General features: G+C 36.3%; 4 protein-coding genes and 1 non-coding gene across 7 annotated transcripts; 2 read left to right on the top strand and 3 right to left on the bottom strand.

The window, feature by feature from the left end:
* Positions 1–1,035: 1,035 nt before the first annotated feature.
* ball (ballchen) lies at positions 1,036–6,778 on the bottom strand. The gene is made up of 6 exons (XM_068761441.1): positions 6,391–6,778; positions 5,278–5,347; positions 4,991–5,187; positions 3,378–3,594; positions 2,438–2,611; positions 1,036–2,318 (listed from the first exon to the last, which is right to left on the bottom strand). The coding sequence occupies exons 1-6, from the start codon at positions 6,613–6,615 to the stop codon at positions 1,573–1,575; spliced, it is 1,629 nt and encodes a 542-aa protein (XP_068617542.1). The 5' UTR covers positions 6,616–6,778; the 3' UTR covers positions 1,036–1,572.
* Positions 6,779–12,973: 6,195 nt separating this feature from the next.
* On the bottom strand, positions 12,974–59,696 carry chico (insulin receptor substrate 1 chico). Of its 3 annotated transcripts, XM_068761683.1 has the most exons (12): positions 58,689–59,696; positions 33,912–34,095; positions 32,564–32,689; positions 32,025–32,170; positions 30,148–30,252; positions 25,813–26,103; positions 23,340–23,438; positions 21,047–21,155; positions 20,358–20,534; positions 18,295–18,508; positions 16,483–16,882; positions 12,974–15,677 (listed from the first exon to the last, which is right to left on the bottom strand). In XM_068761683.1, the coding sequence occupies exons 1-12, from the start codon at positions 59,053–59,055 to the stop codon at positions 15,520–15,522; spliced, it is 2,376 nt and encodes a 791-aa protein (XP_068617784.1). In that variant the 5' UTR covers positions 59,056–59,696; the 3' UTR covers positions 12,974–15,519. The 3 variants fall into 3 exon arrangements, with proteins under 3 accessions (XP_068617784.1, XP_068617786.1, XP_068617785.1); XM_068761685.1 differs by lacking the exon at positions 25,813–26,103; XM_068761684.1 differs by lacking the exon at positions 30,148–30,252.
* Positions 59,697–60,300: 604 nt separating this feature from the next.
* On the top strand, positions 60,301–90,693 carry Dlg5 (Discs large 5). The gene is made up of 28 exons (XM_068761619.1): positions 60,301–60,478; positions 60,808–60,854; positions 60,938–60,987; positions 62,183–62,481; positions 63,432–63,547; positions 65,233–65,355; positions 65,765–65,882; positions 67,383–67,528; positions 68,381–68,504; positions 68,834–68,946; positions 69,504–69,610; positions 70,596–70,735; positions 71,525–71,620; positions 72,534–72,698; positions 73,703–73,866; positions 76,305–76,477; positions 77,687–77,766; positions 79,021–79,151; positions 79,723–79,822; positions 80,739–80,829; positions 81,773–81,846; positions 82,692–82,755; positions 83,230–85,166; positions 86,154–86,428; positions 87,631–87,848; positions 87,935–88,068; positions 88,597–88,816; positions 90,492–90,693. Exons 3-28 carry the CDS (start codon positions 60,945–60,947, stop codon positions 90,596–90,598), a joined length of 5,358 nt encoding a protein of 1,785 aa, XP_068617720.1. The 5' UTR covers positions 60,301–60,478; positions 60,808–60,854; positions 60,938–60,944; the 3' UTR covers positions 90,599–90,693.
* TRNAL-UAA (transfer RNA leucine (anticodon UAA)) lies at positions 66,426–66,509 on the bottom strand. The gene has a single exon. It is a non-coding gene; the product is annotated as a tRNA-Leu (tRNA).
* On the top strand, positions 90,602–91,568 carry LOC137919033 (uncharacterized; the record flags this gene model as incomplete). Its single annotated transcript, XM_068761995.1, has 1 exon — positions 90,602–91,568. A coding segment is annotated over one exon (798 nt), but the record flags the coding sequence as incomplete, so codon positions are not given.
* Positions 91,569–106,498: the final 14,930 nt, after the last annotated feature.

Below are 106,498 nucleotides of genomic sequence, written 5' to 3'. Positions count from 1 at the left end.
GGTTCTTAGTAAAAGATAATATATCTTTTATTTTATTTTGGCAGTTTCGCATCAGAACATGTCAGACTCATCAGGAAATGTACAACAATGGCACAGAACATTGTACATTATTAAATTACTTATTAACAAAAACTAACATTATTTTAAATAGGAAATAACATAGAAATTCAAATCAACAAATATAGGCAAATGTAATTATTTCAATTGTTAAACCCGTTGCAGTCTTCAGAGTTGATTCTAACGACAGAAACTCAGGAATCCGATTCTTCTTATTGTCAGCTAATCCAAGCCTACTGCAAGGCATAGGTCTCCTCCAGAGATGGGCACCATGACCATTCTTAATGCTAATCGGCGACTTCTCGCCCACCAAACTATTTCGTCGGACCACCTAGTGGGGGGGAGGGCGAACTTAAACCGCGTCTACTGGCTCATGGTAGCCTTCGTTAGCACGAGCACTGTGCACCGCCCACTGCCACTTGCAAAAAGCAATTCTTCGAGCTACATTGTTAATCTTGTATCTTCTGGAGATCTTCTCATTTACTATTCGATCTTGCAGCAAAGCTCATAGCTCTTTGGGAGGCCCTGAACTTTCTTAAAAGGCAGGATAACAACTATATCTCCGATCATCACAGACAACACACACTGGTCAAAGATCTTCGTCTTCAGACTTCCTGAACGCTGACTGCAGCAATTCTTCGATCTATATAGATGATCTAATAGGAATCTAATTACTGTTGGATAATTTGAAAAATCAACTCTTTAACTAAACCTAGACCTTATGTAATAGATATCATTATAAACATTATTTAAATTGTATAATTATAACTTTGCTATAAAAAGAAATACATTGAAATACACACATTTAAAAAATTCATTACACAAACATGCTAACTACACCAAAACATAGTATTTAAGTACAGAGATAGAGTTCCAGAGGGAATTCATTGAAATTATTGATAGAAATGCAGCAATGGAATTTCTCAAATTCAAATAGTCCAGTGATGACAAACCATACAGGATCTCATTTTAATAACACCTTCAAAGATAATGAATTTCATAATATTTAATTCTGAAACCATACACCGACCATAATATTCAAAACATTTAAATATATTGTTTTTTTTTCAACTAACATATACTTCAAGACAAGAGTAAACAGGTTCTTTCTTGACAAGCATGTATTGTCTTAGACCTTATCATCACTTCGGGCGAGATGATGGTCAAATATTTTGCAGTCGATAAAATAAAAATGTACATTACTTGATTTTTAGTCTTAAGTTTTTTGTATAAAGGAAATAAAACGAAAATATGTATAAATGATGGGCTTTTACCCTTGTGATGAGTGATAAAAAATTTCAGTTTTCAGTTCACCATCACTAACCAAACAGGTATCCTCAGGCATTAATAAACCAAAATTGACTCCATACATCATAAAAGCTTAAAACAATTCTGTAAAAAAATTACACTAGGATCACCAATTTATTACACCACGTCTACCCACTAGTGGGCTATGATATAAATTCATCTCAATCATACACAATAAATACAACACAACTAGTCACAAAGCACACGTCACTTTGGTGGCGACCTGCCATTTGTGATGGTAGGCGCATCTTTCCATGACCTTCCTTTCTTGACCGTTAACTTTTTCTTAACCACTCTAGTCACACTCGTCTCCTCTTTTGAAATCAGCCGCTTCTTGGTCTTCTTTTCTTCTGCGAATGAGTCTTCGAAAATATCAGCGCTTGTGTCAGCCGATTGGTTGCTTTCGGCAGCCCTGAGTGGCTTGGTGCCAATGATCTCGGAGATGGGGCTGTTGAATGAGACCTGCCGAGTTTCCCGCTTTGGTTTCTCGATGCTTGTCTGTGTTGCTATATTATTGTGATTCTTCTTAGCAGGTGGTGTGGCTTGTGGTTTTAATTTTGTTTTCTTCACTTTTACAACTATGGATGGCTCCAATGATTTTCTTTTAACTGCTTTTCTTACATTTCTTTTAACCTTTTTTACCTCCACCGGCTCCTCATTTTCACAATCAGTTATATCTTCATCTGATTTAACGATTTTCTTTGACCGACCCACTCTTCGAATAACTTTCTTTTCCTTTGCCTTAACATCTTCAACTTCTCCATCAACTTCATCATCAATTGTGTTATTCTTATCTCTCCGTTTCTTTGTTGATTCCTTGAATTCCAATTTACTGGTTTTAGTTCTACCCTCTCCTTTTAGGTAGCTTTCAAACAGTTGCCTACATTTTACAAAATCTACTTGCTCTTTTGGCTTTAATGAATTGATATATTCAAAGAACTTTATTAAAGCATCTGAAAATTAAAAAAAACTGTGTTACGAAAATAATTTTTATAGTCATTTGCAAACATTTAAGACTTGTAATTAAACTCTTTACCAGAATAAGAAAGTTTTAGAGGGTGTGGTATAATACCTGGCACTGAGGGATATTTCTTTGTGATTTCACTTCGCACATTCTTCATGAAGGCCTCTTTGGCAGCCTGCACTGTTTTGGGCTGCTTCAGAGACTTCTCCCAAGGCAGCTCACCCACCAGCCACTGCAGCATGTTGTATGCGAGAATCTCCAAGTCCCCTCGCATTGTTGGCACTGGGTACATCAATTTCCATTATTAACGTCACATTTAAATACGTAATAGCTCGTATCCAGCGGTTATGCCAGGATCTAGATTATGTCGTTGGTCCACCTAGGGTCGAGTTTACCCCCACCGCATCTACCAGTCCGTCGTCGACACTGGAGCATTTTTCGGCCCCGACGACTGTCGAATGCCACTATGAACAACCAACTCACAGAACTATGTAGATAACAAAGGTTCTTCTGCAGATCTTCTCATTTCTAATTTCATCTCACAGCGAAGCACCAAGCGTAGTCATCTCAATTGATCTACGGGTGACATGAGCTATAATGATTCGGATCCATGTCATCACTAACAACACACCAAAGACCTCTTCGTCAGACATTGTGGTATTTCAGATGACTAGATTTTTCGGAGTTTCCTAGACGATATTATTACTTTATTTGTTGTGAGCAGTGGCAATCCTATATATATAATGCACAATGTGTATGAATTATATAAGATTGTTTCCCGGGAATTGAACCCATGACATACTATCACATGTCTCAGTCCTCTATCGCTAAACTACCACTGCGGATAGATGGTACCATACATTAATTGACAACAAATGAGCTATATCACTCACCTTTCAAGTTTTTACACTTATAACCAATCACCCTGTATAAACAACACTCAATTACACATTATGATGTCCAATGTCTTCTGCGATTGGAATCTATCTAAATTGAGAAGTAAAACATGGTAATTAGTGTTTTGTATTTCAAAATTCTACAATCTCACCTCCAATATGTGCATCTCGACTGGTGTATTCTATAGTGCCATTGTGGGCACATTTTGGTTCCGGCTTAAACTCCTTGTCGTTCACTCTTGTAGCAAGACCAAAGTCAACGAGGTATGCCTGGTTTTCTGTACCCTTTTTTAGACCCATTAGAATATTGGCACCTTTTATATCTGCATGAACGTAGCCTTTACTGTGTATATATTCTAAGACATCAAGCTGAAATAATGTGAAAACGAATTTTGAGTTTTCAAAATTTAAGTGTTTATCTGTGAAAGTTATGTACAAAATTTTTATGTAAGTAATTGTTATGGATAATTGATTAATAAGAAAAAAAAATCCAGGGAGTTTCATTTAAAGTCCTAATAATTTTCTTAAACTTATTTTAGCTGCCTCATTGGTATTAAGGCTTTTCCCCTGCTACACAAATAAAAAAGATTCAGGCACTAGGTGACATTTTGCGAGAAGATAATGGATATCTTTTTTCTATCAATTATTGACCCGCTTTTGACCATCAGCTCGCCTGATTGAAAGAGACTGTGGTAGAAGAAGAACCATGCAGACTGGGTAAATACTTGTTCCTCCTAACCTTACACAGTCCTGGATTATATTTTTCGGGCTCTAAATGTTGTATTGTACAAAATTCCCCATTTACTAATCTATAACAATTTTATTTAATATTATTTATTGTACAAGCTAGAAAATATATACATAGTTGCATAAAAGTAAAGAAATTGTATAATGTAATAGTATGTTATCACACAAGGCAATTTTTTACAGACAACCCAAGTATGGAAACAGTAGAGGGATAAATAATAGGTAGTTAACATGCACATACAGACAAAACATATATACAAACATACATATGTATATCGCATATATACTCATAATAAACAGTACATTAGTAACTATAGTCAACCACAGTATAGTACAGTATTATACATGTTTACGGATACAATAATAGATAAAACATCAAACTGATGGAATCGTGCTTGCTTTAGAAAGAATAAAGAAACAGAGAAAGAAAAATGAATTGCAGGATAAATAATCAATGGTCTAGTAAAAATTTTCTGCCAATGCGGTCAGTGCTGACCGTCAGTAGAGTTTCCTTTTAGGCCTATAAAAATATCATAATCTAAAAATTTCCTAAATTTTTGTGTTTTTGCCTATGTTTTTATCTTTTACTCAAATGTTACTTGGTTATAACAAAAGTGAATTGGAGCCATTATATGTAAGTGATTTTTTTGATAAATTTCTTTGTATGTTAATTGTTATTTTCCTTTCTAAGTTCTTCAATTTTTCAAAAACCTACTTGACATGGAAAAGCTAGAGGGCTATGCAGGTCAATTAATATGAGATTTAGTTTGACAGCACTGTCCAACGGCCTGTAAGAACTAAACGAAAACCCTCGCAAAACGGGGTCATCACTGACTGACACGGCTTCAACTGAAAGTCTATATGTCAACCATCACTGACCGACACGGCCTGGATAGGAGACTGCGTTTTTTTCTCAGCATAGAATATGTTAACCATTTTCTTAAAAATGTAGCTATAAGTTCTTTAAAAGTAATTCCCAATAATTCACAAAAACAACTTCATTGAAGTCACACCTTACCATTTGCAAGCCAATTTGGAAAACCGTATTCACAGGGAACAACCGCCCAGACTCCTTGAACAAACTCCAGAGATCCTTGCCGTATCTTTCCAACACCAGATATCTGTACTTTTCACCATTAAACTCATGTGAACCATTGCCATAAAATGATGGCATGCCGAATGTTGATAATTTTTTTTTCTGCATGAAATTGGCAACTGTAAGTATTGAAAATTATATGAAGTTATAAACTAAAATCACACACAAATGTACAGCGATGCTTGCTAATGTAAGATAGATTTACTTACTGTCTTCTTTTTTGGCATTTCTTATGTAAAAATGTTTTTCAACAAACAGTGGTCCATTTTCATGAGGTTCCTATAATGATAAATAATTTTTAATGCTTCATTTGTTATGACTATTATGAACAGATAGTTTGTTGAATAATTTTAAATTTGAATGTCAAATGAATAGTTCCAATTAAGTCTAATGTGTAGGTCTAGTTGTCTTATTAAACAACCATTTTTTATTAATAGTAATACTACAGCCAGTGGCGTAGCTAGGGGGTGGCGAGCGGGGCGGCCGCACCAGGCACCACAAGCAGGGGGGCACCAAAGTTGAATATATAATAATTTTTTTGTTTTTTTTTTATTATTTTGAACCAAAAAATATTATAAATTAACTACATTCTGTTCTGAATTTTGAAATTATTTAGACTCTTTAGGGGGGGGGGGGGCACCAAGCCCTAATCTGCCCAAGGCCCCAAAAACTATAGCTACGCCACTGACTACAGCCCATTGCTACTTATTTTTATTATATTCCTCTATTAATTTATTTAATTAAATATATCAATTGCAATTTAAGGACATGTTTTGACATTGATCTGCTTTTCATGCTTTTAGGTATTTACAATCCTATATCAGTGATTTCTCCATCATAACCCCTTTAAAAAAGGATTAAGATATCATCTATAAAGACTTCTAGGTTAAGTTTAACCAGGAATATTCTAGAAATCTTCCAAATCGATTATTTACCATCTGAAGACCCAATAACTTAGTACTATAAAGCATTTGTTCACTGACTGGTTATTTGAAAATTATTAAAGATTTGCCTCACAATATTATGTGACCTTTTCAAACAAATTCTTTTGATGCTTAAAAATTTTTCTAGCAATCTAGATTCTAGATTTAAAAACATAATAATAAAAAAACAGGACTTTCTGGAATATCAAACAAAAGCAGATACAGGGGACAATTATATCCTACAGATATGCTATACGATGAGAATAGTTAGAAGTTTTATTTTATTAATGAATTATATTTATTAAGCTATGTACATGGAACGGTTGTCATATATAATACATCCATTATCCGATACAGAGTCAAACTTTAAATGTATATTATATACGGCGTGATACTTACGATTTTTATGACAAAAGGATAATCTGAAGCCTTTTTTGGAGAACCTTCGTGATCGCACGCGGAGTAAATTTCACCAAAGCCGCCAACGCCGATCGAAGGACCTATTCTCCATTTCTTCTTCGCTATCGTGTCGGTGATGACTTCTCCAGCAGGAATAGGCGCTGGCATTTTATAGCCATTCGCCTTTTTCTTCGGCGCGCCCGCCTTTTTAGCTTTACCAGACATTTTTAAACTACTTAGATTTATAAATATTTATAACAAATTTAATGTTTCCGGATCAGTTTTATTTAAACTTCAATCACGACTGTAAACTTGACGACTAAGTTATTAAATTAAATCAAAAAGTATTCATCGTTTTGTTGACACAACTTATAAAACCGTCGACAACGACGGCCATTAAGTAAATTTAAAACACTATTGTGGCAAACAGTAAGTTTGACATTCTTTTCAACTTTAACTCCTGTAATGGCAACACCAATTTTTTTATGAAATATAAATTTAAACTCTGATAAAATTTACAATAATAGTTATATATTTAAATTTTATAAATTACATAATCAATAAGATTCGTTCGTGAAGGAAACCTAATTCTATTTTATATCTCATTAACATATTGTAGCGATAAATCTATTTAAATCCTTTCCGTGATTTTCAATTGCTACTGAAAATGTACAGGTGCTGAAGGGAAATTTAGATGAAGATTATAAGCATAATTAATCGTTTAATGTTTTACAACTTATATTTACTTTAAAAAATCTAAATTTGTGCTGACAGTCGCAGTCTGTGTAAGAATGAGATCGATTGAAGTGCATATGTATGATTTCTCTGTCACACACTATAACAGATCTCAGAATGGCGGAGGAAGTATGTCCAAACCGCGGTCACTGACATTATTTTTGAAATAATTTGTCTCGTACGTTTACGATGCCTATCATTTCTTGTTTTTGGTTTGTGAGCATCTCTATTTGTTATTGTAATTTATGTGCAATATTATATAGTCTATTCATGGCTATCATTGTTGTTTTGGTGTAGTATTCTTTTAGTAACTGTCTAATGAGCAAACTACTAACCGTTTTATAATCCACTATGTATGTATGTACTTTATTTTTGATGCCCTTACTTTATAACATCAGTTATTACAGTATGGTATGATTTTATATAATATATGTGAAAAAATATATTTTTGAAATATAAGACGTTACAGGTCTTTAACCTTTTTACATTTCTTTGCTGGAATATTGACTTCGTGAATGAGAGAATGCGTCCTGATTCACTAGTAACTCGTGCGACAATGTCAATAATTTTGGCGGATCTGTATTTCATTTGACAATAAGGTTTACGGCAAATAGTAATCTAACTAAAATACTATAAACATAAATAACTTACGGTATATATACACGTATTTACGATTTTATATACATATATAAAAATAGTAAATAAAGTAATTGTTTTTATCGACATGAACTGTGCATGCTCTTTCGGCTGCGAATGGTGGGCGTAAAGACCTAGCGGTGAACCATAGCTTTGTGCTTTGGGAAAGTGATGCTATCGTTGGGACAGTAAAGGATTTTGCACGGTTTGTGTTAGACTGGTACTGAGGCATAGTTAGACTTATGTCTGACTATTTAGGCTAAAGCAGACCTGTTGCTTGACTTGTGTTTAACTAATCTTGGGATTGCGTTCAGTAAATGTTGGGCTTGTGTCGGATAGTGCTGAGATTGTGTTAGGGTTGTGTTCGGATTGTAGGGCTTGTGTTCGGATTGTTGGGCTTGTGTTCGGATAGTGCTGGGCTTGTTTTCGGATTGTTGGGCTTGTGTTCGGATTGTTGGGCTTGTGTTCGGATTGTTGGGCTTGTGTTCGGATTGTTGGGCTTGTGTTCGGATTGTTGGGCTTGTGTTCGGATTGTTGGGCTTGTGTTCGGATAGCGCTGAGATTGTGTTGGGCTTTTGTGAGGATTGTGTTGGACTTGTGTTCGGATAGAGTTGGGTTTCTGTTCAGATAGTGCTGGGCTTGTGTTCGGATACCGTTGGGCTTGTGTTAGGATACCGTTGGGCTTGTGTTAGGATTGTTAGGCTTGTGATCGGATAGTGCTGAGTTTCAGTTCAGATAGTGCTGATATTGGCTTCAGATAGTGCTGAGCTTGTGCTCAGATAGTGTTGGACTAATGTTAGGTTTGTATTTGCATAGTGTTGGGTTTGTGTTCGGATAGTGTCAGTCAGTCAGGCTTGTGTTCGGATTGTTGGGCTTGTGTATGTGTTCATCTAGTTTTGCCCGTGTATTCATCTAATTTTTGGCCATGTGTTCGAGCTGTTTTGGGTTTGTTTTCAGCCAGTATTGTGAAATTATAATCAATAAAACAACATCTCAAATCCAAAGCTTTTATTTTTATTTACAATATAATCGTAATATGAAAGTAAACAAAATGTAGCGTACCAAAAAAATTACATTTAGAAATTGAATAAACGCATGTCCGATTTTCGGACCGTCCGCAGATACAAAAGCTAAATACACGAGTCGCGGGTGGTCGAGGGTGGTCACCCGTCGTCAGTCGCCGTCCGCCAGCCACCCTAGCGGCGCTAATGGTATGCATCCCCAGCGCTCCCACCGCGCCCCGCGGCCCCTGCGCACCGGTGCTCTACCGCACCCGGTGCAATCGTAACGCACGACGTGGCCCGTCGTTTGACTAAAACTCAAAACAGTAGCACCATTTGTAAAAAAATATAACTCTTTCTCGAACAACAGAACTGCTCGGGGCCCGGCGCGGCGGGAGCGCTGCGGGGACGCCCTCACACTATATACAACTCGGGAACTGCTCTAGACGTCACACATGCCTTACAGTTAAACGTTATAAAAAAACCACTATTTACGCCGTCACAGGAACATATTCGTTTTACAATCAAATAATAACTAATTCTTCAAAACGGACTAGTAGTTATCGAAACACCCTTGTCATGTCGGTCACCCGGAGTTAGATAAAGCCGCGTTCACACTAGCGTCCGATGTCATTCTACCCGGATTATCTTGTGAACATAACTTTACATGTATGTAGTGTAAACAGATTAATTTAGACCATGGAATGATTCAAAACTAAAATATGAATGCTTCCAAATAACAGCGGGATTGACATGTGCTTAAAGCTATAACTCAATGCAATTGAAAACAATTTGGCACTTGCGAATGACAAAATGGAGGGTAGATGAAAAATTTCATTACTGTGTTCGGGAATATTCCACACTGCACATCATATAGATTTTAGAGCAGAGTTCGCATATGCGAAGAGAAGTAGGGTACTTCTAACAAGTCTTATAAGATCGGCCACGGGTAGTAGTAAAAAAGACAGTTTTGAAAGCGATCATAAAAAAAAATTATAGTATGGACTCTTAGATCATTACTTGTTAGGAACCATCGTGGTTTCAAGTTTATCATTTTAGAAGGGTATTGATTCTGATTGTAGATTTTATTAAATTGAGCTGTATAAAAGAGAACATAACAATGCATTATTGAATGACTATATCCAACGATGCTACTGAAAGCATTACAAAAGTAAAACAATGACATGCATGTCTTGAAACACAAATATGATTCTACCCACAAACTATTTACCATATGTTAGCGCGCAGACACGATTTGAGACCCGTACGCAGTTATTGCGACATTTGTTTCGATTCATTAAATAATTTGAACGCTTTGTGACCTTAATTGTACCTTTGTGCTCTCAAATGCATAATGTTTCGTATGGCAGAGGGCGCTGGTGTCGGGTGTGCGGGGGATCGTTCCATCGCACACCTAATCTAACACTAGCTCGGCGCTTCTTACAGCCTAAGTGGAATAAACGTAAGTGTATATACTACAATATATAACGCAATGTATAACTACATACATCACTAATTGCGAGGTGAAGCCGGATAACGGCACAATTGACTAAACTATACAAAAACGAGGGTAGACTGCGTCCGCAATTCGTATCGTTTGGGATAATAAGTTCATTAAATAACGCGACATTTCTTGTAGACGACTTATTTGACACGGGTGCCTAAAGGATAAATAAAATAAATGAATTATCTTACTACGGTGTTACCGCAAACGCTGTACCGCGCCTCAAGTATATGCGCGGTGAGACGGAGGGAGTGTCTGCCAGCTCTTGTCTCAACTAAAACCCACTTTCCAAAGTCGCGGTAAAGCAGTTTATGTCACCATCACTGATTACACTGGGCTTGAACTTAACTTCCGAAAAAAAAAAGACTAAACCGCGAAACTTCGAGAACATTCTATCAGAAGATTTCTACGTACAATTCCGCCAGTCTCCGAAACAAAAAAGGTTTTAAATATTAAAGACATTGTCCTTCGATTTAAGAATTATTCGCTTGAAATTCATCACAATGATAATCAATGATCGGAATAGGAGATTTCCAAAAAAATATGTCAAACGTATATATTAATATGGACATACCTCATCTTCCAGAAACTCGAGTTAGACAGCTGACCGCTATTCTTGTTTTCGTCTTTATGGCGTATATATCAGTATAAAAACTTCGACAATTTTACTTTTTACATAATTAAATCTAATTTTTATCAATGACAATTGTTGTTTTATTACAATAAGACATTTGAAATAATTACATATAATTAAAAAAAGACGTATCCATGTTATAGCTTTCGGTGTAGATACTTAAAAAACCACCTATTCCGACCTTAACAAAGATGTATTAAAAAAATAAGCAACATACGATGACAAGTTTTCAACGCTCCGTGTACAGTAGAGTAGAAAAGTACTAAACAGCGTACAGTCCGTTAGATAAGTACTACTCGGCGTACAGTCCGGTAGAAAAGTACTAAACAGCGTACCGTGCGTTAGCAATAAATAATTTTTAATATAAAATTTGGTGTTTATTCAGTCAAGCGTTGTATGCGGGTCCCATCCCTGGTCCGCGAGAGGTCTAATCTATTGGGTCAGGCTGAACACACGGGACTAGCACGTCGCTGTAGCGGCGGAATGTAACGTACATATCAACATCTTGGCACTCGGCATATACCTTCCGATTATACTTGACCCTTTTGCGGCAGTGCACTATGACATATACATATATACAAACATATACATATATGTAATTCTATATTATCGTTGTTATACTAATTTATGCTCGGAGGCTTCGCGAGGAACTTCAGTCAATTTTATCATAACTACACTACCTTTACTTTTCTTTACAGTTGTAATATAAAAAAAAATACTATTATTTTTTTTCACAAAATAAATATTTTGCAATCGGATACATTCGATGTACAGTCTGGTAGAGAAGCATTACACGGCGTACTGTCCATTACAAAAGTGCTACACGGCGTACAGTCCGGTACAAATTGCTACACGGCGTACAGTCCGGTACAAAAGTGCTTCACGGTGTACAGTCCGGTAGAGAAGAATTAAGAGAGTATATTCCATTAAATAAGTATTTTTTCATAATACATTTGACGTTGTGCAATATATGTATATATATGTAATTTTTATCTGTGCAAATTTTTTTTCTCAATTAATTTTATGTTCGTTCTTGTCGACTAGAGAAGAAAACTCAATAGCAATGATCGCTCTGTTTGTGCTAAATTGTGGGTCTATATAGTTCGCCGCAAAAGGGTCAAATATAGAACTGGAGCCTACTGTAACAATTTATATGACGAATTATATAACATACAAAACATTTTGTTTGACACGTTATTGGACAGAATGACTATTGGGCAAAGACAATGTTAAAAATGAACTTTTTTTAAATTTACAATTACAAGGTTTATTTGTCAAATAGTAATAACAATATATATATTTTCAACACCCTTGTGTTACACTGATTATTTTACTAACGACAATTGAAAATTGGAGGTAAGCGGGTTGGAAGGCATGTCATGATCTTATATGGCATGAACAAACGCTTCATGGAGTAACATACATAGATGCAAGAGTCGACACAGGAGCCTATTAGGGGGAATTCCCTTAGGGGAAGTTATCGACTTAGGCAGTTTTTTAGTGTCCAAGAATCAAGCTTCGGTTTACTTGACCGGTGACGTCATTCTGTCCACGAACATGTAAAGGTTTACAGAGCGGACGCGCGCTGGGCCGCTAATATGGCGCACGGCGCGGTTCCGTACTTGCTAAATACAAGAGGCACCGCGTTACAATAATTGCACTTAATATTCAACGAGAAACGGCGGGTGTGGCCGTGCGGCTGCAAACATATCGCTCAGCGCTATCGACCTGCGCAACATATGTAAATTACATATACAGTTCCTTCGACATGTTACATTTTGATATAAAATGAAAATGAACTTCGATACATTTCGGTACAGTCGCGCATGAAATTGATATAAACATTATATTATGTTATATCTTTATAATTGATACCGTCAAATTGACATTTTTTTCGAATATGGCAAAGCATGGATGTCTACCACGTTGACAGGTATAGAAGAACTTTGGTGAAGATCTATATACCTCATTGTGGTCGTGCATCGACTTCCTATATGATAATGAGACCTTGTTTTATTTTTTATTCAAATATAATTAAAACTGATTCACTATAAAGCACGTTAAAAAAGTTTTATTAATTTTTCAATTTCAAAAAATTGTTTATTATTTTGACTTTTTAATTGTCGAATCTTTAATACATTCCAGAAAAAATAAATACAATTTTTTGTAAATTTCACCAAAAGTCATTATCCATTGCCGCTCGAGTATGACTGTATGTGATAACGATTTGTTTGCAGCACGCAAGGTAATACGTTTACGTAACTTATCCTTTACATTAACTCCTACATAACAATTACGTGTTTATCTCTAAGTGGTATCGGCAGAGTTACGTCGTACATTATGTAAAATATAATTAAACTATTCAACGTATGACCGCGCGCCCGTCGGGCGATAATGAACCTTCGCCCCTCGCCATTAAGTCCACTATAGTTTCACTCAAAATATAAATATATATATATGTTTCTTAATTCTGGATGCGCTGTCATACGTTGCCGGCTAATAGTAGTACACGGTGCAGGCATGCGATAGTGAACCGTATTAAGAACGCACAAGGTCCTATTTCGCGTGACAATTTTATAACTACGAACAACAAATAAAACTATCAGTTATATTCCTCCATTGTTAACCTGTACATTGTTTTTTTTTTTATATATTTTTTTTGGATAATTTTGTTTCGCTTTTGCATTAACAATATGAAAAAGAAACATTATTTTTTTTCTATTTATTTTGAACACATAATTCCTGTAAACAGACTCCGAGCTTGTTCTTTACGATGTCTATAACAACTGTCAACGTCTTATAAATATAAAAAGAAAAATTGTTTAAACCGAACAATACGGGTGTGTACAATCACCAACAAAACTGTTACAATTCATAATTAAACATTTACGAAACAAAAATGTAATACCCAGTGAAAACTAAACGTAAAACATAATAATTAAAGAAAACATATTTTAACAAAGTACAATCAAATAGAATTTAAAAGAATAATTAAAAAATTAAACATCGAAATATATGAATTTGAGCAACGGGCATTACCCAATGTATATATTTACACAAGCTAAAGATCAAGCCCGGATATATATATCTTGTTGCACGTCTATAATTCTCAACAGTGTTATTACAAAATTTGCGCAGTGTAAATCAGAAAAATAAAACCTCACATAAACCTCTTTGCTAAAGTTTGCCAAACTGTTCAATTCATGGCGTGTAAACAGAAAAGATCCTTAATTTTAGATATTTAAAGATAAATTTTATAAACAGACAATTAACAAATATTTCGTTTTTAATTAGTGAATATAACGCACATGAGAGGGAACAGTCCGAGGCGAGCCAAATGTAAAACATATAACAGTGTAGACATAACTCGATTATTCTTAATAATGTAAATGATTGCACTGCAGTACATTGAACGGAGTAACCTAAGAACACAACAGGTCAGTACATTAGGGAACGTAAAGTCATTTTGAGTTGAACTACATTAGGCCTCTCTCACAACCGTTTGCATTTATGTAAATTATATTTAATTTATTTTATACATATATTTTATTAATATCGGGACACGCAAAACCACCCATCACCAACGATTCAACAATTCCATGCGAATTATATTGTTTTTTTTTCATATTTTTTTTTATCAATAGTAAATTTAATTTATAAATCATTTAGCAATTGTCGCCGCGATTGTACTAGATATATACAGCATGATTCGTTACTCAATGACAATTATTACAAACGATAGCGGTAATAAATAAATATCTATAATTACGAAATTTTAACCTAGTAACAAGCAATACCGTATGATAAATGTAATTTTAACTTTTTCTTTTAATTTCACGTAAAAGTCGAGTACGGTAAAGTACAAATGTAATGTCAACATCAGATATGTACTTTGCTGTAATTGACTGCGATGTCCAATGTTCGAATATAAATACTCCCAAGGAACAAACAACAAAATGCGATTCGCTAAAACGTCTCAAACAACCACCTCGAAAGGTTTCGTATGAAAATATAACATGATACAAGATTAATATAGTCCAGCTTCATAAGCAAGCGACATTAAGACTTAACACGACAAGACGAAAGCGTTTTACTTTCAACAAATTTTCATAATTGAAAATAAAAATTCGTATATCACTGCTGCTTGTAATCGATACGATGAAAATATAAAAATAAATCTCCAAGTACTGCAAGTATGTAGAAAATCGTGAAGAAAATTTAACAAGTACATATGAAAATGAATAAATAAATTTGTAACTATTGCGCTATGTGTACACGGGCAATTAATAATTCACCGATACGAATTTGTCTAGAGCAGAAGTTTAATATTCGCCTCATCACACGACGACACGACGGTCATCAACTGTTCCACGCTTCGGACTCCAGCTTCGTCCCGGTCCGATATACTAATCTAAGTCCATCACTGGTGAAGGACGGGTAGAGTCCATGTATCACTTGTCCGACTACCCTCAACACAGGAGTTACACTAAAGGCCACCTGGAGCTTGATCTCTTACCAACGCCTGGTAACCTGGGATGATCTCCGCCGTTGTTTCAGTCAAGCGGAGACGTAGTTTACAAGGTCGTCGGTGAGATGGCGCTGCGCGTGCGCGCTCGCGGCTAGGTGGCGTGCGGGTGCAGCTGCTCGCTGCGCAGGAAGTCGATCTGCGTGTAGAGGCGCGGCGCGGCGGCGGCGGGAGCTCGTCGCGGCTCCAAGTCCAGCGCCGCGTAGTGCAGGGCTCCGCCCGGACTGCCCGCCAGCGGCGTCGCCTCCGTTCCTGTCAAGTTAATATTTGTTAGTGAATACAATTTAAAACAATCATTTCATCATCATCATGCTGGACATGGGCCTCGGTCATAGGTTTCCAAAAGGACTAGTTGGAAGCCTTAACAATTTCTCATTATTATCTCGCTATCTCGACATATAATTCTGGACGTTCCATTCTTTTTTTCATCAACTACATTATGATTTTTTGAAGCGTTTTTTGGAATGAAGACCACGGAGCTACTACAACTTCCGCTAATAAAATGAACAAAAGACTTTATTAAAGTCATCGAAAACATATGGGCGGCTTGCAACGGGTTCTATTGGAAATTCATTGCAGATAATTTCATTTGAAATAAGCTTTATCTCTCTGATTGTACCTCTGCAAGAAATAACTTTACGTCTAGAAATTTGGCGCGAGCTATGCCTATGTGTTTTTTTAAAATATGGGATTTGTTGACCGGATTTTATAATTTCAGATGGCAAGAGATTACAGTTTGCCAAAATTGCATAACTTTGTTTATAGTAATACACTTGTGTGATCCCCGAGAGTATCAAAATGAAATATATATTATTCAGGTAGGTATCGAGTAATATAACATAAATTGAAGCCTTTTACATGCACTGTCTAGGTAAATAAGAATTTTTATAAGTTATTTTTTTATGAGATTTAACAACTAAATTTATTATCCAATACAATAAAACGAAAGTAAATATTATGTGTTAATTTATAAATATTTTATTTTTCTAAGATAAGAATGTCCACGGGACTCCGTCGATCCAGGATGCAATGGAATGATGGTAGAGAGCAAGTGTACCTCTGAGATCGGTCACGTCGACGGCCTTGTTCATGGGCTCGTCCCTGTGCTCGTGGGCGGGCGACTGCGTCAGCGTCACGTACTGCGAGCAGTCGGGGCTGCGGCGCCCGTCCTCTGATATCTCGCGCACCGTCGACAGCTGGTGGCAGTTGTTCTGCTGCGGGTGCTGCGTGGGTGTCTCCGGAGTCTCCGAGGGCACGGAGGCGGGCCTTCCGTAGCTCATCTCTACGTAGCCGTCGGGCGTGGTGCTGGCGGGATGTGAGGGCGCGGTCGCCGCAGGCGGTTCGCCTGGCTTCATCTCCACATAGCCCGCGTTACGAGGAGACATGTCCACATATTCGTCTGTGTTTTTCCTGGACTCCATGAAGCCTATGGTGGGAGGTGTCCGCGGCACTATCACCTGTACACAGAACAACATATCCTTGAATGTTTGGATGTGTAGTGGCACATATCACCGATGATGCACATATTGAAACATCGGAGGATGAAGGATATCTTGCCATCTAGAAAAAAAACATGGCCATGCAGAATTCCTTAAAGAATTTAAATTTTCTCTTTGGTTGTTATTATATGTTACATAATATTTAGAAAGCTCCTATTTGCAAAGGGTTACCTCACTGCTAATTATTTCATAGAGTATAGCATATCTTGGGAACGTCACATGTTCATCATTTCAGCTGATAGACGTCTAATACAAGACCTCATCTATCACAACGATTTCGAGTCTTGCGCAGCCCGCGCCCAGCAACTTCTCGTGACCTTAACTATATCGTCGGTTCACCTATCCACTCTGTCGTTCGGCTCTTTGTTGCACCTTGAGAATCTTTCGGCCCGGTGCAGTGCCACTACGTGTAATGGTTAGAGCTAAGTCGGAGATGTTGTTTTTTCTCCGGACCTCTTCATTACTGATTGGTAAGAAAAGGACCAATATTTAGCCACTTCTGTACATGCAGTGGTAGTCGTGCAATAAAACGCACCGCCCGCCAGCCCGCTGATAATTGCGTATGCGGCAAACAATGCGAATCACACAACCGCCACCGCCAAATTACTCAACACGTGTTTTACCCCTCCACGGGGCATCTTCAGGAGTTATGTTACACCGATTAGTGCCAAACACAGAGTCACTAATCGGTGTAACATAACTAACTAACTCCTATATATAACTCCTGACTACCACTGCATGGGCGGAAGTGGCTAAATATTGGTCCTTTTATTACTTAGGATGGACTTCCGCGAGGTAACGCCTGATTCCATTAAATATTACTGATTGGATCTCACAGTGAAGCTCCGTCCCTCTCTATCGCTCTCTGGGAATGTACATACAATGCGATTAAAATAAGAATAGGACGGGCTCTCGGCTAATTTCACTCATATAAGTACGGTCAGCATTAATATTATAAAATAAACAATAATAATTGTTTTTGTTGATTGTTTAATTTGTTCTACAATGAGCAAAAGAGGTAGTGTTTTACATCGGCGAGCTCGAGAGATTATCAGCAATGTTGATAAGTACTTCGAGGAAGAGAAAAAACGTGCCATTAGGTTGTTGGACCAGTTAAAACAATCAAGAATTGTACCAGGGCCAGATGGCAATATTCATATATCGCGTGATGTATTTGGAAGTTTCATTAAGCATTTGGAAACTGCTTCGAAGGTAACCGAGCGAGTGACTAGCCACTGGTATTATTTTTTAAAATTGCGTTTTTTGCACACTATACCAAGTTCCCGTTGTGACGTCACAACATGGCGCTAGGCCGGTCCTATTCTTATTTTAATCGCATTGTAAGCGTCGTCGCGAGCGCGAGTGTGTACCTTGGGCTGTGGCGCAGGCGCGTTTGCTGAGAAGTCGAGCTCGAGGAAGTCTCCGGCGGAGGGGCGCGGCGGCGGGCGGCGGCGCGCACCGGCGCTGTACGCGCGCAGCCGCGCCGGCTCCGTGCGCGCACCGCCCGGCCGCGAGCCCACGCTGTACGCGCGCGCCGACCGCTCCTCAGCGATGTGCGCCGTGGCCGGCTCCAGCTGGTACTCGCTGCGAACACGGGTTGCCTCTGGTCAACTCCCAGCTGCTGGCCCGAAGGCTTTTGCAGCTTCATCGGAACTTAAACTTACTGATTTACTAACACCGTCAAATTACATTAGAGAGTGAATCGGAATCGCCAGCGCTGCTGAGCTATTACGCAGAACCAAAAATAAGGAAGAGAGCAGGAAGCTGATAGCCAACCTCCACTAGTTGGAGAGGCACTTCAAGAAGAAGAAGATTGTGTACACGTTTGAGTGTAAAGTGAAGGAAGTGATATGAGCATGTAAAGGAGGTGTAGGAGTGGTCGTAGTACTGTAGCTTCTTGTTCTTCGGTAGCTTCTTGTTAATGTTGATCGTACCTACGCTAGCACTTATAATGAGCGCGGAGACTCAACAGCGCGATGCAAACTTTTGTTGCGTCTACTGTGGCGCCATCTATCATTTATCCGTTTCACTGCCGCCGCCGCCGCGATGCGATCGACGGACACGTGGGTAAGAGCTCGTTGCTAGGGTATGCGATATGCACGCCACAGAGGAATATGAATCCAAGCTCAGACCTCGCAATCGTTGGACGATCTTCCCCGAAAGGTATCGGATTGTCACAAGTGTAGAGAATAATTCTGTTACATCGTACGCGTTTGTGTACGATGTGTCGTGGATGGAGGAGCTGTTATTGAAGTAAAGCCTTCACTTGCAGTGTTCTGAATGTAAATGGGTTATGGAAGTTCTCAGGAGAGATCAACAAAAAAGTATTTTGGACATTTCTTCGCGGTCTTTAAGGAGGTGCGAATAGACTAGCGAGATGCGTTAGTTATGAAAGAAATGGGGTATGTCTAAACTGTTTCAAAGTAGACAATTGAACAAGCCTGAAAAAGATTCCTGGACTGTTAGAAGATTGAGATCACTGTGAAGATCATCAACGTTATGTTAACACCGCCCTGCGTTTCGGGTGAAGCGGTTTTAGAGAACTTGAATTGGTTTGAGTGTAGCCTACACTTCTGTAAGAGAACACGGTTCACTTTACGCAAGTTTTGTTAAGATCTTTGCGACGGAAAGAGTGTTGGCTACAAAAACATATGAGGAGGTAAAGCCTGCTGAAGATACTGCAGACTTTATTCCTAACCCTGTGATGGTGGAGACGAAGTACTTGACCAAATCAGGTCGAAGATGGACAAACTGTCGCTATGGACAACACCACCACGGGTTATATATGCGTACAACTCGCAGAACAACACGCTGCCGCCAGATGGCGCTAGTAGTCGATTGCCTCGCGCTATCGTTACACGTAACACATTATATATCAACACACAGTTAAAACAATGGATTAATCCATATATCACGTCGGGGTCACTAATGTGGTGATGAATAAATAAATGGATGTAATTGAGAAAATCCTAATTTATTGTTCACACAACCACTATACAAAGGTAGACGCGTCGGAACGAGAGTTTATTGCGGCGTGCTTGCGTGTGCGCTGATGTGCAACCGAACCCAGAGTGAGTGAGACGCGCGCGCCGAGCCACCGGGAATCCGGGCCGCTGGCTTACGTCAATGCGCTAGGGCGCGCATGTAGCCGCCGCGGACAGGACAGTCCGACGTAGTGGGACTGTCCTGTATACATATATATGCATTACTCTTGGAATTTATTTAATCTGAGTCCGATGAAGTTGTAAAAGTAGAAAAGGCTAACAACACTCAAAAACAATCGAATATGGTCAAAAGCCTTCGCTAAAATCGATCTGATTTTCAATATGTAGTTATTATATATATTGACGGTAATATTCTTTAAACACAGAGATGGGTAGATCAAAGAATTAACATAGTATTATACGAAAACTGTGAAGGTTTTTTGATATACCTGAATCGCGGGTCGGTGGAAGGTGTGCCACTGCAAACGGAGCCGCTGGAGACAGATGCGGCGGCGCAGGGCTCCGGTGGCGGTCCCATCGCGAGGTAGCCCTCGTCCGCGGAGCCCGACGACGCACCAAGCGACGAGGTACGCGAATGCTGCACCGACGCACCGCGACGGGCGATACTGGATACATATATATATCATATACCCACACTTATAACGAGTCAATATATTAAAAATCAAGGCAATGGGCCTTTTTTTTCTTCGGTGGGGGAAATCTTCCGGTATTCAAGATACCCTGCCTCTGGGGGGAGGACAGGGGTATGTGGGATTCCTACCCACTAAAACCCCCCCGGTGGTCGCCCTCTGCGCTAAACGGGGGACCGCGGTATCTCCCGGTCAGGGATCGCCACGCGGTCTTCCCTAGCGCCGTGCTATTTTTCGATAGCCCGTCCCGGGGTATGCGTGGATACGCTACCCCCGAAAAGGCAATAGGCCTCTCCCAACACATTCGTCAGTCGACTTCGACTTGCCGCGACTTTACGTAGCGAATCCACTTAGCGGGGGGAGGGGGGGTCTTAAGGTAGACCGAGATTTAGGTCACAATGGCCGGCGTTTGTCTTTATGTACCCTACATCGGTGAAAACCAATATATTTAAAAAAATATTTTAACTTGTATGAAACAGTATACGTACTTAATGAAGTCCTTGTGTATGATATCACAGCTGTCCGGTTCCTCCGGGATCCTCGGCGTGCGGTACCACTCCGACATGGAGTCGATGTCATCGCGGGATGAGTCCAGGCCTACGTCAATTTATATACATTAACATCTCCCCACTTATTTTTATTTCACATCTAGGATCTCCAACAAAATTTACTTAGTTAATTGCAATCAGGTAACCACACAACATGCGCCAAGTTTCTCAAAGTTCAAAATATTTTTATTCGAGTAAACATTTACACGCACTTTTGGGTCGTCAGTTATTTTTAACATTATTCTATCGATAAAAGGCGGGTAGAAAAAAAATAAGATGACTACGGCACGGTACGGGAATTCCCCGCAACCGGTCCGATCTAGCAACATATATTTACAACATAACACAGATTATTAATAACACATTAAAATTTTTATACCTTTAATTAAAATTAAATAAATTATAAAACACTTCTTTCAATAATGAAATATCTTGTAAATTTGACTGTATTTATAGTATTCCACCTGTGGGTAGATAAAAAATACTGTGTGATCCTATTTGTCAAAGGTTATTGTTCATGAATATAGAATCATAAATAGCTTTTGTGTAAATATCATAAGAAACACAGGATTAATTGCAGTTTGAATAACAATGAAATATAACAAGGACCAAATTTTAATATTAATAAATATATAACAATCGCGTTGAGGTACGGGAGTTTCCCGTGGGTCGATCGAAGTCGACCGTTATTTAAATATAGAATATTATTAGTAACTAATATTAATGTCATCCAGTGATGTCGATCAAATTTTAAATAAAGAACTGTCAGATCATTTATTTATAGGGTAGGTAAAAATTTTAAAAACTGGAATCCTACAAAATGAGGGTAGGTATAAATGTTCATGAATACAGAATAAAAATGCTAGGAAATGTGTGTAACTTGGTTTGTTAACTTTATATGGTTGATATTATAATATATATATCAAACACTGTTAAATTTCATTTGTGGACGGTTTTTATCAGCAGATGCTTTTGAAGCTGGTGGTAGCTTACTGCTTAAGTTAAAATAGACCAGAGTTCCCCAAACTTTTTTGTGTCGTAGACCCCTTGCCATGTTTTTCCCGTGTTGGGTAGACCACCTACTTACCTGATATTGATTTTTTGTAAATTTCTAACTGTAGTGAAGTTAAGTGTTAAAAACTTAAAGTAAAAACACATGTTTATTTATTATCAATTGAATTTAAATTAAAACCACTCAAAATAAAATTTTGCATTTGTTATGTAAAATATACGTAACATCAGTGGCGTAGCTAGGGGGTGGCAAGAGGGGCGGTCGCCCTAGGGCACCACGGGCAAGGGGGGCACCCAAAATGAAAATATTTTTTTTTATGAACAAAAAAATGTTAAAAGAAAAATGAAAACCACGATTTTAACTAGCGATGTCAGTTCAGATCTCCAGTGGGGCCTTTTTTGCCAAAAATGACACATTCAACAGACTAGTGGGGCCCTAAGAACATTTACAAATTTAATATATGCCGAAACTGGTTCGGTTCGTTAGTCAGACATTTTTATTATTTAATTTTTTTCGGGAGTTGGTATCTTTTAGGCCCGTTAGTATCTTTTGGGGCCCCAAAATTCAAAATCAAGAATTTAATGAAATAGGCTAAGAATTTATTAAAATAGGAAACTAACCGCATATTTTTATTGAAAACGAAACGGTTTGCAGCTGTTTATGTGCGTGAAAAGATAAGGCCATTGGTTTTTGAAATCTAAAAATTTTTAAACTCAGAAAAAAAAATGGGAGGGGGGGCACCTGACCACAATTTTGCCAGGGGCCCCAAATATTCTAGCTACGCCACTGCGTAACATTAAATAAACATAAAATAAACTATAAATAAAAAACCATAAGCAATAAGTCAATATTTTCAGTGAAAAGGATGAACCTGATGCTTTAATAATAAATAATCAACATTTCGCCTAAATTTTGTAAGTAATTAAAGTAATTTTATAAACATATAAAATATTTTTTTTTCCTTCATAGGTACTTTCATAAATAATGTAAATGTTTTGATATTATAAGATAGTATGATTTAAGTAAATAGGTACTATCAGTGTAAGTGTTGTCATGGACCCTCAAATTTTTTTTTCGCTGACGTAGACCCTTTGCAGGTTGTCATAGACCCCTAGGGGTCGATATAGACAACTTTGGGAATAACTGAAATAGACGATTCAAAAGCGCATGTAAATGCCTACTTGAGTATATTTTGAATTTTTTTTATGGTCATCATCTCACCATCCAAGAGATCGTGCCTGGGCGGTGGGCGCTCATTCTCAAATGATGAGCAGGCGCGCGACGGCATGCTGTCGCAGCGGTTCCGCAACGTAGTCGCATCTGCGGACAACGGAACAACTCAAGACACATCTTCATATATATGAATATATATACATATATACATGTATATATATATATCAACGTTTCAATGAACTTTTCTTTTAACTGTTTCCATTAGATATTTTTTAAAATTCCAGTATCAACACGCTTGTCGCCACGTCACTCATATAGTTAAGAATTGCTTTTACAAATTTCCACTCTTAAGGGGGTATGAGGGGGCGAATAATTAGGCACGTACAACAAAATTTAATATCTCTCTCTATATTTAATATCCACGTGAAGTAAGAGGGGCAGCTAGTCTGTTATGTTTAAGACCTTTAATGTGAATAGTTCATCAAAATCATTGACCCCATAAGTATATAAGCGGATGATTTGTACGCCTAGTGTCAGGGGGTGACCTTCCAGCGAAGACGCTCCTTTTTAAACACTCTAATATAGGTGAAAATTTTCTCCTTTCATAAAAGATTTTCCACATTCAGTTCCAATTTCAAATAGAATAGAGTAACTTTTTAAATTATTTTTTTTTTGCTTTTAGTAATCGGCTTTTTCGTCTTCAAACAGAATGCATATCAACATATGCTTAAAATACTACACTTTTGTTAATTGAAACATTTTTAATATTTATATGGATGGACATATTTTGAGTTCCCAAAAATTCTTAATTAACACTTTTTATTTTTATATTGGTATGTTTTAAAGTTATAATTATGTTCACGACTTCATCCAAACTTAATAAAAATTTTTATTAAAAAAAACCTTAGATATCGGCGTCATAAAAAACCCTGAAACACAGATATTTTAATAACACATATATAATAAACAAAGCGCTAGCAGCTTAATAAATAAAAAAGCATTTTCGACCATCTTCGCGAAATATATCAAAGCTCATTTGCCATACGAAATTGAACCTAAATACACGCTGAAATAGATTTTAAATTAGCAGACCACACATGTGAAAGCGTATATAAACATATAATACATTTGAAAGGTAAGCGTGTATACATGCTGGTATCCAGGAATAAAGCATAGATTGGATGGATATATGGAACGAAACCATGAATTTGAGGAGTTGGCAGACATTTTCATCATCACAACTTTCATAACGTAACGTTATTTATTTTTCATGCTAATATGCTAAATGCTATAATTATAGCAGTATCTATGTACAGGGCAAAGGAAATTTAAAAATCTGGAAAAAAAATATTGTAACTTTCACTAATTTTTTTAAAACATCAAAATTATTTAATTTCACCTCAAATTTTTTTTCCTCAAAAAACAGAACCCCATCTCTTTAAAAAAAAATTATAGGATATATTTTTCGAGATTAGCTTGCCTCCCAAATAAAAATGACATAACCTATATACAATATCGACTACCAATTAACTTTTAATTATTCCATTAAAATATAAACAAAAGCATATAGCATGTAAAGTCGTGTACCAAGTATAAGCTATAGTTGCTACGCGTTTAGTATACAATGAATCATTATTGTCCGCTCGCCTAGCCACAACAACCAATCAAATCACTCGTTATAATGCTACCGAAACCGCTATACCTCTCCTTGTTGTCAGACTGACGCAACGGAAATGCCGATACCCCCCCCCGACTAGTTGCCATCATATCTAAAGCACGGTACAGCGGTTTCGGCACAGTAGCCTTTATTTACAAAAATTGTCTTCATTAATGCATTTATGATAAATTTTCTTAGTTTTGTGTTAAATTAAAAGTATATTATTAAATAAATCTTATAACATTCATGAGTTTTTACTTAGTTTACTCATTTACATGGTAATAAAAACGTTAAAAAGAGACAACTGTTGAGTTTCTATCCAGCTCTTATCAGTACACACAATGTTAAAATAATACAAGTGCGTGTTAATGCCTACTTGAATAAACACATTTTGGTTACGCGGCGTGGTTAGGTCGGCGGATAATAAAGATTGGTTACGGAGCGAAGTTATTTCTGCGGACAAGGTTAGTTATAGGGCGCAGAAGGCTGACAATGTTAATTAATTGCAAGGCGTAAAAATAAGCTTGATTAGTTACGAGGCGTGGTCAGGTCGCGGATAATAATTAGTAGGGCAAACAATGATTGGTTACAGGGATTAGTTACGTCGGCGGTCAACGATAATTAGTTATAAGGCGTGAATAGGTCGGTGGACAATGATTGGTTACAAGGCGTAGATAGGTCAGCGGACAATGATTTGTTTACGGGGCGTGACTAGGTCGGCGGACAATGATGATTCACTACATTTTAACGCTACCGGACTGTAGTATAGGGGTACTACATCTGCCAACTCCCGCGCGAGACGGGTCATAGCGTAGCTAGGCGGTGCGGTGCGTCTGTCTGCTGGCGGCGGGCAGCGATACGTACTCTTGGCGCTGGGCGCGTGCGTTTTCCAGCTCCTCGTGCCGGTGCTCGCGCGCCGACAGAACTGTTTCTTCGGCGTAAACTCAGTCCCGTTGACGGCCTTGTCAACGATGGCGCGCGTTACCTCGTCCCCGGTGAGGGGCGCGGAGTATGTCCTCCCGTGGCCTATCCTCGGGGGCTCTTGGAATAGCGGGCACCCAGTGGGTAGGGAGACGGTTCTATGGTGTTTTATGAGGCGGCCCGGGTTGTCCCCGGGCTTCTCGATTAGTGGGTTATTCGGCGGGTGGTTTTCGGCTGCGAAAGACAATGAGAAGCGAAACGTAAACACACGACGCCGGGCCACGCGGCCGCGGAGCTCCGGTTAGGTGCCGTTGAACGATGGTGCCTTCGAGGAACATAAAAATTAACTATTTTTTTTAAACTAATTAAAGGAACATAAAAGGCATCATCGTCCAATAAGTGGTTACTTAGTGTTGGTGCGACAAGTTAATTAAAATGATATTACCCATCAATATATCAAACACCAAAATATTCCAATCCGAATCAAATGAACATCGACAAACCAATGTATGCCATACTGATGGCTTATTTATCCAAAAGTCGTATATTCTTACCATTGAAATACAATTTCTACAATTAAAATATTTATTACACGTGTTATTACTCAAATCTATACTTCACATGTTTAGATACAGTAAATATATACAAGATTCAAATGTCAAATTTGATTTATCACGAACAACCTAAATTGCCAGACACAACAATTCTTTACCAAAATCAACAGAGAATATTACGTGACAAAATTAAATAGCACGATTGTATAGCAGAGAATTCATGTCGGCAACTGTTTCTATATTTAGCCGACTAACCAGACGCCATGACGAATTACGAATTGTTTGTTGAACGAATATTTTTTTTCTCGAATTTTATTCTAATTTCATCAATTTATTTTACATATTTTTTTTTCTTTAAAACCGAATGAGCTTTATTAAAAAAAAAAAGTTACTATAGGCCGGATACAAGCTGGGCCAGTCCAGTCTAATTTTAAAGATGAAACTTGCTTCTTACGAAAAAAGTTACTATATCTTGTGTATTATAATTTTATTACATAGTAAAATGTTTAATACATGTTAGCTATATCAAATTTTAATCTTTTACATTTAACAATGTACCTAAACCTTATGAAATATAAACACTAAGATATATAAATAACAGCGGTAACGTAGACACCAATACATTTTTTGTATTTCGAATTTAACACTTTCATGTTGGCCATTTAAAAACATGACATATATTGGTTTGTCGATGATATAGAAAAGTGTAATGCATGTGACTTTAAATCACCTCAACATCAAGTATTAGATATATATGTAATACCATCGCATACAACACGATATATTCAAATTGACCAAACCATCACCAACAGTCGAGAGGTGATAGAAATACATAGTGTTTAAGTATAAATCGGTGATGTGAAATGAATCAATGAGGTTGCGTAATTTAAATGTCGGGGCCGAAAGGTGATGCTGCGACACTTTTAGGCCCTCTTTTTGGGACCCCCTCGTACCCCGTATCATATTAGGACGAGGAACTTTTCATTTTTTTTAGTTTATGTTTTGCTACCACTCTCATATCCATTCTTCACAATCTCTGCAACTCTTTTTGTTTCATTTTTTTATGAATTCCTCCCCTTCCCCCCTCCACTAAGTGAACCTACAACATAGTCAAGTAACAGTAAGACGCTGGATGCGGTGCACCGGGTGATCTTGGCGATCTTTGGTTGAAGCCTTTACCTTCCAGTGGTCGTTTATTGGCTGAAACGACGAAGTAAGTCCACACACCATTATTTTACAACCTATAATTTTTTTATTCAACTTCTGCACGCGCACGGGGAGTCCCCGAAGCTTGTATAACAATATATTTAACGACCAATTAAAATGAGCATTCATCGAGGTCTTATATGTACGATGGACAGAGACCGCACAGAAAACCGCTTTAAAAAAATCACCAGAAGAAATAAAAAAAATTGGAAACACAAAAAAAATTATAAGGTGAATAGGGACCTCATAAAAAACATCTCACAAGGCAAATAATTCAAAACTTGCAAACAATTACCTTTTCTAATAAAAAAATGCAAACTTTGTATTAAACTGGTTCAAAATAGTTTTCGTCACTTGAAAAAAACATTACATTGATTTTTTTCAATTACCATTTAAGTCCAGTATTTTCCAACCTTTTGTGCCATGCCTCACCTTAGCACAAAATTCTTATGCCCTCCTATACAACATAAATAATTTTTATATGAAAGCGAAAGGATTATACTAGTATCGAGTCCATTTTCGAATTGCCCCCCTTAACAATCAATTTTCCCCCTCGTGACGGTGATCCCACTGATGGAAACAGTGATGTATTCGGTGATCATTTTTTGTGACAACTTTCACTGTAGTTTTGTAGCTTCTAGAAGCTTCTCCCGATGCTACAACCATATAATATTTTAATTTTTTTACCTCACCGAAAAACATAAGAACATAATTATTAAAATTTATTTTTATCGTCTCTCCTGAAAAGTAACATTTTCCTATTTATTTTATTCAGGTGGGGGGCAACGATATCTTGACTGTACCTTATTACACTACTGAAATAAAATAAGAACCAATTTACAAAATGACACTTTTTCTTACAATCTATTTAATTCGTTATTAGTTAAAGCACAATTAAGTTAAAGTTAAATAAGTTAGCTTATGTTAAATCTAGCCTTAACCACATGCAACCCAAACCGAAAGAATGCGCCATCCCACATCCAATTTCAAGTTAGATTAAAACGGCAAAAAATATATACTCATTAGTGCAAACACATACAACATATCTTAAAAGGTTATTTACAATATATCCTTATATTAAAACATTTCCACCTTTATCCATCTTGTAGTAAATCAAAAATTAAAGTGATTTAAAACTCCCGGGTATTAGGAAAGGTAATTATTATTCCTAGGTTGGTAGAACTGTCTATAACATGGATGCACAGACCGCGGCAAAAATAATACTCTCGTACATTCGAAAAATATTGAATTCTATTTATTATCAATACTTTATTGTCTTTAATTACCTATACTTCTAGCGACCGGCCCGCCATCAGTTCATGATTTGCCCGAGTGGCCCCTAGTCTTAATAAGTCTGTTCAACCATGATCTATAACATTTGCCAAGCGTTTGTTTATAAGTTTTAATATCATTTGACTGGGCCAAAACATTTTGAAGGATGTTTTGCATATTAAACGCGTCGTCTAGATTTGTCTATATCATGCTGCATTAGTTTTTCGCGATATTTTTTTTTTGCCAAAAACTCGATTCATATCATTCTGCAATCACTGTATTTGGCTCCGTGCTACTTCCAGCCTATATATGATCATTCAAAGAGCAAATAAGGGGGCGCTGTTTTGTCCCCATTGAGAAGACTAAAACCTCCGAACAAGAGGTCTCGAAGGCTATACCAGAGTAAGATTATTCAGACTATTACGAGAACTGAAAAAAGCGTTGGCAAAAGTACGTTTTATCAGACGGGGATTACTTTGAAGGCGATGAAATTATTTTGGAAGAATAAATAAAGAATTTACATTTTTACATAACTCGTTATACGAGTTCACATGAGCGCATTATTTTAGAATTTTCGTACAACGCGTTTTGCTATAACGTCTAACTGTCTACCGTGTTATAAGGGGAGATTAATACTTGATAAACATATTGATATGTTAGACGTATAACGCATGCCTGGCCGCAGTATATAATATAATATAAATGAGTAAAAATATATTCATATATAAAAATAAACAAGACAAAGATGAATGGGGTGCATGCACTGTGTAATGAATGGAATATTACAATGCATATTTACCTAAACTTTATGTGTTGGCTAATTATGGAGAACACTTTTGTATAGAAGACAACTTTTGTAAATGGGTGAGTGTGAAAAAAAGTAGTCTGAGTTTGTTGTGAGCTCTTGTCAGATCAAAGCATGTTTGGAACTTTCGTATGGATGCTGTTGAATAAAGATATATTGAATTTGGATTTTTTTTCTTTACCCTCACATGTGTTAATGAGAAGCACACATGAGCAGACACATGAAGCACCATATTGAAGGACACTGTATTTTTTGGTAAATATGCATTTGTTGAATATATCGCCATAATGAAGCCGAACTGTTAAGCCAGAGACTGAAATATTTAACATGACCAAGCATAATATGAATCCACCGAATATGAAACACGAGAATTGGAAGGGAGTAAGCGGTAACAATCGCTTATGACCGTATACATTGCGTTCCCGTTATAAGATTGCGTACCATTTCTAGGCGTCAATGGCGCGATGGCCGCCGCCGAGTCGTCAATGGAGTACGTTGCTGTGCACACGCACTGTCTTATACACGAGCCAACGCACAGGCCCTTGTCTGCAATAGATTGAGCCAATGTAGCCCTTACACGCATACTTTTACAGTTCAATTTTGAATCGTGTAACTTGAAGATATAGTATGGGCGTTGGGTCACAGATATATGGAGCAGGACTATTTGATGTACTTGTGAATGGTGTTTTGATGTTTGTGCTCCCTTCGTAGTCATGCTATAGAGGGTGTACATAAAAACTAGCCCAATAGATTACATTCTAAACTACAAAGGCAAAATCTAGTCTAATACATACTAAATATACGAATGTAACGAATTATTATCATCACAAAAACACTAAAATTAGTAAAATACATTCGTTACAAACGTAAGAAATAAAAAAAAAAAGTTAGTAGTAACTTACAGGACAGCCATTCACGCTCCGGGACTGGAAAATTTATCTTGTAGAGTCGTGAATGGCGGTTTATATACATGTCGTAAGAGAATTAGCACAAAACAATTTTAAACGTGTACATTATAATGAAAGCATTTCGCTGAACTATACAGTGCATATATTTCTAATCTACTGGTGATCGTGCAGGTGGTCTGTGAAGATTGAGATTCTATATTTTAATTATTCGTTCGTTAATGTTTTTGCATTGATCATTGGTCCCTAAATTTTAAACTACCCACTTTTTTTTAAATAAAAAAAAATAAAAAAACTGAACTTGAACGATTATTTTTGACTCCGATTAATTGTCGAATTATTTCAATATTTAAATTTATATAACCCATGTCAGCTGCTGGGAAATCGAAACAAATTACCAGTGTATAATTATTATTATTATTCCACCGAAAAATTAGCGAAATCCATACACCGATCATTATTAGGAGTGCTGTCAAATACGTGTGCATTATATCTAACTTCGATACCCATATTTTGTAATTTTGTTTAAATAATTTCAACAAATATGATTTTTGTAAAAAAAAAAACATTCTTTTGCGTGTTTTAATTGCGTATTCAATTGCAGGTCACAAAAAAGTCAAATTTCAAAATTAAAAAAAAGCGATTTTTGGGGAAGTTCTATACCTGGAAATAGAGATCTATCAGTCTATCTATTTATACTTTACAACCTATAAACTTTAAATAAAACCTTTTTTTTACAAACATCATATCTCCCCTCGTTTCTTTTTAAACTCAATCATCTTTTATGGTAACCTAAAGTATATGTGTACATAAGACCAAAATTCTAAAATCGGGATTTTGAAATAAAAAATCTTTGCACACGCATTTGTATCTTATTTTATTTGATATTATATTCATTTGTATATTATTTGACCACAAGATTAAAGACCTAAAACACCAGGGTATTTTTCGTAAACATTTTACACCATAGAACTTAACTTGACTAAAAATAGATAACTTAATAATTAACGTCTTTGACTGTGACACTATTTAAAAAAAATTAGGAATTTAGTACTTTTTTATCTGTCCGAAATTAATTTAATTTTGTTTAACTGTGACACTTAAAAAAAAACAATAGGAATTTAGTACTTTTTTATCTGTCCAAAATTGATTTTATTTTTTGATTACGACAATTACCAGTATTTTTTTTAAATAATTAAGGCTCTTGATCTATAAAAAAAAATAGATGTCATTGTACTACTTGCTCAACATATTTTTTTTTTCATTAACGTGTCTTGTGTATCAAATTGACCCTTATCCCTATATATATAGTTTATAACAACGATCGCATTGTATTATATAATAGAGTAATAAAGTATAATATATATAAGAAATGCACCTTATCACAGTGCCATAGAGCTTCAATTCGCTTACCGTTGTACAGTCCAGCTCGTCCTCGGCCGTCGGAGTACGTCTGCCTGCGCGCGGGTGGTGGGTAGTTGCCGTCCAGCAACGAGGACTTGCCCAGGATAATGTGATCCTTTTCATTTTCCGTCTCTTTCGCACAGTTCCTCATCGCACTGGAAATTAGTTAACGAATCATTAATTATATTGTCCGTGGCGTTCCTTCATCCCCCCCGTCAGCAGCCCTTATGCTCACTTTTCTTTGGCCCCCCGCCTCGGCGCGGTTTCACTACGCGCGGTACAGCGGTTTCGGTAGAACAATATTTGTTTTATTTAGGATGTAAATTCTTTTTTTACCCTTTCCATGTGTCGCCTATATATTAAACGAATTACTTCGTAATATTTTTTGGTCCGAATCTACACTGTTGGATTCTATGGAAGCGCTGCAATACAAAATGCATTTTTCTTCATCGACACTACAGCGTGAACCTCTTAATAGTACGTTCTAGAAGTTCCCCAAGGACCTCGACTCTTTTACCAAATTCTCTATGAAGATGGGAGGTCCTCACTGGTATATGGTGGAATGCATGCTCTGGGCGATGTTCGAGTCGTCCGAGTGCATCCACAGCTCGCCGGCGCCCGTCGCCGTCTGCCGCCCCACCTCCATGTAGAAGAAGCACTCCGAGTCACCGCACCTGCAATGGAATCAGGCGTTATTTTGCGGGAGTCCATCCTAAGTAAGAAAAGAACCAATATTTATCCACTTCCACACATGCGTCAAATCACTCAACACGTGTTTCACCCCTCCACGGGGCATCTTCAGGAGTTATGTTACACCGATTAGTGCCGAACACAGAGTCAACTGTGTTTGGGAGACTGTGTTAGCGGTGGTAGTTGTATAATTCGCATTGTTTGCCGCATGCGCATTTATCAGCGGGCTGGCGGGCGGTGCACTTTGTTGCACGACTACGACTGCATGTGCGGAAGTGGCTAAATATTGGTCCTTTTCTTACTTTTTATCCAATATTTCAATTTTGTCAAAAACTTCGTCTCGATCGTTGCCAATATCGTCAAAATAAAAAGAAAATCGTCAAAAACTCAATTCATATCGTTTCGCAACAAAACGTTCACCAAATTGAAAAGGATTGAGGAGATAAAAACCGAATCGAAGCTCTTGAAGACTATTCCAACTGTTTCAACATGAAAAAGCGATGACAAAAGTGCATTTTATCGGTAGGGCTTTACTTTGTAGGAAATAAAACTGACTAAGAAGAATAAATAAAGAATTTAAATTTTATATACAAATTCACCTTACTTTTTAATCAGAGTAATATAATTAATTCAGGCATCAAAACTTACACTTCAGCCACTCATATAAGTTCTGATAAAATGGACAAATTTCTGAACACCTTCAAAGCTGGTAGAAGGATATGGCGACCGAAGCAGCTGACGACAAATTGACCAAAAAATGAGAGGCACTTGGCAAACGACTTTAAGAGAACATTACAGTAAACAGAAGTTGGAAGAACATCAATAAGAAAATTGAGCTATAGAAGGTGATATAAAAAAGAAGAAACTAGAAAAGTAAAGATTGGGAGTTACAAGAGAATCCGGAAAGAGATCTTCTGATCTTCGGATTCATTGTGTCATATTACAGAAGACAAGACAGAATCGGTAGGTGACTTTTCTAAGGTCCTTAAAGATGGCAGCACCTAACCTCAATCTTCAGAACTGTACCTTGGACAGAAAAGTAACAAGTAAAGTAATAATGAGAGATATATAAAATAAACTTCGATCACGTGGTTTGACGAAATTCTAGAGTCATCGACAAAGACGAAGAGAAACGATAAAAGACATTGCAGAAGACAGGATAGGCCACAATTATGTATTTAAGGTTCAAATGTGTTCCGGTTGTACCTCCTGATGTTCTTCAAGGAGTACTCCACGCGCTCAGGTATGCCGAGGTCGCTGATGATGTTGTTATGGCTCTTGATCTTCACGAGGGTGAGGGTCTTATCGGTGAGGCAAAGGTTGTACAGCCCCTGGATGCTCTTCGACGCGCCCAGGCCCTTCTTCTGCACATTCACTTGCCACACGTGTTCTGAAAATGATGCAAAAACTAGTTTAACGGTGGTTACACGACATTATTATCATAAAATATTAACTTAAATATTCAACTTCATTTTAGTTGTCGTTTTGGCATGTATATTAATATATACTTGAACTTTACTATCTAGATCGAAATTTAAATTAAAAAAAATCTTTTTATTCTTTTATCGATGTCGAGTTTGGAACTATTTTGAAAAAAAAAAAAATAGATTTACTATAAAATTTAACAAAAAAGAAAGGAAATACTTAGTTAAAAAATTAATTGATCAACATCTTTAATTCAGTCAAGTAGCGCACAGATGGACATAAACCTCCTTCATATTTCAGGACTGGTTGGGAACGGCCTTTATTGCACGATTTTCTACAGCCTACTTAAGGTTTTGTGTGTTCGTGATCTCTGGACCTAAGTGACATGGGGCCAGACATAAATGTCAAAGTACAGTGAGTGAGATAAGTCACGTTTACACTATGACATTACTTTTGCGCCACCTGTTAGTTTATAGTTTGGTATTCCATAAACTTTTTTTATTATTCTATAAACCATAACCTTTGATCCCTGTTTAGTAATGTTTTATTTGTTTTGTCATTGTTTGACTATAAATTATTAAATGTTCTCAGTGAGATAGTTATAAGGTAACAATTGTAACTAATTTTATATTTCTAAGTTTCTAAGTTTGTACTCTCTTAATGCTTTTTGTTACTTTTTATTTCTAATAAAGTAAATAAAAATAAATACTTGTCGTTATGCATTCTGATAACAACAGTACAACTGCAAACATTTCGCAGACGGTGACGTAGCGATGGGAAAACGGACGCGGGGCGAAGCGAGACGCGGAAAAAAAATGTACTTCATGTATGGAATTCCTATGGGCGAGTTGCGCAAGCGCTCGCGCAGCCGGCTTATCTCGCGCGCGTAATCGCTCCGCTGTTTATCTGTGCGCCGGCCATAACCCTTCGAATGCCTCAAATATCAGTCGCAATACACTAAATGTTTGCACGTCCGTTCGTTTATATACCGCTCCAACAAATTGTAACGTAATTGACAATATAACATTACCATGTTTATCCTATACCGTTGTAATAACCTTTTTTTTTCGGTTGGGGAAATCTTCTGGTATTCAAGATGCCCTGCCTCTGGGGGGAGGACAGGGGTATGTGGGATTCCTACCCACTAAACCCCCCCCCCCCCCGGTGGTCGCCCTCTGCGCTAAACGGGGGACCGCGATATCTCCCGGTCAGGGATCGCCACGCGATCTTACCTCGCGCCGTGCTATTTTTCGATAGCCCGTCCCGGGGTATGTGTGGATACGCTACCCCCGAAACCCTCGTGGAAACCGTTGTAATAACCTAACCTTACCTAACCGTTGCCTTCTACCAATGGGTATAATACATCCCGCCCGAGAGCAGAGATCTATTTACGGAAGGTCATGCCTCCACCGTCTCCGACACTAGTACTCGGTAAGGTGAGTGTCTCCTGGGAGTACGCACTGCCTGACCAAGACCTCATTAAAGAAATCCTCGTTTGGGACATCAGATCATCTGGTCATCATATTATATCGCATATCGAGATGCGATCGCAAGATTCATAGATGTGACGAATAAGGCAACCGCCGCACAGACACTGACCCACAACCTGAGGATGACAATGTGGAGTAGTGATGAGGAAGTGGTCGTACGAAACGTAATCCTAAAAACTGGACATTGTTAGCGCGTCGTTACAACATAAAACATCAAAGATTTATAAAAAAAATATTTAATGGTATCAGGCTTTACCTCGCGGAAGTCCATTCAAAGTAAGAAAAGGGCCAATATTTAGCCACTTCCGCACATGCAGTGGTAGTCGTGCAATGAAATGCACCGCACCGCCCGCCAACCCGCTGATAAATGCGTATGCGGAAAACAATGCGAATCACACAACCGCCAGACAGAGTCAGGTCTCTGTGTTTGGCACTAATCGGTGTAGCATGGCTCCTGAAGATGCCCCGTGGAGGGGTGAAACACGTGTTGAGTAAGTGTAAGTCATAATATATATTGACTTCAACAAAGTTAAATAGTTAACGAGATAAGTTAATTAAAAGTTTGATAAAATCCCTGTAACATACATAAACGTGAGGAAATAAATTCGTAAATATTAAACGTAATTATAAACACAATAGCACGGACGTTAATGTCTGTGAAATACAGATCTTAAAAATAAAAAAAGCCTTACAACAAAGCCTTTATTATTAATAATTATTCCCAATGAAAAAGATTTGAGAAAGAGCCTTTTTTAGTATGCATTCATTTATATTTAGGCGACTGTTTTTAAAATGTTAATATAGGCTCTATTTATGTCATAAAACGACATCTATGATATACGTAAATTTGTATTATTTTGAAAATGAACAATTTTTACGAAAAACTTATCAAAAATCCGAAAAAAAATAAATGTTGTTTAAAACATAAAAAAATATCAGCCTATTTTGTTTTAGTAAAACTTTGTTATATTTTATATAGAGAGTTGAGCGGTGGTAACCAAGCGGAAGAAGACTCATAAACGAAATTCCAGAGTACGGGCAGCAGTGTCCTCTGCGTACTACTGTACCACACTGCGATTGCCAAACCAACTGCCTAGCGTAGCGATTACGGTATAATCCTCCATAGTTATCATTGGGGAAGACCTAAGCTTTGCATTGGGTGTCTTTGAGCTGAAACGACGACTTAATAAAGATATTGTGATTTTTCGTAAATATTAACTTTATTCACAAATTTAAGGCTTTAATAAAATTTACTCTGTTCACGTGACCGTGTATATTACGTCGCAATAACTTATTTTGTGCAATTTGAAATAACGGCAAAGCAACTGATTCATCAAAACACACGGACATGAGAACCCGCGATGCACTACAACAACAACAATCATAATTCGCACGTGAGGGAAATAGCGCCGCCCCGCGCCCGCCGCCGCCAAACAAACAACGTTACGCTGTTTCAAACGAGTGCGTAAGGCGGGGAATCCCAGAGTTAACAGTCCGCCACGCGGACGTTCAACGGAGAACATAAGGCCGCGCGCACACTCAGCACTTTTATTTGATACAAGTTCGTTTTTTTTACAGATATAACAGGAAATAAGTTTAGTCACTTAACCCTTAATTAGGCGCATTAAGAAAATCACACAATTAGGCGCATGGGGTCTTAAATGACCCCAAAAAAACATTGGGAAAAGAGTATCAAAAAGGAATAAAACTTAATGGATTTCTATAGTAATTAATAAAGTTCTTTAATATACTTAACTTTAAGAAACAAATACTTACTATGACATTATAAATATTTAAAAAAAACACAAACAGTAAACCTCTCTTTAAACTAATTTTTTTGGCATAGCCGCGATCAACTTAAGAAATAAAGTTTATTCAGCCTCATCAGCGAAATCTTCTGTTCTGCATCCGACGTAGTAAATCCTTGAGTGTTGCTGACAAATAAATTTACGACACTTGAAACATTTTGTTGGCACTTTTTTGTCGTCCTTTCTAGGACATGATGAACAGCGCCCGCGCTAAGCTATCGATTGATAAACCGCCTTGTCACATTATAAACTTCATGGAGCCGTTTTTTTGTTGTCGCTGATACAGCACGTAGTTGTATGCGACGTTTTTGGTGATCTCCCACAAGTGCCGCAGCTATTTTCTTCAAGAAAATCCGTCTTGAATATGTCATAGTCTTCCCAGTATTAGCTTTGTGTATGACAAATGCCAGATATGTATATACTCCAGGTAAATGTAAAATAATATTTTGTGCTCGGGTCCTTACTGCGTTCGATGGTGGTACATTACACCATTTAACTTTCGGGCCATTTCTCTGTGTATGTCGAGATAAAAAATAATTACTTCCGTTGATACAGGGATGTCTTGGATATGTTCAGACTCCTCAATTTCGCTTTCTGAATTATGAGCACTATCAATGACAGCATCGTTTAAAGTTTCGTCTTGCGAACCTGAACCAGCGATATCTTGCTCTTCATCAAGCACTTCATCCAGCCATTGCAATACTTGTTTGTCGTTAGGCATTTCAATTCAAAAAAAAGAAAAAGCATATAAAAAAACTCAAAAATACATAAAGAAATCATACCGTATCAAAATACACACATACAAAGATAAATAGTAAACAATATACTAATATGAACACAAAAATAATCACAAAAGTAAAAACTTACCTTCGCCAAAAAATGGAACGTAACTGGGCGCATGGGGTCAGCTCTCTAAAGGACAGCGATGTGTGTGCAAGAGTTAATGTTCTGGATGCGACTAATTTGCGTACCCCGAGAGGAGTTAGGAAGCTAGAAAGAGCGTTAGTACGCTCTGAAGACTGTAAGCCAATATTTTTTGAATTTCAAGTGGCCCTGACCCCATGCGCCTAATTAAGGGTTAAACGTAACAGCAAACTAATTTTGAAAAGAAATTTTAAATTAAATAAATTCATCTAAGATTATACTTGTATGTATGTATAGGGTGGGCCATAAATTTTTGCACTTTTGAAACATGTGTAGAAATAAAAGTACAAATGCTATTTTGTTTATGATTTATTTACCGTAATTATCAATTATTAAAATTTATTTTTTAAAAATTACATCGTCGAGATGTGCTCCGTCTCGCCGTTGGCCCCTTACTCTCACGGTTTTGGAGAAATCAAGTGTTGCTATTTGCAAAAATTTTTGGCCCACCCTATATAAGACATTGAAAGTTAATTGTTAATTAGTTGAAAGTAATTGATGTCTTTACGACTGAAATTAGGATGATTATAAGGACGAAGCGACAAAATTATTCCTACACAATTATGTGTAAATTAAAACAACAATGAGGCAACAGGATGTTGATTCGTAAAAAAAAAACAACAATCTTCAACATTTCGTTGGTACCGTTAAGTGGTTTTCGTCGAGTACTATTTAGCAATGCGCGGTGAGGTCAACGATCGTCATTCCACTTTCGCTATAAGTCAATTATATGTGACAGGAAAATAACTTTAGCGGTGTTTTCTAAGAGTGATTTCATCTTTAACAATATAATTACCATAATTTTAGTGACTACACTAAACTTTCAATGCCAGACATTTCCAGAATATTTTTTAATTAAATTCAATGTTAACTAGGAGAGCTTTTGTAACCTCATCAGAGCTAAATTCACGGAACGAAAGGGGTCCGTAAACATGCAGAAATTCCACAGGGCCAATTATATTTCAGTTGCACAATGACTTATATATTCGCGGGAAGGCAGCAGCTGTACAAGTGTAAATGTACAACTTCTGTTGCAGCGTTTTCGTTGACAGCGAGGACCACTCGGCAATTTAATGTAGGATAAGGATCCTTACTCGAATCGGCATCACTTTTCACCTGGAAATGACTCGGATTGTGCGATGTGTGATATCTGATATTGCTACATGATACGTGTTTGTGTGCGATGCCAGTACAAATATTTGTACTGGCGGCGTATGTGGTGTGGCGCTTGGGTTGTTGAAACCCAGAGATGAGATCAGTGAGGACGTCTTTACGACGCCACTTCCTGATCTTAAAGAGGTGTGGGAAAAGCAACAATTTTTATTTATACCCACCAACAAGACATATTAGTAAATCTTGTTATAACAATTTTACAATACGGTCACCGCATATACATATAAACTATCATATATGACTCCCTAATTTTAACATAGTTATTAACTATGTTATCAATGTTAATATAAATCTTCTTACAAGCGTTACATTATTAAGAAATATTCTAAGCATATTAAGTAAGGGCTTTTAAGACACTTATGTTCGATCCGTACCTGATACTTTTTTATTGGACCTTTGGATTTTTTTATTTTGGACCTCTCGTCTTTCCTGCCACTTGTGGGGCAGGAAGTCACATATTTAGGTAAATAATTCGTTCACGTAAAAAAAAATTTCTCACTTTCCTTCGGATTTTCCCAAATTCTTGCCCGCTTTCTTTTCGTCCTTCACAATATTGAATCGCAGGTAAATTTTGGTATCATATTCAGACTCTTTTTTATTTATTTTATTTACAGTTATTTCTAATTCTTTTTTTTATCAATTTTTAGCCCGTACAATTTTATTTTGCTTTCTTACAATATAACGATATACGTTATAAATGTAAGGCAGTTTGTATATACAGTCTGTGTTCTCACTGTGTCACAAACCTTTTGTATGAATTGTTTTCACGGGCAAGAGCTGTTACAAAACAACTATTTACATATATTTATACTTTTGTTAGAAATGGCGACGTATAAGTAACGATTTTGTTTTTCATATTCATGTGACATTATTATGTGTATATTGTATTACATGCATTCGATCGACTACGTAAGTTACTTTGGAAATAATACAAGTCATAGTTCCGGCACGTGGGCACAGAGTGATATAAAATAAAAGAGACCCCAATCTAGTAATCTAAGGTTCAAGTTTACGCAAGTTTTATAAACAAGTGTAGAATGTAAGAACCTAATTAGGCCATGATAGATATTAACACGTTCACTGCGGCTTGAGGTCGATTCAGCCTCATGGTAGACTTTGCACTGGTGTGGCGCGTAAAACTCGTGTTTTCTCTCTAGTGCGGCGGCTGTTAACACTCGGCCGTATGAGGTATGACAAAGACAAATATAGCTTTCTTTATGTCTGCGAAGCATTGACTCAATATTGTAAAAAAATATTGATGAACATGAGGCAGAAAAGGCCTCAACCGCACTACTAGGAAGTTCAGCTTGAGGCTGATTCGACCTCAGCCGCACCAGCTGAAAGTTCTTCAAAATTAGGCCCGCAGTGAAAGTGTTAATAGCAGTGATTTTAAACCGTATCTACACAAATAACTAAAATTGTGGTGTCTGTGTATATGTACGGTATAGATACCAAAATTTTATTTTTTATTTTTTGTCTGTCTGTTTCGGCTAATCTCTGAAACTACTGGAGCGATTTTGACAGGACCTGTATTGGACAGATAGCTGGTGTAGTAAGTACTAACTTAACCCATTCCACAGACTGCACACACACATTGATTTGAAATTATCAGTTAGTCTGGAAAAAGCTGCCATATGGACAAGTCTGTTTCAAATTAAAAATGATCTAAGTTTCTTCTTCGTTTCTAAGTTCGAACTTTTGATATTGGTTTCAATTTAACTCCGAAAATGAGAAGCTACCCGCACATACTGTTTGCAATCGTCTTATTAGTACAAAGAGATTTACAAAACGACTGGTTTCTATTAGCAACATGTTCTTTTTTTTACCAAAAATGGTAAAAAAATTGGATTCTGTGGATCATCTCCAAAATTATATAGTGTTTCGAATGGGTTAAGCTACTTTTATTTCAGAAAAATTCTCAAACTAAAAGAAAACTAAATAATTTTTGATTTAATTTCAAGCGAAGTCGCAAGCACAATTAGTTTTAGATAAAAAATAGGATAGAATAGAAACAAGCCTACTGGAAAAGGTCGTAAATAATAAATAAATGTGAAAAGGAAAATAAAAATAAAATTCATTGAGTAACACTAAGACTCGGTGTTTGACACTAATTGGTGTAACATTACTCCTGAGGATGCCACGTGGAGGGGTGAAACACGTGTTGAGTGAATTGGCGGCGGTAGTTGTGTAAGTTGTCGCATTGTTTGCCGCATGCGCATTTGTCGGCGGGCTCACGGGCGGTGCACTTTATTGCACAACTACTGCTACATAGCGGAAGTAGCTATATATTAATCCTTTTCTTACTTTCTCTACCAGTGTTTTTGTTTTTAATTTATTTTCATTGTAAATAAAAGTCACTCTTACTAATTAAAACAACACGGATTTTTATCTGTGCTTCCCAAAAACAAGAAAAAATATTGAAAAATTAAGTTAAAATATGGAAACGCTGAAAACTGACCGCTTACTTTAGGTGTTATTGGAATCTTATGGGATAGGCATATGTCCAGCCGTGGACATCTATGTGTACAAAAGAAGACAGAGTCTCTGTTTCAAGTGGGACTACAACTATAGGTATATTCATCGAACTTAATGATGTTTCTTTTTATATTTGAAAAATACTTCAGTCGTATTTAATGTTAATTCCATATGGGCGGTGCAGACAAATTTATAAATTCATATGAAAAAATTAAATGCCATCAAACAGAAAAAAAACAAACAAAATTATTCTTATGAGTATAATATAATTATGTATGAATAAAAAATAATTGCGACGTTTCTATCAGTTTGTCATACAACAGGATACGAACCTTCAGTTTGAATGCGCAAACATTGTTGGTTCATCCTAACATCGAAAGGGAGCATGTTCTTGACTTTTTCTGATCTAACTTCAGATTCTGCTAGTGCGAGAGGGCAGAGCTTTCATTCCTCTTTTAAGGCAGCAACGATCGAAGGCTCAAAAATAAAATAGGTTGTATTGCAAAGGAGTGAGTAAAGTCAGTACCGATAGGGATACGTAAATTGATCGAAGTGAAATGTTTTCTGTACTAGGATCAAACTGGAATTGCGAATATAAATATGCAAGACAAACAAAATATTTACGAAATATGTAAATGAAGGCATTAGAAACATCGTAGATCACTAGTTCGGCTAATCGAACAGGTCCGAGATGATCCCGCGCCTGTGAGCCCCTGCACGTGTTCCGTTGTTATTGAAGCATGACCTCGAGTAACACTCGGCGAGGGGCCGCAAAAAATAGGCCCGCGATCGCCGCCCAGACGCGCGCGTGAATCACTGCCAATTACATTGACCGGCCACGCCGCCGCGAACATCTGTTCCGCGAAATAGGTGAACGCAGACGAACGGTGATGGTGTCGGCGCCGTGAATTGTCCCAAGTAAGAAAAGGACCAATATTTAGCCACTACCGCACATGCAGTGGTAGCCCGCTGATAAATGCGTATGCGGCAAACAATGCAAATCACACAACCGCCACCGCCAAATTACTCAACACGTGTTTCACCCCTCCACAGGGCATCTTCAGGAGTTATGTTACACCGATTAGTGCCAAACACAGAGTCTAGGCTATAGTTTAGACTCTGTGTTTGGCACTAATCGGTCTTAAACTTGTGTAATCCCCCACGGAATCCCATTTTACCGGTCTTAAATGGAGTTTAAGAAGCCACTATTCAGCAATCAACTTTTACAGCTGAAACTGTGATAATAGTAGATAAAATTATCTAATGGAATCAGTATCCTAAGTAAGAAAAAGACCAATATTTAGCCATTTTCGTGTTTCACCGTTCCACGTTCTCTCTCTCTCCCTCTAAACTATGTGTTTGGCACTAATCGGTGTAACATAACTCTTGAAGATGCCCCGTGGAGGTATGAAACACGCGTTGAGTGATTTAATGGTGGCAGTTGTGTAATTCGCATTGTTTGCCGCATTCGCATTTATCAGCGAGCTGGCGGGTGGTGCACTTTGTTGCACGACTACCACTGCATGTGCGGAAATGACTAAATATTGGTCCTTTTCTTACTTAGCATGGACTTCCGCGAGGTAACGCCTGATTCCATTAAATATTTGAGAATTGTCCCACCTAACACCTCCTGTCCGTCGGAGACGACTTCGGATCGTATCTCACGGGGTACACCAACCCCATATCATACTAGATCAGGGGTGAACAACCTTTTTAATCAACGTAACACAAAAAAAAATCTATTTTTTTATGAAAAACATTAGAATAAAAAAAATACAAATGTTAATGCAAAATAAAAATAAACAAGATAAGAGCGGAAACACGAAATACACTTGAAAATTATAATGAGAAATTTGGTAACATTTTTCGACACAAGCGTATACATAATATGTAAAAGCAGCTTCCTAGTACATCACAAACATAATTCTTGTTATTCTCTTCCGATTTCGGTGTTGCTTGTAGTTGTCTTTTTACTTCTTTTTTAAATTCCGTCGAAAAATCCTTCGGGTGTTCATGAAACCCTGCCTCAGAGGACAGGGTTTCATGGGATTCCTACCCATTAAAATTCCTCGGTGATCAGCCTCTGCGAGAAATGGCGGACCGTTGTACCTCCCGGTCAGGGATTACCAAGCGATCGTCCCTCGCGCTTTCCTGTTTTAAATATGCTACCCCCGATAAATTAAGTCTATACTTGTATACCTACCTACTCGGAAGCTAACTTATTCTAAAAACCATGTTTAGTTCAGTGGGCCGCGACGGACACCATGTGACTGCCATCATGTTGGGTCCAAGAGGCCGCGTCGGACACCACGTGTCCGGATGCCCTCGATCACATCAAAAGCCTCTAGGGAGCCAACGGACAGTGTTTCGACTGTTTTTACCAAGGCATGTGACCCGCGCGGCCCCGCAGAAAAATAATGGGTAAATCGCTGTTTCCGTTCCCATTATTTTTAAGAGTTTTACTGACAACATTTGTTAATAAACATCTTGGCGATTTTTTGACGATTTTCGATTTAATGGTGTGGCCCCAGGGGACAGTATGCTGTCGGACACATGGTGTCCGCCATGGTGTTTGACGTGTTAATGGTGCTTTAATCAATGTTAATTTTTTTTCGGCTTCTTCGCACTGTAGTCCAAAGGAGAATAATTATGTTTAAAAATGTCTAAACAATATGAAAGTTGTTTACATTATCTCTTATTGATCCCACTGGTGGCCGATTCAGATCAACTTCACCGGACTGAGTCACCGAGACACCTGGAATCCGATTACTAATTGTTTTTTACGTTGCGCCGTCTAAAGTCAACGGTGTTCTATTATATCAAGCGCATCGTGTTGAATTCTACGAATAATTTACCTGTTTTATCATCAATATTGCGGGGATTTTTTTTAATGTGCAACAACCACAAAATACCCATTGAACTGTAAATATTATTTTCCTTCCTTCATCCTACATGATTAATTTATAGATATAAAGTATTACCTATATAAATTTACCTTAAAATTAAAAATAAATATTTGAAACCTTTCGAGATCGATCTGCAGAACTAATGTCACTAACTGTAAAAATTGCTTGTGATATATGGGCACATGGATAGTGGGTTGTTCCACATCTACGTGGACTAAAGGCTTAATCAAGTTCGCGACAAGTCGCTGGATTCGGGCAGCGTGAGGCCGGACATCGTGTGATCCAGGCCGGACATGATGATGATACTATTCAGGTGATGGTGTTACAAATAAAGTTATCAAAAGTTCCAACGTGTTTACAAAGCGAATTGACTTTGACATTATCGTCAAATATATTTCAGCATATAAACATCCGTAATTAACCGTGTTTTTTCCTCAAGCGACTACCAGGTAATTCATAATAACTACATTAACAAATTTACCCACATTTTCTATATTAAACTCTGAAAAATTAAAATATGCTCTACTTCATTCGCCCATAGACCATAAAACCGCTCTGCAAGGCCTCGGCCTCCCTCAAAAATCTTTTATCTTCAATACATACGGATTCACGACATCCCGTTCACGGTTGAAATTCCATCTACCCGCACTAAGCATTTAGCTGACACTTTTATAACGCGAACAGCCAAGGAGTGGAACAACCTTCCAGCGTCATTGTTTCCGGACAATTATAACTTAGGAGTCTTTAAAACAAGAGTGATAGGGTTTCAAGAGATAGAGGTCAAATGCTTCGCTTATAAAAGGTAAAAAAGGATATATATCATAATCGCCACGATTTGTCAATTACCGAACCTTAAAGAATTGCTCGTCTGTGTGTGTGGCAGTAGGCAAGGCTGGCGCCGTAATGTTTCCCCCACTAGATGGACTGACGACATATTTAAGTAAGAAAAGGACTTATATTTAGCCACTTCCGCACATGCAGTCGTAGTCGTGCAACAAAGTGCACCGCCCGCCAGCCCGCTGATAAAAGCATAAAAGCATTTATTTATGCTTTTATCAGCGGGCTGCGCTATATTGGTCCTTTTCTTACTAAGGATGGACTTGCGCAAAATAACGCCTGATTCCATTAGACATATTTAAGGTCACAGGAAGAAGAGAGCTGTTGATTTTTTTTATAAAGTGACAACATTGACCCCTTCACAGATACACCTGTAAACTATCACCCTGTATAATTTATGTCTCATAGATTTATAGACGATGATTAATACCGCAAACTGAAATGAAATCTAGTATAGCCTTAATACCGAACAGATCGCTGACCTTTCGGCGTTTCGCATCCGCCGTAAAATATTTTCCATGACAATCGAGTAAACAAAATAACTATCGCCATATTTTTTTTATGTCACATATAACGCGTCGTATTAGTTCGATCTCAATATCTTAATTATATAAAAATGCATGTTAATTTTAATAAGTAACAATAAGTCTGACCAACCTAATAATTAATTACACTTCATGTACAAGAGGTACTAACTAAAAAAAAAAACAATTTATATAGAGATACAAGAGAGGGTCTTGTCGTTCGAGGCGATCTCTACCAGACAACCTATGGATGGAGATGAGAAACATGAAGGAGAAGGCAGTTCAACCGTATACATACATACATTACTATACCTACGTGCATATATACAAATACATATTAACACTGTTTTCTATTCTTGTTAAATGTACGACGGAAGTTCTTAAAAAAAGTTAAACGGATAAAAAAAACATTATAATATATGTGTGTGGGTGAGTGTGTGTATAAAACACATTCAAAGTACAATATAAAAATAATTTTTTTACAATAAATAAATGTCTTGAATGTATTCTTATGTGTTCACAGCACGATATAGAAAAAACGCATGGTTTATATTATTTTACTAGCTGATCCCGCAAACGTTGCTTTACAAAAAAAATTAAAGTTTTTGATTAACAAATAAAAAATAAGGGTTGATCGTAGAGGGGTGAAAATTTTGGGTTGTATATATTTTTGTATGCTGTATCATAAGAAAATGAAAACAAAAATTTTGTATAAAAAATAAAATTAAAAATTTAGGGGTGGACCACCCTTATCACTTAGGGGTATGGAAAATAGATAGTAGCCGATTCTCAGACCTACTGAATACGCATATAAATTTTGGTAAAAATCGTTCAAGCCGTTTCGGAGGAGTACGGTAACTAACATTGTGACATGGAAATTTTATATATTAGATAAGGATAAATAATTTAAAATTGTTTTAATTCATACAGAGTAATAGGTTTTCGCATCACTCGGGCAACCGATAGTCGAAAGTTTCTCGAGTGGCGACCACGTGCAGGTAGTCGCGGCGTGGGAGACCCCCTCCACCTCCCCCACTAGGTGGACAAACGACATAGTTAAATTCAGGTGAAGTCACTGAATGTTGGTAGCGTATGATCGGTCATCGTGACGATCTTTGGGAGATTTTTAGAAAGATAGATTTAGATAGCATCGCCGTAATGATGGGCGACGACAACCTTCGCCCATCATTCCTATCGTTTGCTCGTAGGGTTGTGAATGACATTGTTAATAGAAACAAAACAGTATAGATAAGTAGGTACCTAATAAACTGCACATAATAACTAGTCAAATAATAATAGGAATAATAGAATAAGAAAAGTGTAGTAATGTATTACGAATGCACAGCCCAAAGAAAACTGTCATAAAAAAATAGAATATGTAAATAATTAAATAAGGAATAAAAAAAATGTACCTAGCCACCTAAGAGTAATAAGATGATGGAAGGAAGGCGATGAAAGCAAGAAGCAATGAAAGAACAAAATGAAAGATATTGTGATGGAAATAAGGAAAGAATAAAAGAAATCGAGAAGTATGACAGTGAGTGAAGAATAAAGATGAATAATCTGAAAAAACTTAATTGTAAAGAAAGACCCTGATCCCAACTAATTAGGGGTACGAGAGGCCTCCAATAGCGGGGGCCATAATAAAAAACTTTGGCAAAAGACCTAAACCTTGCAGTTGGTATCCATCGGCCAAAAAGAATGGGCTATAGCTATATAAACTTTGAACTGATAAATGTATAGCTCACTTGATATCAATTCAAAAATATTTATGGTATGATATACCGTAACCATCATGTCTGGCAGGCGGGTTGAGGATCGCAGTGTGGTATTACGGTACGGAGTAGATACTGATGCCCATCTATATGCACGATGTGTGAATTATATAAAATTATATCCCAGGAATCGAACCCGCGACCAACAATCGTAAATCTAAATCCTCTATCTTATTCTCTATCAAATAATATACATTGACACCAAAGGAGCTATGTATACCCTATTCAATAATGTTTTCACATATAAAAAATAACGTAATGATATAGTAAGAAAATCGTATCTAAAATCAAATGATTATATATCAAGATTAATTATCATTTACTATATGTTCCTCAAGACTGTACCGCCAGGAGTTATTGTACTGTCGTATTACAATAAAACCGAACTAATATAACATGTTTTAACCCTTAAATGCATAATCATGTAAAACTGCAACATACCACTTAAATGTAAAATGAGTATGTTGTATATCTGCAATATAAATTAAAAAAAAGTAAGTATTAAAAATACTATACACATGTTTCTTTTTTTTCTATTTTTCCCTAAATTTTGGTGTACTTATCTGCAAGATAAATATTTTTTTAAAAGTATAAATAAAAGTCATGCATTTAAGGGTAAAAGTCATCGCTCTATACAGACTGATTGGAAATAGGTCTAAAATATTTTTGCTGATAAAATATGCTGTCCGTACTTTACAATCACAAGGACAGATACTAAACAATAATTTTATTATACATTTATCTGAATTTAGGGGCCGCTTTTTGTTACTCTTATTATTTATTTTTGGAGATACAGAGTGATATATAAGAGAACATCCTGTATTAGCAAACGGCGGTGCGCAGTGGGCGCGGCGCGCAGGCCGTGCGTTCCCGAATGTCATGACCACGGCCCCCGTGAGGTCGCCGACACCAGCCTTGAGACCCCCCCCCCTTCGCCCCCCGCCAGCGATCGTTTCCGCGATTTTTCCGCCGGCGCTGCGTGAGTGTGACGTCACGCGTTACGTTTCACGCACGCACGCCGCGTAATGGTGGAAAAAAAAATGCCTTCGCCCATCATGGGAATGTTGATTCGAAAAAAAAAAAACACGTGTGAATAGAAATGAATTAGCGCGTTTTTAAAACCGACCGTTGTATGATTTGACGATTACTCTAGTGATATTAGTTTTATATTTTGGAATACATTCATTAAAAATAACTAAATTATTGTTGTTTTGCAAAAAAATTAAAGTGTGTAATTAACAAATAAAAAATAGGGGTTGATCGTAGAGGGGTGAAAATTTAGAGTTGCATGTATTTTTATATGCTGTTCATAAAAAAATAAAAACAAAATGTTTTGTCTAAAAAATTAAAAAAAATTAGGGGTGGGTACCCTTAACATTTAGGGGGATGAAAAATAGATGTCCGATTCTCCACCCTGGCCAATATGCACGCTAAGATTCATGAAAATCGGTCGAGCCGTTTCGGAGTTCAATCACGCACACCGTGACATGAGAATTTTATATAACATATTAGATAAAGTCCATTCTTTTAATGACATGTGCTTTAAGACGAAAGCGTGTTTCCAGTGATGACTTGCACTAAAACGTGGTCCTTCTACTATAGTTGCTATTGGGTACCTCTCGTACAACTCCTGTCTTGGGTTCACAAGGATAATTTTGCTTTGTGGGGCGTACACGAACCTTCACCTTCCGTTCAGGCCATTTGCAGCTCTCATTAAAAAACAAAGGATTCTTAAACATATTAATTGTAGGATCGAATATAAAAAACAAAAACTAAAAACTTCACATCACGTAGTAAAATTTATAAATTTTTCCCACTAATTATAGTTTTGCAGTATTGAAAGTATAAAGCATACGTCTTAAACGACTTTTTTTTAATTTTTAAAGTGTGGGTCGTGTTCGTCCCACGCGGCCGGAATGAAAATTCTTCAAAAATTACCGCGGCACGGAACGTGTTACTCATTTATTTACATTATTTTTCTTACTTATTACACGTATTTTATTAAATATATAACTCAGATTCTTCATTTATTCGTGACATTATTTTCCATTCGGTAAACTCACAGTTGGGGCCACGGAGAAGGCGATGCTCGGGATTGGTCTACATGATTGACAAGTTAAAGTTGCAGTGAACAGACTATATAGCGATCAGAATGGACAGCTGCTAGAGTCTTCGAGAGGAGACCACGGAACACAAAGCAACGTCCACAAGCTAGACAGACATTTTTGTTGAGGTCGGAAGATGATACAGGCCGCTTCGAACAGATCATATTCGAAATATATAGAGAAGGACATGTCCAATAGTGGACGGCTTAAATGATAATGATGAATCGTCAAGTTTTAGTTCTAACTAGCTTTGCCTGCGACTTCGTCCGCATGGAATTTAACAAAAAAAAAAAACGATTTATTTCTCATTACATCATAGATATTTGTGCTAGCCATAAGTCCCGTCAGAATCGTAGAATAATATACAAGGATGTAGTATATATATATAGCTATTAATTCATGGTCCTACTTTCAGCCCATAGACGCCTACGACAAGGAATAGGTCGCCCCCCAAAAATATCTATGGGGAGCCATACCATAATTATGACGGTTGGTAGGGGGTTTGTTGATTTCATTGTGCTGTTATGGTACGCAGGGGCTGCTGTCCATACTCTGGAAACTTGTTTCTGAGCAGTGGCAATTCTATATAATTAACATACAAAGTTTAAATTACGAATAAAATTGTTTCCCGATATCGAACCAGTAACCTACGATGTAAAGTCACAGTCTACTGCTGCGCTATCACCGCTCAATATCATTGCACTGCTATTAATTATTTGACGTCAATTAAATATGTACACCCCCTTATCCAAGGATTAATGGTTTCAGAAATAATAAATAACGTAATGATAATATAGTTAAGAGAAGCATTTTTAAAATTCGAATTATTATAAATCAAAATTAATTATTGTTCACTATCTGATCTTACAGACCAGTGATTCCCAAAGTGGTCTATATCGACCCCTAGGGGTATATGACAACCTGCAAGGGGTCTACGTCAGCGAAAAAAATTTGGGGGCCATGAAATGAAAATGGGGGTCCACAATAGTGCAATCTCCTAACGAAAAAAAGAAACAGACTGGACATCATTAGCCGAGGAAATTTAAGATTAACCCTTACAAAATTGACGCCAAATGTTGATAATTTATTTTTTAAGCATCAGGCATCATCCTTCTCACTAAAAATATTGACTTATTGCTTATTTTACTTTATTTATAGTTTATTAAATGTTACGTATATTTTACATAACAGATACAAAATTTTATTTTGAGTAGTTCTAATTTAAATTCAATTAATAAATGTATAAATAAACACGTGTTTTTACTTTAAGTTTATAACACTAAACTTCACTGCAGTTAAAAATTTACAGGAAATCAATATCAGGTAAGAAGGGGGTCTACCCAACACGGAAAAACACAGCAAGGGGTCTACGACACAAAAAAGTATTGGGAATTCTGTTATAGACCTTGTACTGCTACTAGACTCCTAAGTCATTTTGGCCACATCGCTCCCAGACAACCATGTCACTTCCACAAGAAATTGGTTGTGGAAAAGGTTGACGGTAAATACCACACGGTCATCATCTATCCATTGGCTTAGTCAAGTTATGTCAATAACTGGACTCTCCATTGGTACGTGAAGAAAGTGGAGCATAGATTAAAAAAGAGCTTGTCATAGGTTCGAAGTTATTTCAAAATGGACACTACGTTCAGAAATAAACAGACGTGAAAAATATTATCACAGGTTTTTTTTTTAAAAAAAATAATCTCTCATATAACGGTACGCTTAAAACACCGACAGGAAGTTCAAAGCCTCCGTTGCGGAAGCAGTTTTTACATAAACAAAAACAAATTTAATTACCTGAATTATATAAACTGGCAAAATTTATAATAATTATTCACGAGGAAATATTATTGTTTGTACATATAAAATTTACAGGAAAAACGGCAACAAAACAAACACACGGTCGTCAATTACTAAATATTTTTTGCATACAATCTGCAATTCCTTGAATTTTTATTTGATACGTACCTAGCAATGTTTTTAGAACTGGCCAGTTTTAAAGTAATAATAAAAAAATATATCTTCATGTCTCTCATCTCCATCCGAAGGTTGTCTGGTAGAGATCGCCTCGAGCGATAACACCGCCACTTACACCTCTATTGTTTTTTTTAGTTATTCTCGATTGTGTACAAAAAAGTGTAAATAAATAAATAAAAAAAATCCGAAAACAACTCTTTTGACTTACATTGCATCAACCCGTCATTTATCTTCACAAATCGGCGGCAACTAAAGTTATTATTATTGATTTAAAAAAAATCAAATGTCTATGGAATAAGATTAATAAAAATAAATATATGAATTGTTTTATCCGAAATCTTTGAGATTTTGAAGGAACCTAATACAGTACCCGGCGATACATATTGCACATCGACCTTTGGAAAGAGACAATCGGTTAATTTCAGTTTCGTAGAGCACTATCTCTGTCCCACACTATCTACGTGAGGTTTTTTCAGTCGTATTTCGTGCGATAGACATCGTAAATTAGCCGAAATTAGCCGATTGTCTCTTTCCAAAGGTCGATGTGCAATATTTATCGCCGGGTTCTGTACTTATCACATTGTAAGCAATTATAGACTCTAATTATAATTAGACTGTTACACAAAATGGTGTCTCTAATGAGGTTTATATTTAAAAAAAAATCTAAGTTTCAATTTAAAAATTTATTTTTATATATTAAAAATAGCAAATAGCATAAAGCATACGACGTTGAAATATAAAAAAATGTTAAAGATTATTCACACTTCTATAATATCATAGTAATAATCTAGTGGGACAAAGTTAGTGACCACAAATGTGGTACAATGATCTGTAGAATTTCAATCAATGAAATTATATAGCAAACGAAAATGATCTCTACAGCTATACAACAAAGTTCAATATCCAGTACAATGGGTTATGTTTTGATTGCTTCCTTTTAGTGTAAATAAATATTACAATTAGAGTACCCATTAAGGACCTTTATGCTTTGAGATATAGTCTATTGTTGTTTGTACTTGTTCAATTGGCATCATAAATATAGCATGGTTCCACCATACCATGTTAATAAAAAGAAGAGGAAAGTTTTATGGAAACCCTAGGTATAAAAACCATATCCTATAGTTAAAATTTTCTGTTTAATTTTCCTTATGTACATTTAGGCAGTAAACAATTACTTTTAATACAGCTAATAATAATTCGGCTAAAATTAACAACTCATGTGTCCAGGAAAATATTTAAACAACTTTTTGATAATATATTGAAGTCCACCCAAGGTCCACAGATAACCTTGGTAAGGGAACACTGGATGCAGCCCGTTTTACTCAGTTCTATTTTAGATGTAGAGAGAACGCTTATTTCAAACAGTAGTCTTACCATTAATGAATGAAGAAGAAATGGTGATGAATAATGATGAAATATAACATCCAAAATTATTTTAACTTAGCCTCATGCCTCTTTGACGACCATCTGCAGCCCACCAAGGCAGCAATTATATAGAATATAAATGAAACTAGCTGTCCAACTAGACTAATCTTTTTCTAGACCTCAACCTTTCTAGAATTCTTATACCTCTCTATGTAACATATATTGTTTATAACAGGTTGTCAAATATCTCCCTTCCGCTTTTTTGCTCTTTATTCAATGCTTTATAAAAAGTGTTACAGTGATCGGATTTAGTTCAAATATGCGCCGTTTTGTTCGATAATCTGTTTCCATCTAGACGGCAACTTCATAATACCTCCCTCGTAGAAGCCCCCCTCCTTATTTGCGAAGAACTCCGACAGCCACTTTTCACAAACCTCTTTTGAGTTCAACTTTACACCACCAAGGGCGTTCGCCATGGACAGGAACAGGTGGTAATCACTTGGCGCTATGTCCGGGCTATATGGTGGATGTGATAAAACCTCCCATCCGAGCTCCCGTAGCTTCTGACGAGTCATCAACGAAGTGTGTGGTCTGGCGTTGTCCTGGTGGAACACTACACCCTTCCTGTTGGCCAATTCTGGACGCTTTTGGTCGATCGCCTGCTTCAAGCGGTCCAGTTGTTCGCAGTAGATGGTAGAATTAAGCGTCTGGCCATATGGGAGCAGCTCATAGTGGATGATTCCCTTCCAATCCCACCAAACACACAGCAAAACCTTCCTGGCCGTCAATCCCGGCTTGGCCACTGTTTGGGACGATTCACCGGCCTTCGACCACGACCGTTTTCGCTTGATATTGTCGTATGTGATCCATTTTTCGTCGCCAGTCACCATCCGCTTCAAGAATGGGTCGAGTTCGTTCCGTTTCAGCAGCATATCGCAGGCGTTGATTCGGTCCAGAAGGTTTTTTTGCGTCAAATCATGCGGCACCCAAACATCAAGCTTTTTTTTGTATCCAGCCTTCTGCAGATGGTTTAAAATGGTTTGGTGACTAACTCCCATCTCCTGGGCGATGTCACGAGATGCCACATGCCGGTCTAGCTCGATGTAGTCCATGATTTGATCGGTATTTGTCGTCACAGGTCTTCCGCCGGCTGGCTTATCCATGGTGTCGTTTTCGCCGGCTCTGAATCGTCGAAACCATTCCTCCGCGGTTCAAAGTGATAGAGTACCATCCCCCAAAACACCATTAATCTCACGGAACGTTTCTCTAGCGGATTTGCCTTTAACGAAAGAAAACTTTAAAATAGCGCGAATTTCGGCGTTAGTGAACTCCATGTTTACACGTCTATAACTGTTGAACGCAATATCCAAACTAATCATGCATAGCGTCGTTTTGTAGGTTATGTCAAGACTTTTCAAATTATGTACAGTATTGCCAGATACGAGCTCTGTAGCGCTTTGTACATAGCCGCGAAATTCAAAAGACAAAAAGGCGGAAGGGAGATATTTGACAACCTATTATTAAAGTAAGAGTTTTAAACGCATGTGAAATCCACTTTCAAAATGCCCACCTGCGGAACATGGGCCACATGATGGGAAACACTCTGTGCAGTGTTTCCTATAGGACTATGACTACCATCAGAACATATAAGCCTATAATTTATTTCATAGTGATCAATTTAAGCCTATGAAAATTTTAAAAAAGAGATGATGAAAAGCGGAGAATTTATTCTCAAGTTAGCACGGCTAAAAGTATTACAAGATATTTTTTTTATTCAGATATATGACGAAGGATGTAAGCTTTAAAATTACTGCTATTTATTAAGAGAATAATAAATATCTAAGGAGAATTATCTTTAAATGAAAATTATCCAAAATAATATAAGTTTCACATTTATTTCTTTATTTATTTACTATTATTTGCTTTGAATGAATTATAATATTCACTTGTGTATATAAAAGGTAGAATACCTGGAGAGCTTAATTTGATTTGAACTTGTATCAGCTTATGTTCAAAATGTATTTAAGGTAAGTATAAGGTATGCTATATACATGTGTATATGTAAGTATTTTTGTCTACATGTACATAATAACTACACATTATTTATCCCTCTACTGCTTCCATACTATGGTTGTCTGGAAGAAACTGTCTCGTGATTAGACCGCCCATTATATTTTTTCTTTACTATTATACAACTATGTTTATATTTTCTAGCATGTACAATAAAGAGTTTTAAATAAAAAATTATCAGTCTGAAATACATTACATGGTGAATAATTTCTAGTAGTACAAACTGTTCAGGGACTGATAATAAACAATAATTTATTTTAATATGCAGTAATATAAATTTTTATTAATACTGAGTTTTAGATAGAATGTACCATACATCAATTGACTGGACAAATTATCTACACATTTATTAATTTAAAGCTTTTATATCTATAAACAATCATCCTATATACTTTAAAGTGTATACTAAATAATTTCTATATAATATATAGAAATTGTTCTTACACTTGTGACAATCAATTAAATGTAAACTTTGTAATAACAATCATACAATTTATATTTATAGATGGGCATTGATAATTTTAATCATTTTGTTATTCAATATTGTATAAGTGATAAGTTATGGAAATTTTTTAACAACACAGATTATTATAAGAAAAACTGTGTATATTAAAAGGTAGATGGGAGATGTTGACAATGACTTGATGAAATAATTGTGAAGAAATAATTATAATATACTACCATAATCCAAAATTAATGTGAAAATTAGACCTCCCTGGCATTAAGAATGCAAGTAATTCGTTTCCCTAGGTCAGTAAGACTGTCTATAAAATTTTCCAAGTGTTTGTTTGTCAAAAGGTTTAATTTTAATCATCTCTGAGTTACAAGTGTTTGTATTGTAGCCAAAATTAGTCATTTTGTAAAAAAAGCTTCAAACTCAACTGATATTGTATCGCAACCAACATTTACGCCTGTTTTAGCACTGTGCATCTTCTAACTATTAGGTAAACTTAAAAAGCAGAGATCCCGTCACAATTAAAGAGATAAAAACTGAATTGAAGAAGGAAGACTATTCCTACTGTTTCCAGAACAAAAAAATGTTGGCAAAAGTAAAAGTGTTTATCGGACAGGGATTACCTTTAAGGAGATGAAATTGATTTGAAAGAATGAATAAAGAATTTATATTTTTAAACAAATTCACCTACTTTTTGATCACATGAAGGATTTCACAAGAGAAGCTTGAAATTTAAATATACACAACTAAAGAATAAGTATTATAGGAGGACTTGGATCAGAAGTAAACTGCTCATGTACTAATCCAGTGGATATTGTCAATGACATCAAAGGTCTGTTGGGGTTTTTTGTATAGTTGGGTTGGCTAGACTTGATTGGGAAACCAGCTCATTGACACGAGACAAGCTGATTATGAAGGAGTTTAATATGATCCTAATTTCTACCATATTCTGCTCCATCAGAATTTTCATATATATAATACATTATAATATGAATTATGAACAATGTAAAATATAAATAAATAATTTTTCGTGATGACTTAAAAGTAAAAACATTTTATTTGCATCTTTAATTTAGTAAAAACTATAACTAATCTACTAATAAATACATTTCTATTCCAGCCATGATTTGTTTTATCTAGTTTATAACTACTTCAATAGTATGTAACGGGTTTAAGATTTTTGTGTTTATATCAGATTTTAATGCTATGTTAGAATCTAGACTAACATACTACTCTGACAGTTATCAAAATACTATTTATTTTGTCAAATTTTATCCATAAATAAATGTATGATAAAATGTATACATTTTCCTTGTTCATAACTTCCTGCTATATGATATACTATGTATCTTTAAGATGAGATTGTAACAGATAAATTAATAGAAAGAAATATTTTTGTACTGAACTCGCAACATCTCTCTCACTGAAGTAGATAAACTGTTACTCTCATCCATTTGCATCTTAAAATGTTTTTAAAAGCAAAATGTGTTATACAGCATAACAACACTAAATTAAGGTAAATATATATTTAACTATAAAAACTCCACATATTAGGGGGACCGCGAAGTAACATTGTTTATGTCGAAATATTTTACAGAAAAACCCATTGATTTTTACCACTCCGGCATGGAAAATATGTATACTAGATGGCAAACACTTGTTGATAACGAAAATGAATATGATATTGTTGATTTGAAATAAAAACTTGCTAATAATGTAGTCCTGTGAATTTAACTCAAAGCGACATTACTTTTGGTCACACTGATGCAAAACATATGAATTTTATTTTAATTTTTATTTTTTTTTCTGCTAATGTTTACCAAAAATCATTATAAAACAAATTTATGTGTAGTAATAAATAAGTTATATACTATACACTATAGAGAATTTTTTTATAAGTACTTGTGAAATGTTTATTATAAAAACTCAGATTTAGTTATAATTAAAATTATAATTTTGATACTAATTGTACCAAATAATTATCTTGATAAATATATATAGGAGTATTACAGGATATATCCAGAAATACATTATATTTTATAATTGAGGAAAAGCTTGAATTGTATAAAAATATCTTCAGACACAACTATTTATATATAATTTGCAATAAACATGTTAACTACACATCTTATGTGTATGTCAACTTGTTTTGATGTTTTATTAATTAAAATTTAATTGTTACTTATAAAAACGGTTAACAAAACAAATTATATATGTTATTTCGGTAAAAATATTGAGTAATATATTTTTAATTCATTTGTTAAATAATCCATTTATGAAAGTTTCACTATAAGTTATTTATATTCCTATATTTTTTTTTTCAATGATATTGCATCAAGATATGATTTCTTCAATATCTACAATAACATATTTACTCATCAAAAGTTTCTCTATATTGACTAAAAAAACATTTTAAATTTGGAATGAACAATTTAAATTTTTAATAGAATACATAGATACACTATAGCCAGTATTATTTTGCTAATATTCAATTTCAAATTTAGAATCATTGAAATTATGTTTTTGAGTAAAATAATCATAAATAACCATGCTCAATATAAGTTAATATTTATAACCTTCAATAAAATTTATTAGATGTAATTTGTTGATAACAATTTGAACATGACAATAACAACTAGTTGCAGATAAATAAGAATGTGTTATTTACTTACGGATAGGGTGCTGCAACTCTTCACTGGCATCATCCGAGTCGTGCAGCTTAAGGATGGCAGTGAGCCATGCATGCAGATCTTGTTCATTCTCCGCCACAATGCACAGCTGCTCCTCTCTTGTGAACAGAGCTATCACATGCTTCTGCTTAAGGTCCAGTCTCCTCGTTATGTTGTAGCAGCTCTTTAAGGGCAGCACCCGCCGAGGAGCTGCCCCGGCGCGGAACTTCTTCTCAGACTCGTAGTACTCCAGTCGCGCGGGACAGTCGTTGCTCTCAGCGCGCAGCACAAAATACTTCTTCTTCATGGTCTTCAGCTTTCGCAGGTGGCCTTGGCGCACCACGGCGCCTCCGCCCGATATCGCGGCCATGTCAGCGCGTCCGCATCCCAGCCCTGAGCCGCAGACACAAGACAACCGCTTAACCTTGAAGTTGTTTACGTGCGCCTCGCTCGGAATCTAGTCCTAACCGCCCAGACGACTAAAAATACGTACTATCTCTTTTTATTAGCGCGTAAATAGTAAATCGCTGGGTGATAAATCGAATGGCGTAGCAAATCCACGTCCGGCGTAGTCCGACGGGCGCCATATGACCGCTTACGTTATTACTAGCCGCCGCACCACTACGATCCTCGCACGAGATAACAATGCTCGCGGCGCGTTGCAAATATCAAAATACATCAACAACAAACACTTTTCAATCCATAATTCGGTACGGTCGCTGTTACACTCGGTCATTCACAGACACTCGAGTTTAGAAAGAGATAAAATCATTCATAGTAAACGTATCCGCACGCCCTTCCGTGGGAGCGCAGGGCATGGGAGTCACGCCGTCCTCGCGCCTTCGCCAAACCAAAACAACATATTCTACGCCTCGCATCGCACGGAGACGACGATGCGGCGCTGCAAAACGCAAGAATCAAATTACACGACAACGTTTGTATATTATGCACTTGATTTATAAAAACTCGTGTATTTGCGCGTCGTTTTTATTGGTTCCTCGCTATTGCGTGTCATTTATTCGAACGACGATTACGAGAAAATAGTACTACAGAGTTCGGATACACGTAAATGCATACATTCCTTTTACAAGTGTCAGTTGTTTGTGCGTTTAAACCGTATACGGAAATAAGTAACTAAAATCTTGAAATTTTGTTAAAAAAAATTAATTACAAAAAAGTATTGTATTAAAATAAATTGAATATAAAAACAGCCTTAATATTAATTCTTAAAATAACCTTTATAAATCAATAGTTAAAGCACACGTGATTCAAATGAAGTAACTTAAACTGTAGTTAACACAAATTTGTAGAATTTTATTGGTAATTCTTCTCTTCGTGAAACATAAGATTAGCCAAAAAATTACTTTGTAATTAAAAAAATCTATTAGTCCATAGGGTGATCCCACAGCAACTTAGCTTACAGAAAATGTTACTTGTAATAATCATTCATTACAATGATACAGTTATTCCAATTAGATATTCTACAAAAGTGGTTAGTTTTATATGTGTATCCGAACAAATATTAATTTAGTTCAAAGTATTTTTGCCCTTTCAACACTGCTCAATATGTCCATCCTCTTTTGTGTCCGTCATTCATTCACTCGTTTGCTAAAAAAGGTACAGAAACGGGAATTGTTGGCAAATTACTTGAGATAAATACGTGTTAAAAGTTTCGCTCTCTTATTTGCTCTAAACTGAACATTAGGCGTTACTTTCGATCTTAATTTATGAATTTCTATGCAGCCCGAAGTATTTACATTGTGAAATTTCAATAAATTAAGTTGCCGTGAAATGTAAGTACGCAGCGAAAGGAGAGTTTTTGTGAAGTTTTCGGTGTTTTGAGTGTCTAGTGTTGGTACTTGCGGACCGTGCCTTTGTACAGTTATCTGATATCGTCGCGAGATAAAAGATTTTCGGTCGCATTTCAACGTTTCCTGTTGTCTTCCTCGCAAACTGTGTAAACAGCACTGAATTGCAACAGTGTCTTAGCTTTTGCGGTTTCGTATTTTGCAACCATCATTAGAGCGTGAAAACCGTGTCAAGCTTGCGCTCGTCTACGTTCCCCAACAACACAAAGTAATGTTCAAATGGACTTTTTCTAATTGGATCACTTTTATTATAGGTATTAAGTGACGAACAGACAATGGCATGCAGATCATAATATCCAAAGTGAGTTGTAAACATTTCACAATTAAATGTCTTTACCAATATCATAAACAAAGTAAATTACATCAAAATTTATTACATTTTAGCAGTATTATGGCATCTGGAGCATCATCTTTAGAGAGCAATGGAAGTAATGGTAAGTTTACTAAACCTTGCTTTCCAATTTATATTAATAAAACAAAAATAAAAATTGAACAGTGTTGCCAACAATGACATTTGGGATCTATAAAAGCTATATCTTCTATATTATTTTCAGTGATTTCAATATTCTGTTACAACTAGCTTGCTAACAAATTTTTTATTATAAGCAAGCCTCTATTTAACTGAATGGTATACATTTAGTTATTAATAAAATATGTCATATACTGGAAACTCCAGTGCACACAGAATATTTAAAATGAATTTTTATGTTAAAAAGTAACACAGTAATATATATTACATTATTTAACTTGAAACTATGGTTAAATTAGGGTTTAATTTTCCTCTTCTCCAAGACACTCTGTGGTGTGGTTTTAAAGACAAAGGTGCAATGTTTCAATAATATTTATTATCATGTCTTGTCTTGTCCCTGTAGGCTGGTTTCTGCAACCATGTGTTACTGCACTCATTTCTGCATAGGGGAGTATATATTATCATCAATTCAGTTATAGGACCTCCGTTGCTCTTTAGGCCTTGCTTTAAGATTTCAAATAAGAAAGATGTTTTAAGTTTAAAAAGAGACTGGAGCAACTTAAGGACTAATAAATAGAAATAAAAACTGTAACAAAACAAGAACAAAAGGTGAAATGGAAAGTAATAATTGTAACTGTAACAAATAATGGGATGGATGGTAATGTCTGTGGGATATGAGAATAAGAATTATTAAAAGCAGGTAACATCCAGCGTTTTCTGAATACTAAAAAGATTCAACATTGTCTGTCTACCTTGTGGGTGAACATCCTAAAATTACTCACTGATCCACAATATTCACTCCAGAACCTTGAGTTCATGCCATCCACATAGTATGTGGTCTCCCAAGTGCCATTTCAATTTGTAATGTGATGGGGTTTATCAATTACATTTGTTCATTTATTATGTACCTCTTCTACAATATATTTGTCTTGTCATTGCATACTCAAGCGAACCAAATCCCTTGAGAAATCCCAGCCGACTAAAGGCACCTTGCAGATCTAGGGTAGGTAGCCCTGTAAGAGGACTGCCTGTAACACCTAAAGTAAATAGTTGTTCATTAAAAAGTCCATGACCAGTTAAGATCCTTGCCATGCAATTCTTGCTTTTAACTGAAGAGTTTAAGTGAATAACTATAAATTTTAACTTCTTTATGTCATCAGAGTCAATATCAAACAGTTACGTAAACAATGAGAGACACAACACCAGTCAGATCCAGAGTATCCCGCACCAGATAGACTATGAGGTGCTGACAGCAAACCAGTGCTATGAGAAGCAGAACTACTCGGTGAAGGGCCATGGACATAGCATGAGTGGCACATATGAGCCCTTGCAGTATGACGTCATCAATAAACAGACCAACGAGAGCCTGAAGCAGCAGTGTGAGAAAGCGTTGCATGATTTGAATCAACTGCGGAGACAACATACAGAAACCTCGCGAAGATGCGAGCATGTTATGAAGGTAAGTTATAAAGTATAAAAATCTTTCACAACATTGGCTTTCTAAGTAAAAAATTAACATTCTCTTATGCGGAAGACATTAGGATAGATGAAAGAAGGGTGTAGAAATAAAAAGTCAATAGAAAAAATGTTCCTGCGTGAATAGGGCTACGGTAGGGTAGTAGAGAGGCCCTAAATGGGACCATAAAAAACATTTTTAAGGTTTCTGAGTAATGTCAGAAAAATCATAGGAAAAATTTAGTCTATGTATAAATACATATTTAAATGTATGTTGTATAATGTCTTGAATTTTCGTAAGTGCTTAGCAAAGACTGCTCAAAAGAATAAGTATGTTTCATTGATTCATCATCAATACATGACTCACACCCAGGCTGATGAACAATGTCTCATTAGCTAACGGTATGGTGCAGAGGTAGAATCAAGAACATTGACCATCCACGAGGCTCAGGGGCTAAAGAGGCCCTTGGGCTGTACAGTAATGTCCATACGGTGGTAGCAATATCACATTACACGAACTAGTGCATGTGTTACATGGATGAGACTCAAGATGCGATCGCAAGATTCATTGATATGGCGAATACGGCATCCGCACAGATATTAGCATACAACTTGAGGATGGAAATATGGGGTAGGGATGAGGAAGTGGTTGGACGTAATATTAAAAACTGAGCATTGTTAAGGCGTTGTGAAAAATTAATAGGACACTTTAATTAAGCTAGGAAGTAGTATAAGAGACTTGGTGAACACTGTGATATGCAAAAACGCAAGCAAAGAAATAATACAGAAATTTTAAATGTAATTGTAAAAACAAAGCCAGGTACTCTTATGTCTGTGTAATATAGATTTAATAAATAAATGAATAAATGGTATGATCCTATAATAAATGAATAAATGGGAAGAAAGGAATTCATTTTCACATACTTCACATATATAACTTTATATTTATTTTAGGAGTTGGAGTACTTCCGAGGCCAACACAGAGCAGCAATGAACCAATTGGAGGTTTCTGCGCAGGAGGCAAGCAGTCTCCGTGGCAAATATGGTGACTTGCTTAACGACAACCAGAGGTAAGGATATTAAAGAGATGCTTTAAATATAATGACTATGGTATATTTATTTATAAAGTTTGTAACAAATTTTGAAAGCAATGGAGAGAAGCATGATAGAAATAAAAAAGGGAAATAACTCAACTTATCCATATGCTCACTGACTGGTACCTGCTGCATAGGTTGCAATACATAAGATGGGAAGATGACGTAAACCCCACTATTGGACAACATTGGAGAGGAGGGCTTCGACAACTAGGACTTCTTCCTTGACACCGGGTCCGCCCATCGCACAACAATGGAGCTGGACACGTGGGACTCATGTTCATGTGACACGGAAGATTCTCCGAGTTTCCAGGTTTAAGCTCAAAGAGAGACTGGCATCTGTGACCCTGCAGTGGACTAGACGGTGGTGCATGGAATCACTTCCTGTCCCATATTTGCAAGTGCAGAGACTGTGAGTTACCAGGTAGAAGGGTAGAGAGTGGCACCATCGCCTCCCTAGTGGGACACAAGTAGTTTCGTCACTTATTTTTGAGGCATTGCCGAATAATTATAAAGGGTAATAATAAGGAGAAAATAACTAATTGTTAATCAGAATAAATAAAATATAGAAATAATATTAATAAAAATAAGAGTCCCAATAAAAATCATAATTGAAATCTTACTGTAATATACGAAAAGGGTGTGGCGAAGAAAGAGAAATTGTAAGAGATTGATAGAAAATATGAAGAATAGAAAAAGGGAGTAATAGAGATTGTGGAGAATGGAAGAAGAGAGTCATAAGAAAACACAAGTTAGAAAAATGTTTTAAATAAAAAAGCCACTCATCCAATATGATGGCAGGTATGAGAGACTCCATAAACAGGGCCATAAAAAACATTAGAGAGGAGTAGCACGAGAGGGATGCCAGTGGAAGAAGTTAGAGGAGGCCTATGTTGTGAAGGACACTGAACTAAGGGACAAATAATTGTAACATTTAAAGTAATGAATGTAAACTGTATTTCTCTAAATTCATAATAAAGCGCCTAATTATTATTTAAACATAAATATTATACTTTGGTGATAGTTAATAAAATTAAATAGAAATTTAAAATGAAATTACCAAAAAAAAACCTTTGGCTATACCATTTTTTTTGGTAATTTCCGTGTCATTTGTAAAATATTTTACGTCATTATCATCATAATTTCGGTCATAAGTCCACTGCTGGATATGGCCTACCATAGATTTCCTATAGTACCTGTTGGATGTGGCCTACATACAGGGTCTTTCACATCGTACATATTTATTAAAATAATCACAAAATTGTTTTTATTTCACCAATCAGTAGATATATATAAAAATGTGGATGATTTATGGGCCAAAGTTTTTTATTGTATATTATTGCATTGTCTTAAGGATCTTCAGCTGCACTACAATTTTGTTAGGGTGACTTTTATGCCTTCCATTACTAACTTTAATATCCTGTTGAACCATGTAGATTTTCAAGTGCACATGCAAATCAGACATTTTTAGATACCACAGAGCACTGAACATTTCCTTTGGAGTAAAGTTCTGAATTCTCTAAATAAAAAAAAATTAAATAAAATATATTTTAAACTAGTTGTCCAGATGTGTGAAAGAGAAAAAACATGGTGTTATACAGCAGATATTTGGTTTACTAAATAAGTACTGTGTAAAGTAAACATTACATTTTGACTTTCAGGTTAGAACGAGAGGTCCAACATCTACAACAAAGTGGCAACCCTGAAGGAAGCTCCGATGCATTGGTGCATACTCTGAGGAAATATGAATCGCTTAAAGAAGAATTTGATTGCTTTCAAAAAAGGTATTTAATCTTTTGTATGATATACTTTATTTTTGTATATATCCTTGAAATATAAAAATTTATTCAATTACAATGATTTTGATACTATAAAAGGCTATATCTGTTAAAGTGTATATGTATAAATCTGTATTGTTAAATTATTAAAAGATGTGTTGTTGTGGAGTTATATCCTGTTTCTTAACCACAACTATAACACCTTGTGAAGTAGAGTAAAAAATAAAATAGATTAAAAAAATAAATGAATAATAAGTTGACGATCAATATAAGTTCTGTTGAAGGTTCCTATGTTTATTAAATGATTTTTGTTGATTATTTTTGAACCTTACAAAAATGGATCTTTGGTTTGTTTATTCATTTGTATGTGAAGTTAAAACAATTGACATTAAAATTGTTATTGTTGACTTTTTAGGTATGATGATCTCATAGAAAACCACAATGCAACTCTAGAGAAGATGCGAAACGTTCAGGACGAGAATAGCCGTTTGAAAACCCAGTGCCACGAGCTCACTCAAGAGAGAAATGCAGTTGTAAGTTCTAATGTCTTTTGTATTGCGTAGAAGTTTATTGTCCTGACAGACATACAGTCCCAATAGATGAAATAAATATATTACATTTATGTTCGATAAGCATTGACCAGATATGCAGGTGTTAAACCACAATTTTACAGCATTTGAATGCAGAAAGTTCAAAACGAACTGGTACATGTGCAAAGTTCATAGGGAACTGTCAAACGCTTAAAATTCAAAATGAACTGTCAGATGTGCAAAGTTCATTGCGAACTGTAAAGCGCGCGAAGTTCAAAACGAACTGTTATATGTTCAAAAAAAGAGACTTAACAAGAACTTATAAAAAAAAACAACTAAATCTATAGAGTTGTTTTAATTTTTTTATTTTATTTTAATATTCTGTATTGTACACGCTAGAATACATTTAAATAGTTTCATAATAATAAACAAAAACGTAAATTTAGAACAGGTGATATAATTTAAAATATGTCTTTATATAAGTATATATATGTAAATACAGGTATAAATTAGTTAAAATATTATGTTAAAAATAAAAAAAAAGTTTGTCAGGTGTGGGGTTCGAACCCACGCTCCCTCTCGGGAACCAGAGCTTAAATCTGGCGCCTTAGACCACTCGGCCAACCTGACTATCCTTCAGGTGGTTTAAATTGCTTTATATCTAATTTAATATTATTGATTGTACATGCTATGATACAGTTAAAAAGTTTCATACTACTATTCCGGTGGCTCAGTGACCCAAAGTGGGTCTTGGCCTCCGAAGCGAAAGACTTCCACTTTCCTCTGTCTTGCGCCATCGTCTGCCATTGGCTGACATTCAATTCGCGCAAGTCTGCCTCAACGCGATCGATCCAGCGATACCTGGGTCTACCCTCTGGTCTTCGACCCCTCGGTTTTTCCAGGTACGATAGCTTCACGGTCCGATCCGATCCCATTCGCTCCAAGTGACCAAGCCAGCGGATTCGTTGAGCTTTATATTAAAAAGTTTCATAATAATAAACAAAATGTACAAAAGGCAGTCTTATCACACGAAGTAATCTTTTACAGACAGCAATAGTATCAGACTGTCACCCTTCTTTAACACAATATACTTTCGTTTAGTCCAAACTACGCTTCCAAATTGCTCACCGTCCAAAATATTGCCAAATAGTAACTTTGTATCACTGATCGTAGATCTTAATCTTATAACTCGAAAAACAACACTGCAATGTCGTTATGGGGAGTACATTTATTTATACTATGGATAAGGTTCTAGTATGTTCGAGATAGTTCTCGGTTAGAATTTTCAAGAAACGTACACAAATTATAAATAACTTCAAGGTCACGCGTGTTCTTGATCCTAGGGTTCCATTTATTGGTTGACATTTATTTATATTAATTCGTTCTCTAGTTAGTATATATATATATATATATATATATATATATATATATATTTGTGATAGCGTAATTAGTTTTGACTATACAAAGTATATTATGGCTTTTAGTTATGTTGGCTTTTTGCAGATTCGAGAGCGGAATGCCCTGAAGCAGCAAGTAGCTAGCGTGGTGCGGCAATGGGAGGGCGGCGTGCGGGAGAGGGCCGATATCAAGAGGCTCACGGACGAGCGTAACGCAGCCATGGCTGAGTACACCCTCATCATGAGTGAGAGGTGAGGGCATTGCGCACGCATATCTTATCCATTTGACTGTTTTAGATACCTTTTTTAAACTGTATATATATCTTGCAGTACCCGACTGACAAAACGTCACATAGGTAGTCTGCGATAGAGATAGCGCTCTACGAAGTCGAAATTAGCAGATTGTCTCTTTCAAAAGGTCGATGTGCAATATTTATTGCCGGGTATTTTACTATATCTGTCAGTGAAATAACGTTAGTAGTGTTTTCAGCAGTAAGACGCCCAGTGTTGGACATAGGCTTCTACCAAAATACTAACATATTTTTGGTCATTACAACACTGAACATTTAAAGAGATCCGAGTGCTTCAATGGTTCAAACGACAACTCCCTTTTTGTGTCAAACCCTTTTGTGAAAGCATTCATTTACCATCAATAATTACGTTTTAATAATGTTTAAATTTACTATCATAGGAATTTACAAAACACTCAAGAAATCTGTACGTTTGAACGCTGGATTCATTTTTCTCCCACAGATATAAAATAGACATAGATAATAGATGGCATTGGTGTCGATATATGTATTGCATTGATAGTTAATATGTTGCTACTTACGACGCCGATAGATGGCGCTAGTAGATTGCTTGTCTCTATCGTTTGACGTCGGGTATATATGTACACAGTCCGGTTGTGACGGGGCTAGATAAGTAATTCATCTACGATACGACCTATATGTATATATATATCTTATATTTGGCCACTTGAAAAGACTTTGCAACTCTCAAGGTATGTCCATATATACCAATCAATTCACCCATCATGATCACTGATTATGAAGTGTTATATGCATATGTAGCCAATCTGAGCGTGCGAAGGGCGTGTTACAGGGACACGGTGCATAAGGAGATGGAGAAGCTGTCTGATGACCTTCAGGCTGCTCTAAAGAGGGTCGCCGCGCTCGAAGCGGCGCTGCAGGCCTCGCGCGACGAGCAGCGCGCCACCGCACTGCAGGTACACACAAAGACACATGCAGGTGTTTATACTGATACTCACACAGACGATTTCATATGTTTTATGACGCACTTGGAAGCACACAAATGCACAGAGCAGCACATACATGTACTTATAGTGAAATAATTGAATGTATATGTGAACGAATGAATGTATGAATAGGGAACTGAAAGATTGAGATGTATAGAAAAAGATGGAAAGTCTTTCACTAAATATAAACAGCACAAAAGAAGCACCAAAACAGCAGGATTACTCCCATAAAAGTAACCAACAGGATATAATTCAAGGGAACCTATCATTGGTTCTGTTGTAAGAATGAACTGTTCCAGGCCGAGAGCCTACGGCGCGAGATTGAATCGGCGCTAGTGGACCGCGACCGCGCCATTAAGGAGTGCACTGATCTGAAGACTCCACAGAACACTGCCACTTTGGTCAAGTCCAGGTATTTAAATTTTTTTTATATCGTATTTATACAGATGTAAATGAACAATTACAGTTCCCGCCGCTAAATATTGAACATCGATCTTTGAAAAGAGACATTCGGCTAATTTCGGCTTTGTAGAGCGTTATCTCTGTCGCACTAAATACGAACAGTCCGGTATCTATTAGGAGCTGATACAACAAGTATCATTTGCTTCTTTTGATAATTATTTTTATTCTTTATCTAAAATGCATCAATTTTTCTTGAAATGTTAGCTTTAGATTGGGGTAAAATAAAATAAAAAAATAAACATGTTCACATTATGTTTACGTATTTAGTTATTTAAGAAAATAACAACTGTACATAATAAACACCATTGAACCTATTGTTAAAATGAGACAATGAATGACGATTATCTCTTTCCAAAGGTTGATGTACAATATTTATCGCCGGGTACTGTATGTATATTTATGTGGGATTCCCCTTTTCGATGACGCAATGTTGCCCCTACTGTTTGAATAAGAAAAATGGAGATTATTTTATATATAACAAATACATGATTAAATTTATATTTGCAGACAAGACAACTCTGGTTATCACCACTTGGGTTTGGCAAGTGGGGTTGGCAATGATGGCTTTCTAAACGGACAACATCCTAATGACCCTTCTCTAGATAAGTTACAAGGTAAGATATAAAATAATATATTTGCAGTTATTTAAAGGAAAATTCCGTTGTTTTATATTTCTTTACTTAAATAGTTACGAAAGTCAAGGTGGATCTCAAGGGGTCTAGGATCTAGATCTAGGATGATGTCTTTGATGGGGAGACAAAAAATGGGTTCATGATTCGTTGGGGGGAGGGGGGGGGGTCAAAATAATTTACCTGCTTACGATAGTGAAGAACCAACCAATTGTATGCTTGAATTCACTTAATGTAGCTGAGTGACCGTTGTCAAAATTCATATGTTTCATATTCATTAGATCTGAGATGTAATTCAAATTTTATATAGTTTGAAGTAATTTTCAATTTTTTGTTAATTCTAGGTAATATCTTGAACATTGTCTAATATAAGTCTGCAAAGCTGTAGTTTAGATTTACCAGCGACAGTTATAAAAATATATTTATGTTTATTTATTTCATTTCCAAATCCCACCTTTGCTCCCACATAAAAAATCAAAATTCAAATCACTGTCCCTTTCTGAAAATCATAACTGAGTGTTAACCTGTACTGCAGTATATAGCTCAGTAATTATTTTCGCTGTTGGTACTGTTGCCTGTAATATCTTTACTGTAATAATTTTAATAATTTAAGAAAAAAATTTCTAAGAAAAATCTTTTTTGTCATGTCCTACTGGCGTTACAAAACTAGACGCGTTCTTTTATATATATATGAACGCTTCTCTGTCGCACACATCTTTCGTCACCTCAAGCAGACGACACGTGTGATTGGTTGTAAAGAAAGGATTGTGATTGGTTGTGTAAATAATGCTAATAAATAAAGTAATAATAAAGCTTTAACCTTTGATATAAATATAGAGAGTTGTGTAAATAAAGATTCTAACTTCTAAAATTTTCACACAGTTTCTTAAACAAATAATATGACGCTATCATTATATATGAATACAGACATACAATAATTTCGTCTGATATAAACTATATGATCTTCCAGGTCTTGTAGGAATGGTGGTGGATGCTGTAGATAAAGAACGAGTAGACAATCTAGAGCAGGCCAACCAAGAGCTGGAGAGGCTGAGGAAGCAGGTGGACAGGCTGCAGGCCGAGCTGGCGGATGCTCAAAGAGAAGCTGAAGTGAGTAGTGATTAGATCATAGTTAATTACGAATCAGTCAGGCTCCCCACCAGGTGTTAAGATGCTCGCAGCAAAGAACGGCCATAGTGGCAATCTTGCGCGTCTGGCTGGTGATATGATGATGTAATTAGAATAGATGAACGAATGTAACCGGCATAGCTCAGAGAGTTTGCAAGTTCAAGTAGCAATGGTAAGGCTGCATAGCGTGCAGTATAGATGGCTGCTGGATATTAAGATTTAGGGAGAGGAGACCATAGACCAGAAAGCACAGAGTAGGTCTTTCACCCATGAATTAAAGAGATGACCTTGTCAAAGTCGTCATAGGATCCTGGACGCAGGTCGCTTTCAACAAGTCTTATTAGCAGTCTTTGGTGAATACCATTTTTTTCTATCAGTGGGGGAGACAGCGTAGTGTAGGAGTCTCATCCACTTACTCCCCTCCACCCCCCGGTCGGGGATCACCATGTGATTGACACTTCTGTTTTATTATCCCCTTCTTGAGGTATAAGTAGTCCAAGCTACCCCTGAAACCCTCTCCATGGTTCGAGACTATTTTGATACATTCTCTGCTTCAGACTATGGTAGATGATTGTACTGAATAATGTCTGAAATAATGATAGTGATGAAATTAGAAAGCTGTGTTCACATGTAATGAATTAAAATATTTAAGTCTTCATTGTAGAGTTTTATTTAATTTATTCGATTAAGAATTGTTATGAAATAACTTAATTCTTTAATGTAAAACCAAGAGAGAGAGCGAGAGAGAGAGTTATAATGTGACATTTTCAGGTTTCGAAACGAAGAAGAGATTGGGCATTCGCTGAAAGAGACAAACTGCTGCAAGAGAGAGAAAGCGTTAAAGCACTCTGCAACAGATTACGAAAGGTATTGTAAATAATTTTTAGTAAAAAAATATTATGTTTATAACTAGTAATAAAAACAGACAATTATTATTATATTTTATAAATTGGAGACACATTGAAAGTGCTGATTGCTAAATATAGCTTAAAATATAGCCATATTATATATAGCTATATTTGCATTAAATTAAAATGTTAAAAATGTAATCCTTTACATTTACTTTCTTTATATATGAGCAGTGGTAGTTTAGCTTTAAAGGACTGAGAATTTTGATTGTAAGTCACGGGTTCGATTCCCGAGATAAAATTTTATATAATTTACATCTTGTGCATTAATAACATAGAATTGCCACTATCAAGATTTTAGAGCGATCGCCAACCCAACGCCAAGCGTATGGTATATCCATAGATCCCTATTGATAGATCAATATCAATAAATCAATATCCATAGATCCATATCCATAGATCCATATTGATAGATCAATATCAATAGATCAATATCCATAGATCCATATCCATAGATCCATATTGATAGGTCAATATCCATAGATCCATATTCTTAGATCTATATCCATAGATCCATATCCATAGATCCTTATCCATAAATCCATATCCATAAATCCATATCCATAGATCGGCGTCGATGCCTTGCAGTGAGCGTCGTATGAGCTGATGGTTAATAATTGATGACAGCACTTTTCAGTAATTCTTTGCTTGGCTTTCAAGGAATAATAAGTGGAATAAAATGATTTCTACAAAGAGCTGCAGGTTGGCCACCTTTGATATATTTTATGGCAGACGTTCCTGGACATTTCTTCCATTCCATGTAGACCACTTTAAAAAATTCCCTAGTTCCAGTAGACCTCTTTGTATATAACCATTTATAAACTCAAATATTGGGGGACCTAAATATTTTAATATGGTCATTGAATTTCCAGGAGCGGGATCAGATGGTGGGAGAGCTGGCGGACGCAAGACGTCACGGCAACAAAAAGCAGTCTGATAGTAAAGACTCGAAGATCATCAGGAGTAAAGCGATATCGCACGAGGATAAATGCCGGATATCTTCGAACAGGGACTCTGCTGTTGATGCTGATGTCCAGGTGTGTTTGTGTACCTGTTCCTAATTTATTAATAATATTGTCTCCAAATTTTACAACCGCTGGGTTACACCAGCAGGATTCTATTTATGGTAGGACTTGCCTCCACCATCTCTGATAGCAGTACTCTCTAAGTGAGTACCCCGTGCGTGAACCCACTACCTGATATCACTGAGAACGAACTAATGATTCAATCCTCGCTCGCGACACCAGATCAGCTGGCTCCCATATTATCCGGATATGGTACCAGAGCTATTAGCTCACTTTTCGATTCCAATCACCTGATCTAGCTTAAACTACTCCTGGATATAGTGGGTATTATCTAGCATATACCCCTTGCTGGGCAGGGAAGCACTTAAGTTGCGGTAACTCGTCAGTTGTTCAGTTGCAACATAAGCAGCGTTACTAGCCAGTAAGTTATGTAAAAGTAACACTAAAACCTCTTTAGTTGCCAACCATTGTATCGCTGGAGGGGAACCTAATCATTTCTATGGAATGGACAGATGGTCAGTACTAAGCCAAGGCAACCTGGGGGAAGCTGGACCTCCTCGAGCACCTTGGCTGTGCACAGGAATGTTTTTTAATCGCCGAATGATTTAATATAACGCTCTTTCAATCTCACTTTAGTAGGCAAATTAATGAGAAAGGAGGTTAGAGAAGAATTTAGAGATGCGTTTACACATGGCAATTTTTTTAGTTATTGCATGAGTGATACCTACTATTCATAAATACATCATGATGTGATTTACTAAATACTACTAAACTCCTACACTAAAATTTACCAGTAATTTTTACGTCTATGTATGTTCAACCAATTTGAGAACATCTGAAAATAGAAATTGGTTCAAGAACATATTGTACAATAAATTGACATTAAGAGTTGAAAAAACAAATGCATTACAACAAAAAAAAAATTTAAATTTAGTCTTCATGTAAACATATCTTTACCCTGTTCAATGAATTCAGTGTATCTGTTATAAAGAGAAATATATTTCTTGTTGTTATAGGATTTCGAATGGGAGATAATCGAGGTGGAACTGAGCGGTCTGGGCAAAGACGGAGAGCTGGGTTTCGAGCTGGCTGGCGGCAGGGAAGAGCCGTACTATCCTAACGACACCAGCGTCTACGTCACTTCAGTTAAGAAAGGCTCTATCGCTGATGGAAAGATAAGGTATTGCAAATCACGAGATAATATTATTATACATCTTATATATATATATATATAATGTATATATATATGTATATATATATATATATATATATATATATATATATATATATATAATGTATATATATATGTATATATATATATATATATATATATAATGTATATATATATGTATATATATATATATATATATATATATATATATAATGTATATATATATACACACACACACATATATGCATATTTATATACACCTATCCCCCGACTTACACGGTAGATACGTTCCTGAGAAAAACGTGTAAATCGAAAATTAAAATTTTTCAAGTCAAAACCGTGTAAATCGAAAAGCTTGCAGAAAATGCATAATTTTGCTGTTTAACAGTTGTGATTTTTTTCGATATTATTTGGTGCAGAAATAAAAATAAAATGCATTGAAAAGTTAAATTTCCTTTCTCTACAAAATTTCCTGCATTCATTCCCTCTGAATTTTACTTTAATCACTGCTGTTAATTTATAATAATCTAAATTATGCACTCACATGTAATTTACGAATTTGGAAAATTAAATCTTTCTGAAACTGTGAAACTTTCACTCGAATACTATTTTCCGTAGATAAAACTTTAATTTTATGTGAAGAAATACAGACACAGTGTGCGTGTGTAGATAGTCAGCACATAAGCTCGGGATTCCCCGTGAAATATGTACACAGCACATGTGTTCAATCACAGTAGCATTTAGTAGAGTGATTAAAACAAAAAAAACTTATTTGGAAAACCATATAAAAGCGAAAACGACGTAATAAAACAAGTACGTTGTAAATCGGGGGATAGGTGTATAAAACAAAAATCTACATTAAAAAATAATATAACGCAATAAAATATTTGAGAAGGTACAATAGATGTGTCACATTTATGTGAAATGGGTCATGAGACAGTAAATAATTCAGTGAATTTGTTCTGAGCTTTTATGTTCTTTTATTTGTAAAATTTAAATATTTAATGGAATCAGGCGTTACCTTGCGGAAGTCCATCCTAAGTAAGAAAGACTCAGAGACTCTGTGTTTGGCACTAATCGGTGTAACATAACTTCTGAAGATGCCCCATGGAGGGGTGAAACACGTGTTGAGTGATTTGGCGGTGGCGGTTGTGTGATTCGCATTGTTTGGCGCTTACGCATTTATCAGCGGGCTGGCGGGCGGTGCACTTTGATGCACGACTACCACTGCATGTGCGGAAGTGGCAAAGTATTGGTCCTTTTCTTATTGTAAAATTTAACATACATTCAATCAATATTACAACGAGGATCAAGATCCGCGACTCTCTCAGGACTGATCACAAGAATTAATACTGATATGATGAGTTCCTTGGCCATTGGATTCCTTTCTTACTATTCTCCTTTTTTCTTTTTGTAACAAATTGAAGTTAAGTAATATTACATACCGCCTAATTTGGATAACTGCCCCGCAAATGCAGTTCACTTGTACGGCGAAAAATATTATTATCCCGTAAGCATCTAGAAATTTATTAGGACCTTGAATAAGTTCTCGCTGTTTTTTGAAAGATGGCGTTGCGGCACTCTGTGCCTGGAATTTCGTACGGTAACAAATCACCAAAGTAGTGCTATATGTAACCTCAAATCATAGTAGAGTAGAGTTTACCACAGTGTCAACTACATATTTATTACCTTTTGTGAAAATGTGTACTTTTGTGCCAAATAAAGTGTTTTTGCGGGGAATTTTATTGCATTGCTTTATTCAGAAAAAATTTGCAGCAGAAGCACACAGAATTCTCGTTGAGACATATGGTGACAATGCTTTGTCGAATACAACGTGCAGAGACTGGTTTAGGCGCTTCAAAAGTAATGATTTTGACCTTGAAGACAAAGAGCGTTCTGGAGCACCGACAAAATTTGAAGACAAAGACTTGGAGGCATTGCTTGAAGAAGTTCCATGTCAGACGTTAGTAGAGCTTGGGAAAACGTTACAAGTAGATGCGTCAACAGTTTCAAAACGTTTAAAAGCGTTAGGAATGATCCAAAAGCAAGGACATTGGGTGCCGTTCGGCCACATGTGGCAAAACCAGTCAAAACTTACCTGGAAACACTTCAATGGGAAGTTCTACCCCACCCGCCGTATTCACCGGACATCGCCCCCTCCGATTACCAATTGTTTCGGTCGATGGCGCACGGTTTAAGCGAGCAGCGCTTCCATTTTGTTGAAGAAGCCGAAAAATGGCTTGATTCATGGATTGCCTCGAAAGATGAGTCATTTTTCCGACGGCGGATTCAATCGCTACCAGAGAGATGGGAGAAAGTGGTCTCTAATGATGGACAATACTTTGAGTAATGTCATTGTAAGCATTGTATTTTAAATAAATTTTTTTTGAAAAAAAAAAAACAGCGAGAACTTATTTAAGGTCCTAATATCATGGTTACTGTTGCAGGGTGCTGGACCGTGTGGCGGAAGCGTGCGGTGCTTCGGCGTGGGCACGTGGGGCGGCTTGCGCGGCGGCGTTGCGCGGAGCCCTAGCTTGTGGCGCGGCCCTACTGCGGCTGCAGCGAGCGCGCTATCTGCGCCGCCTTGTGCGTCTCGCTGGAGGCGTCGCGCTGCACCACGGTACATAACCTTCCACCACGTTATATAACCATAATTTGTATTATTTAATGTCCTTACTATTACCTCTTATCGCCCCCTTCATTTTTTAATAACGCCCTCATCGTTTTTAAACGGTTTTATTTAGTTCGACCCGTACGGAATTTATTTATTTGGGTCAAAATTAGAAATTGAAATTTAAGCACCTTCCCGTTGTCAGATTAATCTGAAATTTGGTACACACATTTAATTTAGATGACAATACAATATAATAAAATCAATAACATTATAAATCTAAGATGACCGCCGATACACAATGGCGGATTACGTATTTTTCCTTAACCCCCTCAATATAGGTATCAAATGAAAGGGCTACACTAGTAAAACACGATGATTATGTCAAAATTTAAAATTCAAGATGGACGCCGTTCCAATATGGCGGACTAGGTACATATTTTTCCACAACCTCCACAATATGGGTATCAAATAAAACCGTTTAAAAAACCGTTTAACTTAAAAGTTTTTTTACCGATTTTTATTTCTAAGCATGCCCTCTATATGATTATCCAATCATTTCGTCTACATCTGTTTTATTATTTTCACCAATTTTTAAATCGCTCCGACCATTTTTAATAATACTATGGTGCGACCATTTAATCAATCATCCTTTGTATTTTTATAAACATTCCTAATCTTTTTTATTAATCCCACCATTTTATTATTGCCCTCTGTATATTTTCTTGTCATAAGACAGATAGGGACTGAAAGATTCGATAACATTTGATAAAGAAACTCAAATTCCACCAAAATAACTACAAAAAAAACTACCAAAAAAACTACTAAAAATTACTGGATAAACTACCAAAAAACTTGCTCTTATTGTTTCTCGCAAACCAGACTCTCCATCTTATACAGATGTTGTGAAGGCAATAACTAATCATGTTGGTCTTTTCTTCTTCTTTTTAGTCCATAGATAGCCACTGCCAGGCATATGTCTCCACCAAAGATCTCTAAGATGACTGGTCCTGCGCTGCGACCAAGCGACTTTCCCCGACCTTTCAACATCGTGAAGATCTTTGTGGGAGCAAAGATCTTTAAGATGACTGGTCTTGCCCATTTAGCGATTCCCTGTGACTTTTACTATGTCGTCGATAACTAGTGGCTCGTGGCCGCTACTCAAGAACCTTTCGTTTTTTTGGGCAATATAAAAATAATCTTTTTGTATCTGTGCAGGTATTTTTGTAAGCAAAATAGCGTGCGGTAGTGCCGCGGCTAAGGAGGGCAACATATATGTCGGCGATCGCGTGGTCAGCGTACGTATTGACATTCACTATCTAATATATAAAATTCTCGTGTCACGGTGTTCGAACTTGAACTCCTCGGAAACGGCTCGACCGATTTTTACCAAATTTTACATGCGTATTCAGTATGTCTGGATCGTCTACTATCTATTTTCCATACCCCTAAGTGATAAGGGTGGTCCACCCTTAAATTTAATTTTTAATTTTTTAGACAATTTTTTTGGTTTTTATTTTATTATGATACAGCATACAAAAACACATACAAACCTAAATTTTCACCCCTCTACGATCAACCCTTATCTTACATTTGTTAATTAAAAACTTTAATTTTTTTTGCAAAACAACGTTTGCGGGATCAGCTAGTACTCTTATAATATAGTTGTGAAGTACCTCAGATGGTTTAGTCTTAATGTTTCTAGATATTTTTCTTCGTAGACCACTTTTAAATTACATTAGTCACATAGTATCACACTACGCCAATACCTCACTTTGCGTCGTGGTTACGTTCCAAAAAAACACGACGCAAATTGAAACGACGCAAAGTGAATTAAGATTTTCTATAGCAAACCATGTAAAGATCCAAGATAGGTTGCAGGGTCACGAAAATACTACTTTTTAAAAAGAAAATTAACTAAGTAAACATTAAAAAAAATTATATGGCTCTGTTATAAATAAATTTGCATAATATTTCCCTTTTTTTTTAACCAGAAACAACAAGTAAAATTTATATACATTTATTATTCTCTTTTAGAAAAAAGCACAACGCACTACGTAATTGAAAGCGAACTCTTAAAATTGCGTTGATTTTTAGTTAGAAAGGGAATCCCCGAGTTTCGATGACATGGCGCAATTAGAAACGAAAGTGTTGCCATCTTTTAAAAAAAAGAGAAATTTCAAAAAAATAATTAAAGACTCAAACCCAAAACAACGCAACCTCGAAAATCTAACGACGTACAGTGAAAATTAGTGCTAATTAAGCAGCGACGCAACTTCGAAAAAAACGCACAACGATACGACGCAAAGCGAGGTATTGGTGTATAATCATCTGAGATACGCGATTGACAAGATGCACACGAGGTATTTAAGAATAGATAGTCTGACATATATTACCTTAGGAGATTATTAATAATCAAAGATCCTGATCACAAGGCTTTGTCGTATATATATATATATATATAAATATATATATATATAAATATATATATATATATATTAAGTAGGTGTACGTTTGTATATTTGTAGGTGTATGTTGTGTATATGTTGTAGATCAATAACCGGTCACTAGAGGGCGTAAAGAGCGTGTCAGAGGCAATGGCCATGCTCAACGACTGCCAGTACGACTCCGTGCTGCTCACTGTGCTGCGACCACTGTACCCTTGCTGTGATCCGAGGAACAGGTAAATTTTTACTCTATATCCTAAACTTTAAGGTTTATTATAGCTTGATGACGACGGTACACGAAGCTCAGCTCGTCCACCCAAAGTCATTGGAATACGATAGATGTCAGACAATTACAAACAGTCCTTTTAGAAATCTATAGAGGAGGCTTATAGATGTCTTACAGCTGAAATAATTGTGTTGATGATAAACAATTAGTATGTACCTGGTATATATATATATATATATATACCTGGTATATATATATATATATATATACCAGGGAGAACAGTTCATCATTATTTTTCTTCTTTTCTGTAACTTGGTGATATATGATATCCACATAAGCCATTATGCTGGGATAATTTCTATAGGGGTGTGAGGTATCTGAAGGAATTTCTGTTTATTCCTGTCATTTGCTATCGAACCTCTTGACTAGTGTAGCCATACTATGCCGTTACGGTCAGGAATATATGCATCATGTACAATGTATGTAAGTTGTTTACTTAATATGATAAAGTGATGGTGAAGACCTGTTCACTCATAAAAAAGTGTAAAGCTGGTGGAATAACAAATATTGTAAATTAACAGGCTACCGTCATATGAGAACGCGTATGCGGATAAGATGGTGAACTTTTCCTCGCAGACCGATGAACCTTGCACACAGTTCCTGCCTCCTCCGGAACCGAAGGTGAGCATATATTGTATATTTAAAATTTTGTTTTCTTCTATATATTCTTTGTTTTGATTCGGTGTAACATTACTCCTGAGGATGCCCCGTGGAGGGGTGAAACACCGGTTGAGTGAATTAACGGTAGTAGTTGTGTTTCGCATTGTTTACCGCACGCGCATTTATAAGCGGGCTGGCGGGCGGTGCACTTCATTGCACGACCACTGCTACATAGTGGAAGTAGCTATATATTAGTCCCTTACTTAGGATGGACTTCCGCAAAAAAAAAATGCCTGAATCTATTAGATATCTATGTTATATGTTTTTGCTCAATTAGTTTAAAAGGTGTAACGAAATCTGAACATTATATGTATATATTTACACATATAGATATATACATGTATACATAAATAATGGCAATATTGATACTAAAGAGATCGTGACCATTATTATACCAATGATAAGAATCCTTGGCAATGATATCGCTTGATAATTTACTTTTTATCTACCCCATGGTTGCACAGACTTATTAAGACTAGGGGCCACTCGGGCAAATCATGAACTGATGGCGGGCCGGCCGCCAGAAGTATAGGTAATTAAAGACAATAAAGAATTGATTATAATTAGAATTCAATATTATTCGAATGTACGAGAGTATTATTTTTGCTGTCGGCGGGCCACCGGTTTCTGACAGAAAGTGTATATATGTAAATCTGTATTTATTAACATTCACAAGATTTGTTTTTGTGGAGTTTCTTCCTTCTTCTTCTCCACAACTATAACACCTTATCAAGCAGAGTCAAAAATAAAATAGATTAAAAAATAAAGAGATAATATGTTGACAAAATTGTAAACTAATTTTATCTATATTTATATACAGAAAACTAATATTGAAAATATGTGTCAAGAAAATTAAAAATGTCCGGTTTTTTTTCAGGTGCATATAGACCACGGTGTGACGGACTTCGAGCGGCGCTACGTGTACCATGTGGCAGCTGGAAGCCAGGGCAAAATACATCAGGAGAGAGGTACTGTTATATATTACTAGCTGATCCCGCAAACGTTGTTTTGCAAAAAAAATTAAAGTTTTTAATTAACAAATATAAGATAAGGGTTCATCGTAGAGGGGTGAAAATTTAGGTTTGTATGTATTTTTGTATGCTGTATCATAATAAAATAAAAACCAAAAAAATTGTCTAAAAAATTAAAAATAAAATTTAGGGGTGGACCAACCTTATCACTTAGGGGTATGGAAAATAGATAGTAGCCGAGTCTCAGACATACTGAATACGCATGTAAAATTTGGTAAAAATCGGTCAAGCCGTTTCGGAGGAGTTCAAGTTCGAACACCGTGACACGAGAATTTTATATATTAGATATATGTTTAGATATTTGTATGTGGAAGAAAAATGGCTATCAGGTAAGATAAGGATAGAGAGAAGTTTTGTTTAATTAAAGTTATTGTTTAAATGATATGTTTTCACTGCTACATTTCCACATGTATGTGTGTATAGAAATGTATATATTTGTATGTGTAAACCATAAACTGCCCTCTCCTTCATGTGTCTCATCCTCATATAAAGTTTGTCTGGTAGAGATCGCCTCGAGCGATAAGACCGCCTCTTGTACCTCATGTTTTGTTGTGGAGTTTCATTCTGCTTTTCTGCTACCATAATATATTGAAAAGGAGTCAAAAATAGAAAAAAAAAACTTTTCGATCAATAAGTGTCCTGTAAAAAATTAGAATGGTGAATAAATTAATTTTATCTTTATTAATGTTATCATCATGTCCATCGATGAACACCCACTGCAAAATATAAGCTTCCTTTAAAAATCGCCACGATGACCAATCTTGTGCCACTGGCATATAGCGACATCTCGCGGCCTTAAATAAATCTTCGATCGACCTAGTGGTGGTGGGGGGAAAGGAAAGGTATGAATGTATGTTATAGAACAGTTAATATATTGCAGGCACGTGGGACATGATTCGAGGGAAGATCGAGGCAGTCACCGGCCGTACCAAGTCCAAGGAGAAGCAGAATAAGGTAAGCTATATGTTTTCTCTTATGGTCGGAGAGAAGTTACATAGTGGAGAGGGAAGATGAATGAATATGTGAATTGCATATAGAAAATTTGTCTTAGCATATCCCATATGGAAAAATTACGGTAAAGTATAATCGCTCGAACATTCTGGTCCACCAACAATACCCATAAATGTTCATCTACCCTCAAAAAATATGTTTTGAAATTCAAGCGATTTTACAACGCGATAGGCGTTTATTCAAAGCAATAAAGTTATTAGTGTAAATATAAGTGTAAATATATGGTTGTCAAATATCTCCCTTCCGCCTTTTTGTCTTTTGAATTTCGCGGCTATGTACAAAGCGCTACAGAGCTCGTATCTGGCAATACTATACATAATTTGAAAGGTCTTGACATAACCTACAAAACGACGCTATGCATGATTAGTTTGGATATTGCGTTCAACAGTTATAGACGTGTAAACATGGAGTTCACTAACGCCGAAATTCGCGCTATTTTAAAGTTTTCCTTCGTTAAAGGCAAATCCGCTAGAGAAACGTTCCGTGAGATTAATGGTGTTTTGGGGGATGGTACTCTATCATTTCGAACCGCGGAGGAATGGGATGATTTCTAAACGATGCCTGTATGAAAGAGATGGATGAATCCGGAAGTATAGCTCTCTCTCTCACATACGACGACGCCGCCATTGTGTTAGACGTATTAAGATTTTGTCTCGATTAAAATTAGTAATAATATCGTATCGCTGTATATATATATATATTTATAATTTGTAAAAGGACCGGTTGGCATCCATTTAATTTTATGGCCAAGTATATGGCAGTCTATGACAATTCATTTTTGTTGGCAGGTACCGGAGTCTGACGCCATAGCAGAGCTGGACTCTGTCATCGACAGCTATCACGGCAAAACCAGTGAGTATAAATCTGATAACTCTTAGATTTCGTTATAACTGATTTTATTAAAATTGAACTTTATTTGCATACGTCAATGTATATATTTGCTTGTGTTCTTAAAAATAAATAATGCACTACATATAAAAATTTTAAATCATCATAATCGAAGTTAAAATTGAATTTATGATTGAAATGGCTATTAAAATTCATTGTTATTTTATAATTTGCTGTAGTGGAAATTAATTTAGTTTGAGTGATGTAACCCTTCGTGAACAATGGTGAGAGATATAAATTTAAAGTTTGCATTTAAGTAATTAATTGAACTTTCGATTTGCGATCTTGGACCTAAATAAGTAAAAAAATAATAACTATGTTACAAATAATATATTAATTATTTACTACTAATTGGACTCGAAGAATTTAATATTTGTTTATTTATATGTTTGTAATTTTATTAAAATTGATGTATGTATGATGTAATTTTTTTTTCAGTTAAAGAAACCAGCAGTGTATTAAAGCGCTCGCGGCGGAAAAACAAAGAATCGCAGAGCGACGCGAAGAATGGCGGCACCTGGCCCAAGGCACGCGCCAACTTCGTGCTCGAGGAGAACTCTACCGGCACCATCGCACAGCCGCGCTCCAGGAAGGAGCGCCCGCCGCTATCCATACTCCTCAGCCCCCCCACCAAGCTGCCTCCAGAACCTCAGCGCTCCAACGTGAATAGAAACTCAAACCCAATTCCATTAGGTCACATGCCGCTCACACAAGTCACTGCGCCAGCGCGACACTCAGTCTACAAGTCCATAGAGTCCTCCCCAGCTATTGAACACTTCCCGAAACCAGCCCCGCTGGCTATTCACAACCCTTTCGCATCACCAAGCAGCATGAACTTCGAAAAGACCAGAACACTAGAGAAGGACAAAATATCCATCAGCGATTATGAACACGACGTCACTCCCAACAGGCTGAGCCTAGTCCTAAACCCTTCAGATGACTCACTGGACTATCAGCCCGCGACAAGGAACAGAACCAAAAGCCCCCACTCCTTAGACTTCATGGTCAACAAGGGACCAAGCTCGCTGGACTTTGTCACGAGAAAATCACCAAGCTCTTTGGATCATCAGTTAAAAAACCACCCCGGGAAGGATATCTTAGATCAGTACTATTCTACAAAAAAATCTTCACCAAAAACAGTCAACAAGTATCCTTCCGACAGTGACAGCTTTGGACCTGACAGTTTGAACAGCACAGCAAACTTTCCCATGACTGGGACTCTGCCATCACAATCGCGACTGCAGTCACAATACTACAGGGGCCCATTTGTGAACTCCAATCCTCACACATCGAATAGATACACCCATTTGTCCAGTCCAACGAACATACCGCAGAGCCAGTCCGGAGAGAGCATCGGCACCAGCTATGACATGCCCTCGTTCACCTCGCACACACACAACATGTCCGACATCCAGCCGGTGGCGAGGGTCAATAGAGAGTATCATCACACGTACGAAGGCGGTACGTTTCCTAGGAAAAAAGAGAACCAGAGGTTTCGAATACCCTCAAACCCGAGTGTCACTTCAAAAAACTCCGCAGGGAAACTCAGCACGGGGTCAATAGAAAGGAGTTCCGAGAGAAATTCCCCGATGCCGACGTTTCACGTAGAAGTTTTGAGTCCAGGTCGAGGAGCGAAGCAGCTCACGCACAAAGGCACGAGGAACTCAATGCCAGAGTACTGCGGGTTGGCATGGAACAAACCTTTGCCGGGGGAACTCCGAAGAGTCCATATAGACAAGAGTCAGCAGCCGCTCGGGATACAGATCTCGTGCCCTCCCAGCAGTGGAGGAGTCTTTGTTTCCACTGTGAACGAGAACTCCTTAGCCAGCCAGGTGGGGCTCCAAGTGGGGGACCAGTTGCTAGAAGTATGCGGTATAAACATGAGGTCTGCGACATACACGCTCGCAGCCAGCGTCCTCCGTCAGATAGGAAACTCCATAACGATGCTAGTGCAATACAGCCCTGAGAAGTATAAAGACGAGATGGAGGTTCCGGGTAGTTCATCGTCAGGAGAGAGTTCACACGACGATGAAGTTTCCTTATCCGGGTCTCCAACACCCAGGAACTCTCCAGGACCGCAGCAATCGTTGCGCATGGACGTACCTTCCACGGATGTCGCGACTTTAAGGCAGTCGCAAGGCACTAAGGACCTTCCGAGGTTTCTACTCATAGAGATGAGGAACTGTTCGGACCTTGGTATAAGCTTAGTGGGTGGTAACGCAGTGGGTATATTTGTGCACAGTGTTCAGATAGACTCGCCGGCGTATATAGCAGGCTTGCGGACTGGTGATCAGATCTTGGAGTATAACAACGTGGATTTAAGGAGAGCTACCGCTGAGCAGGCGGCTTTGGAGCTCGCCAAGCCGGCTGATAAGGTAATTAAATCATTTTACTTATTATAATTATTTATTATTTATTTCTTTACTTAAGGAGGAGGGGGGGGGGGAGGTCTACCGATGCCCCGTCTACTACAGCCTATTAAGACGATAAAGTGATGCTGAAGTGTATATATGTAGGTCTGTGTTAAACTTTATTAAAAGATGTGTTGTTGTGGAGTTACTTCTTGCTTCTTCTCCACAACTATAACACCTTGCGAAGAGTAGATTAGAATATATCGACGATCAATGAGAGTTCTGTTAAAAGTTAATATTTAAAAAAAGAATAAACAAATTTTATCTTTATTTTACCAGCTCGTGGAGGAAGCATGTCTTGCAGTTGACATCTATCAGATAAATCACTAAAGAAATGGTTGAGGAAAGTGGAAATTGTGCAGAAATTGGCTAGAATTGTTAAAAGATCACTTTAGTTTCATTACAATCATTATTATTTCAGCCCAGGATTTCCAATTTTGGACATAGACTTGCCCCATATTATTAATAGGCCTGGTCGAAAGTTGGTTACATGCAGCATCTTTTTAAGACCTAAACAGTTGGCTTGCCAGTTCGTGATCGCCACTCCGTAACCTTAAGGCCCAAGCTGTGTTCTGTGACTGCCACTTAAATTTGCCGATCCGCTGTTTCAAAATGCAGTAAAATAAATGAAATTAACCAATCTCAATATAACAATGCAGGTGCATTGGATTTTATAATCATTGACAGGTACAGCTGAATATCCTGGTTTGATCAGTGGCTCCAAGTTATTGGTGTTATGATTGGTTATATCTGTTATAGTTTTGACAGCCAGTCACTAAAGGTTTAACTTATATTTTCAATCACTCTGTATAAAATGTTCATTTTGAAATATTACATTGATTAAAATTTTCTGCCGTTGACAAATAACTTTTGGTAGTACAAAATATGCAGTGACAGATAGAAAACAATTAAAACCAATCACCCTGTATATCTAATGCTTTGCTTGTCCAGGTGAGCGTGTTGGTGCGACATGATCTGCAGCAGTACCACGAAATAAAAGACAAGCCGGGCGACGCGTTCTATATACGGGCGGGCTTCGACCGTTGTGCGAAAATCACCTCTATAGGCATGGACACTATAGACGAGTATTCCTTGTGGTTCCGAAAGGACGAAGTTCTATTTGTGGACAACACGCTGTTCAACGGAGCGCCGGGGTTGTGGAGAGCCTGGCAGCTGGACGGCAAGGGCATGAAGAGGCATTGGGGGACTATACCCAGCAAGTTCAAGTGAGTTCACAATATCCGATCTTTCTAGAAGGAAGCATGGCTGGAGTTTCTTCCAGAACTTCTAGGGCCAGTGGTAGTCATGTTAACCAGGTCATAGCAACCGATCAAGTCGAGGTTCCCCCCACATGGCAGCCTGTAAGTTGGAATGCTATGTCTAGTCTTTGTATGGAAATTCTTTCAGGGTCATCTATCTAGTCCAGTATTTTGCAAACTACTTTTTTCCATGCTCCATCTTAGACTTCTAGAAACTCGCGTCAAGTCTACTTTCGAATTGCCCCTCCATTTAAAAATCAAATTGGCCTAAGTGATCCTATAAATCGAAGGTCACTTAATAAGTTAAAGTTATAGTATGAGCCGGCTTGACCCAAGGATATCCAGGGAGCCTTCAAGCTTCGCTACCTTTGGTTAAGTGGTATATGGTTATGCCTCTTTGTCTCACATTGAACCTTCGGAATCTGCAAATGGTACTTGGTCAGCAATAAATAAAAAAAATCTTGGAAGCTTAGACCTCGCTTAGCTAGGCAAACTGGCTGGCGATCGCAGTGCGGTATTATTACGCAGAGAACGCTACTGGCTATTCTCTAGAAACCTATTTATAAATAGTGGCAATCCTATATAGTTAATGTTAATTATATAGGGTTGCCACATGGTAAGTCTCAATGCTCTCCTGCTAGGCTACCACTACTTTTAACTTAACTTCCTAGCATTTCATGGATTCATTGCGGGAGTCCATCTCGTTGTAAATAGAAAGAACAAGTGGAGTTCTCGGGGCTGTCGGCTCACCAGGTCTAAGGCGGTTTCCTTGTAATGTATAAGAGTTCACCATCACTGAATATATTGCGCTCCTTATCTAAACAAATTTGAAATAACCCTATCAATGCTGCTGTAGAAAATTCTATATTTAAATCGTATTTTCTTCAAACTTAACTTACATCATAAGACTAATGCCAGAGGAGCTAAATTTAACTAAAAAAATTATAATTACCCAATTCTAGCCTTGGCTGGTTACTTATAAAGATGTAAAGATGCGTTTACATAGGTAGCAAAATCATAGTGTATAATGTTGATACTTTGATCTATTTAAATAACCTGTTTACTTGACACCAGCTTTATTTTAACTGGCGTTTGAAGTGGGCTCATTAAGCCCACAGGTGGGAGTATCTTCATATAGTCCTAAACACAATTACACATTACATCTACAGAGTGGAGGAAGTGCTGAGGAGGTCGACTGGTGCGTTGGACACGGAGGCACAGAGACGGGCGTCCAGCACAGCGCGGCGCTCGTTCTTCCGACGCAAAAAGCACCGCGACAGTAAGGAGCTGGCATCCTTCTCTAACACAGAGTTGGGCTGCTGGAGCGATTCTGGAACTCTTGCGGAAGAGGTACCCCTCTCCTACCAGCGCGTGGAAAGGCTACACTGTGAGTACTAGATCTTCATTATGATGCTATCATAGTATAATACTGGTCCGAACTAGGTTTAACAAGTCTGTTATGGTGATGTGCAGATGGTAGTCAGCGTCCAGTGGTGGTCCTGGGCCCATTGTGGGAGTGCGTGGCCGGGAAGCTGGTGACGGACTGGCCTCATGTCTTCGCGCGTGCTCGCCCCGACCCTCGCGCTGTGAGGGACCGCGCTGAGAAGGTACCAGTTTTATCTCATCATTATTATGTCAGCCGATAGATGTCGCTCGAGAACCTTTCGCCTCTCACTGCTATTGGTTACACGAGAAATGTGTTCCACCTACAGCCACTTCAGATGAGTAATTCTTCGAGCTAGTTTCTGCTAGTTTTTGATATATTGGTATAAATAAAATGTAATTAAATATATGATAATTAATATCAATTCAATTTATATCTTGTAATTGTATATCTAAACAAATAAATAAAATTGAATTGTCTGTGATATTAAAGTAACCGCTTTATACTACCTGTTTATAAATATATATATAGTACAGCAATTTTTTTTTTAAATTTTTGTCTGTCTGTTTGTTCCGGTTAATATCTGAAATGGCTGAACTGATTTTAACGGAACTTATACTGACAGGTAGCTGCTGAAGGAGTAACTTGAGTAAAGTAGAAAAATTCTTAAAACTTAATATTTTTTTTATATGTGGACAAAGTAGCGGGCACATCTAGTATATATGCATAATAAAAGATGTTTTAATTTCAGGGTATACACTGCATTTTGGACATCAGTGTGTCGACAATAGAGAAGCTGCACAAGCACCAAATATACCCTATTGTGCTGTTCATAAAGTTCAAATCATTCAAGCAGATAAAAGAGGTCAAAGACACTCGGTACCCCGCAGACAAGGTGTCCGCTAAAGCCGCAAAGGAAATGTACGAGCATGGACTCAAAGTGGAGAACGAATACAGAAATTATATCTCCGGTTAGTAACAAGAATAATCCATAATTTTAAGGCAAAGTAATATTGGAATAATTCATATTCAAAATATCTTCATTCAAGTAGACATAAGCACTTTTGAATTATCGATTATTTTAACATTATTGCTACCACTGACTTGGAACGCTAATCTGTTTTGTATATCGAAAGATACAGGATAAATACAAGATATAAAAATAAATTTGTACCATCTAAATTTATTCTACATATATAATAAATAGTAAAAAATATATTATAATGTTCCACAAGATATTTTAGATCAGAGTTCCCCAAACTTTTTTTGTGTCGTAGACCCCTTGCCATGTTTTTCCGTGTTGGGTAGACACCCTACTTACCTGATATTGATTTCCTGTAAATTTATTTGTTTGTCCCACATTCGTATTTATAGAGTGACGAATTGAACAAGTCAGTGCAAGGTAGCGAAGCTCTGAGACTGCGATTCTCAGGTTTTTACAAGTTCAAAATGTATTGCGACCACAAAGCGAACACATCCTACAACTTACACAATTTTATAAACATATATAATAATTTTTTTTTACTTCATAGGTACTTCTATAAATAATGTAAATGTTTTGATATTATAAGATAGTATGATGTAAGTAAATAGGTACTATCAGTGTATGTGTTAAGATCCATTATTGTGGACCCCCTTTCATTTCATGGACCCCCAAATTTTTTTTCCCTGACGTAGACCCCTTGCAGGTTGTCATAGACCCCTAGGGGTCGATACAGACCACTTTGGAAATCACTGTTTTAGACCTTCAGTTTTTTAGTATTAAATCTATAATTAAAAGTGTATTATTGAAAACATTTGACTACAGTATTCAAATGTTTTTAATTTATTGAAAAGTGTGGAATGTGTTGACTTATTTACTTGTTTAATATTATAATGTACACATGTTAAATTTAATTTGAAAGAGCAACTGTTGAGTTTACTCCTACTAACTTACTGTTGTCTTTGTAACTTACTGCTTATAACATTCTCGGATAGGATAATGTTAATTTTTTTATTAAAATTTTTATATTTTTGGTTATAATCTCCAGTGGCAGATTCAAAATTGATTGTGTAATTTTATTGTATATACATATACTTTGTGACATAAAAGTTTTATTAAACATTAGAAGACGAATCCATCCTATATAATATCATGCTTGGATATATAAGCTACTGCCCAGCCAGAGATGATGGACTTATTTTACAGCTGTACCAGGGGACCCAGGTCTCTCTTATAGATTTCAAGTGGAACCGGTTGGTAGCTGCTTATATCTAGTGTCTTCTATGGACCTGCATTCGTCTGTTCACCAAGTGGACGTCTAGGCTGCCTGTGCGTGTGGTCTTCTAGAATCTGGTCATTTCTTATGCTCCCTATGTGGTCTCTCCACAGCGATTTCAATTTTTTACTCCGCTAGGCTTTGTTGGTTAATTATGTTAATCGATATATTTCCTAATTCGATTTTGTAGAGAAATCCCGAGCACAGATCTCTCCATGGCCACCTTCTCAAATCCTAAGCTGCGTTTGGAACGCACCTAGTTTTATTAAAGGTTAAAGGATGCATTATAAGAAAACTGATTCTTAGTATAGTGCCTATCATCTCATCTAAATTTACATTACAAACAATGTTTAAACAAATTGTTTTTGAACTATATTCTTTGCCACAGCGGAGATCCCGGCCGGTGTGAACATCGCGTACATGTGCACGCAAATCAAGGAGGCGGTTGAGGAGGAGCAGAACAAGACGTTGTGGGTGCCCTCGGTGCAGGCCTGACCCCTGCCCCCCGCGCCGCACAAGTGCGTCACTTTCTGCACGCATCACGACCCGCGCGACAAACGTACACCCCGTGACCCGCGCGAGTCCCGCGACCCGTGTGACCCGCGCAGCGCCTACTCTCATAACGACCTGCGCTATTACTCCGGCGCTGGTAATCGGAAACCGAAACAACGGAAAACCGACCCTATCGACGATGACGTAAGGTACTATTCAGAACCTGACGTCAAGTACTTTGAAATCGACTACGAATTCCTAAAGGAGCTGCGACGAATCGCGCGCAACAACTGCCCGCAGTGCAAGAGAAGGAGAAGCAGAAAACATGAGAGTAGCAAAAGGGAAAGAGCGAGAGAGACTTACGTGTTGTGCAATGGAAGATATCACAGCGAGAAGGAGCACTGTAGGGTGTGCTGTAAGATCTGCAACCGTTCCACCGACACTCTTGACTCCATAGATGACGAGTATTCTCTGGTGTCGAGAAGCTACAGCCTGTCGTCAAGTAAAGCCACCACCAGCTCACGTTCCAGGTCAACACCCACCAACAAACGCGAGCGGAAGAACTCTATCCAATCAAACAAGTCGGTCTCATTCCTGGAATCAAGCAACGACGATTCGTTGAAGGACGAGCCGAATTACACAGCAAAAAGCTTCACAAACGACCTCAAGAAGTTCCTACTAAAGCCCTCACCGCCCAGGCTCAGTCTCCGCGACAAGTTCATGATAAGCTTCAAGCAGGAAATAGAAGCGACGAGGAAGTCGCCAAAGCTCAAAGCGATCCGGGGCCTCTGGAAGTCCTACTGATGTTTGTTCTAGTGAATTACTATATTAGTTAAATTTCATATCGGTGACTTTTTCAATGAGCCATGTCGGTTTCAAATGAAACTTTTACTTAAATTGAAGCAAGTTTAATGTGTTAAGATTTTATTTGGATCATGTTGCGGTGTTTTATGTTATGATTGTTGCAAGAAAGAAAGAATGTCTAATCAAGGAGATACAAGGTAAATTATCTATTTATTTACATATCTTTCTTTTCAAGGATATGTGCTAAGTCTTGGGCTATTAAACTTTTTGTACTAACTATTTACCATAAAAAATCATAGCCCGTGAAGTTTTATTCATCCTTCCATAACAATGAGTTAATATTTCAAATGGCATATGACATAATATCCCCTTGTTTGCTTCAGGCATTTGACCTGTGTTCTCTCCGCCTTTGAAATTCTCTTTCTTCTAAATCTCTAAATTCCAATATACTTAAAAATATCTTTAACTTAATCTTCTATTGTCGAGCCAGTATCTCTAGAGATAAGGTATTTGCATGAATATTTACTTAGTTATGTCCAGATGAGAAATTATGAAAGCAGTTTCAATGACTTACTAAATATAGAACAGTAACAAAGTATTAGGGGGACCGGAAAGTAATGTCGCTTGTTTTAGTTAAATTCACATGACTACATTTATAACAAGTTTTTATTTCTAGTCAACAAAAAGTTCACATTCGTTTTCAACAACCTTTTGCCATCTAGTATACAAAATCAATGCCGGAGCAGTAAAAATCAATCGCTTTTTCTGTAAAATATGTCGACAGAAACGACATTACTTTCCTGTTCCCTTAATAGAAACCTGACTCTAAAAGTGTTTTAAATTTTTCATGAATATCTATTGAAAAACCAATTCCTATTTACCATCCAGAAATTTTTGTTTCAATATAAACAATACAATTATTTTATAAATAATAATAAAATCATATCAAGTATATTATTATTACAACATAATGGACTTTCTATATATTTCCCACATACTTTTCTTTACATTAAAATTGTCTTAATTAATGAAAAAAATTTTATGTGATGTTTTGGAATATTTTTTAAATTATTTCTTGCAACATTCATTTAAATAAGGTTGTGCTCTCGACATGGCTCTTCTATTTGGTGCTTTACTTTCGATTTGTGTGCAGTGTTGGTGTTTGTGCAACTGAAGTGTTCACGATTGGTCTAAAGTTTGTTCTGGCAAGGTTTAGGTGCTAACGGCTTTAGATATAAACTTTTATTATACCTGTCTACCACATGTTCCTTGAACTAAAACATGCAAATATATCATTATCGAGGAATTATAAAAGTCTTTCAAGCCATTATTATATACTATATACATATGTATATGTGAATTTTACTTTTGATTACACACTATATTACTATATTAATTTAAAATTATGTAAGGGGATTCCCAAAGGGGTAAGTATCAAGCCATTTGGTTCTAAATCAGGTTTATGATCGGTTAAAATTGGTCCAACTAAACACAAGTTCTTATTTATAACTTGGTACTTCATAAGTTATATCATATACATATATATTTTAACCAGTCAAATACTGTCAAGATAACCCATTTAAATAAGTATTTTTTTATTAATAAATATATGATTTTTACAATAATTTGACAATATATGTCTTAGGTGTCAGTTCAATTTGCAAAAATTAGACCACTTGCACTGAATAGCTCGGGAATCCCCAATAAAAACCATTTATATGACAAGTAACTATCTTAAATTGTAAAAGTATATAATATTTGAAATCATGAGAAACATAATGGGCATTTGCATATATATATTGTTATATAAAGTAATTAAACACATGGTTTATAATATTTCCGATGTGCCAAATCAAACGAAGGATATAAAGTAACAATCAATTTTATAATGCATTAAATATTTTATAACTACCCACGATAATGTACTGTTTTTTGTAAATTAATTAAATTTTCTATGCGAAATCACTTTAATATTTTATCGTTAATATAGCGAAATAGATATCCTGTTTAAATTGCACATTTTGATAATAAAAATTTAATAGAAAATTTTTATCACTGTATAACATATCTAGTGAAATGTAATCTTTTCCGAGATATATTTCAGTGGATCTATATTGTTATTAAAAGTTTGAAATGAACACATCTTACATTTGTAATTGTTAAAATTTCCAGTGCATAATATTAAAATTTTAGATATGTTCTTGTAGGATTTGTATGTTTTTCCGTTTTGGGATATACTGATATAATGAAAATAGGGGTTTCTTTCAAAGGGAGCTAGCTATCTTATGGATGTAGTCAAGTAGGGATCAATAGACCTTTATTGAGTTTATATACGAATTATGTATATAGAATTTTATATAGAATCTTTACACTTTGTATTTTAACAGTAGTGTGATTTATATATATATATCTATTTTGTCCTTGTCTCGGATGTTTGTGTAGTGTCGAGGTTATGTGATCGTTATTTATAATAATCATTTAGGGTTAAAATTTAGCAAAAATATTATGAGAATTATATTTTTTCGGTGCTTGTGGTTATTTCGATCATATTATTAGGTCATTAGCTGCGCCCGTTAAACACGTCCGCACGTCACGCTTGCTCGACACCAACTGATGAATTTCATTGGTTGTTAAACCGCTAACGGGGAATCCCCGCGTGTTGTAACAGTTGAGTTAATGACCAATGATAATGAGTCATGCCTTATGCCAACTCAACAAAAAGTTTTGTATATTATTTATTTTGAATGCCTTAATATTCAATAATTAACGTTTGATGATATATTCACAATACTAGTCTTAATTTATAACTAAAATCTATAATTTTATCAGCAGAAATTAGATTCATGTCTACCTGAAGTCATTCAGGTAGGACATTATGGAGACGGCTTCAACAATTTAATGACTAGATACATTTAAAAATGGAACTCATTTCGACCTGTGAAAACAAGGTGTAGTTTGTCATCTGAGTGAGTGCACTTTTTTGCAGCTTGGTTTTTTTCCATACAAAAGTGCTTTCTATACTAAGCCAATGTTTCAATGGTTTTCAGGTGCTTCTTCTTAAAATATTTGATGACTATTTTTACAAGTTCATGGCATATGGTTGTGTTTTAACATGAATTTTACTATGATGAAACATTGTACATCTTGATATTTGAATTTTAAAATTTTCTGATCTATATCCAATTTTTATTCTAAACTGCTATCTTCTCTATTTTAATATGTAAGCTCTTGTCTTTAAATAATATATTGTATTCAAGATTTTCAAGTTGACTGTTCTGTCGATTTTTCATGGTCTCGCAATATATATACATGGTGTCCAATAAATAAACGTCAAACCAAGAAAGTGATCATATTATTCTATTGTTTGATGTGATAACAATGAAAAAAATTACTCCAAAATCAGGTTGTTCTGATGTAAATTTTGAAATAAAAAATTTAATTACAATTTTGAATGATTTGTAGTCAGTGTGTTAAATAATAATTGCATAAAAACCATTGTAATTTTGACGTTGATTTATGGGACACATTGCGTAGACGTCTTCCTATATTTACATTCAGATATCCAGTTTATGAAGCCGGTTGTGTTTTGATATTGATGGATTGTATCAGAATAAAATAGTTTTATTTTGTGAATTGTCTTACATTTTATATATATATCAATTTTTGCAATATCTATTGGTGCAACTTCTTGTAATATATAATTTTACTATATCATATGTAAATATGTTGCGATAAAAATGGCCGACTGTTCACGAAAGTTTATTAAAAGGTTTTATCTCAATACCATATATCTGCATGCTTTTTATGATAGTGACCTTTATTACAAGTGATATAATGTCTATTATATAAATTAGAATAGTTGAGAAGTTTGTAGTTATTTTAACTATGGTTAATTCAGTAAAAAAAAATATTTAGATTTTACTGTTCAGGGTAGACAAACCTTAGTGGATTTAGATGATTTATTTGAAGGATATACCTTTGTCATGGTAAACAGTTTTGTAATAGTTCTTTCATTTATGTAAGAATTTAGCGTAATTAGGGTCCATTATTGAGGGTACATTGAGTATATATTACCTATTCTAAAGTTCTTTGCAAATGTTTTGATTTTTTTATCATCATCATTTTTGCAGTAGGGTCCACTGGATCTAGGTCCTGATATTTTCATAATCCAGTATTTTTATATGACCTTAATAAAGACATATGTTCATCTTCGACTTGGTAACATTGGTAATTGAAGATAATCCAAGTGTTGTGTAAAAGTATTATAATTTGTTCAATGAATGCTTAGTTATGTAAATAAAAATATGTAACCTAAGCATTTTTGTTAATTTTGACGTCCGGCTTAAATGTTGATAAACAATTTTCTGTTATTTTTATATCTACCCTACATTTAAAGTATGTTTGCATTTGTTAATATTCACATGCAATGCGTTTATTTTGAAGGTATCTCCTATGAGAATGATATTTTGTGAAGTGGACATATAAAATCGCATATATATGTTAGAAGAATGGTGCATGCGGAACCAACTACTCATATATTAGTTGTTCCTAGAAAAGTGCTCCTGAAATTCAGTTTTATAGCGATCTCATTGATGTTAACACGTGACGAGGCTTTATTTGTATTGATTTTTAATATTCAGGCACATTTAGTTAAGTTTTTTATTTTATTAATGTACAGAGATTCGATATGATTTTGTTAAGTTTTACATGGCTTCGCAGATTATTTTAGCTTTACGCGTGATTATTTCATCCTGTTGTTACATGTTGTTCCATAGATGGCGCCAATAGTCCACGTTTGTTGCCAGTGAAAATATTACCAAGTTACTAATTTGGTAATATTTTTTTTTTTTGGAATTATATCGAGCAATATATTACCGGGCAATGATACACCGAAATATATAATAGTTACCATTATTCACATATGTAAAGCGTTCAGTTCAGTTTAAGGCTAGCACTGGGGCTAGCCATTTAAGTCTACATTATTTTGATCTGATATCGTAAGTTGTGTTAGTTGGTTGCTAACATTTTACTTCTTAACTGTACATTTATAAATTAATTATATATATATATATATATTTAGACGTGGTTATTCACTGTGAACGTATTTTAAAATTGACAATAATCAGTATTTATATTTTAATTATACAAGTTGTAGTTTCAATTGCTTATTTCGGAGATATATGTCTGTTAATGTTCGACGTAACGGTGTTTTTTTTTCTGTATTTTTGACGGTATTATTATTATTATTTTATATAATTTGTTTTATCTGTAAGTATTATGTGTACACGAGCGCCGACTGTATGTAACTATTAACTATGTAAATGTTTACAAATGATGTATCAACGAATTGTTTACATCTTATAGAGAAGCAATAAATCAGTTTTAAGAAACGATTTAGATATGGGTGTTTTATTTGATCGCTCCTTTGTGTTATAAACTGAATATACTATTAACTGTTTTTGTTTAAAAAAGAAAATTACCGGAATGACTCTACTGGATTGTAGGACTGCTCGATTAATAGTGTACTACCAATCTAGTATACTATCAATTTAATACCCTATCAATCTAGATAGTGTATTAAATTGATAGTATACAAGATTGATAGAGTATTAGATTGATAGTGTACTATATTAATAGTGTACTTATATCATAGTATACAAGATTGATAGAGTATTCGATTGATAGTGTACTAAATTAATAGTGTACTAGTTTCACAGTATACAAGATTGATGATGTACTAGATTGATTGTGTAGGAAATTGATAGTATACAAGATTAATAGAGTATTAAATTGATGGGGTACTAGATTAACAGTGTACTAAATTGGTAGTGTATTAAATTGATAGTATACAAGATTTATTGAGCACTAGATTGATAGTGAACTAAATTTATAGTCTACTAGATTTATACTGTACTAGATTAATAATGTACAATATTGATAGTGTAACAAATTGATAGTATACTATTAATATATTTATAGAGTACTCTATTGATAGTGTATCACTTTAAGAAATTTTCACGTATAATCAATTACCGTGTTTACTCGATAACATCTAAACTTTCGAAATGAAAAAACTAATTGTTATATAACTTGATGGATTTTCTCTCTTTAAAAGCAATAGAAATTACACGTATTTCATCGTCATATTTGTCCGCAAAGTGGCAAAGTGACAATAACAAGATTAATAGATAAGGTAGGTAATTAAATTATTTATTGCTGCAGTAATTGTAAAGTAAATTACACGAGAGTTGTTATTTAGATGAATACTATATAAATGTACATTTGAAATGGCGAACTTTCTCTAATTAGATGAATTGACGGATTGTTGAGTACTGTCGTTCTGGCTTTTCCCACGCGTTAAGGAAAACATTTAAGGGAGGTGTATTAAACTTTGTTAGTAAATGTTTCTTGGGGAAAACTTAGTCCGGTGAAATGATATTTATTTATTTTAAGTTAATACTAAGTGTAACTCGTATGTGTATATGTGTATGTGAACATAATATGCATAAAGGTGATAAACAAAAGATCCAAGACTTCATCATCATTTTAGCTAAAGGAAGTCCACTGGTAACAGAGGTCTGAATATTTCAAATAAAATCGCAGGTTGGAAGTAGTCTATAATGTCTTAACCCTTTCCACTCCAAGGCTGTTATGTAGCATTGATAAAATTTAATTGAATTATATTATCTTGCGATTCTAGAACATGTTTCATTCAGTCGTGATCCAAACATTTTAGTTACAAAAATCTTTCCTGTTTTAAAATTTTCCGCAAAAAGAAGTATTGACAATGGATCTTGTGGAACAAAATCAGTGTCGAGTGACACTCGACATTGGAGTGGAAAGGGTTAAACAATGAAATAAAAAAATTGTTTGATGTGTCACCTTTATTTCAAATCCAAATAAAAAACATTTAAAGAAACATTTATTTTAGTAAAGATTGTACAAGGAATCTGGCTTCGGCATTTCCTTTCGTTGAAGAATTGATCGTGGGATATCCTCGTTAACTTGGGCGATGACAATCTAGGCCATACATTCCTCGAGTATTGTATAATAAGCGGTGCAGTCACAATAAATAGGCATAAATAAGACACAACTACATACTTAGCGTTAGTAAGTCTCGCTGAAAAAAGCCAAATCAATGATAAAAATAATATAAAATACAATACAGGTAAGTAATGAAGATTTTTAGAAAAAAGGTAGTTTTTAACTCTAATTGTAAAACCATAAATAAAATGCATTACATAAAATGTGTCGTATCTGTGATATAGAATGTAAAACTGTGATCAGGGAGTAAGAAAAGGACCAATATTTAGCCACTTCCGCACATGCAGTAGTAGTCGTGCAACAAAGTGCACCGCCCGCCAGTCCGCTGATAAATGTGTATGCGGCAAACAATGCGAATCACAACCGCCACCGCCAAATTACACAACAAGTGTTTCACCCCTCCACGGGGCATCTTCAGGAGTTATGTTACACCGATTAGTGCCAAACACAGAGTCAGGGAATGTACATGAGGGAAGAAAGACGACAAATGAAGAAAGATGGAATGTGTGAATGACAAAACGAATGCACAAAATTATCTTATATTTTCCTGAGTTAACAAGATTTTGCGAAGAGTTCTGTTTTCCTTAGTCCTATGACTTCGATTCGGCTAGCCGCGGGTTGTTTAGTAATAAACCTTTTGTTCGGAACCTCCTCATCCACGAATGAATAAGATCTTCACTAGGAGAATCATGTAAATAATCGTCGAATATTATGGAAGGTTCGACGGCATCGACAACGCGGAAATTCATCCTGGACGCCGTTTCAGCCTATCACGTGCTTCGCAGTATAGTGGACGCGGATTTGGTCCAGCACTTCACGGGGCACGGGGGGTTCTCCGAGTACCTTCACCGGTTAAGGCTCAAGGAGGTCCTCGTCTTGCTTCTGTGAACCGGGCGTGGACCAGACCGTGGTCCACCTGGTAGCCCACTGTCCCGCATTCGGAGGACTCCGAGTCGACTCCGGCTGCTGGTTGCGCCCTAAGATCAGCGAGGACACAATAGACTCGCTAATTGAGAACGATGAGATGCGACCTGAATTCCTTAGGCTATGCAAAAAAATTGTAATACAAATAATAAAAAGAAGTAAGAATTAAAAGTGTAAACAAAATAAAAATAATTGTAAATAATAGTAACATATATAAATTAAATACTGTAAAATAAAATAAAAATAAATATTGTAAAACCTGTGGAATGAGGTGATAGATGAAAGGCATCGAAAAAGAAGGAAAATGGAATGAAGGGGTAAGATAGATGAAATGTAGGAAGTAAGAAAAAGAATGAAAGATCTTAAGACGCATGATAGAAGAGCGCGAAAATATAGTAATATTTGTAAAAAAATAATAAAAAGAAAAATAAAAAGTAAGAAAAGGACCAATATTTAGCCTGATAACGCCTGATTCTATTAAATATTTAAGATCGTCATGCCTAGCTGAACAGGCGCGTTTAGCATTTATCAGCGAGCTGGCGGGCGGTGCACTTTGTTGCACGACTACCACTGCATGTGCGGAAGTGGCTAAATATTGGTCCTTTTCTTACTTAGCATGGACTTCCGCAAAATAACGCCTGATTTATTAAAAGAGGAAAATAAGAGTCCCTATGCCAAACTAGTTAGTGGTAGGGGAGCACCCAATAGCGGGGGCTATATAAAAAGTCGTCGAATATTGTAGCGTTAACAATTCGACGCGCAATTGCATAAAAATATTGGCCTTTAAACACGCTTTGTGATCGCACATGAACAAGCATCCCATAAAATATCCAAGCTAGCGCTATCATTACCCTACTCCTCTGCATGATGGTTATAGAAATATTTAAATTTGAAATCCGAATTCTGCCACTGGACATCCGTTATCCCCCTTTACTCCTGTGACTAATCACAGATTCAAAAAGAATAAAAACTTTTTACACGCTCGTACTTTTTACAGGCAATAAAAAATTGTTACTTCACAACAAAATCTGCAATACATCGGAGCATACATTTTCAAATATGTACAATATCTTCATAATCGGTTCACGTCGATGATCTCAATTGTAAACTAGAGCCGCTACACTTGCGACATGAGGAATGACAACACAATCCCTATGCTTTCGAACTGGAAAGCAAAATTTATTGATCAGTGTTGCCATTTACAACGATTTATCATTTAATACTGCAAAATAGGTACACATTGCATGATTTATATTACTATTATTTATCTAATTAGGTGCGCCATCAGAAATTACAATATAAGATAAATATATACATTTTAAGTAACAAATGAACACGTTATAAAACTAATGGTATACATGTCTTACTCAATATTAACAATGTCCGAAATTATAAACAGAAAAGGAAACAGCACAAAAATATTATATAATTTAAAACTATTTATTATAACAATAAATTACAAATTAAACCTATATGTTAACTAATCTAACTTTACATTTCGAAGTGTGAAAATTCTTTATAACAATGCTTCTAAGTAAGAAAAGGACCAATATTTAGCCACTTCCGCACATGCAGCGGTAGTCGTGCAACAAGGTGCACCGCCCGTCAGCCCGCTGATAAAGGAGATTAGACGAGAAGAGAGAGACTCTGTGTTTGGCACTAATCGGTGTAACATAACTCCTGAAGATGCCCCGTGGAGGGGTGAAACACGTGTTGAGTGGTTTAACGGTGGCAGTTGTGTAATTCGCACTGTTTGCCGCATACGCATTTATCAGCGGGCTACTACTGCATGTGCAGAAGTGGCTAAATATTTGTCCTTTTCTTACTTTGGATGGACTTCCGCAAGGTAATGCCTGATTCCATTAAATAACAATGCTTTTGGTCACGTAGTGCTGCGTCAGCAGTTAGGGCCTTGGGTTTCCATGCCTTGAATTTTGGTATCCTTGGCGTATTGATGCTACATATGCAGATTACTCATACGGTATGTATGTAACACGTATGTAAATAATAATAAAATTGAAAGAAAATGTACAGATATCTAAGCATGATTTACGTTCACTTTTCTTGGATCCTTTATGTATAATGTGCATAAAGTGGCGACCGCAGAAATATCTAACACAGGATGTCGCCGGGAACAAAAGACGAATGCGACGAACGAGACAATCAGGGCTGACGGCGCGACATCAGTAAAGCAGATGGGGTAATTAAGGCAATAAAATTATTCTGGCTCTATTACGGATAGATTATAGACATAAATATGTTTTATTTATTAATTTATCGTTTGTTTAAACTTTATTGTACACCATAGATTATAACTAAAAAAGAAACAATTTATATGAAGGTACAATAGGCGGTTTTATAGCTCGAGGCGATCTCTACCATACATTTGGATGGAAATGAGAGACATAAAGGAGAGAGTAGTTTAGGGTGTACATACATACAAATATATATATTACTATATTTACGTGGAAAAGGTTTTATATATTTACGTATAAATAACAAATGCTACACAATATCATATTTTAGAAGCGAAGGAAGGGTTCTTTCGCAATCTTTTTAAATGCTAGCAGCGATTTAGCGCATCTTATTGCTTCTGGTAATCATTCCATAACCTGACAGCAACAACAGTGAAAGATTTTTCCATAAACATAGTACAATGAGCAGGCATAGTCAATTTCAAGTTCTCATGTTTTGTGTTGAGTCAAGGGAAGACAAGTGTTTGTATTTCTGTATATATATAAGTATGTCTTTTTTTTATTAATTCTAATTTGTATCGCTAGTGTTTTTTTTTACAATATTTTGTTATCGCTTTTACTTCACGTAAACTGTTGGGAGAGGGTTGCCGCTATTTGATACGGATCTTTCTTCTCCCAGCTGCAAGGCACGATAGCGTTTCATCAATATTTACAATTTTCTCTTATAGGTAAATAAAGCTGAAATTTATACATATCAACAATACAATATGGAAGTTTTACTCAATTATATATTAGTTGATACATTATTTTACTTCAAGTCGCTGCCCAAGCGCTACAGACCGCTAAATGCCTTGAGGTTTAAGACAATGTGCCGGGCCAACTCATCAAAAGATTCTGCCGTAGATATGTCGTATATAAGTGTGTCTAGTGGAAGATTTATTTTGACGATTAATTAAAAAAAAATGAATTGCACAGAGAAGGTTAGTGCTGTTAAAATCAGTGTCCGTGCGAATTTCACACAAACCATGTTGCATTGGTCGAGTGAGCATCGCATTTTCGACGTACACGCATTTTAAGAGTAATTATTCTTACGTAATTGCTCGAATACTATTTTGTTCGTACATCGGTTTTCAACGGATTAGTTACGGTACAAGTGCAAGTTAAATTCAATCAGAGATTCGTCGTAACTGCTTCGGAGGTGAACACCCCATATCCAGGGTCCAGTCGATCTTTGAGAAACATTGATGTTTAATGGAAGTCCATCCTAAGTAAGAAAAGGACCAATATTTAGCCACATCCGCACATGCAGTGGTAGTCGTGCAAAAAAGTGCACCGCCCGCCAGCCCGCTGATAAATGCGTATGCGGCAAACAATGCGAATCACACAACCGTCGCCGCCAAACTACTCAACACGTGCCTTACCTCTCCAAGGGGCACCCCCAGGACCCACGTCACACCGATTAGTGCTAAACACAGAGAACATTGATGTGATCGAAAATTCAATATGTATAAGAGAAGCCACACTAAGACCTCCAAGATATATTAAACCTGAAATATCTAAAAAAGATTTAAGGTTCTATCCTTTTGAAATTCTACTTGTTCAAGAACTGAAAGAGATTTTGCACCACAGATGAAATGTTGTCAAACGATGTTTGGGCGTTTATGCACCTAATTTTTGGTGCGACGAGGTTTATTTTCACTTAAACGGTCAAGTTAACAAGTAAGACTGTCGTTATTGGTCTCCAAGAACCCATAACCCTCGACAGAAATATAAAAAAGCATTGCATTATCCCAGAGTAGTTACCAAACGGGTGTTTGGTGGTCCCACGAATAGGATAATTGGACCTTTTATTTCGAAAATATAGACGCGCGAATTCAGAATTCGAGAGGCCAGTTCACCCGCCGTACTTATCACACACGTGGTTTAAAATGATGATGGAACTGCACATATGGCCAGAGCCACGATAAATTTGCTTAGGGAAGCTTTCCTGTTAAAACTGATCAGACTGATAGCTTTGGAAATATCTCGTGGACCACCACCGAGATCACACCACTTCAACGAATTTATGGAACTGTAGGGGGTTATATTATCGTCAGCGGCGTATCGAAAAGAAAAATTCCTCAGAAATAAAATTGTTCATTTACATCGGTATAAATACAGCTGAAGTTCGAATAAATATACAAACTTGTACTTCGAACTTCGTGTTGTAACAAATCAAGACCTGCCATGGAAGTATCCCACAGGACTAACTCAAAGAAATCTCTCTAATAAATAAATAAATTTGTCACCAGACGGGCACGTCGGGATCACCGTTTGTGAACGTCAATCTTGGTGAAATAATATAAACTACTTACTGTATGCAAAGGGTATTTATTTCTTGTTTTTGTTTTACAGTTTTATGTCCGACATTGTCGCATGACCATCTGTCATTTCTACTTTCTTTCGTTTGCCACACCCTGTTCCTAACTAAACTAAATGTTGCCGCTGTAACACTATGTTTTATTGTTGTTTTAATATTTACTGTTGTTTTAATATTGTAATGTCATTTTATAAGACACCTTTTTTGATCTTATAATAAAACAATAAATCTTTGCTTCTGAATTTTTTTTATTTCAAAAAAATTATACAATCTGAATCTGTCACATCTGAAAATAAAAAACCGACATTTAAAGTTTACTGTATAGTTCCTACTTATTATTTTATGGTTGTGTAATTCTTTAAAAGGAAAATTTAATGATAGATCAATACAATGACATATGACAGTCCTGTCAAAAAATCACAGTAAAGAAATGTAGTTTATATTAGGAACGGAGAGTAATGTCGCTTTCTTAAGTTAAATTCACACGACTACAATTTTAACAAGTTTTTATTTCTTATCAACAATATATTCACCTTCGTTGTCCAGGACGTTTTGTCATCTAGTATACAAATTTTTAATGCCGGAGCGGTAAAAATCAAACAGTTTTTCTGTGAAATATGTCCTCAAAAATGACATTACTTTCCGGTTCACCTAATATTAGATACATAAGGTAATTTTACAGTAACTTCTTTAGATTACAAGCATGTTTAAAGTTAAGGCAGGCTATAAGAGAAACGAGACATGCTTCTGGGAGTAATAAGATCACATGTTGTAACAAGAAATGTTATAGTGTTGTTTTAAAATTATTAAAACGAAAATTATAATATAAATTAAATTAAATTAAGAAAACCAATTAGAACAATCAAATATCTAATACATTTAATATTGCTGATTTGTGAATTCTTTCTAACGTACGTAATTTATCCTATTCAAATACTTGTAATTGGTTTTGCGGGAGAAAGTCGCACAAGAGGCAGGTTCCCCGCGTGCAAAGTGTTTGCAATGAACTTGATCATGGTCAGTTACGTCAAGACAACAGCGTACGCGAGCCGTTTCTTAAAGAAACATCTAACGTTATCTGTGCAATTACGCGGGAAACTTTATTTCGTAAACCCTGACAAGCGCAATAAAAAAGTAAAACGTTCTAAATTCAAAATATTATAACTAAATAAAATCAATAATTATTTTGCCACATTGACAGATGTCATAAGTGTTTTTTTTTTAATAATGAATCGAAAATGTTTATGAAGTGGAATATTTTAAGATGTGTCGTTCTTTCGATAGTTATTTGTTTGTGTGTTTTTATTAATGGCGCCGATTTGAAGGAAACAATTTTGCGCATAAATGACTTATCTCACAATAATTCAAGAAATAAACTTGATAATACAAGAAAGGAGGTCACGAACAGAGGATTTTTTTCACATGGTAACATTGATTTTTTTCTAATAATAATTACGCAGTATTAATACATAATAGCGGTATAAAAAATGTCTTTAAAATTATTTAGCACCATTTTATTTAAAAATTAAATGTTTATATTCAAATAATTTATCTGTGCATTATTAATACATATTTATTTAGTTAATAAACTTAAGTATCTGTTTTAAATGTAATACAAAACAATAAAGATATAGAAGTTATTTCAATGAAATAAATAACAGATTATAAATATTATTCTATGACTATAAAATACAATTTTTAATTTTTTTTAAAGAAACTTAAAAAAAACTCGTTAACTTCTTTTATAATGTTAAAAATATGATTTTATATAGTATAAAGTATAATTTTGAAAATTTAATTAAAATATATAAAAAATAAATTATTAAGCTCCATTTATCAATATTAATGTGTAACAATAAAATTGACAAATAAGTAGAGCACTTGATTCTTTAAAAGGAACAAAACATTTTATGTCCTCTCGTGGAAATTTAGGCGCCACGCGAAAATACCCGGGAAAACTAATTGATTAACAAATTCCGTAATAAATAACTCCATCGAGGGCCCGGAAAGTAACGTATCTCCTTGTCAGGGTAAATGATAGTTGGAGACCAAGATTTACTGTGACAACTCCGCTTAATGCATTATATTTATATGCTTAGAAACGTGGTAACTGAGTCGTTGCTTTCGTATTGATGTTCACGGGTTCAATCCTTTATTAATATGCTTAACAAATGCCATCTCCTTTGGCATTATAGATTCAATGGGTTGAAGGGGTTTATGTATTTATTTATAAGTCATTTATAATATAAACACATTTTAGCGGATTCTCACTGCTGTCCAAATGGCATTTATAAATTCCTCGGATATTAGGAGGCGGGGTGAATAGTGCGCCTAACCTTGATCTCTTTTTAAATAACGAAGCGAAGGTTTGCTGGGAGGTCGTCAAGGCTTTAGATCGCTTCGACGAACGCTCCATGGTTTGATTAAGTTTAAGGGTCCCCACAAGGGGTACTCTGCTTGGGCTGTCGCTCGTTGATAATTCTGCTTGGCATTCCGAACCAAGGGCGCAAGGGAGGATCGAACCTTGGCTTGGCCGGGTGCTATCGCCTGGCTAATATGACTATTATCACTTCGGAA

Source organism: Battus philenor, unplaced genomic scaffold (assembly GCF_028537555.1).
Source record: "Battus philenor isolate CCGP_79_NKW_IND1 unplaced genomic scaffold, ilBatPhil1.0.hap1 SCAF_15, whole genome shotgun sequence".
Taxonomy (NCBI): domain Eukaryota; kingdom Metazoa; phylum Arthropoda; class Insecta; order Lepidoptera; family Papilionidae; genus Battus; species Battus philenor.
This window is presented reverse-complemented; position numbering and strand designations above follow the sequence as displayed.

Excerpts from the sequence above, each read along its gene's own strand:
- chico (XM_068761683.1), bottom strand. The coding sequence starts at position 59,055 with ATGGCCGCGATATCGGGCGGAGGCGCCGTGGTGCGCCAAGGCCACCTG. Across the intron at positions 32,690-33,911 it reads TCCTTGAAGAACATCAGGAG|GTGCGGTGACTCGGAGTGCT; the intron begins GTACAACCGGAA and ends ATTCCATTGCAG. Across the intron at positions 18,509-20,357 it reads TCCACCGACCCGCGATTCAG|CGAGTACCAGCTGGAGCCGG; the intron begins GTATATCAAAAA and ends CCGTGTTCGCAG.
- ball (XM_068761441.1), bottom strand. The coding sequence starts at position 6,615 with ATGTCTGGTAAAGCTAAAAAGGCGGGCGCGCCGAAGAAAAAGGCGAAT. Across the intron at positions 5,348-6,390 it reads ATCCTTTTGTCATAAAAATC|GAACCTCATGAAAATGGACC; the intron begins GTAAGTATCACG and ends TTATCATTATAG. Across the intron at positions 2,319-2,437 it reads GAAATATCCCTCAGTGCCAG|ATGCTTTAATAAAGTTCTTT; the intron begins GTATTATACCAC and ends TTTAATTTTCAG.
- Dlg5 (XM_068761619.1), top strand. The coding sequence starts at position 60,945 with ATGGCATCTGGAGCATCATCTTTAGAGAGCAATGGAAGTAATG. Across the intron at positions 63,548-65,232 it reads TTGCTTAACGACAACCAGAG|GTTAGAACGAGAGGTCCAAC; the intron begins GTAAGGATATTA and ends TTTGACTTTCAG. Across the intron at positions 69,611-70,595 it reads TTCTCTAGATAAGTTACAAG|GTCTTGTAGGAATGGTGGTG; the intron begins GTAAGATATAAA and ends ATGATCTTCCAG.